The following is a 113,245-nucleotide window of genomic DNA, read 5'->3' as shown; positions in this document are numbered from 1 at the left end:
ATACCACAGAGAACTAGTTTTCAGATGAATTCTTTTATTCATGGTGACAATAGTGTCTGGCATACAGCAGAGTAGCTGAATGAATGTCTGTGCTGATTGGTTTTAACTGTCAACTTGGCACAACTTAGAGTCACCTATTAAGAGAGTCTTAGTGAGGAACTTCTCACATCAGGCTAACCTGTGAGTGTGTCTGTGGGAGACTGTCTTGACTGTTAATTGATGTAGGTGACCTCAGACCTACATTGTGCAATCAACTGTTTCTCAGGCTAGCCCCTGAACTGTGTAAGACTGAGGAAAACTGACTGAATATAAAACAAAGCAAATGAGCGAGAGTCGGAGTGTTTCTTCTCCATCCGCAGACTGTGGACAATGAGGCTTCAAGTTCCTGCCTTGACTTCTCAAAGTAATGAACAATAACCCAGAATTGGAAGCCACATCAAATCTTTCTGCCCTCGGTTGCTTTTTGCCAGAATATTTTATCACAGCAATGGAAATCAAGTTGGAACAATGGCCAAGAAAGAACGGAAGGTACCAGAATGGAAACTGAGCAGCCACGGAAGCTTAAGGTCTTAGGGATTTGTAAAAATGAGGCACAGCAAATAGAGACATAAATGTTATAGCTATAGATAGAGAGAGATGAAGAGAGGGGAGGGAAATTGGAAAAGAGCTAAGATTGAACTTCACATGACTGAGACAGGCAGACTCTGGTTGGCTGTGTGCCTCACTGTTAGATACTAGGTGAACCTCCCAGGCTGTAAGAAAAATACAGAAGTCCATATTCCCAAGATTGTATCATTGAGAGAGTTCGAAAGGATCACTGAGAGTGCTTTGAAAGTAGTTATAGAAGATGTGTGATGAGGATGGCTTTCTAAATACGTGTTTTATTATTTTTGAATATGTGCATGGGAGGGACAGGTTGTGCACATGAGTGCAGTTGTGGGATGGGGGATTTGGGGATACATATGATCAAGAGACATGAAACCCATCACTTTGATCACTAATTAAGATGATAACAATGCCAAAGGATGCCTACTTGATGACTTCATGAAGAAGAGTGTACAGAAGAGAGTTTCAGAGTAAATTTGCTTGCACTCTCATTAAATCCCTTAACTGTAGGACATAGCATGTCTCTGGGTGTGACTGTGCTCTCAATCCTAGAGTGTCCTGGAAGCAGGAACTCTCTCTTCTTGATGTTTTCTAAATGACCAAAGGACAAGAATGGATTTTCAATCCCCCGGTACATGTTTTGTTGACTCACTAATAACAGAGCTGCTGGAAATTCAGGTTGGGGATTTGGGGGAAAACTGAAGAAACTGCATCCATCCCTTTGGGAGACCAGTGTTTGACTCTAAGCTTTTAAAACACTGTCTCAAATCTCGAGAAAACTGCCTTTAATGAGCACCAGCAGCCAGGAGCCCAGAAGACACTAGAGAGAAGATACTGAAATTTTCATCTAATATTGTTAGCTTTGGGAAGTGGCCAGGGGCCTCAATGTCTCAGATCCCCAGTCTCACAGTTATCTGTTAACTGTGCAATAGACTTTAGGGCCTCAAGGAAACCTATCCTGACCTCCAGCCTGAAGCCCATGATGCTACCAGGAAGGACTGATCAAGGCAGTCCCAAAGAAATGCAGGACGCAGACTGTCTTAGTTAAGGTTATTACTGCTGTGATGAAACACCAAGACCAAAGAAACTTGGGGAGGAAAGGGTTTGTTCAGCTGACATTTCCACACCACAGTTCATCATTAAAGAAAGTCAGAACAGGAACTCAAGCAGAGCAGGGACCTGGGGGCAGGAACTGATACAGAAGCCATGGAGGAATACTACTTCCTGGCTCACTCTTCATGTCTTGCTTAGTCTGTTTCTCATAGAATTCAGTACCACCAGCCGAAGGATGGCACCACCTACAATGGGCTGTGTCCTCTTCCCATCAATCACTAATTAAGAAAATGTTCTACAGGCTTGCCTACAACTGCATCTTAAGGAGACGTTCTTTCAATTGAGACACTTTCCTCTCTGATGACTCTAGCTTGTGTCAAGGTGACATAAAAACTATCCAGCACACCGACCAAGGACTGCCTAGTACATGAAGGTGGAGTAGAGACACGCAGTGGGGACAAAGTGGGGGGGCTTTTGAGGCCAAATTGGGCTTTGCTACTTGCTAATGGTGACCTTGGCAAAGTTACCAAGTACCTCTGTACTTACGTCGTTCTATGTATAAGGTGGTGGTGACAGTAACACATATTTCATTAAGCTATGGAAGTTTAAGACACTTGGAACAGCCACATAGAAGTGTGCAAATATTGTCAGTGTCTCTACTCCACCTTCACATACTAGGCAGTCCTTGGTCTGTGTGCTAGATAGTTTTTATGTCATCTTGACACAAGCTAGAGTCATCAGAGAGGAAAGTGTCTCAATTGAAAGAACGTCTCCATAAGACACCACCAGAGTCTAGGGACTCTACAACAGCAAGACCTGAATACCCCAACACAGATGAAACAGAAGATAATTACCTTACAAACAACCTCATGAAAATGATAGAAGTCCTCAAAGAGGATATGAGAAAATCCATGGACCTTAAAAACAACCCCATGGAAATGATAGAGGCCCTCAAAGAGGATATGAGAAAATCTCTTAAAGAAATGGAAGAAAAAAACAAACCAAAAAATGCAAGAAATCAACAAATCTCTTAAAGAAAGCAAGGAAAGTCAAGAAAAACAACCAAACAAATGAAGGAAACAATTCAAAAAGTTCAAAACCTGAAAACTGAAATAGAGATAATAAAGAAAACATAAACTGCGGGAATGCTGGAAATGGAAAAGCTGAGTAAACGATCAGGAGCTACAGATGCAAGCATAGCCAACAGAATACAAGAGATGGAAGACAGAGTCTCAGATGCTCAAGATAAACTAGAGGAAATAAATTCATCCACCAAAGAAAATATTAAATTCAACACATCATTAACACAAGATATCCAGGAAATATGGGATACTGTGAAAAGACCAAACCTAAGAATAATAGGTAAAGAAAAAGGTGAAGAAGCCCAGTTCAAAGGTGCAGAAAACACATTCTACAAAATCATAGAAATAAACTTTCCCAACCTGAAGAGGGACATGCCTATGAAAGTACAAGAAGCTTAACAAACACCAAATAGACTGGACCAAAACAAAAAGTCCCCTCACCACATAATAATCAAAACATCAAACTTACAGAATAAAGAAAGATTACTAAGAGCAGCAAAGGAAAAATACCAACTAACATATAAAGGGAAACCTATCAAAATTACACCTGACTTCTCCATGGAAACTCTGAAAGCCAGAAGATCCTGGGATAGATGTTCTACAAACACTAAGAGACCACAGATTCCAGCCCAGACTACTACACCCAGCAAAACTCTCAATCACTATAGATGGAGAAAATAAGATATTCCATGACGAAACCAGATTTACACAATACATATTCACAAATCCAGCCCTACAGAAAGTTCTGGAAGGAAAACTCCAACTCAAGGAAATTAACTACACTCACAAAAACATAGGCAATAGATAATCTCACTTTACCAAAAGCCACAAATAGGGGAAAGACTCACACATAATACCATCACCAAAAAAAAAATGAATCCAAAGCAAACAAGAATCAACAATCAATGGTCATTAATATACCTCAATATTAATGCTCTTAACTCACCTATAAAAAGACACAGGCTAACAGAATGGATACAAAGACAGAATCCATCCTTCTGCTGCATATAAGAAGCACACCTCACCTTCAAAGACAGATGTTACCTCAGAGTTAAGGGTTGGGAAAAGATTTTCTAATCAAAAGGACCTAAGAAGCAAGCAGGTGTAGCTATCCTAATATCTGATGAATTAGACTTCAAACTAAAATTAATCAAAAGAGATGAAGAAGGTCATTTCATATTCATCACAGGAAAAATCCATCAGGATGACGTCTCAATTCTGAACATCTATGCCCCAAATACAAAGCCACCCACATTCATAAAAGAAACATTACTAAAACTCAAATCACATATTAAACCCCACACACTTACAGTGGGAGACTTCAAAACCCCACTCTTAACACTGGACAGGACTACCAGACAGAAACTTAACAAAGAAACAAAAGAACTAACGTAAGTTATGACCCAATTGGGTTTAATAGACAACTATAGAACACTCCATCCAAACACAAAAGAATATGCTTTCTTCTCAGCACCACATGGAACCATCTCTAAAATCAACCACATACTTGGCAATAAAGCAAGCCTCAACAGATACAAAAAAATGGAATAATGCCCTGTATCTTTACTGGACCACCATGCTTAAAATTAGAATTCAACAACAACACAAATTGCAGAAGCCCCACAAACTCATGGAAATTGAACAATGCTCAATTGCATCCCTCCTACATAAAGAAATCAAAGACTTTCTTGAATTCAATGAAAATGAAGGCACAACATACCCAAACCTATGGGACACTCTGAAAGCAGTTCTAAGAGGAAAGTTCATAGCACTAAATGCCCACATGAAAAAACTGGAGAATAGCCACATTAGAGGATTAACAGAACACCTGAATGCTCTAGAACAAAAAGAAGCAAACTCACCCAAAAGGAGTAGACACCAGAAAATAATCAAATTGAGAGCTGAAATCAATAAAAACAGAAACAAAGAAAACAATACAAAGAATCAATGAAACAAAGAGTTGGTTCTTTGAGAAAAAATCAACAAGATAAACAAACATTTATCCAACCTAACCAAAAGGCAGAAAGAGAACATGCAAATTAACAAAATCAGAAATGAAAAGAGAGACATAACAAGAGACACTGAGGAAAGCCAGAGAATCATCAGGTCATACTTTGAAAACCTGTACTCCACTAAATTAGAAAATTTAAAGGAAATGTGTTAAGAGAAGCTTTTTCTTTGAGAGGAGCCTTCCCGCCCGCCTGGTTCCAGATCCGCATTAGTCCCAAATAAACACACAGGAGGCTGTATTCATTATGAAGCTGTTGGCCTTGCTTGTCTCTTACTGGCTAGCTCTGCTTTAAGTAATTACCCCATAATTGTTAATCTAAGTATGTCTCTTACTGGAGAATAGTTCCGGGCTTCCTACCCATGCGGTTACATCTCGAACTCTCTTGTGTTTCTCCTTCCCAGAATCCTCCTGGACTCCTAGCCCCACCTATCTAGATTCCTATAGGCTCAACAGTACTTTATTGACAAATAACAGGCAAATAACAGGACTTCCCCAACAGAAATAGGTGATTTTCTGGATAGATATCACTTACCAAAATTAAATCAAGAACAGATAAACAATTTAAATAGATGTATAACCCCTAACAAAATAGAAGCAGCTATCAAAAGTCTTCCAACCAAAAAAAGTTCAGGGCCAGATGGATTCAGCACAGAATTCTAATAGATATTCAAAGAAGAGTTAATACCAATACTCTCCAAATTGTTCCACACAATAGAAGCAAAAGGATCATTGCAAAATTCTTTTTACAAGGCTACAATTACCTTGGTACCTAAACCACACAAAGAAACAACTAAGATAGAGAACTACAGAACAATCTTCCTCATGAACATTCATGCAAAAATACTCAACAAAATACTGGCAAATCGAATCCAAGAACTCATCAGAAAACTCATCCACCATTATCAAATAAGCTTCATCCCAGGGATGCAGGGATGGTTCAACATATGAAAATCAATCAATGTAATCCACCATATAAACAGTCTGAAAAAGAAAAACCACATATTTCACTAGATGCTGAAAAAGCCTTTGACAAAATTCAGCATCCCTTCATGATAAAGGTCTTGGAGAGATCAGGGATAACAGGAACATATCTAAACATAATAAAGGCAATATACAAGGTCTCCATTCTCTCCATATCGCTTAAATATTGCACTTGAAGTTCTTGCTAGAGCAATAAGATAACAAAAGCAGATCAAATTGGAAAGGAAGAAGTAAAACTTTCACTATTTGCAGATATGATAGTCTACATAAGTGACCCGAAGAATTCTATCAGGGAACTCATACAGCTGATAAACACCTTCAGCAAAGTGACAGGATACAAGATTAACCCAAAAAAATCAGTACCCTCACTATATGTAGACAATAAATGTTCTGAGAAAGAAATCAGAGAAACATCACCCTTTATGTAGCCACAAACAACATAAAATATCTTGTAGTAACTCTAACCAAACAGGTGAAAGACCTGTTTGACAAGAACTTTGAATCATTAAAAAAAGAAATTAAAGAAGATACCAGAAAATAGAAAGATCTCCCATGCTCTTGGATAGGTAGTATCAACATAGTAAAAATGGCAATCTTACCAAAAGCAATCTACAGATTCAATGTAATCCCTATCAAAATCCCAGCACAATTCTTCACAGACCTCGAAAGGACAATTCTTAACTTTATATGGAAAAATAAAAGACCCAAGATATCCAAAACAACCCTGTACAACAAAGGAACCTCCGGAGGCATCACCATTCCTGACTTCAAGCTCTACTATACAGTTATAGTAATGAAAACAGCTTGGTATTGGCACAAAAATAGACAGATAGACCAATGGAATCAAATTGAAGACCCTGATATTAACCCACACACCTATGAACACCTTATCTTTGACAAAGAATCTAAAACTCTACAATGGAAAAAAAGAAAGCATCTTCAACAAATGGTGCTGGCACAACTGGATGCTGGCATGTAGAAGACTGCAGATAGATCCACATCTATCACCATGCACAAAACTTAAGACCAAATGGATCAAAGACCACAACATAAATCCAGCCACACTAAACCTCTTAGAAGGGAAGTGAGAAGTACCCTTCAACTAAATGGTACAGGAGACCATTTCCTGAACATAACACCAGTAGCACAGACACTAAGATCAACATTTAATAAACGGGACCTTCTGAAACTGAGAAGTTTCTGTAAGGCAAAGGACACAGTCAACAAGACAAAATGGCAGCCCACAGAATGGGAAAGATATTCACTGACCCCACATCTGACAGAGGGCTGATCTCCAAAATTTATAAAGAACTCAAGAAGCTAGTCTCCAAAACACTAAATAATCCAATTAAAAAGTGGGGTATAGAACTAAATAGAGAATTCTCAATAGAGGAGTCTAAAAAGGCTGATAGGCACTTAACAAAGTGCTCAACATCCTTAACCATCAGGGAAATGCAAATCAAAACAACTCTGAATACCATCTCACTCCTGTCAGAATGGCTAAAATAAAAACACAAATGGCAATTTATGCTGGCGAGGATGTGGAGAAAGGAGAACACTCCTCCACTGCTGGTGGGAGTGCCAATTTGTACAGCCACTTTGGAAATCAGTGTGGAGATTCCTCAGGAAAATTGGAATCAGTCTACCACAAGATCCAGTAATTCCATTCTTAGGCATATACCCAAAAGATGCACATTCATACAATAAGGACATCTGTTCAACTATGTTTATAGCAGCATTATTTGTAACAGCCAGAACCTGAAAGCAACCTAGATGCCCCTCAACTAAAGAGTGGATAGAGAAAATGTGGTACATTTACACAATGGAGTACTACTCAGCAGAAAAAAAATTGCAATCTTGAAATTCACAGGCAAATTGATGGCACTAGAAGAAACCATCCTGAGTGAGATAACGCAGTCACAAAAAGGCAAACATGGTATGTACTAACTTATATATGGATTTTATACATGAAGCAGGGGATTGTTTGCCTACAATCCCACTGCCAGAGAGTCTAAAAAACAGGGAGGACCCTAAAAGAGATATGCATGGTACCCCCAGAGAAGGGGAATGGGACAGGATCTCCTGAGCAGATTGGGAGCATGGGGTGAGGGGAGAGGGAGCTGGGAGAAAGAGAAGGGGAGAAGAGGAGCAGAGAGGAGGGCATGGGGGAGCAGGAAGGTTGAGTGAGGGGAAGAATAGAGGAGAGCAGGATGGTAGATACCATAATAGAGGGAGCCATTATAGGTTTGAGGAGCGATCCAGCACTGGTGAGATTTCCAGAGATCTACAAGGATGGCACCAACTGGTGATCTAAGCAATAGTGGAGAGGATAACTTCAATGCCCTTCCCTGATAATGAGATTGATGACTACCTTATATGCCATCCTAGAGCCTTCATCCGGTGGCTAATGGAAGCAGAGCCAAACACCCACAGCTAAACACTAAACTGAACTCCTGGAACCCAGTTGTAGAGAAGGAGGAGTGATGAGCAAAGGGGTCAAGACCTGGTGGTGAAACCTACAGAAACAGCCGACGTGAACGGAGCTCATGTACCCCAGACTGATGGCTAAAAGGCCAGCATGGGACTGATCCAGACCCCCTGAAAGTGGGTGTCAGTGAGGTGGCCTCGGCAATCTATGGGGCTTCAGGTAGTAGGTCAGTATTTAATCCTGGCATACAAATGGACTTCGGGAACCCATTCCACATGGAGGGATGCTCTCTCAGCCTGGACACATGAGGGAGGGCCTAGGCCCTGCCGCAAATGATATGACAGACTTTGGAGATTCCCCCATAGAGAGAATGGACCCTTCTTGAAGAGTGGTTAGAAGAGATGTCATATTTTGTGTAAGATCTGCATTCTGGAAAGAACCAACCAGGTAAATATCTGCACTCAAACAAAAGTAACCAAAGATCTGTAGCTTGGTAGAGAACAACAGAGGTATACAAGAGAGAAGTATAGTGCCAATAATATAGGTCTGTGTGATCAGCTGTATTTCATTCTGTATGCACAAGGGGTACAGTGAAAATATTAAAACTGGATGTTTAAATGTTACTCTTATGACTAGGAGTATAAGCTCAGTGGGTAAAAGCTCTTGCTTCAAAAGCATGAGCCCCTGAGTTTGAATGCCCAGAACCCATATAAAGCACAATCACTTGTGTCTGTAATTCTAGTGATCGTATGAAGAGATGGGGTGCAGTGGGGATAGGAATAGGCGAATCCCAGATAGTTATACTGGCATAAGCATTATAACAACAAAGAGACTGTGTCCCAAATTAGGTTAAAGGTAAAGAGTGACACTTAAAATGGCCCCTGGACCTCCACACATGCACAATGGTATGAACACATCCACATTCACACACATGAATATGCACAGCAAAAGAGGAGGAAGAAGAGGAGGAAATTACTCTCACCACTCTTTGAAGGACAGACTATGAATTGAGTATGAAGTAGAAGTGAGGTTGGAGAAATGGGTCAGTAGCTAAGTGCGCATGCTGTTCTTGCCAAGAACTTGAGTTCAGTCCCAAGCACCCATGCTGGGAGGCTCACAACTGCCTGTAACTCCAGCTCCAGAAGATCTAACACATCTTCTGGCCTCCATCAGCATTCATACATACATGGCACACAGAGAGACATAAGTGAAAATAAAAATAAATCTAGATGGAAGAAGAGGGAAGGAGGTAAGGGAAGAGAAGAGAAGAAAAGGAATGGTGGGCGGAAGAAAGGGAGGGAAGAAGGAGGAAAGGAAGGCACCGACCAAGTGACAATACTAGGGCTAAAATTAACTTGACAGATAAGTGTAAATCAGATTTAAAACAGCAAAACATGTTACTTGGGGGAGAGATGATTCCAACTAATCTAAAGAGAAAATAGAACATGCTAGGTGATCAGAGAGTAACAAGGTCTAACACACATATAATCAACTCCCAGATGGAGAGTCCAGAGAGAAAGAAAGGAGGTGAAGAAGAGTCATCAAGAAAATGCTCCAAGAAACCATGTTCACAAAGCTGGGTGAGTCCTAGGTAAGGTACCTCACATCAAATGGATGGATGCTTAGAAATACATGGCTTAGTAAGATAGTTATTAGAAAAAAATGAAACTGGAGTGATCTGTTTTTTAAAACTTACGAAAGGTGAAAGCCTGAAACTAAAAGTCTTCCACAGAGAAACCTGCACATCCAAAGGATTTCATCAGTGGACACTTGTCAACATAGGAAGGAAAAAATGACAAGACAGCAAGTTTTCTTTAATGAGTGCATGAGTATATACCACAAGCATGAGAATGCCAAAAGGGCAAGAAAGGATGTTAGATCCTCTAGAGCTGGAATTACAGCTGATTATGAGCTGCCAGACATGGGTGCTGAGAACTTAACTTGGGTCCTCTGGAAGAGCAGCAGCCCTCTCAACCATTAAGACATCTCACCAGCCCCATAACACCAATCTTGCATAGATGATAATAAAGAACAGAGAGAAAGGCTGGGAGTGTAACTCAGAGGTGGAACACTTGCCTAGCATGAAACAAGTTCTAAACTCTAGCACACAAAAAAAAGATGCTTTAGGGTGAAAGGGTTGCCCAGTTGATAAGAGCACTTATTGAACAAGCATGAAGGTCTAAGTTTGGATCTCCGTACCCACATAAGAAGATGGCCATGACTGTGTGTGTGCCTGTAACTCAGTGCTGGGGGCAGGGACTAGAGATGGGAGGATCGATGGGACTGCCTACCACCAGTCTAACTCTAGGTTCAGTAAGAGACCATGTCTGAAGAGAGCAATGCAGAGAGTAACCAAGTAGGGCACCTGCTGTCCTCCACTGGCCTCTGTATTCACAACCACACTCACCACATCCCTTCTTAAACTGTGACTCAGGTAAGTCATTCCTCCCTAAAGCTGCTTCATTTCAGGTACTTAGAGTGACAAGGTAAGTAACTAAGGCAGTAGCACAGACTCGCCTTGAACTAACATTTCTCCTGTGTCAGCGTCCATAGTGCTAGGGTTGTGGTCAAGTATTACCATGCCTAGCCTTCAAGTCATTTTAAAATATGAACTGCAAGTGTTTCTTTTTGAACCCTCCTCTTTTCAAGTGCATGAAGACTCTCCTGCTACCATCTCACACAGTTCCTGGCACATACCAAAAAATAAAAAATAATAATAAAACCCTCAGTAAACACTGGCTAAAGAGGGCCAGAGCCTCAATACCGCATCACACCCAGCTGAAGCTCAATACATACTTTATTTTTTTGATTTTTGAAAACAAATGAATGAAATCAAGTAAAAGAATAGACTCAGGGGGAAAAAAATGTATCCTCTGCCAAGACTCGGTAATACTCAAAGTCCTTGCGGAAGCTCTAAGAGATAAGAGGCTAAGCAAGAAGAACTGACTGAATAAAGATGAAATAAGAGTTAAAGCCAGGCCGAGAAGAAAGGAGAGAGGCAGCTGAAGGGAAGCATGGAAATGAGGTCTCGGAAGATAATGCAGGGTCTCATGTGGATGTCAAGCTGCTGGGTCAGGAAGCCGGGGTCTGATCTGCATTGATAGCAGGCATTCATTTCCTCCTCGCAGAGCCTCCCTTCTCTTATTTCACTGTAGGCTTCGGACACATCCCTGCAGACTCAAGTTCTGAGATCGAGACAAGTCCGTCGTTCTGCTCTCCTGGGCTGTGAGTACCTAATCAGTGCACTGGTAGTACTCTTACTATTGCCAAGCGGCTGTTCCTCAGAACAGACAGCTGAGAGTTTCTGAGGAGTCCTGGGGTCCCATCTTTTTTTTAAAGACAGGGTCTCACTTTGTAGCCTTAGATAGCATGAACTCATGTATAGACCAGGTTGGCCCAATAGAGTTCAGGCCTCTAGTTCCCCAGTGTTGGAATTAAAGTCATCAGCCAGGTGGTGGTGGCACACACCTTTAATCCCAGCATTTGGGAGACAGAGGCAGGCAGATCTGCATGAGTTCGAGGTCAGCCTGGTCGACAAAGCTACACAGAGAAACCCTGTCTCGAAAAATCAAAAAACAAAGTCATCCATCATCCTACCTTTTTAAATGTGTTTATAAATGCCTGCTTGTCTGAATGTGCCCAATTCATGTGGGTGTCCTCAGAGGCCAAAACAGGGCAGCAGATCCTCTGGAGCTAGAGTTACAGGTAGTTATGAGCCATTGAATGTAGATGCTGGGAACTGAATTCAGGTCCTCTATAAGAGCTGCAAGTATTCTTAACTTCCAGATAGCCTTCCCAGGTCCTATTTTGTTTCATTTTTAATTAACGGAGCATAACTGATGCCTTTCAGATCAGTGTAGAAGCAGCCAGCCACTCTTCACCCCCCTCCCTGCTGTTAATACTAGGTGTCACATGATGGTAAATCTCACCTGATGGACACTCTTGTTTCCCTTCTCTTTAAGCCCTCTGCCTGAAACTTTTTCAGTTTTCTTTTCAATTATTTATTCATTCATTTCTGCAAGAAATATTTACTGAGCATCTCCCATGGGTGTGTGTGTGTGTGTGTGTGTGTGTGTGTGTGTGTGTGTGTGTGTGTGTGTAGATAGGCTACAATCAAATGAGCATTGTGCTTAATGATGTAGCCTAAACTGTAGGCAAATGTAAGAGTTCTGCGTGTGCTTAACATAAGTCAGGCTAAACTAAGTTGTCTGCTATGGTGCATTAAGTGCATTTTCTAAATACATAGCATTTATCTGTATATCATTAATAATCCAGGTAGAATCCCTTCCCTTCTAGATTGCCTTGATCCTTTTTCTGTATGCCCTTCCTCTTAGTAGAAGAGCAGTGGAAAGACTTTTTAACTATAATGAAGATCTCCGTGTTCTTCTGCCAACTGCTACTGGTCTGAGGGGAAGTTGATTATCTATCTGGATTAATTTTTCCCTTCTGTGCATAAACACTTGAACAAAAGGCCAGTCACTGAGAATATTTTCAGCTGTTCCTGATGAGTTTCTCCTGCTTTGATTTGCATAGACACACACAAATACATACATACACACAAAAATTTATGAACATGCACATGTGGGGGGGCTCTCTCTCTCTCCCTCTCCCTCTTTCCAGCGACTCCCTGCCTCACTTGAGTAAAACTAACAGTCCTTATGCTGGAGGTAATACTAAGCCCCCAGGGACTGGAAGTAGTCCAGCCCCAAAGTCTCTCTGTCTCTCTATCTCTCCTCCCCTCAGGCACACTGGGTTTGCACACTCCAATATATTCTTCCTTCCTCTGTCTCCCTGAAGCTTTTATCCTCACCTAGAAAGCTCTCCTCTGTCTCAGTCCCCACTTCCTTTGACAGATATTCGCATGTCTGCTTTCAGAACATTTCCTGATCTGGCTGCCCCATATAAAAGCACATCTCCATGTTACTATATACCCCTTGACTTCCTTCTTCTTCTTTTAAAATTGTAATACCTTTCTAGTCAGTTATTTGTGTAGGAGGAGGTGTATATATGTGAGTGGGCACATGGTATAGTTCACACATAGTGGTCAGTGAACACTGATAGATAGATAGATAGATAGATAGATAGATAGATAGATAGATAGATGGATACAATTTTCATTATCACTCATCTGTTCTGTTAATGGGCATCTAGGTTGATTCCAATTCTTAGCTATAGTGAATAGAGCAGCAATAAACACATGGATGCACATATCCCAGTGGTAGGGTATAAAATTCTCTGGGTACATGTCCAAGGGTGAAATAGCTGAGTCATATGATGGTTCTATTTTTAATTTTTGAGAAATTTCAAAAATTATTTCCACAATAGCTTTATTAATTCACAATCCCAACAAGAGTGAATAAGGATTCTTTTCTCTCCACATCCTCTTCAACATTTGTTGTCAGGGTTGTGATGACAACTATTCTGACTGGGTTGAGGTAGTATCTCAAAATAGCTTTAATTTGTATATCCAAGAAAGTTTGGGATACTCAATACCTTTTGAAACAGCTATTGGTCGTTTGTGTTCCTGTTTTCAAAAACAGCCTAGTCAGTTATTCATCCATCTGTTGATTATTAGTTTTATTTCCTTGGGATTTATTTTCCGCAATCTTTGTGAATTCTGGATAGTAGCCTCTTGTCTGCAGAATAGATGGTAAAGATTTTCCGCCATTCTGTGGATTGTCTGTGAACTCTGCTGATCATTTCCTTGACTTCACAGAAATGTTTATTTTCATGTTGTCCCGACATCCACTTATGCTTTGGAAGAAATTGATGAAACTGAGGTTAAAAAAATACACAAAATCAACCAAAGAGTTGGTTCTTTGAGGAAGTTAATAAACTGAACAGACCCTTAGCTATCTGGATTTTCTCACTAGTCTCTGAAGCAGCTGTGTATCCCAGGAGTACAGACCACCTTTATCCCATGCTTGGGACATACTCAGTTCATGTGTGAACTGAATGAAAGTGTCCCCCTCACACAAATAGAAACCTGTTAAAACACAATGCTCCTCTTTTGTGACACAGTCATTCTCTTCTCTTACCATAAGCTGGGAAAATTCACACTCACCACCAGCAGCAGCAACACACACACACACACACACACACACACACTTCCGTTGTGGGAGGAGTAAAAGAAAGTGCTTGATATTGCATTCATTTCTAACTGTGCAAGTGTTTCCTAGCCAGATGAGATTAGGATATAGTCTCTGATTTGTTAAGTGTTGTAAGGTATCTGGGGAACCACACTGACACATGTTAATGCATGTATGTGACACATACACATGTACAGGAAAGTATCAACATATATGCCTATGTGGACAGAAACCAATTGCAAACAGAAGTATACAAATACAAATAGACACTTCAGGTTCACTTCAGGATTAATGCAAAGCAAAGAGCAAAAATGATACCCACAAGAGTACAGCACTTATTAGGCCAGGCATGATGGTACAAAATTTTTGTTCCAGTACTCAGGAGGCAGAAACAGGCAGATCTCTGTACGTTTGAGGCCAGGCTGGTCTACAGAGCTAGTTCCAGTTCTGTGCCAATCACAGAAACATAATGAGACTGTCTGAAAAGGGGAGATCAAAGGAGATAAAGTTCACTTCCAAGAGTACACACATATTTGCACACAAACACATGAGCAAAGACAATGATGTTTACTTTAAAGTGTAACTGGAGAGCAATGAGGCCATACGGGATGTCTGCTGGTATGCTTTTGATTACATATGCTACTTATTTACATGCATGTATTCAATATGGTGCATATACATAGACATTTGCATCAAATTTGTGAGCACTCACTGTGGATAGCAAGTCTCCTTTTCAGTCACTGCTGTAAATATCTGGGGAGCCTGATGTAGGAAAGCCATGAAAGTCTGTCTGGGACATGCTTCTGCAGCACAGGAGAGGGGGATCTGCTGGTCTGGTCCTGAACTGGGAATGGAAGCCTCGCTTGGAAAAGACCTGAACTTGCAGAGAACAGAGATGTGGAACTATTGCCCCCCCAAGAAAGGACTTCCTGAATATGCTGGGTAAGTAGAAGGCTCATCCTCTCTTAGCAGAATGGGAAGGGAGAGCCCCCAGAGTCCCAGCCAGTTCCAGCGGGCCAGAAAATCCTGCAGAGGCTATTAATCCACTAAAGTCCCCTGACTGGGAGAAAATCTGATTAACTCTACCTCCCCAGATGGGCTCAACAGTGAAATGGATATCTCATTTCTGAGAGTCAGATAAGGTAGAGAAACAGAGGAAGGCAGGTGAAAGAAAATGGGGAGGTGGGGAGAAACATAGGAACAAGATAAGTGTGCACTCCTGCCATTCATTTGCAGCCCAGTTTCCCCAGCTGTGTGATATGATGCAAGCTTCCTCTGTTCAGATGGAGGAGTGTGTCTTCTGTCTCTCTCAAAAGTGAGCCAGGCAGATCAGCTCCCCTTTGACCCTAGAAACTGTGCTTTTTGTTTGTTTGTTGTTCACTTTTCCTGAATTTCCCAATCACAGGAACCCTGGAAGGACACTTACTTTGTCCACGAGACTTTTTTCTAAGTCTTCTGAGCCCAAATAGTATAGCTTCACCATTTTAAAGAATTTGAGGGATCTGGTTCCATGACCCTTTTAAAATGATAAACTGAGTCCCCCAAGCACATCTGGACTGGAGTTCATGGTGTTTCACTTACAGTTATTTTCTTTTTTTAAAAAAATCAAGGTTAAGATTTTAAAAGACTTCAAAAGATCAATTCTATGACCTCTCTGGAGTGACAGAAGACCTGCAAAGGCATTGGGGCCTGGGAAGTGCAGGAAGCTGGTCTCTGCCAGCACTTCAAGGGTTAAACTCAACCCAGAGCCTAACACACAATTGGCCGAACCTGGAGAGAAGATATGGTTTTTGCAGCCGCGGGCCAATGAACACCTCGAGTGGGAGGGTTTGAAGCTTCTAAGGAGTTTTTCCCCCCATTTTCCCCTCTCCACCCCCTCCCATCGGCCCTTGCCCCCCATCCTCTACGCTGCCAGTTTGTTAAATTAATGCAGTAAGAAAGTCTGAAGATCTGAGGGAGTCTGGCCAAAAGATGGGCGAGCTCAGAAACACGACATGCCTCTGAAAGCCTGGGCTCCTGAGCCCCATTGGGAAGCCATGGGCCCCAGCAGCCCCTGAAAGTTGTGGTGGGCTCTACTGCGCCTACAGCCCCAAGCAATGGGACACCTTTCCTGCAGCAACCCCAACTTATTCGGCGGGGACCAGAGAACGCAGACCGCAAGGCGACAGCAGACTGGAACGGAGGCAGAGGAACGAGATTCCGGGACTGGGTTGCGATGCGCCAGCCTGGCACACTCTCCATCATCTAACTGAAGCCAGCACCGTCACCTGCTCCACAACCTTCCCCCACCCCCCAACACACACACACACACACACACACACACAACCCCTAAAACCCCTCGGTCCAGCCCAGGGCCAGAAAGGAGGCGCCAGCCGGGTCTAAGGGTCTGAAGCCAGGGCTCTAATCCCAACGGATTTCTTGATTGCTTGAAGCTGATCTCTCAACATAAAAACAAGGATTAAAAAAAAGAGAAAGAAAGAAAAGAAAAAGAAGAATATACCCACCCCCAAGAGTGCCTCCCAGCGCCGCAGGGAGCCTCCAGCGAGTTGAGCATCAGCAGCGCTCTTCCCGCCCGCAGCCTGACTGGACGCTCTCCGTGGTGCTGAACCTGCACGGCCGCCGCTTTCCGCGGTACCCAAGCAGCCTGGCTGCAATTCTCCCCCTGCTTTGCCACCTTGTCCCTCCAATCCCCCGCTCCCTCAAACATCTGGATTATTTTCCCCAGTGACGCTCTCTGGATTTGTAGGTGCCCATCGGAAACATTTTGCACCCCATAACTCGTGGACTTTACAGCACAAGAATCTGGAAAATGTACAGCTTCAACACTCTGCGATTCTACCTTTGGGAGACCATTGTATTCTTCAGGTACGCGATTTTCTATAGTGACCACTACTATCCTTAAGGTACAAATGGGGTTCAGATGGAGTAAAGAGGCTGACTTTGCCGCGGGCTCATCAATTGGGGAGGGGGTGCTGTGTGCTGAAGGCCTTTCCATTCCCCTCCTCCCCCCCCCCCTTCACCCGCAGGGTGTCTGGCTGGTGCGTGTAGGTCCCAGACAGTGGCTACTCCGGCAGTGGTTTGCCTGTTTCTTGCCATTTGTCTGTCTGTCTGACTGCTACACTGGCCCGATGCTGGCCCCTGGCCCTTCTGCTGGTTACCCTTCACTCGGCTGGGGACTTAAGGGGAAGCTTTACGAGTTTTTAGTTTAATTGGGACCGCATTCTCTCAAACCGCAGTGCTGGAAACCCCGGGTCTCCCGTCTGGGAGCGAAGTGACAACTAGCGGTGACGCGGAAGGTTGCAGTTGGACTGGCTAGGCACAAAATAGCATTCTGTCTCCTTTTTTGTTGTTTTTCTTGGGGGGCGGAGGAGGGCCAGGGTTCCTGTGACTTGGAGCTAGGGGATAATGCAGTTATGACCTCAGCTTGCAAAGCCCTAACTTAAGTACAGATCAGGCCTGCTTACGAATAGACACTGAGAAATATTTTCCTTTTAAAACTTTGACTCCATCCTCCCTGATACACACTTCTTTCCAAACTCCGTTACAGCAGACCCTCCCCTACTCCAAAGGACAGTTCTTATTTATGAATGAATGCCTACCTCTGCTGCCAGTTGCTAGGCTCCCCACACCCATCCATTGACTCCTAATTCTCTGCTTACAGGCTTAGCGTTCCTGTGTTAGTTCAAGGGAAAAGTGAAAAATCACATCTTTAGGAAGTGTTGAAACAGATAGGCCTTTTGTAAGTGGGCAAATCATGCCATCTTCAGAAGTGATGATGACAAATTCCATCTATATGAATTGAAAAATATTCTTCCCAGCTCTGCAGAGATCGTTAATCTTCCTCGTTCTGGCATGTCTCCTTCTCATGTTTTACCACTGTAGTGACTTAAAAGGCATTTGGAAAAAAACGCACTCAGGTTGTTCTAAAAAAAAAATATGACCACCAAATAAGATCCTCTCGGATCATAAAACAGCACGTACTTGTGATTTCATTACACTGCAAAGAGTTGTTGGTTTGACTAATCCACTGGTTGGTGATATGGATGAGGCCTCCTCTCCCAAGTGCCAGTTTCTGAATTTGAGTCTCTCTTCGTGTTTTCTCCCTTGAGCTGATGAAGAAAAGAAACCCCCTCCCTTCCCAGGGTTACCCACTGCTAAAGCTTTAATGCCCTCTTAAAATAATTATTTATCATGACACTGTCCCAGTCACAGCTTAGAATGCAAATAGCCAAGTATTTTCTTAAGTTCAACATTCCAGGGCCTTGTGAGATTTACCTACTTCATGGGGGGAGGCAAAAAGTGTCTCATCACTCTACCCAACCCTACTCCGTTTTTCTTTACTCATTCCTTGATTTTCCTCTCCCAGACATGAGCTTTCATAAAAAGGAGACTTGGTCTAAAAGGTCTGCATTGTAATCGCGTAGATAAGGGTGAGACTCCGCTGTGTTGATTCCGTAAGTGAACTGGTGGTGGCCCATCAGAGAGTCTCATTGTATCTCCCTTTCCCTCTACGGGTGAAGGCACATGTGAGCAGCAATAGACATGATTGAGAACTCACTGTGCTTGTGAGGAAGCAGGAGGCATGACGAGAGAGATCTGAATCACGATGGTGCTGCGACACTCTCAAAACCAGAGAATGCAGTGATTAACTTTCACACCCTTTGCAGTTTCCCAGATGGATGAAGCAAAGGGGGTCACAAGGGGGCTAACCAAGCAAGCTGTCCTTGCTCAAATAATATTTGCATCTCTAATACTTTCATCTTTCAAATTTTAGGTAAGACATGTAACAGCCTTATAATCTAGGATAAACAGAGGCCAGCAGCTCCCTTACAGGTTACAGGAGAATAACCAGCCCTTCTCACCAAGGGACAGGCTGAGGGTTGGATGAGTCAGTATATATTCCCAGGGTCCCTGGGCCCTTCTTAGGTTAAGTTAGGCCTGCTGCTCACCTGTTTCAAATTACTGGGGGCCACCAGGACACTACCCAACGTGCTGTTGCATCACATCTGTGTGCAACCAGCGAAACAGCAACATCGACAGCAAAACAAACAAAAACAACTGAAGTGAGCCATGCTGGAGCCTCATATGCTATCAATTCGGAGAGTGAATGGAGGCATCAGAAAGGCAGACTGGGGTCCTGGGAGACCAGCGGCACTGCAGTGCTCACCAGCCATGTCCCCACAGATACATGGAAGCTATTTGGCTGAAATTCCTGCTCTCATATTAAGCAGCCTGACATTCTTAAATTTAATACATGACACCCTGTAATCCAATAACACAAATTTTGCATCATTTGGAGACTGAAGCCTTATATCCACTTGAGCTAAAACTAATATTCAATTTTTCTTTATTTATTTAAAACTAGAAATGCATTCCTTTCAACCAACCTTTAAACCAAAGGGAAAATGGCTTTGAGAACCCTGAGTTCTTACAGAGGCCAGCAAGGATGGGACTAGTATGACCCCCCAACAGTTCCTTGCCTCATCAATAACTCAGACATACATGATGATATATAAGGATTCTTCTCGGCCTCTGCACTATTGGCATTTTGATCTTTGTAATTCTTTGTCATGATGTCTGCCCTGTGCATTGTAGCAGCCTGTCTGGTGCCGGTAGCCTCTTTTCTCCCTGATCATGACAAACAAATGTCTTCAAACACTGCAAACTAACCCAGAGTACAGTGAGAAGGAGCAGAATTGCCCAAGTTTTGAGTGACAATAAAAATAACCAAATTTTTAATCAGCTGCTTTGAGGCACTAATCATAATAATGAAAAAGTCGAGTTTGCCTGGAGAAACAGTTCGAGTAGAATACGCAGCACATCCCACTGAGACAGAAAGGGATCTAGCTTGTGCTTTAGCAGGGCACAAATATAGAGGGTCATGAACCAAGTGGCTTTCCCAAAAGATCACCACCTTCCTTTTCCTTAAGTACCTCTTCCATTTCCCATCCCAGTAGATGAAGCCTTGTGTTAAGGTTTTAGACCATGTGTGTCAATCACTTGCTAAGAAAGCTGATTACAACTTCAAAATGCAAATGTTTCAATCAATTCTAGGACAAGAAAGAACATGGTAAATACCATGTTTAATATTGTTTAATGTCTCTATTATTGTGGACAGATAAATGAGTGTTTTCCTGAGACATGCCCTCTTGGAAAGTTTCCCACGCTTACCAAGAAGGGCAGATAACCACCTTGGTCTTTCTCCCTAGTAACAGCTATGTTCTCCCTGAGTCCTAACCACTGTATTTTTGGGCACTGCAGAATACATCTAGAAGTTTCTGAAATGGCCCAAGGACTTTTTCCTAAAGAATTAAGCCTGTGGGACAACTCTGCCTCGGAGCCAACCAAAATGTCCTCTGGAGGCTTAGGAAAGATGGGAAAGAAATGTCATGTTTTTATTCCCAAGGGGCAGTTTGGACAGGGACCCAAAGCCAATAAATGAAATTATAAATCTGCATATAACTTCTGCATATTTATAAAACCGGAAATGACCTACTGGGTACACATGGGAAATTTATCTTTGAGACTGCCTTGTGAAAGGCCGCAGCTATGTGGGGCAATGGAAAAAGCAGAACAGCTATGGTCCACGGGTTCTGACTTCTAGGGTCAACTCTGCTCTCCTCCTGCGGCACCACCATAACAGAGATCTTCCATGTGGCTACTCTAGTGTCAACTCAGATGGCTAAACCCAACCTTTGTAAGTTCCATTCAGCCTCTGAGCAACCCATCTGCAAAGACAGGACCCCATTTGCACAAAGGCTCTTCTGGATGAACCATTCCAGGTGGCTTCCCTGCCTTCATCCTTTCACCGGGTATTAACTAACTATGTGAGCATGTGTCTTATTCAAAGCCAGGCACTCTGCAGGAACACATGCCATTCCTGTAGAAAGAAACCTTTTCTCCTACATCAGAGGGTCTGCAGTGCTCTCCTCCAGGCAGCCTGTGTACAGAGCCTATGACAGCATCACACTGATGTGGGTGTCATTAACTTTATTTCCTTCATCAGCTGGCAGAAGCCAAAATGATTTTTAAGATGGATGGTACTGTCTTCCAGTACCATCTCAGACTCCTCTGCAGGTTTTTTAGTATGCTTTAGATAGTGTGGCCTCAGTCACAGCAAACGTGGGATCTGGAATTTAACTTCAGTAGCATGACCTTGAGAAGACTCTGTGACCCTTCTGGATCTCAGCTTGCCCACCTGTAAAATGAAAAGACTCCATCAATCACACTCTCGAGAATTATTTTTAGCTGTTCCTGTTTGCAATGACCTTTTCCCAATCTTTGCCATAACAGTATAGACTGGGTTAAAGTGATTGCAGTGTATCTTAGCTATTACCAAAATAATAATAATAGCTGTTCCCAGCTGCTCCCAGACTCAAAAGTCAGAAAGAATTGAGGACCTCACCCAGCTACTTCTCCCTTTGAACAGTTCCCCTAAGATGGACGTGATGACTGACAAAGACTATAAATGTCTTTCCTTCCTTCCCATCCTAAGAAGTATTCAGAGTGGTGAGACATCATGATGTTCTGCCACTGTCTTTGTATGAAAACTTATGTGAGACAGTCAAAGGTTCTCTACTTTCAGTCAACAACTGTTTAACATTTGCCCCCAATCCCCATGAGTACACACATAAAGCCTATTTTTTAGCTGTTTACTGAACCCCACTTGCCTTATCCACCCATTGACATTAGTCAAAAGAATATACAACTGTCAGAAACACCCCCTCCCATGACTACCACAATACAAGCAATGCTCCTCACTTAAGATGAAGCTCTGCTAAGGTGTATAGTGCTTCCTAGTTATCCCATATTGTTTTGGCAGAGGTAAATACACAATTAGTTAGTCTTGGAAGCATTTTAAGTAGATTCCAAGTCTTTCTGAAGATCACCTGTATCTCTGAGGTACCCATGGCCTCCACATTGGGAAACATTAGATTTTATTATAAGCCTATGTGACTGCAAAAGAAGAATAGATTTATTTTTAATTCACACAGAAATTCTGGCTCAAAATTCTGGAATCTTTACTGAGTGCTGCAGGAGATGCCACAGTGGTCATGACAGTCAGAAGAGGGGTTTAAGCAGGGAGTGGAAATCTGCCTGCCATAGTGATATAGAAATTCCTAATTCTGCTATAGATTATGAGTTTGTGCATGACTTCCTGCAGAAGAATAAATGGAATGCAGGTCAGAGGCAACCTGACAATGCTTACACCCTCCTCTGGCCCTGACTCCTAAATTTCCAACTGAAATTTGTGGGCTCTAAATCAGGCCAAGAGCACATACTCAGTGATATTTTTCTCATTCTTCAAAATAGATCAGATAATAACTAAATTGGGCAATGAACCTACACATACAATGTAGCAAACGATTATTAAAAGTAAGCCACCTTAGTTATATAAAACCTGCATTTAAGGAAGGAAAAGGGCTTCAGAATGCACCAGAAGGACCTAGCAGAAAAATTAACCATCAGCAAATAAAGCCGCAGTCACAGTTGCTGTTCCTGGCCCTTATGGCCTCTCTGCCCTAAACTCCAACTGTCTCCCACAGACCCATTCCCTGTTAAGCCTAATGCACAACCAAAGACACAACGGGGTGCCAGCAACTTCATTGAGAAAGCAGTTAGAACAGCGGCTGGATGATAACAGAGGGGGTTTTAGCCACACAGAGGCCAGGCTTTGGAACGTGATCCCTTAGGAGGGGTGCCGGGGGGCACCAAAGCTTTAGAAATGGTGTTTAAAGATCCCTTTGTGGCTTTTCTGAAGTTGATATTGTCTGAAGCTAATTCAGTACAATTAGATTACCACTCTCAGCCTTTGAATCCGCCTGTTTTGTAGGATCTATTACTAAATGAGTTTACTGTCTTAATGGGATGCTGCTGACAACTGGGAATCCCAGCCATGGAGTGGGCAGCAGTCCTCTCTTGCCTCATGTGTGAGGGTTTCCCACAGGACATCCCACCCCATCCTCTGACACTGTATCCTCAGATCTGCCATCAATCCAGGGGGGGTCACACTGTCCCTCTGAGTCAAAGAGTCCAAAGAAGCATGAGCTCTGACCAGATTTATCTGTCAAATCTAGTTGAGAACGGCTTGCTAAAGACACAGATCCCAAAAGTCTGAGTGTTTCGAGCTTATATAAAGTGTCTTATTACTAAATAATAGCATGTGAAGAGCAACAATCAATGATGGGGGTGACAGAGACTCAGTGGATTGAAAGTGGAGATAACCTCACAAGGGCACATAGATGGATACATATGTAAGCTTTGCACGTGTCAATCAAACATGATTAAAGATGGTTTTATTTTGGGAGTGGAAAGTGGCTCAGTAGTTCAGTACCTACCTAGGATGAGATGCTGGATAGAGTCCCTAGTGTCACAAAGTAGCAATATTTTAATAGTAAAATACAGATACCCCACCAGACTACAGAATCCGGCTCTCCTGGGATGGGACCAGCTCAAAAAGGCTTTTAAGTTAAAGTTTTTCAAACTTCTGGCACATAGCAAGTGCCAAGGGTCTTGGAGATGCAGTTTCTGTGATCCAGAGCATGAGAGGCAGTCTCTCTGCCGGCATTCTCACAACACAGAGGCTTACATGAGTGGGAAGTGGAAGTAGTAAGGCCCTAGGTCATCCTGATTGAGGCCACGAGTGGAGAAGCTCTTTCACTTTACAGATAAAAAAGAAAATATAAACAAGTTGCTTACAGGGGGACAGGGCTCCCAAACCATCAGTCACACATCATTCCCCAAATGAATTCACCATGTGCTGTCTGCAAAGCCTGTGTGCCCTGATGACACCACTATGTCCCCATTTATTCCTTGCAAGTTCTGACTCCCTCTTCTAAATATAATCACTCCTGAAGGTAGCTCCTCCCCTGGGCAGCCAGCCACACCTTGAGATGTTGATGCAGTCCCTAAATCCTGGTGCACCATCAGCTCTCACTCAAACACCAGACCTGCACTGCCAGAGGATGCAGACAGAGAGGCATCAAGGGATGGGAATGCTATCCTGGCCCCACAGACGCTAGGGCACAGCAATGAGCATCTATAGGGACTGAGGGAGGAGCAGATCTGATGTCAGAAGAGACTCCAGAGAAGAGGGTTTCTTTAAAATTTCACTCACTCATTTTCCTGAGCACCTGATACTCTCAATCTGGCATTAACAAGAGCCTTTTTGGGACTCCCAGAGCTTTGGAAGGCTCTGAATCATCCATCATTGTTCTGATCTCAGGACTATGTCCTTCCTTCTGTGCCCCTTTGACTCGCCCATCTTTCCAGGGACTGTTGTTACTTCATACTTATAAAAGCCACACTGCTCTGTCCTTCTGGCTTTTGAGAGTGTGCGTTTATTGCTATGTGTTCCATTCTGCAACCCTCCCCAGTTCCGGGGGACTGCGGCAAGCCACCTTGTTCCTGCAGTAGCACTTCAGTTTGCAGAGTAAGCTGCCCGATCATCCAATTACCTTAAAAAAAACTTAGGACAATGGTACATATCCCCATTCCAGAGTTGAGAGAACTGAGGCTTACAGGAAAAACACTCGTCTTTGAGTGATGCAAGAAACCTGGCTGATAATCACAGGATAAAGCAGAGGTTCAACCCCTGGCTGCTAAATCACCTCACTGGTTCACATCTCCAGAATGGTATCAAGCTGGTAGTCCTCCCATTCTGTGAAAGCCAGGTTCTGTGATGAACACATATAACCCCAGCACTGGGGAGGCTGAAAAGAAGCGACAAGAGTTCAAAACCAACCTGGTCTACACAATGAGGCTGGGGTGGGGACAACCTTAGGAGAAGAGAACCAGGAATTTCCCATCTGGCCTTGGAGTTAACAGAGCCACATTATTTATTCCTTCCCTTTCTCTTAACTGCTTTTAAAATAATTATACTTTTTATTTTGTGTGCACATACATGTGTGCAAGTGTGCATATGCACAGGGTGTAGAGGTCATAGGACAACTTCAAGAATCTGTTCTCGCCATACACCATGTGGCTCTCATGGGTCAAACTCAAGTTTTCAGGTTTGGTGGTAAGCACTTTCACTAACTCAGCCATCTCACTGGACCCTCTTAATCATTTTAATCATATGATATATGCACACATTCTCTTTTTTAGACATTCTAATACTTAGGAAGAAGCCAGCTCTCCTTGCTTATAAATCACCATGGTGACTTTTTAATCTCTCAAAGTCACATCCCTTGGAAGCTGTTGTGATTATAAAGCTAGAAACCTTTCCTCTGTACCAGAAACCACAAGAGAGAAGGCCTGTAATCCCAGCATTTGGAAAGCTGAGGTAGGAGCATTACCATGAAATATGTAGTCCAGTGTAGATTAGATAGTGAGTTCCGGGCCAGCCTGGGGTATAGAGGGAGAGGAAAGGGAACAGTGAGAGAAAGAGGAGAGGAGGAGAGGGAAAAGTGAGAGGGAAGGGGAGAGGAGAGGGGAGGGAGAAGGAGAGGGAAAGGGGCGGGGAAGAGGGAGGGGAAGGGAAGGGGAAGGGAAGGGAGAGCAGAGGAGAAAAGAGGAGAGGAGAAGAGAGGAGAGCAGAGCAGAGCAGAGGAGAGGAGAGGAGAGCAGAGGAGAGAAAGGAGAGGAGAGCAGAGGAGAGAAGAGCAGAGGAGAGGAGAGGAGAGCAGAGCAGAGGAGAGGAGAAGAGAGGAGAGCAGAGGAGAGGAGAGGAGAGCAGAGGGGAGGAGAGGAGAGGAGAGGAGAGGAGAAGAGAGGAGAGCAGAGCAGAGCAGAGCAGAGGAGAGCAGAGGAGAGGAGAGGAGAACAGAGGAGAGGAGAGGAGAGCAGAGCAGAGGAGAGGAGAGCAGAGCAGAGGAGAGGAGAGCAGAGGAGAGGAGAGAAAGGAGAGGAGAGCAGAGCAGAGGAGAGAAGAGCAGAGGAGAGGAGAGGAGAGCAGAGCAGAGGAGAGGAGAGGAGAAGAGAGGAGAGCAGAGCAGAGGAGAGCAGAGGAGAGGAGAGGAGAGCAGAGGAGAGCAGAGCAGAGGAGAGCAGAGCAGAGCAGAGCAGAGCAGAGGAGAGGAGAGCAGAGCAGAGGAGAGGAGAGCAGAGCAGAGGAGAGGAGAGCAGAGGAGAAGAGAGGAGAGCAGAGGAGAGCAGAGGAGAGGAGAGGAGAGGAGAAGAGAGGAGAGCAGAGGAGAGGAGAGCAGAGGAGAGGAGAGGAGAGCAGAGGAGAGGAGAGGAGAAGAGAGGAGAGCAGAGGAGAGGAGAGCAGAGGAGAGGAGAGCAGAGCAGAGGAGAGGAGAGCAGAGGAGAGGAGAGGAGAGCAGAGCAGAGGAGAGGAGAGCAGAGGAGAAGAGAGGAGAGCAGAGGAGAGCAGAGGAGAGGAGAGGAGAGGAGAGGAGAGGAGAAGAGAGGAGAGCAGAGGAGAGGAGAGGAGAACAGAGGAGAGGAGAGGAGAGCAGAGCAGAGGAGAGGAGAAGAGAAGAGAGCAGAGGAGAGGAGAGGAGAGGAGAGGAGAGGAGAGGAGGCCCTCAAAATTATTATACTACCTTTGATCCTCCCACACTGCTCAAGAGACAGCATATGGGAATATGGAGGAGGCAAGTTTATCTCTCAAAAGAATCAAGAGCCAGTTACTTGCAGGTGGATGTAGATAGTAACAGTTTCCATGGTCATCACACACACACACACACACACACACACACACACACACACAAGTTTCCAACCTTCATCTCTTCCACCAGGGCAAGCTGGCTACCCTCCAGTCCCACATGAAGGAAGGGCTAAGGCTATAGTTCTTTCTGAGTGCAGTTGCTATCCCCACTGCACTTTTTCTTGCTTGCCCCAAACCATCTGAGTGGAAGAGCTATCTAGATGATGGGAACACATTCCTGATTGTGCAGGGCAGAACACTCTGGTCTAGGGACAGAATATTAAGAACCTTTGGTCCCCTGTGCCAACTGACTGTGCAGTCACACAATCTAACCCCAGCATGGGGGTCTTAGTGTATCTTTACCTTTTATATGAGAGTTTGGAGAGGAAGTTCTACCTCAGGCACCAGCCACCTCACCTCATGCCTCTCACATTGCTGCCAGGAAACAGAGGGGAAAGTCTCCTCAGAATCTCTCTAGACTGGGATGCTGGATGACCAGGTGCCACAGGTGACCCTCCTGAGTCACCCTGGCTCTGCCACCTGTTCCCAGCATTTCTCCGAGTGACACAGAGACATCCTCCCCCCTGTGCCTCTAGCAGGCCAGTGCCAGTGGAGGGAAAAAAATCATTACACACAAAGTCTCTGGCAATCAACTTTTGAGACAGACCTGCTTCTGGGTTCCTTTCATTTCCTATATCTCTTTATGTTATAAACATTATAACTGGCTTGAGTTAAGCAACATAAAAAGAAACGTTCAGGGCCAAAACACACAGGCATTTTATTCCCTAGGATGACATTTAGCAGTTTGATGTCCATCCTTTCAGAGTAATTTTATACCATAACAGTCACCAAAATATTAGTGCTTTTGTACATGGCTTTATTCTCAATGATGAATATGAGTAAGTCTGTGGGTTCCTCAGAGCTATGATGTTAAGCAAAAACTGTTATTTATTCATCCTATTGTATGAATGAGCATGAAGAGTCTTCCTAGGACCCAATATGAACTACACAATCTTAGACAGGGCTACAAATGGTCTGCCTTCAGAAACCTTTTACCTGCTATGGTGATGCTATTTGTGCCATACAGTGATGGGGTTAGTATCAATCCAACAGTTGGTGGTATGCAGGACTATCACCATGGTTCCAGGAGCTGTGCTGGCTTTCTCTTGTGCGCGCCATGTCTTGGCCTGACATTTAACCTCCCAGCTTGCCCCATGAAGCCCCCACCTCCATTTCTATCTCCTTTACATCACATAATCCAAATCCCAAGCCAAAGGTGTCCCTGCTATGAACTGTCAGTGGTCCCCAGCCCTCCTCATAAAGCTGGGAACCGCACCCCCCTCAGAGACACTCAGAGCAGCCATCTCTGTGCTAGAGTACATCTGTTTGGACCCTGCTTCCCTGTTGAAGGACCTTGGTGGCGTCTCAGCATTTCTCCATCTCGAGAGTCCTGTCTTTAAAGAGATAGGGGATATAGCTCAGTTGGTCAAGTGCCTGCCCACCATCACAAAGCTCTGGGTTTGATCCCAGCACTGCACAAACGTGGCCTTGGAGCCCAAGCTTGTCATCCCAGTACTCAGGAAGTAGAGGCAGGAAGATCAGGAGTTCAAAGTCATCCTAGGCTACATGGTGAGTTCCAGGCCAGACTGAGCTTCAGGAGACACTATCTCAAAAAAAACGAGTTTTAAAGCTAGGAATATGGACTGAGGTCCACCTTAAACACTTTAAACTCTTACATGGAAGAATGCAAGCCCTTAACAGACAGTAATTCCCTCTCCACAGCTGAGATCCTACTCACATCTCAAGACCCATTTCTAGCTTCACTATGCCTACTGCTGACTGAGCCTGAATTCTCCTTTCAAAGTCTCCTTTGAGGCTGGAGAGATGACTTAGCCTGTTGAAAGGGCACACACCACTTTTCCAAAGGACTTGAGTTCAGGTCCCAGCAACCACATCAAGTGCTCTAGCCACCTGTAACTTCTGTTCCAGGGGGACCTGATGCTTTGGCCTCTGTGGAAACCCCAACACACAGTGACAAATACATTTAATGACAAACAATAAAAGTCAAAAAATAGAAATAAATCTTTTTTCTAAAATCCTTGGAAATGCTGACTTTACCCTCAGCCCTCAGTTTGAGCAAAGTGGCTTACCTGCAGAGAGAGCCTTTCTAGTTTCCTCACTGGGCTATAACCCCGTAAAAGTCAAGTCATCTCCCTTGGTGCCTCCTCAGGTTTCAACCAACCCTTCTTGTCCTTCACAAGCTGTGCCATCCTTGTGACTCCAGGTACACTACACACAGTGTTTGTTGGTCTGTCCACAGTCTCCTGCCACTGGCTACGCATAAGCCCAGGACCAGGAGGATTCCACCCAACCAACCCTGAAGCACTGCTGTGTCTCACCATGACCTCTTTCTGCTCCAATAAATGAGTCACAGGGAGAGCATGACTTAAAAGTGGTGGCTCTGTCCTGGCTCTGACACAGCTGCAGGAAGTCGCTCAGCTTTACCCTCACAGCCTGTTAGGGCATTTCTGAGTTCTGGGCCTCCCCAAATACATGAGCTATTGCAGATAAGATAAGGTTGCTTCCCAGCATGCCACCATGCCTGCAGTAAAGTCCCTTCCATGAAATAGGACAAAATTCTCTCTCTCTCTCTCTCTCTCTCTCTCTCTCTCTCTCTCTCTCTCTCTCTCTCTCTCTCTCTCTCTGTCTCTCGGTTTTTCAAGACAGGGTTTCTCTGTGTAACATTCCTGGCTGTCCTGGAACTCACTCTGTAGATCAGGCTGGCCTCTAACTCACAGAGATTTTCCTGCCTCTGCCTCTAGTTGTTGGACTTAAAGGAGTGCACCACCACCTCTGCCTAGCTGGAATAAGGTGATTTTTCTATGGCCATACTACCCTGAAGGCATGTGACCTCGTCAGAGATGGTTTTACTTGTGAAGAAGGCATGGGCTTCATTTGGAAGTGACTTTTTCTGTGCTACTAGTAAAAAAATAAAATAAAATCTCTCAGTGAGAAGGGTCACATCACATCTGGAAAGAGCCTTTAAAGAATTTGTTGGTTTCAACACATAAAAAGCTATATCTCCTGAAAGATTATAACAAAGCAAGTAAACGATGGGATGTCCCACACTCTGTCAGGTTGCATGATCTGGATTTCAGAGTTAGACAGGTCTTCCTCCACTAGCAAGATCTGTTCTCTCTCTGTGTGTGTGTGTGTGTGTGTGTGTGTGTGTGTGTGTGTGTGTACATGTATGTAAAAGCCAGGGTCTATCCTCTCTTGAAGACAGGGTAGGGTCTCTCATGAGCTAGGAACTCACCAAGTAGACTAAACTAATTGGCCAATGAGAGCCAGGAATCCTCCTATCTCCACCTACTCAGTGCTAGGATTATAAGCACAGGCCACCACACCCCACTTTTTCTTAATGTGGATTCTCAGGATGAAATTCAGGTCTTCGTGCTTGTGAGGCAAGCACTCTGCCTACTGAGCCATCTATCTCCCCAGCCCTCTGCTTCACAGAGGACTGTAACTGTGTCTCAAGTTTTCCATGTCTGGGATGAGATGGGACTACATAAAGATGATGGTGCTCCCAGATGCCATGCATAAGGCTTCATTTAAGCTGGCTAGCAGGAGACCTTGGGGTTGGAATCTCGATTTTCTGGAATCCTGGTAATTCCATGTGTTAGATGTAAGCCTTAGAGCAGGATTGTTTGGAGGAAGCCAACATTGTCCTCATCTGTGACATGGAAATAGTAATCCTTCCCTGACAGGTCACCATTTATGTTGAATGACAGGTAGCTAGCAGAGTGCAGGCACTGCCTCTGGTACCTGGGCATCATGCAAAGCAAGAAAGTCATCACAATGGCCATTTAAAGAGGGCTGGGTGCCAAGGGTAGGCGGAGCATAGGGGAGCCTGACTGGCAGTCTGGAGATGAGGAGAGAGTGTAAAGATGAGGACAGTTTCATGAGGTCCAGGATAATTAAACTGGGTCACAGGAAATGATTAATTTACAAGGACCAATGGATGCAGAGAGAGTGGGGCAGATAAAAGGAAAAGAGTGACCCTGTGCCCAAAGATGAGGGTGGATAGTTCTAGGCCCTGCCACCCAGGCTCAGCTCGCTTGCACTCTGCCTATCCCCTCCCAGTGGCCTTCTATTCAGCTGAAAGTGGGTCAGTTCTTCACTCTGAAAAAAAATTACCAGTTTCCACTGAGGCCAGCCATTGTTCTAAGTTACCAACGTTATATGACCAGAAAGAGGCACAAAGCGATCCCATTCCATGGAGGGAAGTAAAAAATATCCAAGATAGAGACCAATGAGATGGCTCTGTAAGTAAAGACACTTAATGCCAAGACCAACCATATGAGTTTGATCCTCAGGACCCACATGGTGGAAGGAGAAAACTGATTCCACAAGTTACCCTCTGGCCTCCATACATGCCTCCGTAAACACATAAACAAATAAATTAAATGTAATGAGAACATCTTTTAATATCCAAGGTAAATAATGAGATTGAGTAGGTTAGAGAAACTCAAGCATCAAAGAAATGTATTTGGTAGAAAACAATTTCATTTTTTTTACACTTTCATTTTTTAATGTGGATAAGTGTTCTCATGTGATGGGGTGAGTGCAGAGATATGGACCCAAAACTGTTTATAGTCACCATCTCTTGAGAATGAGACTGTGGGGGACTCTTATTTCTGTCACTAAATGGTTCTGCAATGCTTGGATGTTTCACAATAATACAAAGTACTTTTAAGTGTAAAAATAAAATGTTTTTAAAGGAAGAGAATGCCAGCGAGTACAAGCTTGGAGAAGCATGATAAAGGTGGGAGCCCACCTTATGAGGGTAAAGACATCCTGAGCCACATAGAGGAAAGGCAGATGTAAAATGGTGATGATTGAACAGACTGCATTTCACCTGGAGTAAATCAGCCTAAAGGTTGAGACCCTTTGGTATGTTTGCCGGGATTTTCTGAGCATCTAGATGTTTTCCCCACTGAAATCATGATGCTAGAATAGAAATACAAAGTCATTGGAAGATGGAAGGCCAGAGTTAAGCTGTAGACTTGGGTTTTTAATTTGTTGATTTTATGTGTTAGTGTAGATGTGTACATATGAGTTGGGAGGGGAGAATATGTATGCATAAGTCTGTACATGTATGTGAAGGTCAGAAGACAACCTCAGTTGTAGTTGCTCAGGGCCTATGGGAATTTGAGACAGGCTCTCTCATCTGCCTTGGATTCACCAATTAGGCTAGGCTGGCTGGCTAGAGAGCCCCAGGGATCCTCCTGTCTCCACCTCCCAGGGCTATGATGACAAGCACATGCCAGAACAGCCAGCTTTTTCTGTATAGGTTCTGGAGTCCAACTTTGGTCCCCATGCCTGCATGACAAGCACATTACCAACTCAACCATCGCCCCAACACTAGACTGACTTGATATTTGAGCAAGAAACATTGTCAACAGGGTAACTGGAATATTACCCTACATGGAGGGCTCTTTCAGAAAACTGTCCAAGAGAAGGGAGATTGAGAGTAGAATGAGAACTAAGATGGAAATGGAAGGAATTCTCTAGCCTAGAGGTTCTCATTCCAAGGGAGAACTAAGGCCACAGGAAAAGACCTTTCTCCAAAGTCACAATGAATTAGTGTCCAGACCAGATTAGAGCCTAGGACTCCATGTCTCATTCCCATGACAACGTTCCCCAACATTGGATGAAGTTTCTGCTGGCGACGTGCAGATAAATAGCAAAGGTGAGGGATAATTTTGTTTTCGTCATCACGAATTTCACTTTAGAATGACAACTTTGCCTTATGGACAAGGATCCCTCTAAGTAAGAATTCTCATAATTAGTAGCATTAGCAAATAACACATGCTTACAGTCTGCCATGTGTCAGGAAATTTCTAAATGTCCCATGTGAGGAGATACGGGTGCAATTCAGTGACAGAGCACCTAACTAGGCATGTGAAAAGCCCTGGGTTCAATTCCTAGTACCCTAAGAAGATAAGAAGTCTTGGTATACAGCTATTTGATTTAATAGCAACCCCATGAAGTAGGTACGATGATCACCCCTATTTTTTGGATGCAGAGCCTAAAGCTGGGATCTTTACCAACATGAGACTCCTTAAGGTCATCTTGCCTAATCCAAATTCATATTGTTCATGTGGAAAAGCCATTTTCCTTCAGAATCTGGTGGTTTTGTCATATGCAAAAGACTGTGCAATGAGATAGGATGGAAGAAGGGAAAAGCCCTAAGAAGGAAAGGTAGATGACTCACCCCAAATCACAGACTTGTGTAGGAAAGGAAGAAGGTGACAGGCTTTCCCCCACCCCAATCCTATTGCAAAACAAAGTCCAGGTTTCCTCTTTACATAATACCATGAGATTTGGAACCCAGGTTAAATTCCCTTCACCCACATAGCAGCTCTCATCCATCTGTAACTCCAGTTCCAAGGGACTCAGTGCCTTCTTCTGGCCTCCCTCGGCACTAATCATGCACATGGTGCACAGATATACATGCAAGCAAAACACTCACACATATCAAATAAAATTTTACTTTTAAAAAATCATAAAAAAATAAAGGAGGGTTGAAGATGTGGCTCAGTTGGTAGAGTGCTTTCCCAGCATGCAAAGGTCCCTGAGTTGGAACCCCAGCACCACACAGACCAAGTACCTATAACCCCAATACTGGGGAGATAGAAACAAGAGGATCAAAAGCTTAGCTATATAGTGTGTCTGAAGCCAGGATGGGCTACCTGAGACTCTGTCTCAAAAACTATTCTTCAGATTATCTTTTACTTCATTCTTAATTATGTACATTTAGGGGGAGACAGTATGAGTGCTGGTGGTTGAGGAGGTCAGAGGTGGGTGACTCCCTGGAACTGGAATTATAGGTAGTTGCAAGAAGACACCATGTGGAAGCCGAAAGTTGAAGTTGGGTCTTCTGGAAGAGCAGTAAGCACTCCTAACCACGAAACCATCTCTCCAGCCCCTCAAAAAGTAATTTTTAACTAATTTATTAGAAAAATACACAAGTACATAATAAAGTCCTGGTCCCAGTACCCACCATCCCAAATGTGCCGTGTAGATCACAGGGCCAAGTAAAAGTCCAGCTTCTTCTTGGACATTGGCCAGGAACTCAACCTGCCTCAGGCAGCTTCTTCCACTACAAGAAAGCTCTGATGGTCAGAATAGCCCATCCTCGTGTGCATGAAGCAGCCATGCTCTAAAAGCCCCACTCACTTTGCCTGGTTTCTTGTAACAAGCCTACAAAACTACAGAAGCAGAACACTCGGGGCTGGGGAGACAGCGCAGTCAGTAATGTGCCGTAGACACATAGGGGCCTCTGGTGTGATGCAGACAACCCACACAAAAAGCCTGGTGTGATGGCACACACTTGTATTCCCAGCACTGAAGATGCTGGGAAAAGCAGATACCCGGGGCTCACTGGCCAGCTAGCCTTGCCTACTGGTTCAACCCCAAGCCAATGAGACCCTGTCTCAAAAACAAAGTAGATAGTGCTTGAGGCTCGGTGACTGAGGCTGACCTCTGGTCTCCACACACATGTGAACTTAAAACTGCATGTGAAAGACACTCATAAACAAATACACTCATGAGAAAACACACACACACACACACACACACACACACACATCTGGTCCTGCTCCTACCCTGCCACCTACAGGTCATGTAACTTCCTGACACATCACTTCTGCCTCCTAAAGCTTAGCTATCTCCTTTTTCTAGCAGGAATACAAAATACATACCTCACAGAGCATCTTGCAGAAGAAAAATAGCTAATATTTGCAAACGGCTAAGCTCAGTGCCTGGAAAAATAGAAAAAGACTTCCAGACCATTGTTTCATTAAGTCAGGTCCCTGCCTCCCCACAACAGTCCAACACACTGTTCCCTTTTGCCGAAATCTTCTCTCAGCCAAGCACCCAGAGTCCTTAATTATTCCTTATAGGTCAATTTCAAGTTTGTTTACCAGCCCAGTTGTTCCTTTCTGGACCCATTCCAGATGCTAATATCCCTCTTAAAATGCAGGGCCTACAACCGAACACAATAAATTAGTCGAGATTTGAAGTGCAGCCCACATCCAGCAGTCGCTGCCCTCCCTGCCTCTTACAGGCTTTAGATTCTTCTGGGGTTCACATCATGAAGAATCTTAATCTAGACTGAAATCAAATTGCAATGAAGGCCACCTATACCTTCTGCAGGAATCTGAACTTGTGATGATGGCTATCAGACAAAACAAGTTCTCTGTGCCTGTGCTGGGCAGTACAGAGAGCACCTCAGATGTCTTTTCTTATTTAACCCCAGCAATCCTGGAGGATGCTCTGCTAGCATCATTCTTTTACTCCTAATAAACAGTCCTATGAGACTCAAGGAACTTGCCCAAGGTCACCGGATGATGAAAGGCAGGATCTGTGTTGGGTTCTGCCCATGATCTTCCTGTGTCTTAAGCATCCAAGGACATGAAGACTGTCAGGATGAAAATGGCGACAAACACAAGCAGAATGATTTAGTAGAGAAAGCAACACAATGTGCCACACCACCTGGGCATCCAAACCATCTGCCTCAGAGGCTGTCTGGCTCCCACCAGTATGCATCCGTGACTGTGGCTACCTGGCCAGTGGGAGCCAGTGCCAGAGAAGGGAAGGCAGAGGATCAGTTCCCTTCTTGTCAACTGCTCACACCCTGCATTATGAAGATGTCATTTCTGATTTTCTGTGGTGATGGTGCTGTGGGGGCTCCTTCTCACTGTCACAGCTGTCTACCTCAGAATCATTGCCAGCCTTGAACCTGGTAGCTTTCACTTCTACGACAAGAGCAGAGATTTGTCACGGGGAGGGGGGGGTACGGGACGGGACACACGACTTTCAGCATGACTGATGACAAAGTTGAAATTACTGCCAAGAAGGTTTTGATTTGCAGTTCAAGGGGGGATATTGAGGCAGGTGGTTATTTGAGTAACAGATTTATCAAAAGTCATTAATGCTGTGGATGGACAGACAGTAGCAGCATGGCGGGGGCTCTGAAGTGAGTCCAGGACCATATGACAGAGGGTGGGTCCTTTCCTGTATGTACACTTTAGAGAAAAGGGGAAGGGTGTAGGTTGAACTCTCCCTTTTTAGCCCACAGTCAACCATTGCTTAGGTTAACCAATAAGCAGTCACTTAAAGACCGTCAGATGATTGACAGGTATCTTTCCTGGCTTACCATTACTGGGAGTCCACAGGCCAAGACAGGCAAGAATCTAGACAAACAGCTCACTTTAGCTTGGAAACTAAGTCATTAGGATAGCTACAGGAATTGTCACAGCTTTTCCAAAATGGAGGCGCTTTATAGAACGATGGAAATCACTGCCCATGCCCATCCACAGAAAGGCCACTGAGTAAAGACCAACACACACTGGCATGTACTGTCATTTAAAACCATGTTTCTAAAAACTTAATAATGGGGGAAAATGCTCATTCAGAATCCTCCACAAAAACCCCAGAAACAAAACTACCTAAGACAAAGGCAGACAGATCTGTTGTGAGTTCAAGGCCAATCTGGTCTACAAAGTGAGTTCCAGGACAGCCAGGACTGTTACACAGAGAAACCTTATCTCAAAAAAAAAGTACAAGAAACTTATCAGTATTTCATCAAAAGATCAAAAAGATTCCTGATTCCTGATAGGATCCATATGATGGGATGCTAGTGGGTTTCATCTTTACTGAATCCTCATTGTACTTTCCCAATGTGCATCCACTGCCTCCATCGTTGGAAGAAAATGTTGCTTCTCAGAGTTCTGCACAGCTCTTGTCTGAAGGCCAGCAGCCAGCTAATGGTTAGACATTTTTGTCGCTGGACAGCATCCATCTGTGTGGGTACAATGACTGCCCTAATGTGCTATAGAGAAATTGCTAAGGGTGTGGCTAAATAATCACCTGAAGGATGTATGATACTTCTAGATAGGAGTGTGAGTGTCCTAGTAGATCCCAGTATAGAGCACAGAAAAGCTTCCAGAAGTTTCTAGAAGGTCCTCCATGCTTCCCCATCACAGAGTTCAGATCAGCCAACTCTGAGTCAATGAAGGCTGTTTAACACTGACAACACAGGAGCACTCTAATATTGATAATGTGAATTGTAAAAAGATTATACCACACTCATGGTGGGTGAGGAGATCATGATCTACCTATGGTGTGTTAGTTACCTTGTACTGCTACAAAACTAGCCTGTATTTGTAGTGTATTATGTTGTCTTCAACAAGTGTGTGTGTGTGTATGTGTGTGTTGGCACAGACTTGCCAAAGAGCATGTGTGAAGGTCAGAGGACAACCTCAAGTGTTGGTCTTTGCCTTCTACCTTTTTTGAGACAAATCTTTCTGATTTGCTACTTGGTGCACCAGACCAACTGGCCCACATGCTTCCAAGGAGTCTCCTGTCTCCAACTCCCATCCTGTGACAGGGGCACTCATGTCACAGAGGAGAGTGACCAGCTTAGCTTCGTGTGGGTTCTCACACCAGTACAGCAAGTACTTTTATTCCTGAGTCATCTCTCTAGCCAGAATATAATTAATTTCATGTCTGGTATTTTATAGCCACTCAATAAGGACTAGCGGATATTGTTGTTTTTAAACTCTGCTCCAACACGGACTACTCAGACATGTAATAAGTATTCTGTAATTATTTTTAGTAAGTAAATACATGAACTAATGAACTTAACACTATCTCAAATTCGATGGTTATTAACTTGAAGTGCCTAATAAAGAAAACCCTTGACTAATCTGAGAAATTAACATTTGTTTCCACAACATGGGTTAAAAAAAAACCCACTGGGCCCTTTCACCATTCAAGAGCTAGAGTTTGTAAAGGCGACAGAGTCTTAACAATGAGTGAACTGGATGGAAGGGGGTAAGATGAATGGCAAGGGACGAGGGGATGGCTGTTTTGATTATTTTTCTTTTCTGCATATGCCAAACAGGCACTCTACTACTGAACCCCATGCCTGGTCCTTGGCATTCTGAGAAAGGCTCTCACTCTGTAGCTCCTGTTGGCCTTGAACTCACAATCTTCTTGTCTTCACATGCCAAGAACTGTGATTACCATGAATTCCAACCTCACCACCATGTCTACCCACTCACTGCTGATTTACTTGAGACAAGTTTTGGTAAAGATGATTTCGTAAGTAATAAAGAAAGATTTCATCCACCCCTTTACTATCTTTTGAGAATGAGCAAATCTTCAAACAAATGTCCCACATCAGATACAAGGAACCTTCAATGCCTTACAGCCCTACTATCTAGGGTCATGATCAAGCCTCTTTACTGGTGATGCTGCTGTGGGGATGCTGTGGGGATCTAAGGTGGTAATGGATCAAGAATGTGTCTGTGTTGTTCTCAAACCATGTTTTTCAATGCCAAGTGCCCCAGGTTCTCACCTACAGTTCCAAAGAGTCGTGGAACCCTGAAAGAACAGCCACTGTCATCAGAAGCATAGACATCTCAGTGTGGGCAGAAGAGGTGACTAGGCTCCTGGGCTTGCTCTTCACTAGAGGCACAATCTTGGCTGAATGTCTGAAAGGGAATGTGTCAGCTTCTGCATCAGCAAAATGGGGTGATGATGTCATCTTTGTGGGGTCATTAAGGAGACTGGATATGCTAATATATGCAAAGTGCCTAGTGAATAGGAGTCACCACCATCCCAAGCTCTCCAACCCACATCTCCATTTCAGTCCTATTTGTCCTCTGTGTTTATATTCCTCCACCTGTGACCTCAAATGACCAATCTCTACTCATCTGTTCAATCTCTTTTCCCTAAACTTTCTGGTCAGAAGCCCTGAGCTCCATTCTCTGCACACACACACATCTCTCCAGTGAGATTTATCTGATTAAACAGAAAGCCGCACTGAAGGTAATAAGAGCCGCCCGCTCTCCCGGCTGAGACTGACTCGTGGTATGCATGCTGATGATACCAGGCCTAAGAGCTTGGACTCAGCTACAGCGACACCCCAGATCTGTGCCCCAACACAAAAGCCTCTAAAGAGTTCCCTGAATCCCCTTGTCCTTGTCTTATCCAGAAGCACTTAACACCTACCCCAACTCCATCCAGTGAGATACACAGAGAATGTCAGAGCCAAGAGAAGTAGTTGATGTAGAATTATGATTAGTGGCATAAGGTATCAGGAATATGGGGCCTATGCACAGACATGGGTTTGACCATGGCAAGCTGCTCTGTCATTCCCTGGACTGTTCGTGAATGTTCCAGAAATACAAAGGAATGGCTTCTACTTAATTGCCCTAGATCCTCCCAGAGAACATAAAGAATTTAGAGCATATAGATGACTTGGTGGTAATGTACTTGCCATGAAAGCATAAGAGTCTGAAATTGACTCCCAGCACCCATGAGAAAAACCCAAGTGTTACAGCAAATTCTTGTAACCCCAATGACAGGGAGGCAGAGACAGGAGAATCCAGTCAGTCTAGGCAAAATAATGAGCTCCAAGTTCAGTGAAAGACCCTGTCTCAAAAACAGGGTGGAAAGCAATTGAAGAAGACACACAACATTGACCTTCAGCCTCTACATGTACACACATACACACATGCATACAAACACAAAGAATCTTCCCAAGGGTCTGATTGAAGACACCGGGGCCAGAATTTAGGAATGGATTGGTTGATTAGTTTGAGACAGGGTCTTACTCTGTCACCTAGATGGGCCTCAAACCCACTATGAAGTAATTCATAGCAATCTTCCTGCCTCAGTCTCCCAAGTGCTGGAGTTACAGCCATGAACCTAGGGGTTTGGGTACTTCAGACTGATTGAATCCCTAATGAAATAGGACTACACAGGTAAATTAAGCTTTATGCAGGATCTCAAGTGCATACTGTTCTTTTAACAAGTATTTCCATGCACTAGGCTCTCTGTTTCATGAAAGCCATGTACACTAACCTGTGCGATTACACTGAGTCTTTCTGCACAAGACCCAGTTGTTCCTTTTCTAAGGGCAGGAAAGCTATGGAGCTGAATGTTGGTCCCCAAACACCAAAGAATGAGGATTTACCTGCCCCAAGCCTTGAGAACACATGCCTATAAAGTGGGAGGAGTTGAGAAAAAGAAAAGCATGAACATTGTTTAGCAAATCCCCACTGGAGGGCCACAAGTTGGGCTGATCAAGTCACATGCTTAAGCCTCAGTTTCCTTCTGTGTAAAATGGAATGGACTTTTCTAATAAATAAGATATAGTATGCCCAGGGTGCATGTTGGTTACAATCAGTGTTCAGCTCATGTTTCCTGCCACCAAGGGAAGCTCTCTGAAAATCAGATGGAATGCGAGAAACAGACACACTCTCTTCAGGTGAATACACTTGACAGGGGACAAGAAATTAAGGCCTGAGTAGACCAGGCTGGAGGATCCAAGATGCTACAAGATGCCAGGGTGAGGGTGAGGTGAGAAAGTGAGGCACTTTTTTCTGAAGTCCCTGCCAATCATAGCCTGGCACTTCCACAACCCTGAGAAGGAGTTGCTAGCCCTCTCATTGAACCATTCTGTGACTGGTCCTTCTCTGTACAGACCCTGAAAGAAAGAAGACTGGTGAATGCTATTGAGCACACCAGACTAGAATTGACAACAGAGAGCATGGTCAGAACCAGAAGAATTCCAAGGGTCTTTGCAGCTCCATGGGCATAGACTTTTATCTCGAAAGCAGAAGAGAATCGCATTGAAATAAGTGTGCTGCTTTCCCACATGCAGCCATGGAAATCAGGATGCAGCAAGGGCATCTTGTTCCCTAAGACCCCGGGGGAGAGGAACTTAATGCACATGACTATGGCATTCTGTTCCCTGGAACTGCTTAGCAGATCATGAAGTGAAAGTAATAAAATGTCAGGCTCTCCCCCACCAGCTTAAGCCCCTTACTGCAATCAAATAGAATCAGAACTGCACAGCTGGCCAGGGGAAGCCAGATGTTGACCTGATGATGCAACTCAGGAGAAGCTGAGGGTGACCAGTCATCCCCTTGCTTATGACAACCTCCAAACCTGCTAGGGCCAAAAGCAAGGACAGAAATCAGTTCAGTCCATCAAGTCAAGAATACCAGCTTGGCTCAGGCACCTCTTCCCCAGAGCTCAGGAGACAGCACCTCCCTGCCATCTGCCATACCCTTCATTCAAAAGCACAGCTTGTTCAGTGGCAGATGTCTGTCGGGTCTTTCTAAAAGTGCACAGAGGTTCAAATGGCTAAAAACGCAGACAGTGTCTCTGATCATCCAAATACTGCCTTCCTCTTTCAGCCTGCCTCAGGGGTCTGATGGTGCCATCTAAGCCAGATGGCAACTTCCTCTACTAAAAGCTACACCAGCTCTGTCCTTTGAACAATCAATAGTCAGAGGGCAAGCTGGAGAGATGGTTCAGTGGATAAGTGTTTGCATGGCAAGCCTGAGTTCAATCTCTAGAAGCCACACTAAAAAGTAAGGGTAAGAGGAGACTGGAAGATCCCTGGGACTCACTGGCCAGACATTATAGCCTCATTAGTGAGCTCTAAATTCACTAGTGAGAGACCCTGTCTCAAAAGAACAAATGCAGAGCAATTGAGGATGACATCAATGCCAGGTTTGCATACACACATGAACACATGTGCCCATGCACCTGTGTGTGCACACAAGTGTGCATGTGTGCACGCGCACGTACACACACACACACACACACACACACACACACGAAGAAAAACAGAAGGCAAAGACTGTTCCGTTTGGTGACAAAGGGCCATTGCTTTGTGCCAGGAACTGAAGGAGACATTCATAACGGATATTATTCTGGTCGTCAGTGGCATTTTTATTTGCACATGCCACAAGCACACACCTGATGCATACAGGGGGTATGTATTAATAAACCAGAAGGTAGACCAAGCGCACTTCCAACTCATACAGATCCATCTACCTCTGCATCCGAAGTGCTGAAATCAAAGGTTTGCACCACCATGCCTGGCTTGTGTGCCCTGATTTTCACAAGTTTTAGGAATTCAAACTCAGGTCCTCATCCTTGCATACCAAGCACTTTACCCACTGAGTCATATCCCCAGCCCCTACATCACTTAACTTTAGAGCCACCATAAGGACATAAACCATGGATCCCATCCTTGCAACTCCAACCTGTATTGTGTTCCTCCTCTCTCTCTCTCTCTCTCTCTCTCTCTCTCTCTCTCTCTCTCTCTCTCTCTCTCTCTCTCTCTCTCTCTCTCACACACACACACACACACACACACGAAAACAACTTTCTGCTTCTCAATTTCTCTCTCACCTCTAGACTTTAAATAAGCTAACCCCTCTGCCCATACTCTTCCTCTCCTGTCTCTTCAAGGCAGCCCCACACCAGCCTAGGATTTGAGCACAAATGTCATTGCGCCCACACTCCCTCTTGCCTGCCCCCACTCCCACAACTTCACTGAGTGTTCAACCTCTACACCAGTGGTTTTCAACCTGTAGGTCACGACCCCTGAGGTCAAACTGCCCTTTCACAAAGGTCACCTGAGACCATCAGAAAACACAGATATTTCTATTATGATTCATAACAGTAGCAAAATCACAGTTATGAAGTAGCAAGGAAGTAATGTTATGGTTGGGGGTCACCACAACATGAGGAGCTGTATTAAGGGGCCCAGCGTTAGGAAGGCTGAGAACCACTGTACTACATCAGCCAGTCTCCTGATAGCAGCCGTGGATCACCCTCAAACGCTTCCACCCTTGAGTTCTCCTCTTCTTTGCACACTTCCTGCTTCCCTTTTCTCCCCCAGTTCCCAGAATCCCCCTCTCAGCTACCTCCTGGACTACCTCTAATCCTTATCACTTTGCCTGTCCTTACCACTAGGCTTCCTCTGCCTATAGTGAGTTAGAGGAGTGGAATGCATGAAGCACTGTGAGGACACACACACACACACACACACTAATCCTGAGTGGGTTTTGGTGGCATGGTGTTACATATGATGCAGTGGAAGGTGCCATGTCCTAGCCAGCCCTGGCTTATCTAAAATGCAGAGCCATACTCCGTATTCCCTATGCCTGGAGAATGAGACTCTGGACATCAGTCCAGCCTTTCTCCCAAAAAAAATCCCTGAGAAATGAGTTGGGTCACTGAGCAGACATCTTGACACTGAATAGGAAAGAACCAGGACAAGTTTGTGAGCATCCCCCAAAGGAGTCAGGACCAGCTCCCACCCAGGACCAGCTGCATGATACTGCAAACTCATAAAATGGTGTTTTGGGCTCCAGGCTCCTCTCAAACTATACCAAGTCACTCATTTCAGATCATGGGGACCTGAAAACCAGGAGAAGTAACTCACCCAAGGTCCCACAGTCCCCATGTTCTCCTGCCTTGCAGCTTGAACACTGTGCCCAACCCTTTCCATGAGGTCCTAGTTTTCTTTCCACTGCTGTGATAAACAACTATGGCCAGGATGAATTTGAGGAAAGAAATGACTTAATTTGACTTACAAAATTACAGTCTATCAGCAAGGGAAGCCAGGGAGGAACTCAGGGCAGGAACATGGAGGCAGGAACTGAAGCATGTCTATAGAGGAACAACATTTACTGGCTTGTTCCCTTTGATTTTCTCAGCCTGCTTTCTTATGCAACCCAGGATCACCTGCCCAAGGTGGCACTACCCACAATAAGCTGGGCCCTCCCACATTAATCATTCATCAAGAAAATGTCCCCATAAACATGCCTACTGGCCAATATGAGGGAGGCAATTAATTAAGATTATCTTCCCTTGGTTGACTCCAGTTTGTATCAAGTTGACAAAAATGAACCAAACAGATGCCCATGATATCTGCCATTCAGAGTCACAGCTAAGGTTCCTTAAGGCCTGTGGTGGGATACATGTCCTGAGCAGAAGATGATAGATTCCCCATGCTCTGTTCAAAGATGCATCTACTGCCAAAAACCTTCAATGGGACAGAGGTCCCTTCACCTCCTGTCAATTAGTATTCATCAAATCTATCTGGGAGAGATGGCCCAGAGTTAAAAAGCACTTGCTACTCCTAAAGAGGACTCGGGTTCAGTTTTAAGTACCCTGTCAGGCCACTCAATGCCGATAACCCAGCTCTAGGGGATCCAATGTCCTCTTCTGGATTCCATGGACACCTGCGCTCTCTGTCTCTGACTCTGACTGGCTCTGACTCTGACTCTGACTCTGTCTCTGTCTCTGTCTCTCTCTATCTATCTATCTCTATCTCTTAAACACACACACACACACACACTAAATCTTTTTTTTTAAGTGAAGCAATTTGCCTTGCTTCCTAGTATTTATACATGGCCAGGTGCCTCATTTCCAGACTCATTCAGCATCTGTAAAGTCCCCAGGGGCACTGACGCCAAATGCAGTGTGTTTACTGTCCACAGATGCCCAGAGCACAGATCCACTGAAGATGGGGGAGAAGCTTAAAATAATCCTGTGCAAATTGTACTGTCCAAACAGAGGCAGAAATGGATGAGGATTATCAGGTGCAGGGAAATGGCTACTTTGCCATCAAGATGGAGCCTTTGTTTCTGGGAACTATTAGGAAACCTTGAAGATTTGGATGTTGTTGTTGAACACATACAGTAATGTTGAATTTAAGGTTTGTTGATTTGTTTGCTTGTGTCTTTTTTTTGTCTTGGGAGGAAGCAGATTTTTAAGATTTATTTTACTTGTATGTGTGTCCACAGAGGCCTAGGAGCTGGAGTTAGAGGCAGTTGTGAGCCACCTGATGTGGGTGTTAGTATCTGAACTTGGGATACTAATCTGATGGAGCAGTAAATTGCTTTAACTGCTGTGCCAGTTCTAGCCCCATTCTATTTCTTTCCTCAGAAAGAATTTCACTATGTATCCCAAACTGGACCCAAACTTGTAACAACCCCTCTGCCTCAGCCACTCAAGTCCTGAGATTGTAGGGATATACCACCATGCCCAGCTTGAATCATTATTGAATCAGTTTTCCTCAGCTGCTCTCATCGTCTCGGAAACAGTCATCGCTAAGTCTGAGTGTTACAGATACATTATAGATATGTCTCCCACACAGTTCTTTCCCTATCAGTGAGAACGACCTCAGGCTGTGGACACTGACAAACAGCGGAGGCTCCAGTGCACAAAGCTCTCCTTTTACATCTAGTTGCCATTGTACTGGCCAATATGGTCCCTATCCTGGTTAGGTTTCATTGTCAACTTGACACAACCTAGAATCACTCAATAAGAGAGAATCTCACTTGAGGCATTGCCTTCCTCAGATTGGCCTGTAAGCAAGCCTTGCTTAATGATTGATATGAGAGGGTCCTGCACACGATAAGCAGTGCCACCCCTAGGCCAGTGGTCCTGGAGTGTATAAGAAAGTAAACTGAGCAAGTCATGGGGAGCAAGCCACTAAGCAGTGTTCCTCAGTGGCTCTCCCTCAGTTCTTTCCTCTCCCTACTGGGATAACACAGGCAATACCAATGGGAGCCATTGCTACACTATGTATTACAATGCATAGAAAAACAAACATGAATAATAAATACATAAATAGTTGTCAGTGTTCACCCATCCCTGTACATATTGCACCCCACTTAACTATAAATGGCCCTGACTTATCATAGATACAGGCACCCTCATGTTTGCACACACCAATCTCTGTGACATTATCTGCTCCATATCCACAGTCTAGTGTCTGTGCACAGCTGTTACATACCTTCCTTTGGGATACATGACACCCCCATCAATTTATGCAGAAGCCCATCCCATGACGGGACCCCAGCTGCACTACTAGCCACATACAATGACAATGTCCTTCATCAGTCCAGTACAGTTGCATGAGACATAAATAGGGCATTTTCAGAGCCTGAGCAAGGACAACCAGGAAATCCTAGCATACCTTACAAATCTCCTAAGATACACCAGACTGTGTCTGTGTTTTTATTACTGTGTATAATAGTCTAATTACTTTTAAATTGTTAACCAATGTACCAATATTTACAAACACTTCCTATTAGCAGGCATATTTGATTAATTAATGGGTGTCTCGATCATCATTCAGTCACCACACAATGGTTGAGCATCAATTAAGTTTGAGACAACAGGGTAGACACCTGGGGGATTAGAGAACAAATAGGAAATAAATAAAAGAAAATTATATGATCCTTGCCATTGGGTATAAACAAGTACAGCTTCAAAAACAAACAGTTGGGACTGGCAAGTGGTTCACTGGGTAAAGGCACTTGCCATCAAGAGTGATAGCTGAGTTTGATCCCCAGGACCCACATGGTGAACAGAAAAAAAATTATTCCTTTGAGTTGTCCTCCGATCATCATGCATATATATGTATATATATATATGCACATACATACACACATGCACATAGATATATAGATAGATGTAATTTAAAAATTTTAAAGTCAGTGTAACTGTGCACATCTGAGATCCTGCCATACAGAAAGCTGAGACAAGAAACAAAACCCCACAAATAAAAGTATAACAGCTGTCTCATGGATTAATAGGACATGGTGAGTGAGGGAGAGAAAAAGATGGGAACACAGGAGACACTGACTGGAAGTCCTAGGAAGCAGGAATATTGGTAGAGTCTGGAAGGAATCAGTGGCCTGGAATTCGGTGGGTAAACTTGGGCTACAGCAGGACATGAAGGAAAAGGAACATGAGGTGCAGAGTTGAGCAGCAGACATTACAGCAGATCATTAGACAATTAGCAAGGATGCCAATAGAGAAGGAGTTGGGCAAGGGTAAAGCATGAATGGGTCAGTGATGGAATGCCTACCTAATGTGTCCAGGACCCTGGGATCAGTCCTCAATCAATGAAGACAAAGGTTCAAGAAAGAAGGCAAGCACAGAACGAATCAAGACACACACACACACACACACACACACACACACACACACACACACACACCTCACTCTACTTCTGTTTCCTCCATCTTTGAAGATCACATACTTCTGTCAGGGGAGCACATGGATTCCTCCATCTGAGTATAGCTGTAGACTTCAGGCCTCTTAGGGACCCAAAGCAACCCAAGTGATTGCTCTTCAACTCTTAGGCCTCTAATTGTGACTTGTATTGATATCCGGGCAGCTTCGGGACTTTGCTTAGACATTACTAACTTTTAAGGGAAAAGAGGCCTGACAGCAATATCTTGGAGCATCACCAGACACTTGGTTTCTGACCTCCCAACTCTTGGTAACAAGCATTAACTGATCAACTCTGATCCCTGTGTTACACCTTTCACTACCCTGCCTCAACTTTGCCCACCCTACCACCTTTTTATAAGCAGTGTTGTGAGTTATTGGTGATATTTTGGTATAGACTTTAAGCACTGGGTTAAGAAAAAGAAAAGTGCTCAAAAGGAAAGACATCCATGAAGTCCCATTTTTTTCTTTGTATTTTTTGGGGGGAGTGGGAGTAGTGTTTGCTATGTAGCACGGGATGGCTTCAAACTTACAGCAATCCTCTTGTCTCAGCCTCTGGAGTGCTGAGTTACAGATGTGAACCACCTCCAGTTTCTAATGGTGGATTTCTAAAATACTCGTTTTGTAATGTAAGCACCCATGTGAATAAGTATATAAGCCTGAAAAAGGTTGGCAGTTGAATTTGTATTTCCATATGCATTTGACTGTAGCAACTTTTATTTATCTATTTACTTGTGTTTACAATAGCGGATGCTGAGGAGAACTTGAAAGGAAATGGTTATGTTATCTTGGAGATCCTTTAGCTGCCCACACACCTGTGAGAGTGCAGGTGCCCAAAGCAGAACTGAGCCAACCACACTGACCCCTCACACTCCTCCTCAAGGGAAACACAGACCCAACCCCTCATCCTCCTCTCCCAAGGAGACCCAGCAGCAACTGTGATGACTCATAAGCGCAGACACTGTGAGGAGTCCGAGACTTCTCAAGCTGTCAGACATTGGCTGTCTGCCAGGCTCCGGGCTGGCTTCTGCTGGAGCTGCATAAACAGTATGGTCTGTGCCTTCTTAAAGACCAGCTCAACCTCAAAGCACTCCCAGAGGTCTTACATGGATGGCCAAGGCTGGTGTCTGATCAGAGCATGGAGAATAGTCACCATCAACCTTGTGCTTCTCTCTCTCTTCTTAGCCTTGCTGCTTCCAAGGAGGCTGAAGCTGCCCGCTCTGCACCCAAGCCTATGTCACCCTCGGACTTCCTGGATAAGCTCATGGGGAGGACTTCTGGGTATGATGCCAGGATCAGGCCCAACTTTAAAGGTAGGAAACATTTCTTTCAGAATCACAGGAAAAGTTCTCCTGTGATATACACATGCTGTGACCCCACAAACACACTTCCTTCTCCACCCAAGGTAGACATTGCTAATCAATGCAATCTCTTTTCCCAACAAGTCCAGACAGAGCCTCAGAGAATTCAACTCAAAAGCACATCTGGTCTCTGGGAGTCAGTAAGTGAATTAAAGTCTATTTTACTATGTCTAGTGTCGTGGGTCAAGTTTTGGCTGAAGCACCATCTTCCTCTGTGAGCCGGGACAAGCACCTCCTTTGTCTGAGTCTAGGTTTTCTCATTTCTGCAATGCAAGTTTGACTGCATGTAGAGTCATGAGGCAGGATTCTTGGAGTTTTAGGGTTCCACCAGGAGTCCTAAGAAGAAGACATGGGTGAGGACTGGGTCTACCTCAGCCTTGACCCAAGGAGCACCACTTCTGTTTGTCCTACTCAAACCTACCTGCAGGAGGCTCCACAGAATAACAAACAATTCTGCAAGTTTCTCGTCTAAATGAAACTCACCATAACACATGCCTAATAAAGTCATTTTGGCTCATAGTTGGGGGAGACACAGCTCATCTGGTGGTCAAGACCCAGCAGCAGGGTTGATCTCTGTGGTTCCTCTCCCTTTCTCCTCTTTGTTCAGTCCAGGATGGAAGCCCATGGCATGAGGCTGCCCACATTCAGAATGGGTCTTTCCAGTCAAAGGTCAGACACGACCAGGTAGAGACAGTGAATAAAAAGAGCCACAGGATCCTGTGAATGAAGACGGCTCCCCCTTGTTCCCAGACTGTAGGTTCCCCATGGGAATATGATCCCCGTGTGGCCAGGTGAGTTAATAGTCCAGGAAGACCCAAAACTGAGGCCTACAAGAAATTTCTAATTCCTAAATTATGTAAATTCAAACAAAGCATGTTCAGGGTCCAACACTGCCAAAGTACACGTGCCAGTCCAGGCAGCTAGACAATGTTCTCTGCACTCATAGTCCCATTGGGACCTTAGTACCACTAACAAGAGGAGATCAGGACTCTGTGTTCTCTGACACCTTTGAATGCTGTCTTAAGTGACCTGAATCTGAAGGCATGGCCTTAAGAACCTCTTAGGACCCCATGTACCCACATCTTCTACATAGCACCCTGTAAAAATTGTATTCCAAGAGCCAACAATAATAAAACAAATTCTTGGTTCTGGGTGTTTCGCCTTGTCACTTATGTGGCTCAAGTCCAAGAGTAAAGGTGGATTTGACAGCTGGAAACAGTTATCTATTGCGTACCTATATTGCCTCCACATGCCCCCCCCCCCCCCCGTCCCATTCTCCATACCCCCTCCTCTGACTGCTCTTATATTACCTCCACACGCCCACCCATTTCATTCCTTATACCCCTTTTCTGACCATTTTGTCCACAAGTCTCTGCAGACAGAAAATTATCTGGGAGATGCCTGGGGGGTTGTGTGAATGCCCACATACTAGCCTTGTTTCCCTACCAGTACCTTCACTGGTCCCCCTACCACCCTTTCATCATAATTAGCACAGCTTTGTTTCTTGGAGTTTCTGTTGCTATGACAAACACAATAACCAAAAAAAAAAAACCCACTTGGAGGGAAAGACATTTGGTTTAGCTTACACTTCCACATCATAGTCCATCAGTGAGGGAAGTTGGATGAGAACTCCAGAAAGGAACCTAGAGACAGAAACTGATGCAAGGACCATGGAGGGATGCTGCTTGCTGGCTTGCTCAGTTTGCTTTCTTATACATCCCAGAACTACCTTCCAAAAGAAGCATCACCCACAGTGGGCTGGGCTCACCTACACTAATTAGGAAAGTATATCACAGGCCAATCTGGTGGGGGCATTTTCTCAACTGAAGTGACCAAATGTCTCTAGCTTGTGTCAAGTTGACATAAAACTAGCCCGCACACCTTGGTTCTCCTAGGAACAGGACACTTGATAATACAGTTGGCTGGAGTACTTCCCCAAGTTAAAAATCTCAAATGCCTGGAGGGGCAGATAAGCTACGAGGCTGGTACAAGATGAAGATAAGAAACATATAGAGAACTTGGGGCTAGAGAGACAGTTCAGTGAGTTAAAAGTACCTGCAGTTCAGATTTCTGACACCGATGTAAAAGCCAGGCACGTCTACACATGACTGTAACACCAGGAAAGCAGACACAGGCAGATCTCTGCCCCTCCCAGCACCCCATTGATGAGATCTAGGCTCTGTGAGAGACCCTGACTCAAAAGATAATGTTTAGAGCAATAGTCAGAGACACCCAACCTCTACCTCTCCCTTTTGTCTTCTCTTTATCCAAATAAATAAATACTTAAAATATAGAAAACACAAGTCCTTCCTAGATCCAATCCTCCTCAGTTCCTGCCCAGGGCTTCCAGGAAGGAGTGAAAACTGACTGAGGTTCTATGTCAAAATCTCTGAAACTAACACTAAATAGCATCTTTTGATAATACCATTGGCTAAGCCAAATCAATTCTGGCAGAGGAGAGTACGGACCTTAGCCACCAAGGTGGTACCAATTGCCTGTAGCTAGCTGTTTTTAGGAACTGAGTCCACAACACACCCTGGTGGATTCTTTCAGAACTTCACCATATCAAGGTCTTGTCAAATGGTAGGGTCACCTAAACAGAGGCTTATTTTCCTCCTTCATTGAGCCCCAGACACAGGTTTTTCCTTTTACTTAGCCTCATACTATACAGATGCTCCAAAGAGTTACCTCCAAGGTTCAAGGGCTATTCTTTGTGCATGCCACCGTACTTCACACACAGAAGGCCCTCAAAAAGCTTGTGTAGCCCAAGCTGAGCTCAAAGTCAAGATCCTCCTGCCTCAGTCACCTGAGTGCTGAGATTACAGCGTGCACCTCGGTGCCCCTCTGAAAATCTTACTTAGAACACTTGAGCCCCAAATCTACAGGATTACATAGCTGTCCTCCCCACTGGCTCCCCTTCCTCCCATGCCTGGCTAGAAGCAAGGTCCTCTCAGGTGCAGCTCTAACCCAGGAGCTAGAAGTATGGCTTTGCTCCTCCCCTTTCTGACTAAAGCAGAAAGGTAAACCTACTGCACCCCACCTCCTCTCCTTATCTCACTTCGGACTCAAACATGACTTCCAAAGCCCAGGAAAACCCCCGCCTTCCTAAAATGACCTTGCAGCTCAGATTCCAAAGGCACACACACACACTTACACACATGCATGCCACACACGTGGGCGTGCACACACACAGTTTGAAGCCTCAGCAATTCCTCTGCAGCTTTCCTGTACAACATGAGCAACCTGCTTCTGGCCAGCCTGAAGTCTGAGGTGGCCAAGAACTACAGACACTTGGTCTGCGGAGCCCAAAGTCAATTCACACTCTAATACGGATGTAAACAGCCCTAAAACTACTTATCCAGCCTATGTTCCCACTCCCCAACTCCCCACCGCAACCCCCCCTAGAGATCCCTTCTTGGGCCTGAGCCTCTGTCTTAGCATCCAAAGAGGGATGCAAGGAGAAGGACCAGGCCCTCCCAGCTCTGAGGCTTTGCCTGGACTAAGGCTCTGTGTGCTGCAGTGACTTCCAGGATCAGGGGCACAGCCCCATGCAAACACATACACAAAAGCAAAATTAAACTTTAATATTTAATGAAATATATACATTATCCTGCTGCCAATGGCAACTGGATTGTAATTTTCTCAAGATAATTTAATTTCAGATTTATATCCATGAACCAAACCTCCCCATGAGGTCTTTTTGGCTGGTGCCCTCACACTCTCATACATCAGCATCTCATTAATATGGGAGTCACAGTGCCGGATGCACGCAGCCCTGTGTGCATCACCTCAAGGCATGAGCAGTAGCTCTTTGGGGCATCTAAATGACACGAGGCTAAATAGAAAGAAAAACCTGGATCTGGGGCTAAATGAATGAGGGAAATAAGCTTCTGTTTATGTGCCCCCTAACAAAGCAGTGATTGTTGCCCAGCACGGGCAAACAATACTTTTAATATGCAGAGTTATCCAGTGATGAAGGTTTTGAATGGAGGATGTGATCCTCCCCAGCAAACCCCAAACCTAGCTATGCATTCGAATCACCCAGGTGGCTTGTTAGACAACAGGCCTTGTGTTAAAGAGTCACCCCTAAGGTCTGAGACCAGGGCCCTGCAATTTTTGTTATATTTTGGGCTTTTTTGAAACAGGAGTCTTGCTCTAGAGCCCATGCTGACCTCAGATTTCTGACCATCCTGTATCAGCCTCTAGGGTGTTAAAATTACAGGCATGGACCACCACAACTCACAGGCTCTGCCACTAAATTTTTTCAGATGGCCTCAGCCACACACAAGTCTGGAAAGCAATTGGTGAAGTGATGGAAAGTACCCCGATCCCACTAGCCCATAATCTAGACTATAGGCTAGCTTCCCTGAGAAGATGCCAAACCATTAGAGGTAAGACAGGCCACCTAGCTTCCCCCACCAGTTTCTGCCTCACACAGGTTGTCCCCTGACACTTTCATTACCATCCCTCCCTTATCCTTTAACTGTCTGACCTTCACATATAATATTCTCTGGAATGCCCCCTCCACCAGGCCTTTTCTTATTATTTACCTGTTCATCTGAAAAGGAAATGCAGATGTCCCAGGAGGCCAGAGGCAGACTGACTTTCAAGAAGAAGCTGGGGTGGGTGGGCAGCTCAGTAGGTTAGGGCTAGGTCTTGAGTTCCATCCTCAGCAATGGGTGTCAGGGGAGAAGAGAAGTAGGAGGAGGGAGGCCCTTCAATGATAAATACTCACCCACCTGAGGGATTTCCCACCCACTGTCTTACTGAAACCCCTGTATCCCTAAAAGCTCTTGATACTCCCTGAGCCCTTGAAGATAGATATTTGAGATAGGGATTTCCTTAATATTCCTCTAGATCAGCTTTGAATAAATTTGCTTCCAAAACAAGAAGGAAGATGATGAGGAGGATGGCAATGAGGATAATGATAATAATAATATTAACAATAATGTCCAGCCTTTCCCTCCAAACTGCTGGGGGGCCTGAGATTCAGAAAATAGAAGAGTCTGTCTTTTGCTGCAAGAGCAAGTGAGGCTGGGATTGTTTGTATGTATACCCCAGAGGTTGACACTCACTGCCTTGAGGGGAGACCTGGATTCTCACTCCAAGAGGATTCTTCCTCCTATCCATCAAGCCTTCCAAGACAAAGAGAATCTTAGCCAAGTTTATGTGCAAGCTCTGGGTTACCTTTTGAAGATAAGCATGATAGATCGGGTACTAGAGGACATAAAGCTGTCCACTTTCTTCTTTCCACAATCAGAAAACTTTGGTTCAAGACCTGGCTCTTCTGCCTTCTACCCAGTGAGCCCAGATAAGTGACTAAAGCCCCTTGTGCTCCTTTGAGAAGTGGTGATAATTATGCCCTTGGTGCCTCAGCACCTCCTGAGATCAACAAGAAATAAGCCCAGGAGACATTCACAATTATTACCCTTCAAGTAAAGGTCAAAGACCTATCTGAGTCCTAAGCACCTTCAAGGTTAGACCAAAGTCAGCTCCTCTCTGAGGTCTCCCTGTCTTTGTCTTCAGACCCTTTCTCAGCTGGACTCTCTTCCTTTGACCCCTCTTGCTCATGGTGCTATGCCTTTCTCTAGCTGTTTTATGCTTGCTTATATGGAAACCCCATGTTTAATCTTCTAGATTCTTCCAGACACAATAGAACATGCCTGAAAATTCTGGCCCTCAAAAGGGAGAGGCAGAGGATCACTGGAGCTCCACATCAGCCTGGGCTACAGGATAAGATTTGTACCATAAAGAGGAGTGGGGAAAGCTGGGTAGATAACTAAATTGGTAAAGTACTTGCTTTGCAAGCCTGAGGACCTGAGTTCAACCCCAGCACCCAGGTAAAAACCAGTCACATCATTCTAATACTAGGAGGTAGAGGCAGGTGGGTCTTTGGAGCTTGATGACCAGCTAACCTAACCTACTGTGGTAGTTTGAATGAGAAATTGCCTCCCCCTGTGTAGGCTTTGACATAGTCGGTGGTGCTGTTTGGGGAAGTGCAGGAGGTTGAGCCTTGGTGAAGTGTGTCACTGGGAGACAGACAACTTTAAGAACATATAGCCTTGCCCTACTTCCAGATTTCTCTCTCTCTCGTTCTCTCTCTCTCTCTCTCTCTCTCTCTCTCTCTCTCTCTCTCTCTCTCTCTCTCTGTCTGTCTGTCTCTCTCTCTCTCTCTCTCTCTCTCTCTCTCTCTCTCTCTCTCTCTCTCTCTCTCTCTCTCTCTCTCTCTCTCTCTCTCTCTCTCTCTGCTTCATACTTGAGGTTAAAGATGTGATCTCCTGGCTTTCTACTCCTGCTCCCATGCTTCCATGCTTGCCCCTTGATGCTGTGTCTCCTCTGCCATGTTGCACTCTTATGTGACTGGAACCATAAGCCTTAAAAAGCTCTTCCATCCCAAAGTTGCTTTTGATCATGGTGTTTCATCAAAGCAACAGAAAAGTGGCTAATACACTGAGGAACTCTATCCCCAAAAACAAGGTGGGTGGGGACCTAAGGAATAATGAGTAAGGTTGCCATCTGACCTCCATCTGTGCACATACACAGAGAGACAGAGAGACAGACAGACAGACAGACAGACAGATGGACAGACAGACAGAGACAGAGACACAGACAGACAGACAGACAGACAGACAGACAGACAGACAGACAGACAGACAGACAGAAGATTCTGCCCCTGGCTACATGACCCTGCTTCTTCCTCCCTCACAATCTGCTGTTAAGAATTAGACAAATCTTCAAATGAATCATAGACCTCAACATAAATCCAGCCACACTGAACCTCTTAGAAGAGAAAGTGGAAGGTACCCTTGAATGAATTGGTACAGGAGACTGCTTCCTGAACATAACTCCAGTAGCACAGATACTAAGATCGACAATTAATGGGGCCTCCTGAAACTGAGATGCTTCTGTAAGGCAAAGGACACAGTCAGCAAGACAAAAAGGCAACCCACAGACTGGGAAAAGATATTCACTAACCTCACATCTGACAGAGGGCTGATCTCCAAAATTTACAAAGAACTCAAGAAGCAAGTCTCCAAAACACCAAAGGATCTGATCAAAAAATGAGGTACAGAACTAAATAGAGAAGTCTCAGTAGAGGAGACTGAAATGGCTGAGAGACACTTAAGAAAGTGCTCAACATCCTTAGCCATCCGGGAAATGCAAATCAAAACAACTCTGAGATACCATCTCACTCCTATCAGAATGGATAAAATCAAAAACCCCAATGACAATTTATGCTGGAGAGGATGTGGGGAAAGGGGAACACTCCTTTACTGCTGGTGCGAATGCCGACTTGTACAGCTACTTTGAAAATCAGTATAGAGATTCCTCAGGAAAATGGGAATCAGTCTACCACAAGATCCAGCAATTCCACTCTTAGGCATATACCCAAAAGATGCACATTCATAAAACAAGGATGTCTGTTACACTATGTTCATAGCAGCATTATTTGTAATAGCCAGAACTTGGAGGCAACCTAGATGCCCCTCAACTGAAGAGTGGATAGAGAAAATGTGGTACATTTACACAACGGAGTACTATTCAGCAGAAAAAAACAATGGAATCTTGAAATTTGCAGGCAAATGGATGGCACTAGAAGAAACCATCCCGAGTGAGGTAACCCAGTGACAAAAAGAGAAACATGGTATGTACTCACTCATTTATGGATTTTAGACATGAATCAGGGGAATGCCAGCATACAATCCCACTGCCAGAGAGTCTAGGAAACAGAACCTTCATCCAATGACTGATGAAAGCAGAGGAGATACCCACAGACAAACACTGAACTGAACTCCTGGAATCCAGTGTCAGAAAGAGAGAACTGATGGGCAAAGGAGTTAAGACTGGGCTGGTTTAACCCACAGAAACAGTTGACCTGAACAAGGGGGAGCTCTTGGACCCCAGAATAATGTCTGTGTAGAAAGCATGGGACTGACCCAGACCCCCTGAATGTGGGTGTCAGTGAGGAGGCCTAGGTAATCTATAAGGCCTTGGGTAGTATTTATCCCTGGAGTACAAACAGACTTTGAGTGCCCATGCCACAATATGGGAGGCTCTCTCAGCCGGGACTCTTGGGGAGGGCCTAGGCCCTGCCCTGGATGAAATGACAGTCACTGGAGATCCACCATGGAGGACCTCACCCTCCCTCACCTGGTAATCCCCAATCATCACCTCTTCATTCTCAGTTCACAAGTTCAAGGCAAAGAAAGTTGCTGTCCCTTGCAACTCCTGAGATGGCCTCCAAATGTTATAGTCATAAATATATCTCAGCCACAGATTAGAAGGCACCGATGGGGCTTGGGGAAGGGATTTCAGCCAGATGGCGGAATGATGAATCATCCTGTGTTAATGAATGCACAGCTTGGCTCAGCCTCCTCTGAGGTGTACCTGCCCCTCACCTGGAAGCTGGGGGGTTAAGTCTGGCAGAGAGGCTAAAAGCATGCTGGGGATCCTAGGCACTTAGGGGTAGGGTAGATAAGAAGCAGGGGGTTCCTTGGCCCTGTGGGGAGGTCTACCCTTGAAGTTAGCTTCTCTGCAGCCGAAGACTCAGTAGAACTCTCTCTTGATTGGCAGGTCCCCCTGTGAACGTGAGTTGCAACATCTTCATCAACAGCTTCGGCTCCATTGCTGAGACAACCATGGTGAGTACATTATAGCAACCACTGTTCCTGCAGTAGGTGTCTCTGCCCTGAGAATGTTTCTCCTCTACACTTCGTTTCCCTCCAAGAAGTCCCGTATATCCGTGTATAAGAAAATGTCACAATGGAGGCTGTGTATCATGGTACATGCCAACAATCCCAGGCTCAGGAGGCAGAGGCAGGAGGATCTCTATGAGTTTGCGGCAAGCCTAATCTTAGAGTGAGTTCAAGGCCATCCAGACCCTGTCTCAAAACACCAAAAAAAATTACAAAAAAATGTTTTAAAAATTAAACAACAAGGCTCAGGAAGTAAGTAGATCAGTCATTGAAGTGTTTGCCACTCGGGCATGAAGACCTGAGTTCAATCCCCAGAATCCACTTTAAAAAATGGTGTGGTGACATAAATTTCTAATCCCAGCACTGGCAACCAAGAGAATGGAGACAGGCAGATAGATGCCTGGGGCATGCTGGCCACCCAGACTAGCCTAATGGGGAACACCAGGTTCTTGTGAAAGACTCTGTCTCAAGAATAAGCTGGATGGCCCCTAAACAACACCCAGGGTTGACCTCTGGCCTACACACACACACACACACACACACACACACACACACACACACACACACACACACACACACAAAACAATTTACTCACACCAAACAACAGGGTGTCTAGATTAAAGGAAAATATATCCAGCTGTGGAAGTGCACACCTGTAATGATGGCAGGTTGTAATCTTCAAGAAGTTGAGGCAGGGGGATAAAGACTTAAAAGCCAGTCTGAGCTCCAGTCTAAGTAAGACCCAGTTTCAAAAATAAATCAACAAAAGTGAAAGCCTGCTAATGGCTTTCAAATTTACCCAGTGGATGAAGGAGCATGCTCATTATCGATGGTGAAATGGCCCTGTGTTATTTGCTCTCTGTTTACTATGATTTAAAATTCTGTAGTAAAAGGTTTTAAATAAGTCAGTTGCTCTAGGGGAGAAAAACAGGAGGTAAAGATTGGTAAATGTTAATAGTGATCATTTGTGACTCATAGATTGTAGGTAATTTATTTTATTTTATTCTGCCAGCATTGCTCCATCTTTCACATTTCTATGGAAAGTAGATATGACATTAGGAATTCCAAACGTATGAAATGACAGTTTAAAAGTTTTTCTTAGTCACACGAAACAAAACATAAATCAATTGTACTCAGATGGAGGGAGTGATCTAGCTTGTAAGAAAAAAGAAAACAAAAAGCAGCCTGGAATCAACTTGTGACTAGAGGAGGATTCAGCTCCCCCAACATTCACACACTAACACTTCATGTCCCCAACACACTGCCACCAACCTCTGCATCTTCTCTGCCAAAGCTTCTTAAAGTTTTTCTACATAGGACCCCTTCATGCCCAATACATTTTTACATGACCCCAAGTATGTAAGTATGTTAAATAAGTATACAAATTAAATATTTACTGATAATAATACAGAAATTCATCTTAAGACAATTATTTAATATGTATGTAATTTTACCACTTATTAAAGACAAAGGGAATATTTATACTAAAGTAATAGATATGCTTAGCTTCCTTTTACATAAGTAAATAAAAATTTTGGGTACGTGTATGTGCCTATACCTCTGTATGTGGATCTCTCTCTCTCTCTCTCTCTCTCAGTGTGTGTGTGTGTGTGTGTGTGTGTGTGTGTGTGTGTGTGTGTGTGTGTAGTGCATGTGAGTGTGTGAGTGGGCATGATCATGAGAATGCAATTGCAGAGACCAGAAGAGAACATTGGGTGTCTTCCGTCTATCTCTTTCATCTCTCTTTGCTTTATTGCTTGAGATAGGTTCTCTTTTTTTTATCATTTTTTATTTTAATTTTAAATAGCTTGTTTTACATGTCAATCCCAGTTCCCTCTCCCTCCCCTCCTCCCGCACTCCCCTTCCCCCCTCCCTCCCACCCTATTGCCAAATCCTTCCACATAGGGGATATCTAGAGTCTGTCATTTTACTCTTGGTAGGGTCCAGGCACTCCCCTAAGAGTCCAGGCTGTGAGAGCATCTCTCTTTGTGCTATAGGCACACGAAGACTGTTTGTATACCAGGGATAGACACTGATCCACAGCTCAGGGCCGAGATAGGTTCTCTTGATAAACAGGAAGCTTGCCATTTGGGGTAGGCTGGCTGGATAGGATATTCCTGGAATCTTCAAGTCTCTACCCCTTCAATGCTAGAGGTGTAAATGCTCATAGTCTTGCTTAGCTTTAAAAAAAAGGAAAAGAAAAGAAAAAGAAAAAGCAGGGTCTTACTGTATATCTCTAACTGGCCTAGAACTTCATATGTAGTGCGGGATGACCTTGAACTCACAGAGATCTGCCTGCTTCTGCCTTTGAATGCTGGAATTAAAGGTGTGTGCACCACACCAGCCTTTCATGCTCAGCTTTTTATTTAAATGCTGGGGATTTGAACTTAGGACCTCATGCTTGCACAGGAATCACTCTTCCCCAGCCCCCAAAACTTAATTCTGACCAGATACTTGACACTGTAGAATACAAGGCACTGTCAACATTTTCCAGAGTAGATCAGTATTGTGATTCAGAACCATCAGTGCCAAAAGCCATCAATATACATCGCACCAACACACAGTACAAAAGCGGCAGATGTGTGTTTAAGACATTTTCAGAAATTGTTGGAAATTTTGCCCTAATCCCAAACCAAAACACATCCAATTGTTTTTTTAATGAAACTAAAGTCAGCAGTCTAAATAGCAATTTGCAAAGTCAAACATTCCAACAGAGTGCAACAGAAAGATACTGATTTGAAATACGCACACTCAAAATTACAGTAGGAAATACTGTCTTTGTTTTCCACAACTGCACCATGACTGTCTGCGGGAGTAGAAAACTTTGTATGTGGGGCTAAAGACACAATTTAATTGGAGCAGTGCCTACCTAGCATGTAGGATGCCCTGGATTTGATGCCTCAGTACCACATAAACTGTGTGGGTCAGTTCATGCCTCTAATCCCAGAACTCAGGAGATGGAGGCAGGATGATCAGAAGTCCAAGGTCATCTTTGGACACACAGCAGGTTCAAATCCAGCCAAGCACCTCAAGGAGCCCCTCACTGGAGTCTCAGATCTCTACTCTGGTACAGTTTCCAGTCACACTTACCAGACTGTTTGCCCCTCCCAGGACTATACTGGGAGTTCAAGGCCGGCTGAATTCTTGTCTCATTTCCTGAAGTGCCCAACCTCAGCAGCCAACAGAGCGATGCAGCTGCAGAAACTCAATCATACTGTTAAATAAACAAGCCAAAGCAGATGCACTGCTCACTGAGCCCAGCTGTTGCTTGGTCTCCAACATTTACAAACACTGGACCTGTTCCTCCCATTGTTGACTTACAAAATCACTGAACTCTTCTTGGGGCAAAGGGACCAAAATCTATCCTCTTGCAAAGAAACTTGTCTTGACAGGGTCAAGGTGTGGTGTGATGAGACTGTGGCTCAGCTGGTAAAAATGTCTGTCACACAAACATGAGGACCTGAATTCAGTCCCCCAAAGCCCACATTAAAAACCGCGTATGTTAGCACACACATCTCAGTGTGGAGGAAGTGGAGACAAGCAGGTCCCTGGAGGCCAGGTGCAAGGTGGAAACCCAACCATAGCACCAAGCTCAGGGTACCTAAGGGGAAAATAGCAGATGATGACTCTGGAGACAGCCCACAGGAGGAGTCCAAGGAAATGTCAGTGTTCACAAAATGAAGGACTGGCAATCCATTTCCCTTGGGATGACCTAAAGGGTATAGGCTTTGCTCCGTGTCAAGCAGGACAGAGGTAGCCCACCTCCAGCCCACATACCCTAGAATACTATGATATGTTTTTATTATCTTCCTAACTACATATATTTGCCTAATTTACTTTGTATATGACCCAGAAAGAAATCTAAAATCTCAGACCTAGAGGAAAAAATGTAGAAATTACCTACCATAGTAGTACACACCTTTAGTCCCAGTACTTGGGAGGCAGAGGCAGGAGGATCTCTGTGAGTTTGAGTCTACTTAAGCAAGGTCACATGGCACAAAACAGTGTTCCAGAACATCCAAAAGGATTTCTTTACAGTAGCCAATGCTTCTCTTGCTGGACTCCCTTCTTCCCTTAAACAGTGCTTCTCAACCTTCCTATACTGCAACCCTTTAATACAGTTCCTCATGTTGTGGTGAATCCCAACCATAAAATTACTTTCATTGCTACTTCATAACTGTAATTTTTCTACTGTTATGAATCATAATGTAAATATCTGTGTTCTCAGGTGACCCCTGAGAAAGGGTCATTCATCCCCCCAGGGGTCTCTCCCCACAGGTTGAGCACTACTGCCTTAGATTCTACCAAAAAAACTTCCCCCATGTGTGTGTCCTTCCCAGTCTTTTAGGATATTTTTATGGAGCCAGCCTGAGTTTGTGTTAACAGCAAGAGTGGCTACTTGTTTACAGAGCCCCCGAGATGGTGCTGTGTGTCAAGCAGTGAGCAGAGCATTCTGCTTCCGTTATTTCATTTAGATTCCCAAAAACCCCCAAGGTAGGCAAGGTCACTTCCAGTAATAAGTGCAGGAACTCAAGGTCAGAAACCTTAGGGTGTTTGGGTGTTTATCTAAAGACACACAGCTAGTAAGTAGCCAAGATAGACTTTGAATTCAGATTTCTCTCACCTCAAAGCTTGTGTTTTCCTAAATACTTGGGATCATCCAGACTTGCTTGTCTTGTTTCATTAAGGGCATCTGAGCTGAGAGGAAGCTCACTGACTGACAGGGAATGGATGGGGGACCAGAGGCAGGACTGTTCTTGACCACAGATCCCCATGGCTCCACACAAAGGGCTGCCCGGGCACCAAGGGTTATAGCAGTACAGATAAAGTCACCGTGTCAGAGCCTTTTCAGGTTCTGTTGGTTCTACAGAACAACAGGAGATATTGCAGCCCTAGAAGCAACTGGCCAAGCCATCCTTCCCTCCTTCCCTTCCCTCTGTTCCTCCCTCCTTCTCCCTTTTCTTCTCTCGGGGGACCTGGCTTTGTTCACCAGGCTAACAGACCTAAAAGCAGAGAAAGATAAAAATACCACAATGATCTCTACTTATCTGGCCAAAGTTAGCCCTCACCAACCTTCCCCGAGTGGTGTCAAAAGGCTAAAGGAGAAAAAAAGGTAGGAAGAGGACCCCTTATATAGCAACTGTCTACAAGAGAAATATCTGAACCAGTGGTTCTCAACCTGTGGGTTACAACCCCTTTGGAGTCTTATCTGATATCCCCACACGTCATAGAGTTCATAACAGTAGTGAAATTACAGTTGCAGAGTAGCAGCAAAATTGTATGATGGGGTTCATCACAACATGAGGAACTGTATTAAACTGCATTAGGAAGTTTGAGAACCGCTGTTCTAGCTCTAGAACCCAGCAGGAAGCAACCTACTTTCCCATACACATGTGCATGAGTTTGTATCTGTATAGTACAAAACCTATATTCCTGTTCAATATGTGTGTACATGTGTGGGCTGTGGGATTATAGGGACATATAGATGAACACACATGTAGACATGTAACATTAAAGAGCCACACCCATGGGAAATATGACTGTGAGCTTGTGTGCACTGGGCTCATATGTATTCATGAAGAGAAGTGTACATCTGTTGTACTATGTATTCTGAACTCAGCTTTGTCAACAGTTAGCAGCATCCTCCATGGATTTGTTTCAAGTTCCTGCCTTGAGTCCCTGCCCTGACTTCCCTCTATGTAGACTGTGACCTGGCAGTCTAAGCTGAAATAAATCCTTTCCTCCCCTAAGCTGATTATGCTCAGAGTGTTTTGTCACAGCACAGAAAGGAACCAAGAATGCTCTGCCACCATGAAATACCTCTGAAGTGCAGCTCCCTCTAACACTTGTCTCTAAGAATGGGGCACACATACCAGGCTTTTTCTTTGGGGCTACCCACCAGCTCCCAAATCATGACACAGGGACTTATTGTTAGTTTTGAATGTTCAGCCCAGCTCTGTTAAACTTAAATTAACCTTCTTATTTACCTTTAGCCTGGGGGATTATTACCTTTCTTCTGTATATCGTACTTTCACTGCTTCTCTATGGCTGGCATCTGCCTTGCTTCTGACTCCAGGGGTCTCCCTAGTTCTCTGCTCCTCCTTCGACTCTCATTCCTTTTCCTTTCCTCTCTTTCTACGTTTCTCCTCTTATTTATTCTCTTTGCCTGCCAGCCCCGCCTATCCTTTCCCTTGCCTAGTTATTGGCCATTTAGCTTTTTATTAGACCAATCAGGTGCCTTAGGCAGGCAAGGTGAAACAAATGCAACACATCTTTTCATAATAGAACTAATGCAGCACAAACAATTGTAACACATCTTTGTATTGTTAAACAGATACAACATAAACAAATGCAACACACCTTTACACAGTTAAAGTAGTAGTCTGCAGCATACACAAATGCAACACATATTTGCCTAGTTAAAATAATATTCTATCAGAGGCACAGGCTCACACAGGGCACTAGACATGTGAGTCTTCTCTGACTGCTACAGAAGTACAAGACATGATTAACTACTGAGCTGTCAGCCAAAGACTCCAACACAGAAGCACAAAAAAGATGCCTTCCTGCTTATTTTTATTTGCTGACCTGGCCTTATCCCTGTGTTCTTTCCTCCCCCATTTACAGACCTGTGAATGCTAAATGTGGCATGGAGCTCTAGGGCTGTGTCTGGTTCCACTTGACGTCTCTTAGGCTAGACTTCCCCAGAGTGAGGAAGCTAACAAATGTGTCTTCCAACAACAAAGGTTCCTTCCTCCCTCATCCAGACTCTGCTGTGAAGCAGAGGGTTCTCTGGGGCTCCACGGTCCTCAGGTACCAGCTCAGCACTCAGTTTCCATATCAACCATGTAGTCAAGGAGATGTAATGCATTGCAAGACTGAGCATTGCTGTGTTCCTCAGCAGAGTGGGCTGCCCAAACATTAGCAATTGACTTTGTCACAATCCTGGAAACTAGAATCTAAGGTCAAGGTGCTGTCAGAGTTGGTTTCCAATGAGACAGGCTTCCTGGCTTGTAGACAATGCTATCTTCTACGGCATCCTCTCAGGCCTTACCTTTACAGAGTGAGGGAGGAAGGGAATAAAAGAGAGGGAACCAGTGTCTCCCTCCCTTTTAGGAAACTTTATTATGTTATTTATTTAGTGACTGTGGGTGAATGTGTGTATGAGATAGAGAGCATGCACACACATGCATTACCATGACAGTCAGAGAACATTTTTCAAGAATGAATTCTCTCCTTTCACCTCTATATGGATTCCAGAAATCGAACACAGGTCATCAGGCTTATGCAGGCTTGATGAGCCATCTTTCCAGCCCCTGTGTTATTCTGCAACAGAGTCTGTCTCTGAGCCTGGAGTTCACCAATTCTGTTAGACTGGCTGGCCAACCAACCCCAGGAATCATCCTGTGTCCACCCACCCCCATTCCCACTCCCCCACCCCCACCCCCGCCAGCACGGAGGTTGCAGGTGCATGCTACCCCACCTGGATTTTTACATAAGTGCTGGGGAGCTAAACTTAAGACCCTGTACTTAGGCAGCCAGCAGCTTCTCTACTGAGCCATTTCCCCAGTCCTGGTGTGCACGTTTTGAAAATATTTTGAGAAATATTATTGTCCATCCCTCTTCTAGAGAAACCTCCATCACCTGTCTTATCAACAGTGGTGATCATCCTTCACCCAGGATATTATCAAGCTTTTTATCATCACCAAACATGGTTTTCAAAATGCTACTTCACTGTCACTTTTAATTTGCACTCTCGATTCTTAGCAAATGGGAGCCTCGATGTATATATTGATTGGGCATTTTGAATAATATATAGGTGTGTGTGTATGTGGTGTGTGTGATGTGGGGGAGTGTGTGTGTGTGTGTGTGTATGTGTGTACTTATGCATACATACCTAGAGACCAGAGGATAATATTGGACACCCTCCTTTAACATTCTCTGCCTTATTCTTTTTGACAAAGTCTCTCACTGAACCTGGAGCTCGCCATTTCCAACAAGGCTGATCAACAAACTCCAGGGACACTCCTAATCCCACCTGCACAGCACTGGGGATACAGGCATGCCTGGCCACACATGGCTTCTTATGCAGGTGTTGGGGATTCAAAATCAGGTCTCACACTTGTGCAGCATCAAATGCTCTTACTCACGAAGACTTCATTTTCTTTATCTGAAACTTTTTTGTTTTTGTTTTGTTTTGTTTTTAGAGACAGGGTTTTTCTGTGTAGCTTTGGAGCCTGTCCTGAAATTCTAGACCAGGCTGGCCTCAAACTCATAAAAATCCACCTGCCTCTAACTCCCAAGTGCTGAGATTAAAGGTGTGAGCCACCACCTCCCAGAATCATCTGTAACTCTTCAATCCACTTTATTTTCCTGTGAAATATTTGTTTCTTGGTTGCTTAACTCTTTCTCTGGTTGAGTAGCAAGTACTTCAAGAACTTTAGTGCTTGTTTTGTTTTGTGGGTTTTTGTTTTGCTTTGCTTTGTTTTTGACATGGGTCCCATATATCCTAGGCTACCCTCTAACTCCTAGTTTGAAATGCTGTCTTTCTCATAAATTGAATTCTATCTATACAATGCCTAGCCTCAATTCTTCATCTGTTTCCTTCTCCTGTCCTGTCCCTACCAATACCACACCTTAGATCACTGTCATGTCTGGCAGAGTCCTCTGTTGTTCTCTTACAAAGTTTTCTTGACCCAACTAGCCATTTTTGCTTCCATATGCACTCTATTTTTTATCAGCCCATTCTTTGTGGTAATGCAAAGGATACGGATACAAATATCTAGGAAAAGGATTAAAGTGTGAGGAGGGGGGTCAAGGTGACATCATAGGGCAAAGTATAAAGTCAGATGAGAAATACAAGTTGGAGGCAAAACCTCTAGAGTGCTTGAGAGGTTCTATAGAGAGGGCGACTTTGGTCTCTAAGGCGCTTTGTCAATCCGTGAGACTTAGAGGGAAAAGAAGGGCTGTGTGATCCCAGGGCATTCAGGCTTCAGTACTGGAGGATGGGGAGGAACTGTCAGTGGGAAGATGGCTCTGGGAAATTCTGCAGGCCTTGTAGTTCTCTAATTTCCTCTAGCATCATGTGGATATGAGCCTTGATATTCATGGAGTCCTTGGTGGGGCTGTCACTGAGTTCTGTGAGAAGAGAACTCTTTCAGCCAATGAATATGAGAGTCTCAATCAGTGTCAATGCCAGGACAAAAGCATATCCCTGGGCCACATATAGATGTGTGAAGTATCTGGGACCACTGTGTCAACACAGAAGTTACAGCCCAAATCCACCTTCGATGTAACTCTGAATGCTTACTTGGAGTCACTCAATGATATTTCTCAGTTGGAGGTATAAGGGCAGCTGCTCATATACCTTGCCTCCATGTTCCCGCACCGTTGACACTATAGCACATCACTGATAAAGGCCTCACATCACAGCACTTTCTCCCCCACAGTTTCCAAGACCCCGTTTGGGGGTGTTGTCATGATGGACTCCAGTACCCAAGTGCAGGCTTCGCTCTGTATTATTTTGTCGTGTATGAGTGTGTGTGTATGTGTGTGAAAATTATTGCTGCATATTGATTATGTAAATTATTGGGTTCCACTGTAATACATGTTTTCATGGAATCTACCCTTCCTCCCAATGAACTTCAATCAACATTTTGAAGCCTATAAAAACCTCTTCCAGTTCTAACTGGAATGGCATTGAGTTCATGGGAATTCACATGGAAACAATTGGTATCTTTCCAGTATTTTCTAAACATGGTGCATCCTTTGCATTTACAGAGGTGCTCAATAATCCACTGATGACAAAGAGAAAGCAGAGGCCATTCAATTCTGCAACGGGCAGAAAATGAGGCATTGGGCAGTCTTGGAAGCATTTTCTCATAACTGCCCTCAGTCCACCCCTGAGGAGGATGCCACAGCCAGGAGTTTATGACAGTCCAGAGTATAGCTTTCCATCAGACCAAACTTAGGAACAGCTGACATAACCATATAATCCAAAAGAGACTGAAGTAGAGAGACCAGAGTGCCAAGCTATTCCACTTTACAATGAAGCATACTTGTGCTCACAAAGGCAACGGGGCTTGCTCACATGCTCATGAAGGAACTCCCTTGCTACCACTGACCACATGCTAGGATGCCCAAGAAATAGTTCTGAAATACCTCTTGCCTGACTACCCAGTAGCCCTTTTCCAGTGACAAGGAATGATGACTCCATGGTTAAAAGCACTGGCTGATCTTCTAGTGGACCCAGGTTCAACTCCAAATACCCATATGGCAGTTCACAACTGACTGCAATTCTGGTTCCAGGGAATCCTATACCCTTTTCTGGCCTCTGTGGACACCAGGCACACACATGATATCAGCACATGAACTCATGCAAGCACATGCACATACACATGAAAATAAATGAATAATGTTTAAAATACAGTAGGTAAAATGTTTGCTTTGTAAGCATGTTGACTTTCATTCCAATCCCCAACATCCACATTAAAAAGATAGGCATAGCACATCTATAATCCTAGTGCTATGTAGGTGGGCACAGGAGGATCCCTGAGACTTATTGGCCAGATACTTGGGAAGCTCCAGGTCTCAGTAAGAGACACTGTCTCAAAATGATAAGGTGTAGAGCAACCGAGAAAGACACCAGATGCCAACCTCATGCCTCCTCATGCATGGGTACACAGGTGCACATGTACATGCATGTACACATGCGAACATGTACACACATATATTCATTGTAAACATACATAAGTAGTATCCATTGGGACATGGAAACCCTGACCCTCAGATGATACAGCATCACTAACTGCCAAATCCCTTCCTTTTCTCTGCTCCACGACCTTCCTTTTCTTGTACTATGAAATTACCCCCAACTTGTCTACAAAGTCATCCTGTAAATGAGTTGCATCAGGGTGCTACTTATTAAATTAAAACACATTCCTAAGAAGCTCAGTCAATAGAGTGCTTGCCTGGTATTAGTGAAGGCTTGAATTCAATCCCCTGCACCACATAAAAACAGGCATATAACGCCAGCACTCTGGAGGTGGAGGCAGGAGTGTCAATGATTTAAGGTCATCCTCAGCTACACAGTGAGTTTGAGGCCAGCCTGGGCTACCTGAGACAAATTCCTGTTTACAAACATTGAGAGTGCCCACAGGTGGCTATGGCCGAGCTGGGTCTGTTCATATTCATCTCAGTCATTAGTCTGATCAGAGTGTGGCCTTTTTTTTTTTTTTTACTCTGAACATATCATCCCCTTCCCTTCCAAGCTGAAAAACAATCTGCGTTTAGTCTATGACACTTGATGCCTCTCTTCTATAGTTTGTAGATTCTTTATCTGACTTTGTTGAAATGAAGTCTTACCAGATAGGCAATAGAACTGAAAGATATGTAGACCAGGTTGACTTCACACTCACAGACATCTACCTCTGCCTCCCAAGTGCTGAGATTAAAGGCGTTTCACCACATCTGACTCTATCTGACATGTTGACAGTCTTTGCTATAGAAGTCCAGAAAGGGACTTTTGGGATTATGTTTATTTGAAGACTTTTATTTCATTTCTTTCTTTCTTTCTTTCTTTCTTTCTTTGTGAGAAGCAGAGCACCACAGCATTCCTGTGGTGGTCAGAGGACAATGTGCCAAGAAGTCAATCTTTTCCTTCTACTGTGTGGGTCCTGGAATCAAAGTCAGGTAGTCAGACTTGCCTGCAAGTACCTTCACCATGGAACCATATCATATTTGGGGACTTTGAAAACTTTTTTTCACTGTATCACTTGTACATTGGTGTTTTGCTTGCGTGTATGTCTGTGCACCATGTGAATGCCTGATTCTCACAGAGGTTAGAAGAAATGTGTGTATTTTTATTATTTTAATTACATGCATGTGTGCCTGTCTTTGTGTGGGTCTGTGCACATGCACATACTTACCTGAAACTGGTGCTGGAAACCAAACTCCGGTCCTCTGGGAGAGCAGTATGCACTCTTCAGAGCTGTATCCCCAGCCTCTTATTTGGAGACTTTTGAGCTTCATGGATCTGAAGTCCACATGTTTCCCAAGATCTGGAGAGTTTCAGCTGGTGTTACATTAAAACAGCCTTCCGGTACCTTTTCCTCCTCCCAGAATGCCCACAATACAAATTCCTGTTCATTCACTCTGTCCCGGAAGTCCTGCCATTCTGTTTCTTCTCGGTTCTGGTACATTGGGTCTGCTGTTGGTTCAGTTACACCTTCATCTTGATGATGGAATCTTTCAAAGAACAGACTGTGTCGAGTTCTTTCTTCATGGCCACTTTCTCTTTGCCAGCTTTTTCATACCATCTCCTGATGCTGCAACGATAAACGGCACACTTACTGAAAGTATAAGTAAGTGTTTATTGTAGAAATTACTCACAAGAGAAAAACAAGCAACCCAGATGAGCAGAGTATTTTTTCCGTCGCCAAACTGGAAGCTGGAAAGAGAGCAAGAGGATCTGCTGATCAGTCTTTTATTCCTTCCTCCATACACGCCCCTAGCCATGCCCAAAAGTGGGCCTGGCTAGTGACGTAGTTCACCGCCTATGTCCTTATATGTCTTTAGTCACGCCTAAAGTGGCTGTGGTTAGCGGTACGGTAAACCACCCTTTTATTACCTCATCTGTATGCGCCTCTAATAAGTCACATGGCTAATAGCAGAGCACTGTTTCCTCCTACAATTCCCCTTTTAGTCTAAAAAGGATATTTTAACTTAAAACAACTAACTTGTGTCGATGAACAAAATGTATCAAACATCTATCTCATCTAAACCTAAACTTATCTGAAAGAAACACCCAAGTCTGAACACCTCCTTCCAATCCCAACTCTAAAATAATTGAAAACTAACACTAACAGGTGTAAACTATCCCATAATATCAATAGTAGGAAGAGGGGGTGTGGAACTCTCAAAACTACTTCCTGCTGAGATGGGACGATAACGATCTCATGAGGACCTGTGAGAAGAAAATGTTAGTGTAACAAAATCTTCAGTATATCAGACAGTCTCTGTTTGGCAGGAGATGCTTGATTTAAGTTCCTGACTGGAGTTCTAGTGTTGATTGAAGCTCTTGTCTGAAGCACTGGCCAGATTGTAGAAGGTGTGCTATTTCAGTTCCTTGGTCCGGAGTTGTGTCGAGTGATGTAGTTCCAAGCCAGTTTTAAGATGGTGTTTGTCAGGTGGAGTCCATGATGTGGGGCAGTTCAGATGCATCCAGTTGAATCAGGTGGAGTCAAGGAAGTGGATCCTCATTCTCTTTCTGAAGCAGTTGAAGATTGCTGTCAGGAAATCCCTTGTTCTCTGGAAAACTCAAACATTAATGTTAACAAAGAAATATTTTAACTTTTATATGTATGCATACTGGAAGAGGTGACAATAGGGAAGATGGTAAACATGAAGGAAATTAGACCTTTCAGAAAAAGAAATCCACAGATAACAGTCCCTAATTTTATTTTCTTCTGTCTTATATCAATGGCTCTTTGATATAATACAGAAATTCTGAATTTTATTTAAATAATACGCTTGAATTTAGAGTAGGAGAGCCAATCCAACTCCATAGCCAGCTTCAGTTAAATGAATGGGGACTGAAGTATGTGAAGAAACAAAGATAAAAGGGTACTATAAAAAACAATATAGAGAGATTTAGACTTTGATACCACACAGTGAGTTACTGTTTGTTTGATGGTCCTCAGGGTAGCTATTCATTCTTGTTCAGGAATCCATACGTCCAGTATTCTTTGCTGAGTTTACCTGTGAAGACAAAAAACAAAACACTTCTCTTTCCTTTTATGAGGTCACTTTACCCATGGTAGAATATGATTTTGTAGATGAGCTGTTATCTTTCCTCCTCCTGAGATGTCTTCTGTTCTGGTCAAATCTTAATTAATTTCTATGGAACCCAAAGTTTTTCTTCTCCTGTGGAAACAAAAGCAAAACCCCTTCCCAACGTAACACATATCCTGGTTTCCAGACTGAGGTTATAACATCCTTAAAATACACCGGTTGGTTCAGTTCAGAAGTCTTCTCTGTAGTCCAGTGTCTAAAATGCTATTAATCACCATATTATTTGCTTTAACTGGTAACTTGGGTCTATGATATTGTATAGAAGGTTGCCAAAATATACGTTTTATATTTCTTCCCGATATAATTGATTCATCCTCTGTAGCTAATGTATTATCCAGCGCCTTATCATTTACAATGGGCAGTGTATCTTCTAATTGTCCTGGGAGAGGTTGTCCTCCACTGTCACTGGGAATGACCGGACTACCTTGTGTTTTGGGGCCTTCGTAAGACCCCTGGACCAGTTTTCCAGCTGTAAAGGTCTACCTTGTCTGTCTGTAGTCGACCAGCATTCCTTGGTCCAATGTCTGTCCTTTCCACACCTCCTGCAGAGACCAGAAGGCTGAGGCCTTCTGTCCGAAGCATTCCTGGTAGAAGCACTATTTCTAGGAAAGCTTTGTCTACAGTTCCTACTCAGATGTCCTATTTTACCACCACAGTGTCCTTGCTCAGCCTGCTTCTTCAGCCTTTGCACGATATCTGAGCGTCTTGTGGGACAGCCATATCTTCCAGCTCTTTAGAGAAGCTTGTGTAGAGACTTTGTCCTACAGAGGGTACTGGGTTTTGATTGTCTGTCATGCTTAGGCTTTGGTTCTGGGTCACCTCATTAATGTGATTCCCTCAAGAGTAACTCAGCTGGAGCTCAGTTGAATGTCTCAAGCTCTGGCTTCCATCTCCTGCACCATATAAACTAGGTATGGTGGTATATACCTGCAATCCCAGTGCTCAGGGGTGGGAGCAGAACACCAGAAGTCCATTGCTACCCTTAGCTACACAACCAGTTGGAGTCAAGCCTGAGCTACATTACTTTGTCTCAAAACAACACAAAGAGTAACTGAGATTAGTGAGTTCTTCAAGGGCCTGGGCTCTAGATGATTGGGAGCATTGCTGTACAGCTCTATTGGGGGTGGGAGAAGCTGGCTAAGCTGGACTCAGACCTTGGATATATAGGCTCCACAATCTTGGCCAAGTGTTGGTGCTGGACTGGACCACCTGTCCATTGGAAAGTGCAGCATCATATAGGCTTGAGTTCCAGGGTCACAAATATCCTCTTGGGCCTGGCTGGCAGATTCTGCGTGACCATGGTGGGATGCTGGTGGAGCCTTGGGAATGGAGAGGTGTTGTCACAGTGGAGGGCACACAGAATAGTGGCTCCATTTTCAAGATGATGCTGGAACATAGCAGCTCAAGCCCAAGGGAGGCTGTGCTGCTGCATGGACTCCAAGAACTCCCTAAACCAACCTCAAAGCTGAGGACTGTGGGACATCTCTGTGGCTAGGAGCTGCTTCTAGAGATCTTCTGGCTGTGGCTCTGCGCCATGGCTTCCTTCTGGCTCCAAGATAACCCTGGCTGGGAAACCAGGGACACAGATCAGGGCATCGTTTCCTCTCTAGACCATCATCCTTTGTTTCCACTGACTCTCAAGACTCTAATCTGTCCCCTGCTTAATTCCAGTGTTCCTCCTTACAAAAGCAAATATATCTTGGTCCTTCTTCATAGAAGAGAAGAATGCTGGACACTTCTGGTCTGCCTTTGAGGAATGGGCAGCACCCACATGTGTGCTCACTGGATTGAGTGCCTGTGAAGTTCAGAGGTCAACACAGGTGACCAGGTATCTTCCTCTATTCCACTCAACTGTTTTTGTTTGTTTGTTTGTTTGTTTGTTTGTTTTGAGATAGGGTCTCTCACTGACCCTGTAACTTGTCAGTAGAATTAGACTTGCAGACCAGTGAGTCCCCAGAATCTTTCTGCATCCAGTCTTACAGCCTGGCTTTTACGTGGATGCTGGGGACCCAAATTCAAGTCTTCATGCTGGTGAAGCAAGCACCCAACCTACTGAGCAACCTCCCTGGCTTCCATTCAGTCTTCTTGGTGATTGCCTTCCCAAGCAAATCAGTGGCACGTCTAAACCCTTCAGCAGCCAGTCATGAATTCATCCATATTTTCAATTATCTCCCAAACAAAAGTCCTCACACTGACGATCAGACACTGTGACCCAGCCTGTGACACAGCTCAGTGGGGTCCTGATAGGTCCTACTTACTCCTCTCCCTCCATTTCTGGCAGAGAATTTTCAAAACAATTACATCCATTTCATATTGAGTAACATTTTAAAATATTGAACAGGATATTTAATATTTAAATAGCAAATATTTAATTTTAAAACACTTAAATGTTTTTAATATAATAATCAATATTGAGAATAGACTTAAGATAAAGTAGATGGAACTTTTTGGCTCGGAATGTTTGGAGCCAGGTAGTGGTGTCACATGCCTTTAATCCCAGCACTGGGGAGGCAAAGGCAGGTAGATCTCTGTGAGTTTGAGGCCAGCCTGGTCTACAGAGTGAATTCCAGGACAGCCAGGGCTACAAAGAGAAACCCTGTCTTGAAAAACCACTTTTTAAAAAATGTTTTGGAGATAACATCCTACCGTGTAACCCAAATGCTGGGTTTAAAAGTGTGTGCCACCATGCCTGACAATTTTACTTTTATGAAATAGAAATCAAAATACATTGTATAATTATCAAAATAGTGTGGAACTGAAAACCAAAAGTCTCGGACCCCATATATACAGTCTAGTGTTTACCAGCTGTGTGGTTTCAGGTAAGAACCTGACCTCATGATGATGAGATGACTCAAGGTGTCTGCAGGCAAGTCAGACAGCCTGAGTTCAATCCCCTGAACCCACATGGCAGAAAGAGAGAACCAACTCCCAAGTTGTCCCCTGGCATCCACGTATGTGCTGTGGTACACAAATGCTCACACACATGTAGACACACATGCACACACACACACACACACACAGACACACACACACAAATAAGTAATTTTAAAAAATAGATAAGAACTTGACCTCTGCTTTAATCCAACGGATTTGTTTCTTCCCTGTGAAATGGGTGTCATAGGGCCCATGTGCTTGGATGATAAAATGTTTAGAGACAAAATTCATCAAAAGTTCTAACAAATATTCAATATCCAATCAAAGTAGATGCTGTCAGCATTTTTATATGATTTTTGGAGTCATGCAGGTATTTCTTGATCCCATAAAGACAAGCAAGGGTCCTTAGCTCCTCTTACCCAACCACCCTCTTGGCTCTTGACAGCAAAGGTAACACTGAGTGTGTGCTATCCTACTGAGACAGCACCCAGCCGAATGGTGTCCTAGGGGAGGCTAAGGTTCAGAAAGGGCATCCGAAAGGGAGACAGCACAAGCACAACAGTGAGATGTGCCTCTAACACTCCTGAATGGACACTATCCAGAAGGCTAAGAGACACGAGGAAAGGATGGGGCACCCACCAACTCTAGACTTGAGGGAGACTCACAGTGGGCCAGGTTCTTCCACCAAATCAGTAAGTGTGCACTGGGAGAGCCAGGACAGGAAGTTCCTTGTCCTTTGCCCCCCATGTCACTTCCCTGCCATTGAACTCAGAGAGAACCTGGTTAAATGCTTGGATGGCACTAACTTCCTGGGTTCAAATCCCAGCCCTGCCTCTGACTGGAACAAGATCTCCTGACCATGAGACAACTTCTTTGTGTGTGTGTGTGTGTGTGTGTGTGTGTGTGTGTGTGTGTGTGTTTACGAGACAAGGTTTCTCCATATTGTTTTGGAGGCTGTCAGTCCAGCCTGGCCTCGAACTCACAGAAATCCGCCTGCCTCTGCCTCCCGAGTGCTGGGATTAAAGGCGTGCGCCACCACTGCCCATCAACAACTTCTAAAGTTACACAACACAATGAAGGAAATGAAGAGAGGTGGAAGCCAAATGGCCATGTGTCTTAGCTACTTTCTCATTGCTATGATAAAATACTCTGGCAGAAGCAACTTAAGGGAGAAAGAAAGGGTCAATTCTGGCTCACACTTCAAAAGTGCAGTCTGCTATGGTGGGGAAACCAAGGCAATAAGAGTTTGAAACACCTAGTCACAATACAGCCACAGTCAAGAAGCAGAAAGTGGGGGCTGGAGAGATGGCTCAGCAGTTAAGAGTACTGGCTGCTCTTCCAGAGGTCCTGAGTTCAATTCCTAGCAACCACATGGTGGCTCACAACCATCTGTAACAAGACCTGGTGTCCTCTTCTGGCCTACAGGCATACACGCAGGCAGAACACTGTATATACAATAAATAAATAAACAGACAAATAAATAAATAAAGCAGAAAAGGGGGCTGCAGAGATGGCTCAGTGGTTAAGATAACTTACTGACCCTACAGAGGACCTAGGTTCAGTTCCTAGTACCCACATGTTCATAACCACCTTTAAGTCCAGTTCCAAGGGATCTGGTGCCCTCTCTTGGCCTCGATGGGCACCTGCACACACATGGTACACACACACACACACACAGAGGCACATAACATTAAAAATAAATAATCACAAACAAAAAGAAGCAGCAGCAGAGATCAGTGAAAGCATGCTGCTGCTCAGGCCCTTTTCTCCATGTACACAGTCAAGGATGCTCTCCCCAGAGAATGGCCCACTGTTGGCAGGCCTTCCCCACTCAATTAACACATCACGATGATACCCCACGGGCATGTCCAGAGGCCCCTCTCTCAAATGATTCTAGATTCTGTCCAGATGACAATTAACACTAACCATCACATGGTGGAAGCCTTGTCTTAGTCATGGAATGGCTTGGCATCCTGGGAGATCTGCCTAGCTTCCCTGAACTATGTGTAATATGTAGTTGAAGCTGGAGTCTCTACAGGTCTTTCTATCAGTGACACATGTGCAAACGATGGTGATGGTTTTTAAAGATCTCCAAGAGCTTGAGAGGTTGCTCAGCAGTTAACAATAGCGCTTCCCATGCTGTGACTGTCTCTTCATTCTGCTGGCACTTTTCTTGCTGTGCAGAAGCCTTTTTAATTTAATAGTCTGTCAGATCTTGCTTTTGTTTCCTGAGCTTTTGGAGTTGTCCAGGAAACCACAGCCTGTGTCACCATCTCAACATTTTTCACCAATGTTTTCCTCCAGTAGTTTCAAAGTTTCAGGGTTTATATTAAGGTCTCTTTCCTATTTTGAGCTAATTTTTTTAAGCAGGGTAAGAGACAGACAATGAGATTTTAATCTTCTATGTCTGGATGTCCAGTTTTTCCTGGCACTATCTGTTGATGAAGCTGTCTTTTCTCCCATGTATGTTTCTGGCACCTTCAAATGCAGTTGGCTGGAGATGCTGAACTTATTTCCAATGCTGTGTTCTACCTCACAGATCTAAGCATCTGTTCTTGTATTGCACCATTTTTTACTATTGCTCAGCAGGATGTCTTGAAATCAGGTACCATTACTCTCCAGATTTGTCCTCCCCACTCAAGATTGCTTGGGCAATTTTGCATCCATATAAATTTGGGGATTTTTTATGTTTTTAGTTCTGTGAAGGGCGTCTCCAATGAAGGCTACATTGCACCTGTGAAGGCTTTGTGTGGTGGGAGTCTTTTAACAATGGTCCTTTTGATCTGTAAACATGGAAGGTCCTTCCACCTCTCAGTATCCTCAGTTCTTCTTTAAAGTTGTGTGATTTTCAGTGAGGTGTTCTTTCACATCCTTAATTAAGTTTATTCCTGAAACTGGAATGGGGGCAGGTGTTATTTTTGAGACAGGCTCTCATATAACCTAGACTTCCATCAAACTCCATATGTAGAAATACCTTGAAATTCTTTGGATTTTTAATTAATTTATTTTATTGTATAATTAATTCATTTTAAAGTTTGTCAAAGGTATGTCTAGGCATCACATGCATGCTGTACCCTAGGAGGTCAGAAGAGGGCATCAGAACTCCTGTAACTGGAGTTAACAGCCTGTTACTACCCACCACGCAGGTTCCAGGACTCCCCTACATGATCAGTCAGTGCTCTAAATTGTAAAGCCATCTCTCCAACCCCAACCTTGAACTGCTGATCCTCCTGCCTCTGTCTCCTTAGTGCTGAAGTTACAGCTGTGCCAACCACACCTGGTTGATATGGTGCTGAAAATGTAACCCAGGGCTTCATGTATGCTAGGCAAGCAATCTGCTGAGTTACTGCCCCAGCTCCCAGGTTTTGTTTATTGCTTTGTTTTGTAGCTATTGTGAATAGGATGCTGTCCTGGTTTTTTTTTCTCGAATTCAATATTAGTACATAGAGAAACTAGTTACTTTTGTATTTGGTTTTGCATTCTGGTACTTTTGTATCCTGGTACTGAATTCATTTATCACCTCCAATAACCTTTGTTGGAGACTTTGAGTGTTTTGTATATAAAACCATATCATCTGCAAACAGGCACAATTGAACTTCCTACTTCATATACCTTGTATTTCTTTCTCTTGTCCAATAAGAGTGTGAATTTTATATCATCAGACAAATTAGGTTCAAACTCCAGCCGCTTCCACCCTCTCAGCCCTTTTTTAACCAACCATGTAATTTGGGCATACTACTTCCTTGAGTCTTCTTCGTCTTTGAAATCAGACTGAGGGATAAGATGGCTCAGTTGGCAGAGTGTTTGCATTACAACCATGGACCTGAGTATGGTCCCCAGAACACATTTTACAAGCCAGAAACAGAGACAGGTGAATCCCTAGGACTTACTGGTAAGTGAACCTGGCCTAAACCAGTGAGAGACCCTATCTCAAAGAATGTAAGAGACTGAGACAGAGGGGCAGAGGAGAGAGAAGGAGACAAGCATGCATACACACATAAACAGAGAGAGAGAGAGAGAGAGAGAGAGAGAGAGAGAGAGAGAGAGAGAGAGAGAGAGAGAGAGAGAACAGTGGGTAACACCTCAGGATAAACATGGTTGTTGTTCAGTTTTTTGTTTTGGGGTGATTTTTTTTTTACTCTTTGGAGGCCTGCCACCCATCTCCCAAATAAATACATGGAGACTTATTCTTACCTTAGCTTTGGCTTGTTTCTAGCCAGCTTCTCTAACTTAATTACCCCCTCTATCTTTAACTATATTTTGTCTCTGGACTTTTTACCTTTCTTTATTCTGTACATGCTTCTTTTCTTCTTACTCCATGACTGGCTGTGTGCTGGGTGGCTGTCCCCTGGCATCTTCCTCTCCTTCTCCTCTTCTTTCTCCTTGCTCTGCTCTTGATCCTTTATTTCTCCTCCTATTTATTCTCTCTGCCTTCCAGCCCTGCCTATTTTTCTCTCCTGCCTTGCTACTGGACATTCAGCTCTTTATTAAACCAATCAGGTGTTTTAGGCAAGCAAAGTAACACAGCCTCACAGAGTTAAACAAATGCAACATAAAATAATGCAACACATCTTTGCATCATCAAACAAATATTCCACAGTTTAAATGAATGTAACACATCTTAAACTAATATTCCACATACATTACATGGTAGTTGTCTTTGGCTTCCACACACAGTTGCACTTGCATACACACACACACATACACACACACACACACACACCACATACTGTATTAGTTTCTTTTCTGTTGCTGTGGCAAAATAACCTGACAACAAGCAACTTAAGTTCTAGAGATATGGAGTCCATCATAGTGAGGAAGACATCGTGGCAAGGTCAGGAATCTGGATGGTAATATTAGATTCATACTCATCAGAGAAAACAGGAAGTGAAGTCAGGCTCTAAACCCTCAAAGCCCAGTGACACACTTCTTCCAGCAAGGTCCCTCCTCCTAAAGGTTCCGTAACCTTCCCAGAGAGCACCACCAGCTGGGGACCAAGTGTTCCAACACATGAGTCTGTGGAGGATGTTTGTCATCCAAATGACCACACATATGCATCCATAAACACATACACCAATATGTACACACTTTTAAAAAATCAGATTGAAGAATACTTATGCCACAAGATGATTCTCAAGATAAAAAAAAGGATGACAAGAGAAGGCCAAGTTTTGTGGCACACTTAGGCACAATGACTGGTTCACAGTAGGTGCTTGGTAAGGGGAAGCTGTTGCTATGCTAGGCTGAGTAAACATGAATGTCCCTGCCTACACAGATCTATCTGTGCTGCGTTTTTTCTACATGGAATTATTTTTACCCCTGACTCTCCTCATTCTAATTTTAAACACCTGAAGCTGTGCCCCCATTCCTCATGACTGCTCTAGGCATTCACACATCACCTCTGTCCTCACACACTGTTGGCTCTTTTCCCAGCTAAGCAGATACCATAAGCAGGTGCTGTCTGTATCTCTGTGCAAAAGTTGCTCTGGGTCAGGTGTAAAGATAAACTGAAATGGGCATCTCATGTGCCACCTTCTCATCTAACCTCTCTGGAAGCAAGCCCCTGTGGTTTAAGGGCTGCATCTGATAACAGTTTGTTGGTATATCCTAAGACCATAGCTTACCTTGTGTGATGGATAATCTGAGTTCCCCAAGTGTAGAAACCAAAACCTTCTGCCTCTGTTTCTGCTTCTACTTGTCTGTATCCAATGCAGCCCCATCAATGGTAAGAGTCTGTTAAGTTTAACAAAGTCTCCTTGAAAGCTGAAGGCTAAGACTTCAAAATGTTCTCAGGGTCTGGCAGATGACTCAGCTGGTTAAGGCAAATGCCACAATGCCTCACAAACTGAGTTAGAGCCCTAGAATCTACATAACAGAAAGAGAGAACCAACTCCTGTGAGTTGTTTTCTGACCTCAGCACCCATGCCATAGTGTGTGCACACACATACACACGCACCCCAAAAAGTAATAAATCATTGTTTTTTAAAAGGTGCATGGGTCAAGTAAGGTGGCACTCACTTACAATCCAGCACTCAGGAGGCTGGAGCAGGAGGGTGGAGAGTTTAAGGACAGCCTGGGCTACACATAAAAAGAAAAAGAGGAACATGATTTGCTTCTTCCATCCACCCATGTCTCTGCCTTTGTCCCTTGCCTCTGACAACAGCAAGTGGGCCTCTTGTCTTCCACATCTCCTTTCTAATTACACACCCTACCAAGATCTGAGATCTTCCCTGTTCAAACATTTTGAGCTTCCATTTCACCCCAATTCTAAATTTAAAGGGGCTTCTTCGATGTTAGAATGTTAAATTAGATGCCATAAGGAGGGAAAGAAGGGGAAATCCAATTATAAGTGACAAATAGGAAACCCTCACATATTTAGAGTATGGATGGGTGGATGAATGAACGAATGAATGGGTGTACAGGTGGATAAATGGACCGATGGATGATGGTTGGATGAATGATGGGATGGTGGATGGATAAGTGGATAGATGGATAAATGGACACGTAGATGTTGGATAGCTGATGGATGAATGAATGATGGGATGGATGAATGGATGGATGGATGGATGGATGGATGGATGGATGGATGGATGGTAGATGGATGGGTGAGTTGATGCTGAAGATAGTTGGACTGACTATACCTCTGAGTGCCCCACTTTGGAAATTTGAGTTGCCTTTGAGAAAGTAGGTCCTTAAGTCCTTGGTTGGAGAATTCCGCTGTTGCCTGTCTGGCTCTTGCACATGGACTCCACATATGTCAAACACCAAGCCAGCAAAGTGTATGGCTAAGAAGTTGAAGAAGCATTTGGTTTTCAGCCCACTGAATCACTTATTTTGATCCCTTCTGATCTTCATTCCCTACTGTTTACCAACCCTAGAAGGAAAACTCCATGGTGAGACCCTGTCTGAGAAACAGATTCCAGGAGGAGCCAATGGTCATGGGGAGAACTCAGAAGCCAAGGAAGCTGTCAGGAACTGGGCCATGGATCAGAGAAGAAGTTAGGCATCAGGGACTCTACAATAGGCTGTCTCAGTCTCTTGCTCTGATTCTCATTAGTCATTTTATAATGAGATCCTGTGGGGTCTATTTCCTTCTTTCAAATGATGCACCAATTTATTTATTTCCATGCATTACTTCTGCAAAAAGAAAAAATAAGACATGAAAGTAGGGGAGGGCTAGTAGGGGAAGCAGAGATGCTGCAGGAAAAATATGAGTTCAGCATCATCCTTTCCAAATGTTGCCAATCACACTTGTGAGAGGAGCCTCTCTGAAGAAGGAAGAACTCAGATGGGCGTTTCTGAGGATTCTATCGTACTGTGAGCTCAGCAAGAAAGCCAGGGCATACCTAGTGCATCCAGCTCCTAAAGTGACTGGGGCTTAAGTTGAGTTCACAGAATTTGTCAGACAACAAGGGCCAGAGCATTCAAAGCAAGAACCAACTTCCTCCATTAAAGTCAAGCATTCACTAGAGGGTTGGGTCAATGGATCACAGCCCTAGATTCCCCAACCATAAACCCTGTTCTTAGACACATCCCTCAGCCTTTCCAAGCCCATTTCTTTCCCTTGTTATAGCAGTCTGGGTGTTTGTTGGCAGAGCTTTTTTGAGAATTAAATGTGTGTGAGAGTATGGAAAACATTTTAAGAAATGTCACTTCATTTTCTTCCTTGAAGCTACATGCACAGTCTTGACATGTCACTAGCAAGAACATCAAAAGTATGACTGGGATTTTGGGACTGGAGGCTTTTTCTGCCCAACCATTCGTAGTCTATTCGCTTGCAGGTGGGTTTCCCAGAACCCATCCTAACACACACTCTCTGTGTATGCTCCAAAGGAGGAGAGGGGGCTACCTTCAGAGATGCTGCCACCGATGCAAGAAAAATACAGCCCAACATTCATCATTGGTGAGATGGCTCGGTGGTTAAAGGTATTTGCCACTAAGCCTAACAACCAGAGTTCGAGACCAGAGTCCTACATAGGGGAAGGAAAGAATTTGCCTCTGTGAGTTGTCCTCTGACCTGCACATCTTCACTCATATGCTTGTGCATGAACACATACATATACAGAGAGACACAGACACACACACATACATGCGTGCATGTGCTTGTGTGTGTGTGTGCACACACACACACACACAGAGAGAGAGAGAGAGAGAGAGAGAGAGAGAGAGAGAGGAGAGAGAAAGAGAGAGACTAAACAAACATAATTAGAAATTTTTTCATTTTTCTTTATCTTTATTTGATATGTATGGGTATTTCACCTCATGTATATCTGTGCATGCAGTCCCAGTGGGGAGCTAGAAGAGTTGTCAGATCTCCTGGAACTGGAGTTTTTAAACAATATCCATCCCTAGCCCCCATCATGGGACTCATAAGACCTGAGATTATGAGACCAATGTCACTTTCTATGGGACTTGAGGGACAGGCTGCAATTAAATTATAGGAAAATCCTATAAAAATGCTTTGAAACATTTTATGAAGCTATCGATATTTCCACCAGAATGAAGCACGTAAGAGGCAGTGGACAGGGATGGAGTGAGCATGGGAAGACCATTTGTTTTCACTCATCCCTGCTAGTGACTGATCAAGACTAATGAGGCCTCAGAAGCAGCACCACAAAAGGAAATACAGTGTGGCCTCATTTTTATGGCACCCTTAGGGAAAGAGTGATATCTTGAGTGTGTGCATGGTGTGTGTGTGTGTGTGTGTGTGTGCTGGAGCACAAACATGGGTGTGGTTATATGCATGGGTGAGTGCATGGGTATGGGGGGATGTGCATGGGTGTGTGTGTTGTGTGAGTGTGTACATACATGAGGGTGTGGGTGTGTATGCACACACATGCGTGTGGGTATGTATGAGTGTGGAGGGATGTGAGGGTGAGTGGGTAGGTGCATGGATGTGGCTGTATGTGTATCTGTGTGTGTGTGTGTGTGTTATTTCTTGAAGGTTGGCACCAAAAGTCAGACTTGGGGTCATTAGCTGTGGGAAAGTGATGCCCTTTGGGGAACCCAACACTGATGATATGCCCTTTCACCTTGGGAAACAAATGCACCCCAAATTCTATCTGCAATGCCACTACACTTCATGGACCCCAAGTTTACAGTACCTCTCCAGCAAAATTAAAACACTTGCCTTTTTTTAAGTCTTACTTTGTTTTTATATGTGTGTTTGTGTACATGACTGGGTGTGTGCAGTTCTGGTAGAAGCCAGAAGAGGGTGTCAGATTGCCCCAAAGCTGGAGTCACAAGTGAGCTGCAATGTGGTTGCTGGAAGAGCAGCAAGTGCTCTTGACCACTGAGCAATCTCTCCAACACCTAAAAGACTTCCTACTGAAATATATCTATCTTTTTGTGGAATATTCCTTAGCTACATCTGCCCAGTGTCTTGGGACAGCTTTCCCAGGGGTGAATAGAAATCAAATGGCCTCTCTGTAACTCTACATTCGGTGAGAGCAGCCTGAACAAAGCTTCAGCAGGACCTACCCTGGCCAAATGAGTCTCTTGTATCCCAGCAAGACATCAAACTACACAGCTATGAATGACCTTGAACTTCTCTTTTTACACTTATCTGCAATGTGGAGGAGTAAGGTGGACATGTCAATACACACCTTTAATCCCAGCACTCAGGAGGCAGAGGCCAGCCTGATCTACAGAGTGAGTTCCAGGATAGCCAAGGCTATGCAGAGAAATCCTGTCTAAAACAAAACAAAAAATAGCAAGTAAATATAACAAAATGTTAACAGGGAGATAAAAACAGGAGACTGGGGAGAGATGGTTCAGCAGGTAAAGGTGCTTGCCATCAAGTCTGATGACCCGGGTTCAATCCCCTGGACCTACTAGTTGTCCTCTGACCATCACACATATGCTGCACACACGACAGAAACAAAGAAAGAAAGGAAGAAAGAAAAAGAAAGAAAGAAAGCTTTTTAATTTTAAAGAAAAAGAAGACAGATCTATTACATGAGTCTTTGAAATTTATTTTTATTTTTTTTATTTTGCTTTGTTTGCTGTTTTAAGGCAGGGTTGTGTTCTGCAGTCCTGACCCAGTATCTGCTATACAACTCAGGCTGGGCTCAAATTCATGGCAGTACTGCTGCGTCAACCTCCTATGCTGGAATTACAGGCATGAGCCACCATGCCCAGCTAAAATTCCTTCCAAATAAAACATTTCTTCTAAAGTTCAGATTTGAGTATATACTTAACTGAGGATAGAGAGGAGCAATTGTTGGTCCCCTGGTGCTCAGGCACACCAGGAGAGGCAGCCACACTCAGCCTCCTCCAGGATAGGTTTTAGGGTCCATGAGCCATAAGTACCAGTGTCCTCTGAGAGTTGGCATCCAGAGCCTAACCCCACCCCCATGCTGTCTTGGGGCTGCAGGACTACAGGGTCAACATCTTCCTGAGGCAGCAGTGGAATGACCCCCGTCTGGCCTACAATGAATACCCTGATGACTCCCTGGACCTGGACCCATCCATGTTGGATTCTATCTGGAAGCCTGACCTGTTCTTCGCCAATGAGAAGGGAGCCCACTTCCATGAGATCACCACTGACAACAAACTGCTGAGAATCTCCCGGAACGGCAATGTCCTCTACAGCATCAGGTGAGTTCCGGAGCCAACCACAAGGTCAAGGAGTCCTAGGAATGGGTCTCATCACAAGCATGAAGAGAGGGTGGGAAAGGCTTGTAATGGAAGGTGGAGTTCAAGTCACCATGTGTAGTGGACAATTGTAATAGAGTCCACAAAAGTAGACTTCTTGGACGTGATCAGTAGCAAGCATAGAAGAACAAAATTTGCCAAGACACAACATCTTGGTGGTAAATGAGACCACCGCGTAAATGGCACAGTCTGACAGGATGAGCCAGGGTTGCTGCCTCCCCACTTTGAACCCCACTTGCCCTGTGTTAAGCCTTGGGAGGCAGGACCTGTCCCCATGCCTGTATGCTATAGACATTAGTTAGATGTTAAGCTTTCAGAGTGTCTTGTGACATCAGCTCTCCCCCAACCACACACACACAATCTCCTTTCCAGGGCACAGGAACAATGGACAATGCAAGTGGAAAAATGGGCTCACACTCACAGCATCAACAACTTGGAGAACAGATGACATTGAACACTTTTCATGTATTATATCACATAACTCATGAACTAGGTCTGATGATCCCTGTTATGAACATCAGAAAAGTGTGGGTGTGGAAATTTAGGAAACTTTCCCAATTTCCATGGGAAAGTACTTTCATGTCAAAAAGTAGGTTCTGATCTATTGAGCCTTGGGCAGTAGATCAGTATTCATCCCGAGTATACACATGGACTTTGGACTCCCATTCAACAATGTGAGATGCACTCTCACTCTGAACTCTTGGGGGAGGGTCTGGGCCCTGCCCTGGATGAAATGACAGACTGTGGACACCCCCATGGAGGGCCTCACCCTCCCTGGGGAAATGAGGGGATATTGGGGGGGGGGAAGAGCATGGGAGGAGGGGAGGGAAATGGAGAGGGACCTGGAACTGACTTGTGAAGCAACCTTGTTTCTAAACTAAATTTAAACTTAAAAATAAATAATAAAAAAGTAGGTTCTGATGGGGTACTTGTGTGGGTCCCATGCCCTCTGGAGAATCAAAGAACCACAGCTATCCACTTGGGTCCCAGAACTTCTGGGGAATCAGAGTGGCCACTGGCCATCACTTTACATCTGCATGTTGATACATGATAACAGTTACATTCTGATTTAAAGGAACTTCAGAGTGCTAAGTGACCGACCGCCCCTCCCACCTTCAGTTCTCAGTGGGAGAGAGGTCTGATCTCCTATTCAGAAAGGAGCCTTAAATATCCAGATGGGACAGGGTGGAAAAGGGAGAGGCTGGACTGATCCTAAACCTTAGAGGGTACAGGACTCAGTCCCCAACAGACTGTGGGGAAGGGATCACTGAAGGGCAGCAGAAGCTCTGCTGACTGAGCTCGCCCTACCAGCCACATCTAGATGAAGAATGACATGGGTCCCAGAGTCAGCCACCAAGGCCCTGGTGGGCTGCTGGAGGGAGTGTCACCTCTCCCTGGAATTCACTGCTGCCAGGACAGTTTCATGTCTCTTGGAAGCAGAGTCCCAGTGCAACCTGACAGAAGGATAGGTCAGCAGAAAGTGATGGTCCCAAGGTCATTCAACATCTGGAAATTAACCCAGCCTGACAGCTGCCCCACTTCGGAGCTTTTATCTTCAGGGATGGGCTTCACTCGCTCGTTTTCTCTTCACTCCTCCCACCCCTTCCCTGCCCCCCTTCTCCTCCCTGTTCCTCCCCATCCTCCTCCTGCTTTTATGCCATCCTTAGAGAGCACAGGCTCACCTGTGGTGCAAGCTGGAAGGGAAGCTAACAGAGGGCCAGGTGTGCCGCTGAGGTGGCAGGAGCTATGTTCTATGGCGACATCTCCACCTGGCTACCTCAAAGAAGTGGGGCTGGCCTCGGGACAGCAGGGAGCACGCCAACCAGTCCCAGAGCCTGCTCCACCAAGACTCAGCTACCACCCTGGGGTGCTATAGGGGGCTCCCTCTGACTCTGGGGCTGCAGCCTTTATAAGGGGTGAACACCCCAAAATAAATAACTCTCCCACTACTCTCCACCTGTCCCTGCCTGAGCTCACAGATGTGAGTCAGCTGTGGGAAAATAGCCAGCAGTCGGGGTTGGGGGTCTGAACTCACCTCTATCAGGTTGGATGTGTGAATGGAAGCAGCCAAGAGCCATGTGCAGCACTTTCTGCTGAAACATGGGAGTACCTGAAGCTGGAACTCAATGGAAAACCTGGAATCTACCTACGGGAAGAGCTGGCATAGGGGCAGCACCTAGTACCCCAGCAACCCGCTAAAAAGCGGTCTCCAGCAGCCAAGAAAGTTCCAGAGAAACCCAGAAGTCCTTCTGACTGATGATTTTGGGCCATCTCCTTTCTGTCACCAAGTCTCCTCTGCCATCCCATGAACTTGAAAATGTGCACACACTTATTCTATAAGCACTGGTCCCCTGGTCTCCAGACCCCACGTGAAGCAATGACTTCAACTGGCAAAAGCATGGAGACACACACTCTCTGAATGTGATCCCCATATCAACCCAGTCCCTTCTCTTCTCAGAATCACCCTGACGCTGGCCTGCCCAATGGACCTGAAGAATTTTCCAATGGATGTACAGACATGCATCATGCAACTGGAAAGCTGTGAGTCCTTTACCCAAATCATTTGTTTATTTGTCTGTTTGTTTGTTTTTTTAGGAGGAGCCAGGTTCCTACTACCCATTGCCAGGCAGAAATTCCCTAATCCCTGGACCCAGGGAGAGTACTTTCATAACTCAAAATGTCAAGTTGGGGGGGGGCTTTCCTTTGAGAATATGCATTAGAAATATAACTTTCCCAGCTCTGTCTCACTGGGGTACAGACTTTGTCGTCAGTTGCATCCTCCCAGGAGGAAGCATGGTGCCGAAGCCCTTGTGATGTGCCTGCTAGAAATGAAGAGACACAGCCTAGAGAAATCATGGTCTGAGGATGCTCACCACAGCAGGGGAGGTAGGCAACTGACTGCACAAGTCAGTAGCAAAGAGAAAGGAACTAGTGAAGGGTATTGTTGGAAGCAGGAAAGAGGGCCACGGGAAAGGCTCAGCCAGGCAAGTGCCTGGCACACAAGCATCAGAACCTGAATTTGGATCACCACCCACACATAAAAGCCAGTCACAGCAAGGGGGTGCGGAGATGGGCAGATCTCTGGAACTCACTGGCCAGCCAATCCAACTGGATCAATGAGTCCCATGTTCAGTGAGAGACCTTGTCTCAAAAAAATAAGGTGGTTGCTGGAGAGATGACTCTGGTTAAGAGCACTGCCTGTTCTTCCAGAGGACCTGGAGTCCTAGCACCTAAATAGCAGCTCACAACTGTCTGTAACTCCAGTTCTTGGGGATCCAACACCCTCATATAGACACACATGCAGGCAAAACACCAATGCACATGAAGCAAAAATAAATAAAACATTCTTAAAAGAAAAATACATATTGCTCTTGCAATGTCTCCAGCTCCCACATTGGTCATCTCACAACCACCTGCAAATCATCAAGCTTCAGGAAAATCTACCACCTCTGGCCTCTGAGGCCATCCGCACACGTGACACCCACACATACACATGCATAAGTGTGCGCACACAAACACACAATTTTAAAATAACTATAAAATACTTTTTTAAAATAAGTGATATGGAGAGCAACTGAGGAAGACATTCATCGTCAGATCTGACCTACACACACATATTCACATAACCACATGAAACCATACACATGTTACACCACACACACAGGTAGGACATAGCTAGGTAGCATACACCACAGGAGGCTGAGGCAGAAATATTGTGAGGTTGAAGACAGATCTCACTACACAGTGAGTGTGAGACTAGCCTGGGCTCCATGAGACCGTGTCTCAAGAAAAATAAGAGTTGGTCTGAAAGCAGAAATCTGATTGCCTTGATTGGGCCACCCTTTCCCACCTATGCTTCTCATCGAGATCACCTGTGGTAGAGTCACTCCCAGAGGAAAACCTGTAGGGAACAAAAGGGGAAGCTTTGAGGGGTGCCAAGTGCAAGAAGTGTTGGTGTCAATCACCCTTTGTCATGGGGTGAGGGCCAGGACCCCAGGACAAACCTAGGTAGGAGGGCTGGGGAACGAACTTCAACAATTTACCAAGTTTCACCTCCTTTACAAGGAGGGTAGAGAAGAAAACGCAATGGGGTCCCCTGACCTCCACCATGATCCAGGGCTTTGTCCAGTCCCCAACCCTAAGTATAATGCAGACACCTTATTAACTGTTCCTTGTTCCAATCCCTCCCAGTTGGATACACCATGAATGACCTCATCTTTGAGTGGCAGGAGCAGGGAGCTGTGCAGGTGGCAGATGGACTGACCCTGCCTCAGTTTATCCTGAAAGAAGAGAAGGACCTGAGATACTGCACCAAGCATTACAACACAGGTGGGTGCAAGTGGCCATCATGCTCTCCAGGACCCTAGTCATTTCAGACACCATTCAGCTGCAGAACTGCATGTATTTATTACCCAGTAGTTAATAGAATAGGTTTGCAATAACCAAAAAAAAGTGACATTGAGATGTTGTTTCTGTGAGTCCTGGGGATGTTAACCTAAGCTTCACCCATACCTAACTACAAAGGAAGTCAATAAATACTCTTTATTGTAGGTAGAGGGTCCTGCTGCTGAGGCAAGGAGTGGGAGTTGGTAGATGGAGGGTGAGCTCTGCCACACAGAAACTTGTGTTTCTGATAGTGCAGATGTAAAGTGCTTGCCTTGGACCCTTCTAATTGATAATTTGTAACCATTCTCAGAGTGATGAGTAAAGGGGTCAAGACCAGGCTGGGGAAACCTACAGAAGCAGCTGACCTAACCAAGGGGGAGCTCATAGACCCCAGACTGACAGCTTGGAAACCAGCATAGAATGGAACCAGGCCCCTTGAATGTGGATGTCAGTTAGGAGGCCTGGGAAGTCTATGGGGCCTCTGGTAGTGGAACAGTATTTATTCCTAGTGTACAAATGGACTTTGGAAGGCCATTCCCCTTAGAGGGATTCTCTCTCAGCCTAGACACATTGGGGAGGGCCTAGGTCCTGCCCCAAATGATGTGACAGACTTCGATGATCCCCCATGGAAGGCTTCACCCTCCCTGGGAAGCAGAAGAGGGATGGAATGGGGGAGTCGGTGGGGTGCATGGAAGGATGGGAGGAAGAGGGAACTGGGATTGATATGTAAAATAAGATTGTTTCTAATTTAAACTTAAAAAAAAGAAATCTGCCCATTCTCTGGGAGCCATGATGGGTGGAGGAGGGGGAGTCCAGAAGCTTGGTAAGCTCTCTGTCTTCCATGACTAACCTAACCTCTGCTAGGAGAGGCCGAATTCAGGAAGGAACTGGGGTGAGGCCATAAACCCACATATGCCCCATCTCAGATGGGAAACCAGCTCATGTGAGCGCCGGTGGGAGGGGCATGAGGGCTGGCATGCCGGCTGGCACGCTGGTAAGAAGATGTGGTGACCCCAGCTGAACAGAGGTGAGGTGTGTCTGCTGTAGGAGAATGACAGGTCCAGGAAGGAAGAAGGAGGTAGAGGGCAGGAGAAGCCACTGTAACTGAAAATCCCTGGAAGAGACAAGGAGCCTGGGCTCTGGTCTGCCTGGGACAGCTACAGCTTTCCGTGTCACTACACAGAAGTCTCTAATGTCTGAAGATGCACTTCACCCCTGAGCACTCCCAATGGCCACCACGAGCAACCACTTGACCGTCGGTCGAAATATCACAGCAGAGCCTCCCAAGCCACAGCCTTTGCCAGCAGGCAGCATTTCCTTTTTATTCCACTCTTCCCTGGGGTATAATTGATTAACGTGCACCTTCATGTGTATTGCTATCTATTATAAAACAAATACCACAATCAAGCTAATAACCATATTATTGCCTCATGCATATGTACGTACACACACATACACCTAAGATCTACCCTCTTAGCAAAGGGCTGAAGGACTGTGTATATATATGGATCAAACCAGGATCACAGTACTACATCTCCAAAGTCTAGAAATCTTGCATGACTGAGTCTTTGCACCCTTTGACCAACATCTCATTTAAACACCATCATTCCGAAACCTTCTGCTTCTGTGAGTTTGATTGCCACAGGCTGCATGCATAAATGAAATGGAAAAGTACCTGTCTTTGGTCTGGTTCACTTCACTTGGTAGGAAAGGGCCTGCCAATTCCATTCATGTATTAAAACTGAGGCTGGCCACAAAGCTCCAGGGATTCATCTGCCTCCTTCTCAGCACTGGGATTACAGCTGCTCACCCAAGCAAGTATGTCACCCAATAAGCCATCTCCTCTTCCCAATTTTCTTATTTTTAAAGATAATACCCTACTATTTTCTCTTCTCATCCATTGAAAACTGCATCCTGATGATCCTGATGCAGCAATCCACTTCTACATATTCATCTAGAAAAAAAAAAGATTTCAGAGACACAATTGCTCTCCTGCATCTGCAGCAGCATTACCGACAGCAGCTCAGAGATGCAAAGAGTCTGGTGTGCAGGGAACCTTCCCTGTCATTACCTCCTCCACTCTTGACCTTCCCAGTCCTGAGCCAGGCCCTGTGGGGACAGAGAGACGGGCCTCTGATCGCATGGAGCCCCATGAAATCTCCTGGGTACTGGCTTCAGTAGACAGGAACTTAGACTTCTCTGGGACAGACATTGTCCCAGTTCTGGTAATACATGAGTGAAAAGAGATATAAAAACAATGCTGCCAAAGAGCAAAAAAGAGAAACTGACTCACTCACTCACTCACTCACCTGCTGTTCTGAGACTTAAAGGCTCAGGGGATCCCATAAGCAGAGCTGAGAACACACCAAGGAAAGGGACTTTCTGCCAGCTGGTGAATAAGCTGCCCTGCAAGAGGAAAGCATTTCCTGGGCTGTGAGAAGGAAGAAGGGCCTTGCAGCTAAGAGGCTGGCAAGGTCAAAGCTCAGAAGGGTGAAGAGATAGGCATGCTCAGACAAGGACAGGGGACAGAGAGAAATCATTAGGATAATGAGAGAGAGAGAAGTTGTTAGAAAGACAAACCAGAGGTCAAATGGGCAGGACAATCTAGAGAGTTGGAACTTTCCTGTAGAGAATAGGAAATGCTTCATATAAATAAAGAAGGAACTAACAGAGGCATTCTTAAACAGAGTTGGGGTTGATTCAGTCATTTTTAAACCCAATAGTTAAAAGAAAGGGAAATGCTTGGGAAGAAAGGTGTCCAAGAATGTGGGAGTGAACATCTCAAACAAAATGTTTACAAGTAGTAATAGAATCAAGTCAAATTTGGGGACACCAGAACAGAAGGGTCTGGAAACTCTACTTACACTCTTTCTTAGCAAACAAATGGTGGTGATGGTGGTGGTAATGACGCTGATTCAGTGATGGTGGCAATGATGATTATGGTAATGATATTGAGATGATAAGGGTGATAGAGATGATAGTGATAATGAAGTTAGTGATGGTAATAATTATGATGATGATACTGGTCATGATGGCAAATGCTGCTGCTGAGTATCCATGATGTGTGAGGACTGTCATAGTTCTTCATAAGAACCATCTCATTTCACTCCACAAAAACCCTAAGAGGACTGGCAAGAAGTCTCAGAGAGTAAAGGTGCTTGCCACCAAGCCTGACACCCATAGGTTGATCCTCAGAACCCAAATGGTGGAAGGATAAACTCACACTCATAAATTGTTCTCTGACCTCCACACAAGGGCCATAGTATGACATGCTCACTTTTGTACATAAATACACACACACATTGCATATGGTTACTCTTCTTTTTTAACTACACGTATTTATTCATTTGGTGTGTGTCAGCATGTGTGTGTGTGTGTGTGTGTGTGTGTGTGTGTGTGTGTGTGTGTGTGTGTTTATTTCTGTCATCCTTCGGTATTCCCAGGAGGTTGTCTCCAGGACACCCTCAGATACCTAGATGAAAGATGACAAAGATGTTCAAGTCCCCTTGGTAGAGTGGGGCAGTGTTTGTATGTGACATACACACATCCTTCTGCATGCATTATCTCAGGATGACTGACAATACCTAACTAGTGTAAATTCTGTGAAGACAGATGTTCACCTGTTGTCTGGGTTGTGATGATAAAGACAAAGCCTGCATGTGAACTTCTGAACATTTCTACTTGCACTTGGCTAAAACCATGGACGTAGAACCCATGTATATGGAGGGTCAACTGGGTTACCCCATTTGCCCTACGTGAGGAAACTGAGGCACAGAACAATTCAAGAACTTGACTATGAACACAGATAGCATGGGGCTGGACCAGGACTCTAGTCAAGCTGACTCTAATAAATAGCATTGCTACTCTCTAAAATGTTCCATGGCTCCTTTGCTATGACTCCTTGCAGGTAAATTCACCTGCATCGAGGCCCGATTCCACCTGGAGCGACAGATGGGCTACTACCTGATCCAGATGTACATTCCCAGCTTGCTCATCGTCATCCTGTCCTGGATCTCCTTCTGGATCAACATGGATGCTGCACCAGCTCGTGTGGGACTGGGCATCACCACTGTGCTCACCATGACCACACAGAGCTCTGGCTCCCGAGCCTCCCTACCCAAGGTGAGTAGCACCATTGGAGAGTACTGAACCCCAGAACAGAGAAGAAGCCAGCCTGAATGAGAGAGGATTCAAAGGTCTGGTTACAGTTTGGGGCTTCCTTTTATAGAGATTGAAGGAGGGACTGATGGCTAAAGAGTATGATCTGGGTGGTTCTCTATTGTGATTGACAGATTTGAGTTACATAAACTTTACTGTGCATGTTTTTCCCATTATGCATCTGATTTTAATCAAATGCATACCCAATTACGTATAGGCATAAAACAGTAAATAAGGCTCAAAGTGTGGTGGCACATACCTTTAATCCCAGCACTTGGCAAGCAGAAGCAGGTAGATTTCTGAGTCAGCCTGGTCTACATAGTGAGTTCCCAGCTAGCCAGGACAATATGGTGATGCCCTGTCTCAAAAAAAGAACAAGATGGTAAATACAGAATTCTTCCTACAAGTTTGTTTAGAAGACACAGTATGCCTTACTGCTCATGCTTCCAAAACCAGTTCACACTGGATTAGCCCCCTCCTTCCTGTACCCAGATATATCCTGGTAGATATTTGAATAGAAACTATCCACAAACTATTCATTTCCACAGTGGGCATGCAGCATGATGCAGGTGGGGGTCCTGGGTTGCTAGAATGCATTGTTTGGAGAAGGGTCTGTGGAATCCCTGGTTGTTAAGCTGTTTCATGTTTGCCTGAAACAACATTCTGTTTCATCAGTCCTCCCACCATACTCAACACAGACTTTGCTTAATTCATCCTTAACACAAGACTTAATGTTCTGTTCCCTACACTACTGCTCCTCCATGACCGCTAGTGAGGAGTAACACTAGCACCACGCCCCTCCTCCTTGACAACCTCCTGTGAAGTACCATACTGCTCCCCACTGTGTCAATTGCTGCTTCCTTCTGCTCTGCTTTTCACTAATGCCAGGCCAAGCTTCTGCTACGTTCACTCTAACTGTCCAAGGCACCTCCCACTCTGTCCACTAGCACCAGACACAATATTGTATTCTGCTATTCATGCCAGGCCCGGCTGGTGGAAAACACAGTGTTTGCACTGTTTCCAGTCAGGAACACACATTACCTCTGATTTAACACAGAAACACTGAAAGAGTATCCAAGACACATTCCATGATCTTGGAAGAAATTATAGGAGATCAATTATATATAGATAGGTGGTAGTTATTAATATATTGATAGATGATTAATAAATAGATAGGCATAGGGTAGGTAACTGATCAAATTTTCTACCTCCTTTTGTCTTTTCTGAAGCTCTGGTCATCATGTGTTGGTGGCTTTGGCGGTTTCCCATGAGTTTCTGTGGCTCTGCTCTTCTCTCCTCATTCTGGCCCTCAGACTCATGATCTCAAGGTTACTGATTCTTCTCCACGTTCTCTGGTGCTTTCTTAGACTCCTCACATTCACCGTAGTCTCCTCTAGTGAAACTCTCATCTCAATTACTTACTTTCAACTTCAGAGTTTTCATTTGGTTCTCTTATAATTTTTGCCTTTTATTAAAGTGTTCTGTTTGGCGAGAGAATGTTCTCGATTTTTTCCTTTAGTTTCTTTGTGTTGTTCTGTTTCATTTGGGGCAGAGTCCACTCTGTAGCCCAGGCTGGCCTTGAATACATGGGCAACCCTCCACCCTCAGCCTCCTTAGTTCTGGGACTACAGGTGTGTGCCACCATGCTCAGATTCCTGTGCACACTTTCTTTCAATTGCTTGAATGTGCTTAAGATAGCTAATTTAATGTCTTTTCTACCCAGTAAGATAGTGGCATGCATGCCCTTAGGAGGCAGAGGCAGGAGCTTCAGGAGTTCTAAGTCATCCTCAGCTATACAGCAAGTTCAAGGCCAGCTACATGACATCCTATCTTTAAATATAATAAAATAAAGGGACTAGAGAGATGACTTGGAGATTAAAAGCTCTCACTTCTCTTGCAGAAGACCAGAGTTCAATTCCCAGCTCCCACAGTCCCAGAGGATCCAATGCCTCTAACCTCTTGTGCACATACCCATACACTGACATAATACATACACATAACTAAAAGTAAAATAAAATAATTAAGTCCCTGTTAAGTCTGAGATCTGATTTCCTCAGGTGCCACCTCTTTGACCCACTTTGTTTTCCTGTAACCAGATCATACTTTTCTGGTGAGAGAGTTATTTTCTGTTTTGAATTGTTTGTTTGTTTTGCTTACCTATAAATTACTCATATTACATAATACAGCAGGGCAATTTTTGGAACTCGAGTTCTACTCCCTAAGGACTTATTATTGATGTTTGTTCTTAACTTTGTCTGAACTGGTTCTGTGAACCCTGTATTCTCTGTTATGTCAACCATTGAAGTCTGGCTCACTCAGCCTGGTGACCACACAAAAACCACACAGATTTTTATGGAATGTCCAGATCCTATGAATGGCCCCATCGCTTCCTGGGAGAGTCTGTTAGAGTCAGTACTAGCCAGGCAGTCTACAGCTCGGCTTCAGCCTTTACTTCCTGCTCAGGGATCAGGAAGTCCTGGGTTGTTCCTGAGCACTCATAGACTAGCCTGCTGTGGCATCTCACGACACAGCTCACTTTCCTGACTTTTCATTTAACCTGGTGAAGGCTTGAACCCAGGCCCTTGACCCAGGCCCAACAAGTGCCCCACTACTGAACTACATCCCTAGTCCCCTCTTTAGTTTTTTGATTAACCTGCTGTTTTGCCTCAGTGCCTCTGATAGCAATTGCCACTAATTGTTTTCAACTCCCAGATTAAAAAGATTCAAATGAAAACTGTTCCCAATGGGCCCACTCCAAATCAGGTCAAATAAAGGCAGCCTGTGTGTAGGAGTTCTAAGGGAACAGATAGGGAGGCCAGAGAAGGAGGGCAGGACCCTGGGAACCAGCTTGAAGTGTCTCCTCTGCTCTCTCCAGTAACTCCTGGTGGTTGGTTATTGCTGTGCTTTTCTGACTGCTGATTTTCAAGGCTTCTGTGGTCTGGAGGGTTAGGATGGAAGCAGAGCAGGGGAAATGAATTTATGTACACAGCCACTCTACCCAGCGGATCACAGCATCACTCTTTGTTTCATCAAAAGGTGGAGATGATGGATATCCACTGTCCAATGAACAGACAAAACAGTGCTGTGTGTCCATCCAATAGGGCATTATTAAGTAATAAAAAATAAGCTGCTGGAGTTAGAGAAGCAGCTCAGCAGTTAAGAGTGCTTGCTTCTCTTGCTGAGGACTGCCACTGGATTCCCAGCACCCATGTAGGACAGTGCACAATCACCTGCAACTCCAGCTCTAGGGAGAGCTGATGACCTCTTCTGGCCTCCACAGGCCCTGCATACATATGCATCTACACACACAAATACATATAAATACATGTAAAACAAGCCTTTAAAAATAAACTGCTGTTGCTGCATGCAACAGTCAGATGAACCTCAGAAATATTATAAGTGGGATTAAGTCAGGCATAGAAGGAGACAGGTTGTAATATTATTTCATAATGGAATTCTGGAATGTTCAGAACAGACAAGTCACAGGAACATGAAGTGGATTAGTTGATCTTCAGGATTAGGGAAGTAGAGAAGTGATAGGTAAAAGATACCAGCTTTCAATAGTTTTAAAACAATGCCATCAACTTGCTATTCTCTCCAAAATCCAGCTGTTTTTGTTGTTGTTACTACCTTTTTGTTCATTTGGGTTGTGTGTGTGTGTGTGTGTGTGTGTGTGTGTGTGTGTGTGTGTGTGTGTGTGTGTGTGTGTATCTGTTGTGGGCACATGTAAGAAACAGGGGACTTTATGTGGAGGTCGGAGAACAACTTGGGTGAGTTGGTTCTTTCCTTCCATCGCATGGGTTTGAACTCAGGTCATCAGGCTTGTCAGCAGGTGTCCTTTCCCACTGAGCCATCTCTCAGCCATCAGCTGCATTTCTTGAATAAGTTCTCTCAGGATTGCTATGCATCTTTGGTAGATAATCAACAGAGTTCTAGTTTCTGCCACTGAGTGTGGTCAGTGATTCTGTGAAGGGACAGTTCCCAAGGGTTCTGCTGGTGCTGTCTGCTAACAGCCTCCTTTCATGCTAATGCTCAGTCCAGCATCATCTCAAACCAAAGTATGATGCTCCACTCCACAAACAGAGGCGACAGAGGTGCACCATCCTCCTCTCATCCCTTCTCCCGTAAGTATCACATCTTTCCCCTGATAGCATGCCCAGCTTGTTCAATGTGTTTTTTCTATCTTCCTCTGCTCCTCCCATCCAAACATACCAGCTGAGGAGCAGAGGGCATTGGAGAAAGTTACTGAAAAGCAGGCAATGTCCCATCCACACTCAATACAACAATCTCCTCTTATCCACAGGGGTCATCTTCTAGGGACACACCACTCTGCTCTCCTTTTGGCAATTGCATAAAGTGGCAGTGGTACCAAGCCCTATATGCCATAATCTTTCCCTATACGTACCATAATTTTGTAGACAAATATGTTCTGCTATGGAGCTGGACAGATGGCTCAGGGGGTTAAGGGTGCCTGCTGCTCTTGCAGAAGACCAAGTTCGATTCCCAGCACCACACTGGGCAGCTCACAACTATCTAACTTCAGCTCCAGAGGATCTGATGACCTCATCTGGTCTCTGCAGATACTGCACTCACATGCAAACACACACAGAGACATGTAATTTTTTAAAGATTTATTTATTACATATACACCAGATTAAATTGTAGATGGTTGTGAGCCACCATGTGGTTGCTGGGAACTGAACTCAAGACCTCTGGAAGAGCAGTCAGTGCTCTTAACCTCTGAGCCATCTCTCCAGCCCCCCCCCCAGAGACATGTAATTAAAGATAATTTTAATGCATTCTTAGTCTGGAGAGATGTCTCAGCAGTTAAGGGCACTGGCTGCTTTTCTAGAGAACCCGTTCAATTCCCAACACCCAAAGGCAGCTCATTAACTATCTGTAACTGCAGTTCCAAGGGGTCCTGTGCCCTCTCTGGCCTCTTCGGGAACTGCAAGCATGTGGTGCACAGACATACACACAGACCAAACACCTTTACATAAACATATAAGGTAAAAAATAAACATGTAAAATAAAAAAGCTAAAATTCTCTTTAAAAATTTGTTGATGATATAGATCTTAGCAATATCAGCAAAGGATATTTTTCTTTTCATATTAAATTGGGAACTTCACAGTTTTGCTTAAAAGAAACGTTTTGTAGCTTTCCTTGTTATATCCAAATTCCCAACATCACTGTTTTTGCACTTTGAGCTATTATCAAGTAAATTGGGCTTCAGCCACAGTCAGTCTGATAATGTGCATGGCTACTCCATGACTGGGAGAAGGGTAGTGCACACAGAATGGATATGCCCAGGAGAGGATGGCTTCTGTTATCAGCAGGATGGAGAAGTATGATGCAAGTGTTCGTCACACTGTTCAGAACAGTGTATGGCTTAAAACTTACAAGCTGCTTATTTCTAGAACCTTCCATGCAATATTTCAGAACATTTTCCTCTCCCCTCACCTCCCCATGCTCTTTCCCACCCTCACTCCAGGTGTCCTATGTGAAAGCTATTGACATTTGGATGGCCGTTTGTCTGCTCTTCGTGTTCTCCGCCCTGCTGGAATACGCGGCCGTGAACTTCGTGTCTCGACAGCACAAGGAACTGCTGCGATTTAGGAGGAAGCGGCGACATCACAAGGTAGGCCTCTGAGGCATGGCCTAGAGAGGGGCAGCTGGTGGACAGAGGAAGCACTCTGAGCAGTCCGGTGACCCTTGCTTCATTGGGCTGTCCCCATGGGTAAGGCAACTGAGAGTCAGAGATCGAATCCTGAAAAGCTTGACTTTTCCCCTTGTGAATAATGACCTAGTTGGTCACATGGATCCTCTCTTTAACCACAGCAGCAGTGTTGTAGGGACTATCATGTGACACCAGGAAGCAAGTGCCCATAGTCATGATGATAACCAGCTTCATCCTGCAGACAGGGCAGGCTGAGACAGGCCTGCTGCTTGTTTTCTGCAATTTGACCTCAAGCTGGCCTGTCTCTAGATTCAAAGTCTTCATCATCTACAAAGACTGGCTTGGTGGGAGACTGTGACAAGGATGAAGTCAGAGATTCCAAGGAAGCTTTAAACTTTGTCCCTGTCATATCCGTGTCAAGGAATAAAACTATCACGCACACACACACACACACACACACACACACACACACACACACACAAAGCTCCCATTAGTATGGTATTTAAACATTGGCAACATGACTCAACTAACTGTTGGCAATCTATCACAGGACAATTTTGGGTGGGGAGCAGGGGTACAGACAGCACAGTCTTTCTATGTCTGTACTGGAAAAGACGTGGCAGGCTAAATGGAGCCTCCTAGAGGTTTAGCCTTTCCAGCTGCCCTTTAGGCACCAGGTCCCTCCTTTGAAATAGTAATGATCTGTAGGTACTGCAGGTATTTAGGAATCCAGTACTCGGGTGTGGTGGGTAGAGGCAGGAGGATTGGGAGTTCAAGGTCAGCCTGGACTACAGCATGAGAGTCTGTCTCAAGAACAATCAAACAAACAGAAAACCAGGGCTAGGGATGTAACTCTGTTGGTAGAGTGCTCACCTAGCATTTGTGAAGCCCCCAGTTCCATGCCTCACACTGCATAAATCCAGCACTTAGAGGTCGAGGTAGGAGAGTCAGAAATTCAAAGTCATCCTTTGCTATATCAAGTTCAAGGGAAGCTTGAACTACATGAGACCTTTCCTCAAAAAATAAAATAGAATGAGGTGCAGTGATTTCTGCTGTAATCCCAGCATTCTGAAAACTGAAGTAGGAGGACCAAAAAAGTTCTCAAGGTTAAAAGATAGGGAAGGTTAACTGAAGAAGGGAAAGCATCTAGGGCGAAGATTTCCCACTGTGGCTGCTTCAGAGTCCCCCGTGTTCCTGTGAATAACCCTTCACCCAGCTCTCTAAGTAATCCCAATGAAATCATTGTTGATGTAGACATTTCAAGGCTAGCCTTGGCTACAAAGAAAGGAAGGGGGTGCTGGAGAGATGGCTCAGAGGTTAAGAGCACTGGCTGCTCTTCCAGAGGTCCTGAGTTCAATTCCCAGCAACCGTATGGTAGCTCACAACATCTGTAATGAGATCTAGTGCCCTCTTCTGGTCTGCAGGCACACATGCAGGCAGAACACTGTATACATAATAAATAAATAAATCTTTAAAAAAAAAGAAAAGAAAGGAAGGGAATGGAATGGAAGAGAGAAAGGGAGGGAAGAAAGGAGAGAGGGGAGAAATAGAATGGGGGAGGAAGAGATAAAGGGAGAGAGGGGCTGGGCAGTTGGCCCAGTGGTTAAGAACACAGGTTGAGCTGGATGGCGATGGTCCACACCTTTAACAGCACTTGGGAAGCAGAAGTAGGCAGATATCGGTGAGTTCGAGGCAAGCCTGATCTACAGAGCGAGTTCCAGGACAGCCAGGAAACAGAGTAACCCTCCCTCAAAGAAAAAAAATGAAAGAAAGAATAAGAAAAAGGAACACAGGCTGTTCCTGCAGAGGACAGGTTCAGTTCTGAGGACTCACATGTTAGTTTACAACCACTGGTAACCCCAGGAGATTCAATGCCTTCTTCTGACCTCAGAGGATGCCAGGTACACTCATAGTTGCAGACATTCACACATACGCATAAAATTATTCTTAAAAAAGTATTTATTTTTATTTATGTGCATTAGTGTTCTTCCTGCATGTATGTCTGTGTGAGGGTGTCAGATCTTGGAGTTACAGACAGTTGCTAGCTGTCATGTGGGTGCTGGGAATTGAACCCAGTCCTCTGGAAGAGCAGTCAGTGCTCTTAAGCTGCTGAGTTATCTCGCCAGCCCCCTAAAATAAATATTTTTAAAAAATAAAATTATACAGAGCCATGAACTCCTGACATCACCTGAAACACTTGCCTCTTTCAACCAAACTGAGTAACCACCGCTGCCCCATATGTGTCTGCACAAGGGAGCTGCCCTTAGGCAGAGCACACATTCTTCAGCTCCCCACAATCCCCGCTCGCTTCATCACTCCCCCTGTGCACAGCTGAATTAACGTGACCTCATTCACAAGGACTCTGCACTCAGTCCAAGCATCAGAAGTCAAGGTTGGTTACCTGGGCCCACACTATGGAAGACCTCCCATTGGCATCTGGGTGTGACTTAACTGGAGTCCTGCAGATTTGGGCTGCAGAAACCTCCCTTGAGTAAGAAGCCTAAGTAGGTTTTAGAGCTCTTGAGAATGAGTGGCAAGGAACTAGCTCTGGCCTGGATTTCTCTCGGCCAATGATCTGGGCAAGGCTACCCAGCTCCCACTGTTTTTACATGTTTTCAAATGTTGCCTCATTTGCTGGGCAGAAAGCATCCAGTCTTTCAAGACCCTGGCCCCCCTCATTAGAAGGAAGCTTCTGTGGGGCCCAGGCTCAGCAGGAGCTCAGATCCCTCCGGTGGATTCCATAGCCTATGTCCCAATTTCTAGCTCCATGCCCAAGCATCTCCAGGCAGATGAATATGCTTGTCCTGTCACCTGCTGGTTATAGTCAGAATAGCAAGCCTTTTCTAATCATTCCTTAGACATTTCCTTTCTCCAAGTTACTAGGGGCCACTGTCTTAACTAAATGGGCCCAAACCTGTTTCCCTGCTAATATGTAACAAATAAGGAAGGTGGAACATAACTTCCAAGAAGGTCTAGGAAAGATAATATGGTGTTTCCCATACCAGTAGAGCCCATTATATACAGTGGGGATCCAAGCTGTTATGGTGCTCCTGTTTGTCTAGAGATGGTTAACTATGTACATTTACCAAAGGGTCATTCCAAGCTTTTCCTTTTATTTATTTGCTTTTTAAGACAGTCTCTTGTAAGCTGGGCGTTGGTGGTGCACGCCTTTAATCCCAGCACTCGGGAAGCAGAGGCAAGCGGGTTTCTGTGAGTTTGAGGCCAGCCTGGTCTACAGAGCGAGTTCCAGGACAGCCTCCATAACAATACAGAGAAACCCTGTCTTGAAAACAAACAAACAAAAAGAGTTTCCAGGAGAGGAATTCTGTTTTGCTTGTTCCCCGAAAGACAGTGCCAATGAGAATAAGACATGCAACACAGAATCCAATACTCTGCTCTTCCCATGCCTCTGTTACCCTAGGGCGAGCCACCATCTGGCTGACCTGGACATCTCTATCCTCCTGCCTCAATATACCAAATGCTGGCATAGTGGGTGTGTGTGACTATGCCTTATTCTACTAAGAACTTTCTAGCAGGCTGCCACTGACCTCAGGAAAGTTACATTCTTCCGATGTTAAAGAAGGCCCCGGATTCCCTGGAGTGTGTCCACCTGTTCCATCTCACTTCATGCCATTTTCTGTGTGACATTATTCTTCAGTCACCCTGAAACATTTCCTCACACTTGCAAATGCTGAGCTTTTCCTCTTTGGTTCAATTCAAGTTACTCTCTCTGCTATACCCCTGCTTCCAAATTGGGAGCCCGGCCTCCCACTTAGCTGCCCCTTGAGTTGCCAAAGACAGGCTAGCTGTCATGCAGAGTGCCCCTGAGGAAAAGCTCTGATCCCACTGGGTCCTAATTTCTTTTCTGACATTGCCTCTCCCATTTGAGTGACCTGTATGTCCTGACCCCTTTTGTGGGGGTGGGTGGGGGTCGAACGACCTTTGTTCAGGCGTTGCCTAAGATCACTGGAAAACACAGATATTTACACTATGATTTATAACATAAATTACAGTTATGAAGTAGCAACAAAACAATTTTATGGTTGGGGTCCCTACAACATGAGAGACTGTGTGAAATAAGGGAGGTTGAGAACCACTGGTTAGAGAATAAGCTCTGTGAAAGAAGCTACAGCGAAGCCTGTCATCCCAACCTTTGGAGTTCAAGACCAGCTGAGCCACACAGATGGAGGTCAGCTTGAAGAGTATAGGAGGCCCTCTCTCCCAAACCAGCAATGCCCAGCTCACAAAAACCAGCATGAAACAAACACTGAGCACACAGACATGTTCTTTTGGTGCAGAAGCACAAAAAAAAAATAACAAAACAAACTTATGACCTCAATAAATGAGATCTCCACCAGTTCCAGCCTCCTTAATTTTTTTCTTAGACTTATTCATTTTATGAGCATGGGTGTTTTTCCTCCATGTATGTTTGTGTTCCAAGTGCATATAGTACCTTCAGAGGCTGGGAGAGAGTGTCGGGTATCCTGGACCTGGAGTTACAGACTGTTATGGGATGCCATAGTGAGTGCTGAGAATCAGGCAGGGGTCCTCTACAAGATTAGCAAGCACTCCTAATGTCTGAGCCAGCTCCCCAGCCCACCCAACCTCCATTTAAATGTTTTCTTCTTTTCATTTCTTTGGTTTTTCTAAGTGGGGTTGCATCCTGCATCAGGCTCATGGCTAATGACCAGGAAATGATCAGGGAGTAAATGCATCTGGCCCAGCATTCACTGTGGAAGAGAGAGAATGTGGGTCACATAACGAGGGACCAGACTGTCTTCAAGAGACTGTCTTTTTCTTTTTCCTTTTTTTTCCTTTTTTTTTTTTTTTTTCCTTTTTTTTTTTTTTTTGGTTTTTCGAGACAGGGTTTCTCTGTATTGTTATGGAAGCTGTCCTGGAACTCGCTCTGTAGACCAGGCTGGCCTCAAACTCACAGAGATCCGCCTGCCTCTGCCTCCCTAGTGCTGAGATTAAAGGTGTGTACCACCAACGCCCGGCCCCTCTCCTGGAAACTCTTGGTGTCCAGGAGGGCAATATGAACTGGTGAGCCTTGCCAGCACCACACACTGGATTGGAAGCTCAGCTGGCCTTGGCCTGGGGAGAAGCCGCTAACATGCTTCTGGTTTAAGTATGAGAACCAGAAGTGCCAGGCAAGTGGGGTAACCTGCTCACCATCTCAGCTCAAGGGAGGCAGACACAGAGGATCCCTGGAGCAAACTGGCCAGCTGGACTAGCTAAACTGGTGAGCTCTGGGTTGCAACTGAGAGACCTTGTCTCAATAAATAAGGACAAGGATCCAGAACGATACCTGACATCAACCTATGGCCTTCACATGTACACATGCATGCACACATGACCCACACATGTGTGAACACACATACCCACAGAAAACAAAACAAATACCTTGGCCTTTGGTCCTGTTGTGGAACTGCAGGGAAGGGAACTAACCAGGAAAAGGTGGAACTGACTGGGAGAGGAAGGAACCTCTAAGATCAGTGGTCAAGCATTTTACAAAGGAGGAGAAGGCCAACAAAGCCACCGGCAGTGGGGATCTCATGGGAAGCGGGTGGGCCTGGGAAGGTAAGTTGGAGCCAAATGACAAAGAACCTTTGACAAGCTTATGGAAAATGGAAGACTGTTGGAGGTGATGGTGTGGGAACATAAGGCAGGAAGAAGTCGTGGCTTCCCTGACTCATAACATGGGAAAGCCAGGAGCTTTCTGCTCCTTCCTGGGCCATCACAGGGTGGGGAAGATGGGAAGGATGCAACAGAGGCAAAGCAGGGGATGTCTCCAAACCACCCTCCTCAACTCTGACCAAATCCCAGGCCAGCCCGGAGTCTCCCGTTCAGTGAAGCCTCCAAAGGTTAAAAAGCCTTGAAAAGAAAACCTGAAATAATTCTCAGACACTAGGAAGGAAGTTACCAGTCTGAGGTCACAGTTAGTAAAAGACAAAGACCCACTGCCTGGTGTGAACTCGGGTCTCAGAATCTGTACCCATTCCCATCCCCTGGCTTGCATCTGTTTCAGCATGTGAGTGGCGCCCCTCTATAAGGCTGAACTCCCCAGCCAGCCAGACTGCCTCCAGCAAAGCAACTGGGGACACAAAGCCTGAAAGATGGGGAGTATCAGGTGGCATGGCCTGGCCCCCAAGGGGAGTGCCTTGCAGGGAGGGTGCCCAGTCCTTGTCTTATTTTAAGTAGAGCCCCATGCTGAATCTGTTTCAGGATGATGAGGGCGGAGAAGGCCGCTTCAACTTCTCTGCCTATGGGATGGGCCCAGCCTGTCTGCAGGCCAAGGATGGCATCTCTGTCAAGGGTGCCAACAACAACAATACCACCAACCCCGCTCCTGCACCATCCAAGTCCCCAGAGGAGATGCGGAAACTCTTCATCCAGAGAGCCAAGAAGATTGACAAGATATCACGCATCGGTTTCCCCATGGCCTTTCTAATCTTCAACATGTTCTACTGGATCATCTACAAGATCGTGCGGAGAGAGGACGTCCACAACAAGTGAAGGCTCAGGGGTGGGGTGGGGGGTTGGGAGAGGGTGGTGGGAGGAGCACAGAGGCTGGGAGTCAGGTGAGGAGGGAGAAAGGGAGAGCGCACACCCATCTCCCTCCACCAAGTGCAATAGGAACCACAGGGGTGGATACTTCCAGGGTATGGCAATATTCATCTAGCCCCCAAGGGCATGAAGTGGTGGGGGGCCTTTTCGAATACAGCAACTGAGGACCATGAGGGATGGGGTGGGGCCAGGGAGGGGGATTGGGGAAATCACAGCTTTCAAAATTCAAGTCCATTGGTTTGATTGGGGGGGTCTCCTGTTTGGAGGTCAGTGCCACCTGCCCCAGAGCAGGAAAGCAGTGTAATATATGACATATAACCATGCTTCCCATTAATGCAAAACCCACGAGAACAAAAGATGCGTCTCTTAAATCAGCCTAGTAACTGCTTAAACTTTTAAAGTCCCCTATGTGATGGACAACTTTTCCCAGAGTAGAAATGGTCACTAATAAGCTCGCTATGGTATGTGCCCACATCACACCCTTACAAATGCCACGTCTATCTTCGAACTGACCCCCGTCGACACATGCCAAAAAGCCGTTCCGCCTCTGCTTCGAGAGGGTCACGAGACGCGGGTGTGGGCCGTGGAGATGGATAAAGGTGGACCACACCAGGAAGTGACTGAGGAGAATGACTATTTGCAGAAGCCTGAGGACGGAGAATCCAGGAACCCCCACAGGGCGCCAAGCTTGCTCCTCTTGCTTCTGCGCTTCAGTGCCAGCCAAACTCAGCGCCAGCTCTATGGCCGTCATGGTCTTCTCGTTGTATTACCAATATGCAATCTTTTTTATTGTTTAGAAAAGTAATAATCTCAAGAAATATTATGGGGAGAGACTGAGTGCAAACCCATGAACTGTTTTCCAAATGTCTATTTTTTTGGAGAGTCTCTTTGGAGCTGCAAGTAGGTGCATTATGGGAAGGCGGGCCTGGCTGAAACAGGTCCCAAAAGCCAGGTAGGAATCCAGTTTGAAGATGTGAAAGGGAAGTCGCCAATGCTGCTGTTGCACATTCTATATGAGGGTGGGAAGAGACAGTGATATTTAGAAAATCCACTCATTATATTTTGACATTTCATATATCATAACATGGAAAGTTTGGGGGGCATGACCCCATTATATTTTTGTAAGTCTTTTTTTTTTACGATGCTTTGCACAGCTTTAACATGTAGGAAAGTTAGACAAATTTTTCTCTTTCCTTCTAATTCTGAAGTGCCAGAATGATCCCAGACTGCCAGGGCACTCCAAGGAAAGCGACAGGGACTGCAATGAGCTGAGTTGGAAGAGCAAGCCCTGCTGACAGATAGGGATATGCACAGAACCACAGCATGAAGCCTGTCCCAGCAGTCCTGCATCCCATGGACAGGACACAGGAGTGGCACTTCTGTCCTAGAACTTCACTGTAGGATGGGAATCCATCACTGACAATCATTTGGGAGCTTTGTTTGTATCCTTGTACCGAGCTAGGGAGCTCAGGGGCAGGATGGAGGAATGGGATGAAGAGATGATACATACCTGTCTCTTGCCATGCACTTTCCTGGAGACTTTTCCTCCCTGCCCTGTGGCATGGAAGCTAAAGCCTAGATGAGTCTAAAATAGATGAAGCCAAGACAAAGACCAAGAGCTCTGAGTAAAGAAGATGTTCTATGCAGCCAGCAGGATGAGGCTGAGCTGCTGGTAGACTGCCCTGTCCAAGGTCAGCCAGCCTGTGCCTTCCCTCCTCTTGGACTGTACAATCTAAAAAGACAATCCACATTTCGGCTATAGGTGAGGGGGCACAGGACCTTTGTTTACGGGAAATCTTGGGCAACAGGTGTCCCATAAGTGGGTGACTATCACCTGACATTTGTCTTTACCCACCATAAAAATGTTCAAAGCAGGAAAAGTGAAGATGGTCTTAAGTAGTCAGCATCCAGGATGAAGATGCCAATTTGTGGAGCTGTGAGCCCCTTCCTAGGCACAAGAGGAGGAATCTTGTCGCTCCAGGGCTGCGCATCTTAGGAGAGGCTGCAATCAGTCCTTTCTAATGGCACTTTATTCTCTTCATTTAGGTAATAAACATTTGTAACAGAAAATAACCAATGGAACCCTCTCCTTACTGTACTTAGACTGACTCGAGTCCAGGTGAATTGGGGCGACCACAGGAGGCATCAGAATCTGTCCTGAGTCATACCTCTCGCTCATACAAAACCACCCAGCACCTTCCAAAATTATCTCCACAGGAAGCATCTAGAATCACCCTGAGAAATCAATGGACCATTTGCCCAATCTCAACTGGGTTCCTAGGTCCCCATGTCATCATTTTGGAATGGTCCATTGTGAGCTGCCTGGCCCAGGTGAAAAACCCAGCAATGGACTCACATCTTTGAGACATACTGGGGAACATCACTGAAGTCCCTCAGAGCACAAGCAGAGAAACAACCTGAATCAAGCCCATGGTTAATACACAGAATGATCTTGGGTAACTGTGCAAGCTTTGGTCTCTCTGAATGTGTCGTGGAGAGACTGGGATAGTGTCTGAACTCTCCCTGGCTCTACCTGCTGTGAATCTGTGCTTATACTGAGCAACTTTGCACAACTCAGAGCTTACCATTGTTTTGATTTCTCAGGGCTCCGTGCAAACATTTAGACTTATGCATAGGTGCACTGACCCACACAATTCTTATTGCTTCTCCAGAAATTTTTCAAATTTGCTTTTCCTCTTGTACCACTTTTAATCAAAACCCAAAAAGAGAGGAAAAAGAGAGGGGGGGAAGGAAAGAAGGGGGGAAGGGAAGGGAGGGAGGGAGGGAAGAAGGAAGGGGGAAGGAGGAAGGAGGGAACAAAGGAAGGAAGGAAGGAAGGAAGGAAGGAAGGAAGGAAGGAAGGAAGGTATTTGAACTAAACAATTTACGCCAAAGCTTTCAGGCAACCCTCAATAAACAGGGCAAGGCTTTCCTAATTTCCCCTTTAGGCTGAGCACAAGGGGATTGCTCTGGGATTGCAGGTGTAAAATGGATGGTTCAGTATATGGAGATCTGATGTCCATGTAGAGAATGTCCTGGTTTTGAAGCTCTTCTTCAGTACAGACTGGTGCTCGTGCATAATGTGAGACTTGGAAAGGGGCATGTAGGAGTAGATGACTTCAACTTACCTCCAAAGATGCAGCTTATTCTAGGAGCTAGGTGGGGACACCAACTGCTTCTCACCCTGTTAGTTTACAGGATCCCACTGGTTTCAGATGTAAACGGCTCCACTCTGCCCTCTGCTGGAACTTCCTAGCACCTGCAAGACCCTTCCTTGCAAAGGCTCCAGTGGGCAGTGTGCCACTGCTGAACATTGGCTTTTGATCAAGATCTTGGATCTTTAATCTAGTTAAAGATGGTATTCACCAACATTTGAGAGGTAACTAGCATGTTACCTCTCTGATCAGCGGCTATCAGATTCATTTAGTGCCATATCTCATCCATATTCTACTTTTAGTAACAAAATCATTGATCATTTCTTTTTCTCAATTTTATGCTCAATTTGGGTAGTTAGGGTTCCTTCAAGATCACAGAAGGTGAAATAATTTGTTGAAGATCACAAACCATGGGCAGGGAAGAGGCAAATGGACACAAGCCAGTCTCAGAACCCAGTTCCTCATCCTCTGAGGGACCAGGCCCGGATACTCTCTGCCAGGCTTCGTCTTGGGCTAGTTGTCTTTGGCTCCCATGACTCTTACTGTATGCTGTGGGTATTGTATCTTGAGTGGATATTAAAGGAGTCAGAAGCAGGCAGATCTCTGTGAGAAAGGTCAACCTGGTGTACAAATCGAGTTCCAAGACAGCAAGGGCTACACAGAGTAACCCTGTCTTGAGAAACAAGCAAACAAAAAAGCCAATGCTCATTCTTCCTTATCTCAAAATGTAGTCATAAACAACATAAATAAACTAACCCATCTTCAAGATTAATAATCTACTAACACAGCTTGCTACACAGGGGGCTTAGCTGAGATGGAGCCACTGAGTGGCTACTGAAGTTTAAAGACAAAAAGGAGTGAGCTAGAGGGCAGATGAGAAGCAGTGGTGTTTGGAGGATATGGACAACATCCCTTACTTGTGATCCTGCAGAGAGGGGAATCCTTGTGCCAGGAAGGTTTAAACTTGGCTGGAGTGAATAGTTAGGACAAGACCTTTCCCAAGACTCTCCAAAGTCTAGAATTCCTTTAACATCCACTCAAGGTGAACAACAATGAAAGGCATAGGAGCCAAATATGAGCATCACTTCTAAGGGCTGACCTTGAAATCGAGCAGGTTGAGGCCTGGTGTGATTGCGAATAATTCAGGAAGAGATGCAGCGATGGTGCTGACAGCATCTCACCCTTGGGATGCTCCAGGGTTCTGGAGAATAGCACATTTGAACCCACATTTAAAAGACTGTCTATGACAACCATTTACTATTTGGTGGCCTCATCTACTTGCTAAGAAGTTAAATGGTTTAACCCTATAGGACAGCTGCCCAGCTACTTCTCCCTAGCAGGTGTTAGAGTAAATAGGAACTGTCTTCAGATAAGAGCCAACTGAAATGGAAATACTGACCAGTGTTCCAGAAAAGAAGGGTGTCCCATAGCTCTTCACTCTCATCCCAGATATAGAAGTAAAGGGAGAAATGGAATTGCAAGCGAAGACAAGTAAATAGTCAATTCCCCTCTCACTGCAAAACAATCCCTGAGCACTAAAAAGATGCTTGTCTCTGGGCCACCTTGTTCCTGGTCTAACTGTCCACTAGACAACTTAATGTGCACAACACCCCAGGCAATCCATTTCTCTGTTCAAGGTCTCTCTTGCTATTTCCTGGGACTCACCTGGCCTCAGCTGCAGCTCCACCCCAAATCCAGGGTGTTGGCAAAACAGGCTCATTAACTGTCACAGTAACGTACCCAGAGACATGATAGCTTCTTTCCCAAGGACTCCCAGATCATTTGTGTAGTGAGCACAGTTTCACTCTGAGTAGATGCTAGTGAAGGCCAAGCCTGACTCAGTGGGCCTCCAAATTAAAACTACATACTTGGCTTTGAATGTTTCAGTCTGGACAAAACAGCTTAACCTAACTGGGCCAGATAACTCTCCAATAGAATCATGTGTCACAGCCAAGACTAGACTATAACCACATGTGACATAAATGGGAGTATTCCTAATTTTTCTATGACTTTCTTTTTACCCTCCCTACATGTGCTATGTTAAGTCTGCAAGTGGCATACTATGAAAGCTGAGCATCCAAATAAAACCCCCGCAGGAGGCAATGATTCAAGTTCCAAAACAGTCACTAGCATGGGAGATGGAGGATGCCACAGAGAAAGAAGTAGACTGGGTTGTATTGGAAACCCAGCTGAGCGGTCATGTAAGGACCAGGTGAAGTTCTGGTGGATGGGATGGGGCAGTCTCAGGCAGACTGAGCAAGTGCTGAGATCCAGAAGTAAAATGAGGGGGCCTCATGTAAGCATTGCTTGCACTTTCAGGTGAAGGGTAACGGTTGGAGGCAGGTTAGACGAGGCGGGTCTGTGCCTATCAGGCATGCTCACAGGAGATGTTGCAGAGTGGGTCTCATTAGGCAGTTTGGCAGGAAGACTCCAGCTCCTTTCTGCCCCCTGTGATGCCCCCAGCCTGCTCAGCTTCTTCTGCACTTCACATGGAAGAACCCACGTTTTGTTGATCTTGCAAGCACATAGTCACTGGGAACTCACATCTTAAAGGTCATCAGTTCATCCCATTAAATGCTAAGAAGGCTCTGGAGCGTGGGAGGCAGACTTCTTTATTTTGTGGTGTGTCTGGTGTGGGTGTGGGTGTGCGTGCGTGTACATGTGTGTGTGTCTAGAGGTGAGAAGATGCTGTACCCAGCTTCTATGTGAGTCTGGGGAGCCTAACTCGGGGCCTCGTACTTGTGCAGCAAGCACTTTACTGACTGAGCCGTCTCCCCGGCCCTGAAAGCTGTGGCTCTGCAAGGGGCTCACCATGAACCCTGACAAGTTCTCCCTGTGGTGATTAACTATGGAGCACAGGCTGCAGACAGTGGAGACCTGTGCTTCTGTCTGTTTCCCCCACCCCTGCGGTGCTGGGGACTGAACCCACAGCCCGCGGCATGCAAGGCTAGTGCTCTACCACCGAACCACGTCCTCGGCAGTATACTGAAGGTGTTTCTAGAGCAGGGTCTGTGGTCCAGACATCACCTTGTTGTTGATCTAGCTGAAGGGCAGACCTGGAGGAGAAGATGTCCAGCATGTTGTTTTCATTCTTAGCTGCATCTAAAAATCACTTCCCAACCTGGAGAAGATTTACTCCCGGCACAAAATCAAACAAGGAAAAAATGGTATGGAGGAGAAAATACAGATGACAGGAACCAGATGCTGTCACGCCGTCACAGGTACAAATGTGCAAAGGGGCAGATGCTCTTTCTCAGGACTTTGCTTTCCTTCCCAAATTTAGGAGGAGTATTTTGGGGGAATGATTCATAGCATCTCCCTCCATAAAAGATCGTTCCTCAAGTCTTAGCTTGAAGGAGGGGGCTATCACATAAGCAGTTGGGCAGGTTAATGTTCTCCGTGTCAGATGCTTTTCTACCTCATAGTAAAAGACAGTGTGCTCTCAGCACGCCAGTTTAGCCAGAATGGCATCAATGAAGCTCAAGTGTTGGATGAGATGAATTGCACAACATTTCAGACTCATCCAGTTTCATGTCATAATGATTCCATCCTCCAGTGCTGGATCCATGATAGCAGCATCACCACTAACAAGTTAAAATGAGATGAATAAGCTGGACTCCAAAGGGGCTCATCTTGCTTCTTTCTCACACTGGACACACACCCAATGCCTACTGCATGCTGACATGCATACTCCACACAACAGAGGGGTGTGGAGCACCGTCCTCATTTCTTTTTTATTTAAGCAACCAGAGTTCTGCTTAGAAAAGATTGACATAGGAAGGGCGTCAGTGGCAAAAAAAAAAAAAACCTTGAAAACTGAACAAAATACATGTCTTCAGTTGCCATACACTTGGGGTAAACAAAGTGAATCACAAAGTGACCAAGACAGCCAGTTGTGGTGGTGCATGACTAATCCCAGCACACGGAGGCAGAAGCAGAAAGATCTAACCCTGAGCTACACAGTAGTTCCAGTCCTGCCTGAGCTACATAGCAGGAGCCTGTCTCAAAAACCAAGTGGTCAGGACTACTGTGCAGCCCTCTTGTATTGGCAGGATCAACCTTGTGACAGCGCTGTTGGAATCCACACAAGGATTAAGAGTGCTACTCAAAGGGTGGCACTAATAAAAATGAAGTGACTCTTCATACCAGCCACGGGGCTTCCAGGCCAGATTGGACTGGTTTCTACATGCCTGGCTGGTTACAACAGTGGGGCGGTGCTGAATTTGCCTCATCTATCTCAGACTCAGTTCTCATCTGGACTTCAGATGCAGCTAATTAGAGATGAGCTAGCTCCTGCCAATGGAAACAATGTACCACTTCAGTCTCACCCAAACCTTGCCAAAGCAAATGGCTTCCTGTGGACTTGAGAGTCACTTCCAAAGGACTGCCCTTGTCATCTCTAGTTCCTTCATCTAGGTATTAGCACAGAACTAACCTGTCTTAAAAATTCCCTGACTTGGATTTTAGACAGAACAAACTCCAGATGACTCTCTGGGTAACTTATTTCCTTTTTCCTCCACAGAAAAGTTAGCTTTCACCTGAAATGTGTCACAGTGCACAAGGGAGAAAAGTCAGCCCCTTAAAACAGGTAGGAAATGCTCCCTGGAAGTCAAGACTGACTCTCCAGGCATTTCAACCCTAGAACAGAAGAGAAGGGCTTCCTGCCATCCTTCCTATCAGAGTGCCAGTGTGGATGTGGGGTCCATTAGAGGTAAGATGCCTACAATTGTCTCAGATGCAAGAGTTGTGCTTAGCTGGGCACTGTGAGCTGAGCTATAAAGCACTTGATCACCCACAATGGGAGGTTTCCACAAGCCACATAGCCAAAGCAGATTGCTGAGTAGCAGTCCGGGGGCATCTCTGATTAATTGACATGGAAAATTGGGTCTGAATTACTCTCACGGAAGTTCCTCATCCTTTCCCAGAAGAGAATGTGACCATGTGTTTTCTATGGAAACTTCTTTGTACATATGTATAAACTAGGTATGGCCTTAAAGCTGCAGTTAAGGATCTGTCTGGCTCCCACCTTAAGCAGCGTGCTAAGCAACCGCCTCCTTAATGTACTATTTTTACTCCTCATTGGACATTCAACCTTGAACAGGCAATTCCC

General features: G+C 44.8%; 1 protein-coding gene, 1 long non-coding RNA gene and 1 pseudogene across 4 annotated transcripts; 1 reads left to right on the top strand and 2 right to left on the bottom strand.

Annotated features, from left to right (window-relative positions):
- The first annotated feature begins 16,106 nt into the window (after window positions 1–16,106).
- Glra1 (glycine receptor alpha 1) lies at window positions 16,107–107,053 on the top strand. Of its 2 annotated transcripts, none has more exons than XM_040748685.1 (9): window positions 16,107–17,115; window positions 47,939–48,066; window positions 56,689–56,756; window positions 83,911–84,134; window positions 86,650–86,732; window positions 88,383–88,520; window positions 92,485–92,699; window positions 98,228–98,374; window positions 104,615–107,053. In XM_040748685.1, exons 1-9 carry the CDS (start codon window positions 17,060–17,062, stop codon window positions 104,927–104,929), a joined length of 1,374 nt encoding a protein of 457 aa, XP_040604619.1. In that variant the 5' UTR covers window positions 16,107–17,059; the 3' UTR covers window positions 104,930–107,053. The 2 variants fall into 2 exon arrangements, with proteins under 2 accessions (XP_040604619.1, XP_040604620.1); XM_040748686.1 differs by having other exon boundaries at window positions 16,108–17,115; window positions 104,639–107,053.
- Window positions 58,767–62,917, bottom strand: LOC110340468. 2 transcript variants are annotated; one of them, XR_002382286.1, is made up of 3 exons: window positions 62,798–62,917; window positions 59,901–60,024; window positions 58,767–58,990 (listed from the first exon to the last, which is right to left on the bottom strand). It is a non-coding gene; the product is annotated as an uncharacterized LOC110340468 (long non-coding RNA). The 2 variants fall into 2 exon arrangements; XR_002382287.1 differs by lacking the exon at window positions 62,798–62,917 and adding an exon at window positions 60,132–60,246.
- LOC110340467 lies at window positions 65,830–66,290 on the bottom strand (annotated as a pseudogene).
- Window positions 107,054–113,245: the final 6,192 nt, after the last annotated feature.

The sequence above is a fragment of the Mesocricetus auratus genome, unplaced genomic scaffold (genome assembly GCF_017639785.1).
Source record: "Mesocricetus auratus isolate SY011 unplaced genomic scaffold, BCM_Maur_2.0 Super-Scaffold_100007, whole genome shotgun sequence".
Taxonomy (NCBI): Eukaryota; Metazoa; Chordata; class Mammalia; order Rodentia; family Cricetidae; genus Mesocricetus; species Mesocricetus auratus.
The sequence above is the reverse complement of the archived record's forward strand: the minus strand, read 5'-3'. Positions and strand labels throughout refer to the sequence as shown.

Bases quoted from the DNA above. Each gene is read 5' to 3' on its own strand.
- Glra1 (XM_040748685.1), top strand. From the start codon at position 17,060: ATGTACAGCTTCAACACTCTGCGATTCTACCTTTGGGAGACCATTGTA. The intron at 86,733-88,382 runs GTGAGTCCTTTA...AATCCCTCCCAG, and splicing joins CATCATGCAACTGGAAAGCT to TTGGATACACCATGAATGAC. The intron at 88,521-92,484 runs GTGGGTGCAAGT...GACTCCTTGCAG, and splicing joins CACCAAGCATTACAACACAG to GTAAATTCACCTGCATCGAG.